General features: G+C 41.5%; 3 protein-coding genes across 16 annotated transcripts; all 3 read left to right on the top strand.

Moving 5' to 3' along the window:
* The first annotated feature begins 14,541 nt into the window (after nt 1-14,541).
* Nucleotides 14,542-33,859, top strand: ZNF333 (zinc finger protein 333). Of its 5 annotated transcripts, none has more exons than XM_047776795.1 (13): nt 14,542-14,623; nt 16,417-16,509; nt 18,869-18,912; nt 20,215-20,338; nt 21,170-21,268; nt 25,268-25,350; nt 26,970-27,083; nt 28,367-28,454; nt 29,633-29,721; nt 30,305-30,431; nt 30,833-30,967; nt 31,762-31,838; nt 32,722-33,859. In XM_047776795.1, the coding sequence occupies exons 2-13, from the start codon at nt 16,467-16,469 to the stop codon at nt 33,817-33,819; spliced, it is 2,121 nt and encodes a 706-aa protein (XP_047632751.1). In that variant the 5' UTR covers nt 14,542-14,623; nt 16,417-16,466; the 3' UTR covers nt 33,820-33,859. The 5 variants fall into 5 exon arrangements, with proteins under 5 accessions (XP_047632751.1, XP_047632752.1, XP_047632749.1 ...); XM_047776793.1 differs by lacking the exon at nt 14,542-14,623 and adding an exon at nt 14,630-14,802 and having other exon boundaries at nt 21,173-21,268; XM_047776792.1 differs by lacking the exon at nt 14,542-14,623 and adding an exon at nt 14,630-14,802.
* Nucleotides 33,860-48,311: 14,452 nt separating this feature from the next.
* ADGRE2 (adhesion G protein-coupled receptor E2) lies at nt 48,312-110,747 on the top strand. 10 transcript variants are annotated; one of them, XM_047776791.1, is made up of 20 exons: nt 48,334-48,413; nt 53,272-53,325; nt 53,638-53,757; nt 54,305-54,460; nt 57,982-58,113; nt 58,693-58,839; nt 59,294-59,440; nt 59,527-59,573; nt 59,689-59,766; nt 60,178-60,355; nt 69,950-70,057; nt 70,741-70,961; nt 71,146-71,325; nt 74,214-74,408; nt 74,671-74,906; nt 98,214-98,280; nt 98,554-98,645; nt 99,544-99,712; nt 99,798-99,987; nt 109,366-110,739. In XM_047776791.1, the coding sequence occupies exons 1-19, from the start codon at nt 48,383-48,385 to the stop codon at nt 99,942-99,944; spliced, it is 2,505 nt and encodes an 834-aa protein (XP_047632747.1). In that variant the 5' UTR covers nt 48,334-48,382; the 3' UTR covers nt 99,945-99,987; nt 109,366-110,739. The 10 variants fall into 10 exon arrangements, with proteins under 10 accessions (XP_047632743.1, XP_047632747.1, XP_047632739.1 ...); XM_047776787.1 differs by lacking the exon at nt 53,638-53,757 and having other exon boundaries at nt 48,312-48,413; nt 109,366-110,747; XM_047776783.1 differs by lacking the exons at nt 48,334-48,413; nt 53,272-53,325 and having other exon boundaries at nt 53,526-53,757; nt 109,569-110,729.
* A 14,398-nt stretch (nt 110,748-125,145) lies between these two features.
* Nucleotides 125,146-126,138, top strand: LOC125124254 (olfactory receptor 7A17-like). The gene has a single exon (XM_047774401.1). It carries the CDS (start codon nt 125,157-125,159, stop codon nt 126,078-126,080), a length of 924 nt encoding a protein of 307 aa, XP_047630357.1. The 5' UTR covers nt 125,146-125,156; the 3' UTR covers nt 126,081-126,138.
* Nucleotides 126,139-127,979: the final 1,841 nt, after the last annotated feature.

Genomic DNA, 127,979 nt, shown 5'->3' with positions numbered 1-127,979 from the left:
TTTCCCCCAGAATGTGGCACTGACCAGATCTGACTGGAGTCTCAAAGTCTCATAGAAGGTGATGTATTATTTGGTTATTTGGGGCTAGCTAGATCAATTGTAGGATTTAGGAGAAAAGGCCTCTAAATCATTCCTTCTTTCAACAAATATTTATTATTAATAACAAATATTTAATATTTATTAAATATTAATAACATAATAAATAATAGTAATAATAAATAATAAATCCTGCCACAGTGGCAGGATCTGTGCTACCTTCTAGGGATACATCAGTGAACAAAATTTACACTTTTTTTCCTACATAGAACTTCAGAGAAAGGGAACTTTGGAGGAAAATCAGGTTTTTGGAGAGAGACAGTATTAAGGTTTGGATAAATTGATTTTGAGGTGTTGTGATTTCAATGTAAGTTGTATATTTAATCAACAAAAGAGAGGGTTCCCCCACACTGACCCTACCCATTATAGCCATGGAAATGGATTAAATCATTTAGGGAGAGATTGTAGACTGGGAATAGAGTGCTGAGTAAGTAACTTAAAAATCAAGAAGTGGAGGAGCAGCTAATAGAGGATACAGGGCAAGAGTGGACAGACAAATGGAGAAAATAAGTAGAATATGATGTCATGGAGGACCAAGGAAAGAGACCAAACTGGATTAAGACTGAAAATATTCACAAGAGAGTTAAACCGTTGTGGCTCAGAGGTTAACTAATCTGACTAGGAACTATGAGGTTGTGGGTTCGATTCCTGGCCTCTCTCAGTGGGTTAAGGATCCAGCACTGCCATCAGCTGTTGTGTAGGTTGCAGACACAGCTCGGATCCCACATTGCTGTGGCTCTGGTGAAGGCCGGTGGCTACAGCTCCGATTAGACCCCTAGCCTGGGAACTTTCATATGCTGCGGGTGTGGCCCTAGAAAAGACAAAAAAAAAAAAAAAAAAAGAAAGAAAAAGAAAAATCACCAGAAAGATCTGTAAGAGCTGTAAGAAGGTTGTTTTATTCTTAGCTAGAGCACTTCCAGTGGTGAGGATTATGATGGTAGTGAAGATGGTGGAGGTGGTGGTAATGAGGATGGTGGTGGAAACAGTGGAGGTGGTGGTGATGATGAGGATGTTGGTGGTGAAGCTGGTACAGTGGGTGGTAGAGGTGATGGTGGCTGTGGGGACAATTGTATTGGTGCTGGTGGTGATAAAGGTGATGGTTGTGATGATGGTGATGGTAGTGAAAACAGTGAAGGTAGTGGCAGGGATCATGGTTGTGGAGATGGTGATGGTGGTGATAATAGTGATGCAGGTGGATGTGATGGTTGTGGTGGAGGCAATGATGATGGTGATGATAACTGTGGTGAAGGTGATGTTGGTGATGGTGGTTGGGATGACGATGATGATGAAAATGATGATGATGATGGAAGCCAGAGTGGAGTGGGCTGGGGGAAAAAGAGAGGTGAAGAAGTTAGAGGCAGCAAGTATAGTCAACTCCAGAGAGAGCTGGAGACAAGTGTGTGACTGAGAGATGAACAGAGGACTTCCTTGGGTGGTTGGAGCATGGTGGAATTAGCTGGCTTTTGGGGTTGACAAGGCCATGAGTCTTGCAAAGTATGATTGTTGGGCTCTCAACATCCCACTGATCCAGCAGTCATACAGTGGGCCTTCCAATTCTTTCTCCCTAGTAGTTCTCTAGGGGTGGGGGCTATAGAGGCAAGAATTGATCAAGAAAGACAAACAGTGCCACCTAATGGTCAGGCCAATGATACTACAGGCTTTAGAGACAGGCTGCCTCATTGCAAATCTTGGCTTGGCCACTTATTAGCTGTGTGACTTGGGGAAAATTATTCAACTTTTCTGTCCCTTAGGCATCTTTGATCTGGGTCAGCTTCAACAGTCTCCTAAATGGTTGTCTTTACATTCTGTTCTCCACCTTGCAGTGGGAAGAACTTTCTGAAACATGAATCTGAGTCCATCAAATCCCTGTCTCACAGCCCCATGGACAATTGCAAGCCAAATGTGTTTCGTAGGCACATAAATCCCACTCAGTCTGGACCCAGTCCACCTTTCCAGCCATTCTCCCTCATACTGCCTGTCTGCCTTAGGTTACCTGCTCAGGCAGCCCTAAGAACTCATGCTTGTTCAACTCCATGTGGTTCCCTCCATTTGGAATTTCCTTTTTTCCTCCACTGCTCTGCCCCTTGCCACATCCTCCATGTGTACATTATTTATTTATTTTAGATTTATTTTTTTCCATTATAGTTGATTTACAGTGTTCTGTCAACTTCTACTGTACAGCAAAGTGACTAGGTTATATATAATATATATATATATATATATATATATATATATATATATATATATACACACACACATATATTCCTTCTTTTTCTCACATTATCCTCCATCATGTTCCCTCACAAGTGATGAGATATATAGTACCCTGTGGTATACAGCAGGATATCATTACCCATCCACTCCAAATGCAACAGTTTTCATCTGCTAACCCCAGACTACAAATCCATCTCACTCTCTGCCCCCTGGCAAACATGTGTCTATCCTACATGTCCATGATCTTTTCTGTTTTGTAGATAGATTATTTGTGCCATATTTCAGATTCCACATATGTGACATTGAAACTGACAGTATTAACAGCCCAAACCTAGCCAGAACACAGACTGGGCCTTGAACCCATGTGCCAGGACTCAAACCTGGCCAAAACCCATATTGGGATTTGAACTCACTTTTTCACTCACCTGATGCCTGGACTTACTGAGGTTCAGGTTCTTTATGCCTTTGCGCAGGAGGAATTCAGTGAGAGACAAAGTGATAGGCAAGAAACAGATCTATTATGATAGAATGCTTGTGAGTGATGCAAGCAGGCAGTCAAGGAGACTCTGCCCCAAGGATCCATGGACTACAGTTTTATTATCCAAGGGGAGTGGGGGTGGGAAAAGCCTGCCTCTTCCTTTCTGGGAGTAGTAGCTACTCCTCAGTATCTGGTAAGGTGTGTATTCAAATCAATAGAAGGTTGGTCCTCAAACTCTTGCCCTTGGTCTGAATATGAATGCAGGCTTAATCCCATCCCCCACCCAGTGACCTGAGGCAATCTCAAGGCTCCACTAATGAAGCAAGGCTGCCTTGTGCATATGGCTTTCTAGAGCAATTTATTAACTTACAGTGATCTCCCATTGCCCCCTAAGTTTCTTTCAAGTATGGTCCTTTATCAGGACTTCTATAACTACCTGTGCCTACTCCATCCCTATCAATATCTTATGGTGTCTATCTCTCTTTCTGACTTACTTCACTCAGTATGAGAATCTCTAGTTATATCCATGTTGCTGCAAATGGCATTATTTTGTCCTTTTTTATGGCTGAGTAGTATTCCATTGTATATATGTACCACATCTTCCTAATCCATTCATCTGTCAACGGGCATTTAGGTTGTTTCCATGTCTTGACTATTGTGAGTAGTTGTGCAATGAACATAGGGGTGCATGTACCTCTTTCAGTGAAAGCTTCATCCGAATATATGCCCAGGTGTGGGACTGCTGGATCATATGGTAGTTCTATATTTAGTTTTCTGATGTACCTCCATACTGTTTTCCATAGTGGTCGTATCAGTTTACATTCCCACCAACAGTGTAAGAGGGTTCCTTTTTCTCCATACTGTATCCAGCATTTGTTATTTTGTTGACTTGTTGATTATGGCCACTCTAACTGGTGTCAGGTGGTACCTCGTAGTTTTGATTTACATTTCTCTAATAATTAATGACGTTGAGTGTTTTTTCATGTGCCTCTTGGTCATCTGTATGTCTTCTTTGGAAAAATGTCTATTTAGGTGTTCTGCCCATTTTTCAATTGGATTATTTGTTTTTTTGTTGTTGAGGTGTATGGGTTGTTTGTATATTTTGGTTGAGTCATTTGCAAAAATTTTTGTGTATTCTGTGGATTGTCTTTTTGTTTTTTTTAATGGTTTCCTTTGCTGTGCAGAAGTTTTTGAGTTTAATTAGGTCCCATTGGTTTATTTGTATCTTTATTGTCTTTATTCTAGGAGGTGGATCAAACAAAATGTTGCCATGATTTATGTCAAAGAGCTTTCTGCCTATTTTTGCCTCTAGGAGTTTTATAGTAACTGGCCTTATATTTAGGTCTTTAATTCATTTTGAGTTTATTTTTGTGTATTGTTTTAGAAAATGTTCTAATTTCATTTTCTTAATGTAATTGTCCAGTTTCCCTAGCACCATTTATTGAAGAAATTATCTTTTCTCCATTGTATATTCTTGCCTCCTTTGTCATGGATTAATTGACCATAGTTGTTTGGGTTTATTTCTGGGCTTTTGATCCCATTCCAATGATCTATATTTCTGTTTTTGTGCCAGTACCATACTGTTATAATGACTGTAGCTCTGTAGTAATGTATGAAGTCGGGAAGCCTGATTCTTTTCAATATTGCTTTGGCTCTTTGAGGTTTTTTGTATTTCCATACAAATTTAAAAATATTTTGTTCTAGTTCTTTGAAGGATGTCACTGATAATTCGATGTGATTGCATTGACTCTGTAGATTGCCTTATGTAGTATTGTAATTTTTGCTATATTGATTCTTCCAATCCAAGAGCATGGCATGTTCTCCCATCTATTTGTGTCTTCTTTAATTTCTTTCATCAATGTCTTATAGTTTTCAGAGTATAAGTCTTTTGTCTCTTTAGGTAGGTTTATTCCTAGGTATTTTATTCTTTTTGATGTGATGGTAAATGAGATTGCTTCCCTAAATTCTCTTTCTGATCTTTCATTTTTAGTATATAAAAATGCAATTGATTTCTGTGTTAATTTTGTATCCTGTGACTTTACCAAATTTATTGATGAGCTTTAATAGTTTTCTGGTAGTTTCTTTAGGATTTTCTAGGTATAGAATCATGTCGTCTGCAAACAGTGATAGTTTTACTTCTTTTCCAGTTTGGATTCCTTTTTATTTCTTTTTCTTCTTCAGTTGCCATGTCTAGGACTTCCAAGACTATGATGAATAACATTGGTGAAAGAAGACATCCTTGTCTTGTTCCTGATCTTAGTGGAAATGCTTTCAGTTTTTCACCATTTGAGAATGATGTCAGCTGAGGGTTTGTTATAAGTGGCTTTTATCATATTGAGGTAGTTCCCCTCTATGCCCACTCTCTGGAGAGTTTTTTTTTTTTTAAATCAGGAATGCGTGTTGCATTTTGTCAAAAGCTTTTTCTGCATCTATTGAGATGATCATATGGTTTTTATTTTTCAGCTTGTTGATGCGGTGTATCACATTGGTAGATTTGTGGATATTGAAAAATACTTGCATCTCCAGGGTAAATCCTACTTGATATGGTTTATGATCTTTAATGTATATTTGCATGCAGTTTGCTAATATTTTGTTGAGGATTTTTGCATGTATGTGTTACCACAATTTGGGTTCTTGTTCATGGAGTCAAAGTATGAACTTCGAGAACACACACAGGCAGCAAGCAAGCAAAAAGTCTTTAATACAGGAAAGCAAATAGCTCCCAGCACAGACACTGGGAGGGGGAGGAGGAGTCCTCCTCTAATCTTCGAAGGAGGTTTTATCTCTTAAAGACAGGGGTGAAAACGTGGGGTCCTGCTATCAGTTCTTCTCCCTGTTGGCCTTTCCCAGCACCTATATCAGGCCTCAGCAATAGGGACTTTATTTTATTTTTTTGTCTTTTTTTGCCATTTCTTGGGCTGCTCCCACAGCATATGGAGGTTCCCAGGCTAGGGGTCTAATTGGAGCTGTAGCAGCCCTGTCTACGCCAGAGCCACAGCAACATGGGATCCGAGCCGCGTCTGCAACCTACACCACAGCTCAAGGCAACGCCGGATCCTTAACCACTGAAAAAGGCCAGGGATCGAACCCGCAACTTCCTAGTTGGATTCATTAACTGCTGAGCCACGACGAGAACTCCAGCGATAGGGACTTTAGAGTTAGGGTATGCTCCATAAATTTTATGGTCCTTTTGCTTTTCTTTCCCCTAGACTTAGAGTTGCCACTCTTTACATTCTTTTGCTAACCCTCAAATGTATAGGTCGGGGTTAATTCCCACCTTGACATAAAACAAATGTACTTTCAATAGTTAATCCTCCAACAAGCAAGGCTTGTTTATCTTGATTAGTTTTTACAAATCTTAAACCATGAACATTAATCAGGGAATATATTGAAGCCCATGTTCCTACACTAACTACCTGAATTATTATTCTGCCTCATATCTTCATCAGTGATACTGGCCTGCAATTTTCTCTTTTTGTCTGTTTCTTGACATCAGTTGTTGACCATCAAGATATGGTTTCTGAATGGGGAACATCAGCATCACCTGGGAAGTTAGAAATTCAGATTCTTGGCTCTGCCCCAGACTTGATGAACCAGAAGCTCTGAGGCTGGGCACCCAATATGTGTGTTTAACAGGTTCTCCAGGTGATTATGATGAATGATGAAGTCTGAGAACCCAGCTCTACTTGGTATTGTTCTCTGGTGATGACACGACAGTGTTGGATCCCTGACCTACTGAGCTAGGCCAGGGATCAAACCCACATCCTCATGGATACTAGTCAGATTAGTTTCCTCTGTGCCACAAGGGGAACTCCCAGAGAAAGGTTTTTAAAGACAGGATGAGGGAGATGGTTGCAGGTTGTCATCAGCTTGTGGACATTCTTCAGATTGGTTGGTGGTGAGGTAATCAGGAGTCAATATCATTAACTTTCTGGTTCCAACTGGTCTGGGGGTGGTCTATGTGCTTGTGGACAGCATGCAGTTAACTTCTTTCTACCCCGTGGCAGTTTTAGTATCTTCAAAACAGCTCAAAGGATATGGCTGAGAATATTATCTACAGCCCCTGAGGAGGAACTGAAGGTGCCTGACTTTGTTTAATGGCTAAACTATTATTCTTTTGTTTGGCTTGACTCTTTGCTTTTGTTCCTGCATCTTCTCACTTCTCTGATTGTATTTATTCTTTGAAACTCAGGGAAGGCCTAGGAGGATAAAGTTTTTCTACAAACAAGAGGCAGGCAGAGGACATGGGGATGGAGTGGGGGTGTGAGGGAGGGGTCGGAAGTGGGGGAGTGTCTGTTCCCAGAATGCCCCATAGGGTTCTGCTTGTTTACATTATCACCAACATCTGCCCTTTCCTTCAAAGAACTGCCCTCAACTAAACAGGAGCTGCTTTGGGAGGCTAACCCTTTTTCTTACGGAGCATTTTGCAGCCAATGACCTTGAAGGAGACAGGGGTACAAAAGGCCAGCCCTTAGTGTCAATGTGGGAGCAACTCAAGCTCCAAGTCTCCCCGTAGAATCAGGGTGATGCTTGACTCTGGCTGAACCTACTTCTTTGTTCAACCCTTTCATCCACTTTACACCATTCTCCTTACTCTCTCTCTTCTGGTAGCAGCCTCAACAATCACCAGCACCCAGTCCCTACCTATGGAACCAGACTTGACACAATCCCTTGCTTATTTTGATTGTGACATCAAAACAGAAAAAAAAGAAAAAGAAAAAGAAAAAAGAATTCAGGGTTTCTAGCTCTTTTTGGTTTTCTCTTTGAAAAACATTTTTTTATTATAGTTGATTTACAATGTTCTGTCAATTTCTGCTGTACAGCAAAGTGATCCAGTTACACATAGACATTCTTTTTCTCATATTATCCTCCATCAGGTTCCATCACAAGTGATTATATATAATTCTCTGTGCTATACAGCAAATATATATCCACTCCAAATACAATATGTTTTTCTTTTGAGACAAGATTTATAAATCCTGTACATGGTGCTGCTCCCTGGTGGGAGCCCCATGAAAGCTGCGAGGACCAGCTTGCCCACCACAAAACAGACATGGGTATGGAGCTGGTCAGGGCTGCCCAGCCCAGGGCTGCGCCACTGTCATTGTGGAGGGCATCCAGGGGCCTCCGCGGAAGTGTGTTTGTCTCAGGGCTTCTGGGACCTGTGGGGTCTGTTGCTGCGTGGATGACCCTGCCCCCGCGGCCCATGTTGGCACTCCTCCTGGACTGCAGCTTTCAGTTGCCGGGAGCAAGCCCAGACCACCTACTGGAGGGCCACCAGAGCAGTGGTCAGAAGATAAACACATACCTGAACTCCATTTTAGACGTCTTGGAGGTCAGGACCGGCTCTGCTAGTATCAATGCAGTGATGGATCTAAGCCTTTCCCTCGTGATTATATACCCTCCCTGCCTAAGAGATGTGGTTTTTCACTCTTTGATGTTCACGGGAACATTGGCATCCCTTCCCTGACAAAGTGCTTCAGCTAAGCAACGGGTACTATGAGACCTGTGGCAAAAGCAACAAGGACTGCGATGAGGAGTTCCGGTGTTGTCCCTCCAAGACCTGCCGAGATGGGCACAAAACACTAACACCAGCTCAGCGTGTTCAGACACTTGAAACCACAGTGCAACTCTTGTGTGACAGTGTTAGACAGTTAGCCTGAAAGTGCCATAGGTGTCACTGGGAAGAAAACCTGATCTTTATTTTTTTGGTCTTTTTGCCTTTCCTTGGGCTGCTCCTGCGGCATATGGAGGTTCCCAGGCTAGGGGTCTAATTGGAGCTGTAGCAGCCCTGCCTACGCCAGAGCCACAGCAACATGGGATCCGAGCCACGTCTGCAACCTCCACCACAGCTCATGGCAACGCCGGATCCTTAACCCACTGAGCGAGGCCAGGGATCGAACCTGCAACCTCACAGTTCCTACTCGGAGTCATTAACCACTGCGCCACAATGGGAACTCCTGAGCTTTATTTTTCATTTTGTTCTTTTTTGGTTGTGCCATGGCATGTGAAAGTTCCTGGGCAACGGGGCTGCTACAGTGACAATGCTGTATGTTTAACCCACTGGGTCACAAGGGAATTTCTGAAAAAACTGATGTTTAAAGAAATGCTGACAGGTGGTAACAGTAGATGACTGATGAACACAACCTTTGATAAAGATCTAATGTTTTAACAGCATAAAGCTTCCTTACTTTGTGAAAGGATTAAGACCTTATTCTGATGTTAAAACTTCAAACTAAAGAAAAAAAAAAAAGAGGGAATTTATCTTCCTGATGTTGCTGCCTTACCGTGCCTAATTGTCTGGACCAATCTCAGAAAAGGTGCATGTTAAGGGGAATTTTTTTTTTTTTAAATTAAGGTATGGTTGATTTACAATGTTCCTTCAATTTCTGTTGTACAGCAAGGTGACCCAGTCATACAAGAATTCTTTTTTTAAGAAAACGTTTGTGACTCAATTTTCACAACTGTATTTGCAAAAAAAAAAAAAAAGAAAAAAGAAAAAAGAATAAGATCAAAGATGATGTAAAATTCATCATAAAGTACGTTCAACATTATCTTATTTGGAAATGGGGAAAACTTCACTTAGGAGTAGGTTTGTTCACTGTAAAAATTTAAATATAAATTTATGCCTGTAAAAAAAGAGAAATATTTGGATTATAGCAGGGCACAGATAAACTCCCTTGTTATCATTTTTATTATTAATTTTTTGTCTTTTTAGGCCTGAACCCGTGGCATATGGAAGTTCTCAGGCCAGATGTCAAATGGGAGCTATAAGCCGGCCTGTGCCACAGCCGCCGCAATGCCACATTCAAGTAGCATCTTCAAACTACACCGCAGCTCATGGCAATGCCTGATCATTTAACCCACTGAGCGAGTCAGGGATGGGAACCCACGTCCTCATAGATACTGTCTGGTTCTTTAACGCTGAGCTGTGATGGAAACTCACTCTTATTACTTTTTTAAATGGCCCCTGCCAGGGAATACGGAAGTTCCCCCGCCAGAGATTTAACCCCAGCTGCAGCTGCACCTGTGGCAGCACCAGATCTTTTAACCCACTGCCCTGGGCTGGGGATCAAACCTGTGCCTTCGAAGCAGTCAGATTATTAACCCAATGCACACAGTATAAACTCCACTATTATCTTGATGATGGTTGAATCCTATTTGGACCTAGAGTACTTAGTCCTTACACCACACTGCCACCTTCTGGGAAAACTAAGGAATAAGAAATCCAAAGTACCTTCCAATTCTGGATTTATGTAGCAGGATTGAAGTACAGATCTAAATCTTTGGAATATGAGGAACTAAGGCAAATCCCACAAAGATAATAACCAGTTTCTTTCTGTATCATCTCAATATATTACTATATTATTATTGCACTTGAAAATTCAGGTCCAAAGATATTCATTATGTTAATAAGCTAAATTTTGTAACAAGTGCATATAAATGGGAGTTGGGAACTTGTTCTTCTCATTTATTCATCCCCTCCACCTACCCACCCATCATCCACCATCCATTCACCCAACATCTGCTTGTTCATCCAACAAATGTTTAAGATATACTTTCTTTGTGCTCTGTGATTTTATGTCAAGGTGATTAATTTTACTCAATCTCAATTTTCTCACATTTCAAATGGGGATAATCCTGCCAACCCACTTACTTTTTAGGGGAAAGAAGTATGTTTATGGCACTAACAAACTTTGATTTTCATTCTTTTATTTGTTAAAAAATACATTTTCCATGCAAATCGTTCTAGGCAATAAAATCATATAATTGGCATAGAGCAAATTTGAGAACAGATAAATGCCAGGGGAGAAAAATAAAGATGCTGCTGTGTACTTAACTATTAATTCTGACATATTTTGAATATAGATTACCCCCCCCAAAAAAAAGAGTTCCCATCGTGGCTAGGTGGTTAACGAATCTGACTAGGAACCATGAGGTTGCCGGTTCGATCCCTGGCTTTGCTCAGTGGGTTAAGGATCGGGGATGCCATGAGCTGTGGTGTAGGTCGCAGACGCGGCTCAGATCCCACGTTGCTGTGGCTCTGGCATAGGCTGGTGGCTACAGCTCCAATTAGACCCCTAGCCTGGGAACCTCCATATGCCACGGGAGTGGCCCTAGAAAAGGCAAAAAGACCAAAAAAAAAAAAAAAGATACCACTTTAAATTTATGACTTCACCCTATTGCACTATATAGAACTATTTATTCAATCCCCTACTGAGGGACAAGACACCTAGGCTGCTTCCATTTTTACCCTACAACAAATAAGGCTGCAACAAACATGCTTATTTAACACTGAGATTTTGTGCAAATATTTCTATGGAGTAATTTGCTGGAACTGACTTAAAGGGTAAACACATTTGAAATTCTGATTTATTCCATCTAAATGATGTTTTGAAGATTTGTGAACCATATTCCCTCCAGTTTTTGATTGTTTCCTCTTCACCTCTTGGGTAAAGAAAGAATATCTTCCCAAGGGTCATGGGGATCATTGAACACATGACATCTGACACTGGACAGATGGGGCTGATGGTACTTTATTAGTCACATATACTCATAGTTCTGGGGGATGGGAAGGTACCACATCATGCAGGGTCCCAGGGCCTAAACTTAGCAACAGAGTGAACAGCCAGGAGCTGTCAGAGGCAGGCTTTGTAGCAACAAGTGGATGAAGGGCCCTCTGGTTCCCATGGGTGGTTATGAATGGTTTGTTTGAATAATTTTGCAGGCTGGCAGGACACTGAAGCCTGCACTCAGGGATCAGCTGGAACTGTGATAAGGAGGATTGTTTGGCTAGGGGATCATTTCTGTGGGAGTACACTGAGGAGGTGAACTTATGGTTAGACCATTCGAAGCCATCCCAATTTTCCCCAAATGCCAAGGCAGCACCTTAATTTTTTCTTTTTATGGCCACACCTGTGGCATATGGAATTTCCCAGGTGAGGGGCTGAACTGGAGCTGCAGCTGCAGGTTAATGCCACAGCCGTGGCAATACTGGATCTGGGCCACATCTGCAACCTGTGCTGCAGCTTGTGGTAACACTGGATCCTTAACCCACTGAGTGAGGGCAGAGATCTAACCTGCATCCTCACAGAGACTATGTTGGGTTCTTAACCTGCTGAGCCACAATGGTAATTCCTGGACCTTAATTTTAGTCCTACACCTCCCAAAGAATACAGTCAAGTCTAAAGGATAAAACAATGAATAATGCAAAAGCTCACCTCCCAGGTACAATCATAATCAATAGTTGGACCAGCCTTCCATTTATCTGTCTGCATTTATGCAGAGAGAAGGATGGTAGGCCAGATCAATTGTAGGCAACATCTGTCTTTCTTTTTTGACTGCACAGCTCAATTCATCACTATGCTTCTCACTCTAGAAGTCAGATCTTGCCCTTTCTTGCCTCCCTTGTAGCAAAGGTCTAGGTTCCTGGAAGCAGATGCAACATCACTTGAATCCTAATCTAGCAGTGCATAAGGCAAGAATTTTAGGGGACCCATGTTGGTGAGGGTAGTAACAGCTATACAAGATTTTTGGGGGGTACCAGCGCCAAAGGATCAAGAGTTAGTATCCAGCACCACATCAGTGTCTGGCCACATCAGTGTCTGGGTTCTGGTGTCTGTGCCTGTCATATGGTAAATAACCTTAATGCAATGACAGCCTCTGACTATATCACCAGGCAAGCCATGCTGGAGGTCACAGGATAGAAAGGATAACAGGCCAAATTGAAATGCTTATGGTTTACCAAATAAACTTAAAACACAGAAACAAAAGGAGAGATAGTAAATTAACACTTAGGTGTGAGTGGACAGACCACACTGAGTGCTAGGGTACACAATGCTTGTATATCTTGTGTTTTTCTCTCTGCCATGTTAGGCTTCCCTGATGCTGATGAAGACAGAGCTGAGGTGTGAGCAAGTGGTCCCAAACAGAAGGTGCCTTGGATCAATGACATTTGCTTATGGCCACTCTCATAAGTCCAAGGAGCAAATGAGGAATTCAAGGACTGCAAGGCCAGTTGGTTGCATCTATATAAGACAGAGAGCTTAGGGAAAAAAAAAAAGAGTAACAAGCTCAAAGTCCCAAGATATTTGCTCAAGTCACTTGTCAGGGAATCAGAAACTTTGTTACTTTACTAAAAGAATGTCTTATTTCCTATATCCTCAGGCTGAAATAATCTAAAACTAACCTCAAAGTTTTATCTTGCACATAATCTTTAGGCATAACTCATTACTCAGTGTTCCCAAAACAAGTATTTCCTCCTTACCTTGGTGTTTTTGCTCACACTATACCCCTAAGGTGCAACATTTCTCATGCACTGCACTAACCATTCTTCATGACTTGATATTCATCCTTCAAGATCTACTTTCAACCAACTATGCCAAGTTTTATGATTTCTCCTCTGTATCTCACTAGTTTTTTTAAAAATAAATATTCTGCTAATATATCACACAGAACATTGTGTTTAGTTTTATTGGCATGGATCAACCTCATCTCTCTCTCTACATATATATCTTCCCTTAAATCCTCCACTTGTAGTGCCTGTGCAGGAAGGGGCTTTGTAACCTTAGCATGTAGCAATTAACTGATTGCTCTATATTATTATTTTTTGGTTGCAGCATGCAGTGGCTTGATGTGGAATCTCAGTTCTCAGACCGGGGATTGAACCCGGGCTGCATCTGTGACAGCCTTAAGTCCTAACCACTAGACCACCAGGGAACTCCCAATATAGGTTATTGGGAGAAGTAATACACACATAGTGCTTGAAATATAAAGTATATCGGGGAACCAGTCACAGTGGTTTGTTTCTGGGGAGAAAACTAAGGCATAGAGGGAGAAACCCCCAGTTTTCCTATGTGCATGTATTATCTATACTACATAACAAATACATAATTTTATGAAGTCAGCTCTTCCATTGTCTAGAACAGATTTTTAAAAAACTTAAAAATTATAGTTGATTTATAATGTTGTCAACTTCTGCAATTACAGCAAAGTGACCCAGTCATACACACATATACACATAACATTTATAATGTTGTCAACTTCTGCAGTTACAGCAAAGTGACCCAGTCATACACACATATACACATAACATTTATAATGTTGTCAACTTCTGCAGTTACAGCAAAGTGACCCGGTCATACATACATACATATACACATAACATTTTTTCTCACATTATCTTGCATCATGTTCTATCACGAGTGATTAGATATAGTTCCCTGTGTTGAATAGATTTTCACATCTTATTTTCAGTGAGAAAGGCAAGTTGTAGAAGAAATAGAACATATAATCCTATTTTTATAAGAAATCAGAAATTCTAAACCAAAAATATCTTACCTATGGATTTTTTTTGGGGGGGGGGGGCAGGGGATTGGATGAAGCCAAAGGAGAAAGGCTGAGGCGGGAGAAAGGAAGGGAAAGAGGAAAGTCAAATAATGTGCATCCCAACATGCCAGAGAGGCCCAGTCCCAATCCACCCACCAAGCCCATGCTCCGTTCCATCCGGCTTAAGACTGGTTCTTAGCTCAGTCCATCAGGCTTACGCCCCGTCCCTAACCCCACTCTCCGGGTCCAGTGTGACCCCGACCCAGAGCCTAACCCCATTCCTCTCCCCAGGAAGGAAATCAGAATTTCTTCTCTGAGGATAGATTAAGAGGTCAACCTTTCCGCCACCGCGGCAAGTTCCTCCGGCCAAGAGTGCCAGTGCGCTGGCCACTTCCGCTCCCGGCGGCCCTGAGACCGGAAGCGGAAGTGCGCAGCGGCGGCGGATGGTGGCGGCTGTGTAGAGACGCGCGGCGCGCTGCGGTGGGAGTGTCTCCCGCCAATCTGCAGGTGCGGCCCGGCCCCTCTCGAAGGCGGGGAGGCCTAGACTGTCGCGGGGAGTGGCCGGAGGGTTTAGGACGTTCGCCCAGGCGGACGTGCTTTCTCCCGTCGTAGCCTGGGGGCCAGGATGGGGCCCGCACAGCTCGGCTCTGCGGCCGGTCTACTCCTGCCCAGTCTGTCTCCCTCAGGTACCGTTCGTTCGGGCAGACGGGACTGTTATCCTACTATTGAAAGAGAAATCTCGAAGTACAGTCTAGGTCGGTTGACATCGGCCCCAGCACTCACTTGTCCTCTTTGATTTGTAGGCCTAGCGTATCTCCCTTATGCAGGATAACTGTTTATTAATCACGTTTTTTTTCGTATTGCATTTCAGATTATTTAGCTTCGCAAATGGAAATCTAGGTCTGAGTCTACATGTGCAAATTGGTTTGGGTGACTTGGCATGTGAATTTTAAAAATTGAATGTACCCTCTATCAAGTGATGAATTAGATGAGTTTAGTTTTTTTTTTTTTGGTGACTGACATTTTGCAGTTTCTTAGCTTAGGACCTGTTAACTTAGCTTTCCTTTCTTTTTCCTTTCTCTTTTTTCATTATTTTCTTTCTTTTAAAAGAACTTTTAATTTGTGACTTTTACTTTGTATCAGTTTTCTTCACCGCAAGTCAGTGTGAAGAAAAGCTCTTTCTCACTTATGTCGTAAGGCTAACATACAAGAAGGGTAAGACTATTCATTTCTTTTCAAATTGGCTCCAGCCTGTAAATCATCGTAAAATTTCAAAACATGAGACTCCAGGAAAAAGATAACATAAGCTTTGTTAGTACTGGGAATTGGAATTGAGTTGGTAATAAACGAGTTGTCTTTTTTAAATAATAGGGTTAAGACTCACTTCTAATGAATGAGGAAATGAAAAAATTAATTCTGGAGGAAAATTAAACATCAGATTTCAATTTAATGAGTGAGTTGTTTGTTTTCAAGGAGAAATCATGTCCCACTTTGTCTTTTTAGAAAGAATAAATGTTTCTTAGAGACATCTATAATCTAATGTTGTGATTTTTGTTATATGGGCGGGCATTTTAAGTCATTTTTATTTATGACTTTTGTGGTTGTGTGTGTGTGTGTGAGTGTGTGTACAGGAACAAGCCTTTTTAGTTTAGCTATACTGAATTATTCTTTTTTTTTTGGTCTTTTTGCCTTTTCTAGGGCCACCCGGTGGCATATGGAGTTCCCAGGCTAGGGGTCTAATCGAAGCTAATAGCCACTAGCCTATGCCTGAGCCACAGCAACGTGGGATCCGAGCTGCATCTGCAGCCTACACCATAGCTCATGGCAACGCTGGATCCTTAACCCACTGGGCAAGGCCAGGGATCGAACTGGCAACCTCATGGTTACTAGTTGGATTTGTTAACCACTGAGCCACGACGGGAACTCTTATACTGAATTATTCTTGAAGAGTGGTGATTGTTTGGCACATTTTTGTCGGGGGTGCCCCCAGTGAACCTGACCCTGTATAGGGAAAACAGTGTGGTTGAAATAGAGTTAGTGTTTGTCCCTGTGATGGTTTTGCTCTAGCTGGGAAGACAGATTTTAAATTGATAAGGACAAGGATAACATAGAAAAATAGAACAAGAGAACTTGAGAAGGAAGTCAGGAAAAAAAAATCTTAAAAGGGACAAAAGTTTGAATTGAAAAGTTAAGTTGTATGCAGCTGGTCAAGGGATCAGGCTGTGGACTAGGAGTGGAGAGTTTTGAAAGAACTCTAGACGCATAATCCCTCAAGCAGTACAAAGCCTTGTGTATTGCAGGAGCTGAGAAAAGACTGGGAAAGCCAAAACACAGAAAACAAAAGTTCAGAATGGATGAGCTGGGTGGAGGAAGGCAGAGCCCTGAAGGTCATGGTAAAGTTTAGACCTTGTTCTTTTTTTTTTTTTTGGTCTTTTTTCCTTTTCTAGGGCCACTCTTGCGGCATAGGGAGGTTCCCAGCTAGGGGTTGAAGCTGTAGCCACCAGCCTATGCCAGAGCCACAGCAACTCAGGATCCAAGCCGCATCTGCAACCTACACCACAGCTCATGGCAACACCGGATCCTTAACCCACTGAGAAAGGCCAGGGATCTAACCCGCAACCTCATGGTTCCTAGTCGGATCTGTTAACCACTGAGCCACTATGGGAACTCCTTTAGACCTTGTTCTGAGGCCATTGGGAAGCCACTATTTTGTTTTGTTTTTTCTTTTTGTCTTTTTTAGGGCTGCACCCACGGCATAGGGAGGTTCCCAGGCCAGGGGTCCAATTGGAGCCACAGCAAAAGCAGCGCAGGATATGAGCTGCATCTGCAACCTACACCACAGCTCAATGCAATGCTGCTTCTTTAACCCACTGAGCTAGGCCAAGAATCCAACCTGCAACCTTGTGGTTACTAGTCGGGTTCATTAACCACTGAGTCACGACAGGAACTGTGAAAGCCTCTGTTTTTAAGGAGGTGTGTAATGTGATTTTGTTTGTGATTTGTTTTTGTTTTTTTAACTCAATGAATTTTATTACATTTATAGTTGTACAACGATCATCACAACCCAGTTTTATAACATTTCCATCCCAAACCCGCAGCTCATCCCCCTCTGCCCACCAACCTGTCTCTTTTGGAAACCATAAGTTTTTCAAAGTATGTGAGTCAGTATCTGTTCTGCAAAGAAGTTCATTATATCCTTTTTTTAGATTCCACATGTAGGTGATAACATGATCTTGGTGATTACTGTCTAACTTCACCTAGCATGATATTTCTAGGTCCATCAATGTTGTTGCAAATGCCATTATTTCATTCCTTTTTATGGCTGAATAATATTTCATTGTGTGTATGTACCACACTCCCCTGTTGATGGACATTTAGGTTGCTTCTATGTATTGGCTATTGTATATAGTGCTGCAATGAACATTGGAGTACATGTGTCTTTTTTTTGTTTTGTTTTGTTTTTTCTAGGGCCCCACCTGAGGCATATGGAGGTTCTCAGGCTAGGGGTCCAATTGGAGCTGTAGTTGCTGGCCTACACCACAGCCACAGCAACGCCAGATCCGAGCCACGTCTGTGAACTACACCACAGCTCATGGCAACACCAGATCCTTAACCCACTGAGCGAGGCCAGGGGATTGAACCCGCAGCCTCATGGTTTCTAGTCTGATTCATTAACCATGATGGGAACTCCCATGTGTCTTTTGGAGTCATGGTTTTCTCTGGATAGATGCCCAGGAGTGGGATTGCGGGATCAAAGGGTAATTCTATTTTTAGTTTTTTAAGGAATCTCCAATTTACATTCCCTCCAACAGTGTAATAATGTTCCCTTTTCTCTACACCATTTATTGTTTATAGACTTTTTGTTTGTGATTTAAAGGAAACACCAGCTTCTGAATTGAGTGGAGTTGAGAGTGGACAAGAATGAATGCAAAGTCTACACATACAGGAGCTTGAGTTAAGTTTAGGACTCAGATGATTGTGGAATTGGAAAAGTTGGGGCTTGGTGATGATCATAGATTGGAAAAGTTGGAATGTTTGAGATGTGTAGGAGGTAGGATTGAGAATTCGGTGTTCTCTCTACCACATGATGTAGAGTAGGGCTTGGCAACCCATGCCCGCTGGGCCAAATCTGCACCACTGCTGGTTTCTATAAATAAAGTTTTATTGGAACCCATGTGTTTCCGTGTTCTGTATGGCTGTTTTTGTGCTAGAGTCACAGTTAAGTAGATGCTGTATGTATGGCCAACAAAGTCTGATACTTACTCTCTGGCCTTTTACAGAAGAAGTTAAGTTAAAAGTTAAGACAACCCTTAAGACATAAAGTGCTTACATGCATTAAGTGCCATGCTAGTGGCAGGATTTGGAGTCCTGAAAAAAGTGGACACAGATCTATACTTCAAGAATTTGCATCATAGTTGGAGAGAGGCAAACTCACCTAAATAAATACATATAAAAATTACAACTCGATAAGGGCAGTAGAGGAAAAGTAGAGGGTGTTAGAGTGTTGTGAGGGAGTATAAGAGGAGAAATAATCACTTTATTAGGTGAGAGGAGCCAGTAGAAATGATCAGGGCCTCTGGTATGAAAGGTAGCCTGGGGCCCAGTAGGTTCCTTATCGAGATGATTTCCATGTAAGCATGTTTTTGATTGGCCACCCTGCGGATGTCCACAGAAATGGAATCACCTGTGCCAAACCACTGCTTGGTGTTCTGGTGCCACCCTGATTTCTTCTCTGTCTCTCTTTTATTGCAGGAAGGATACCTACTGAAACTTTAAGCCCTGGAGCTGGTGTCATGGTGAGGGGGAAGAGGGAGTCAGGATAGTTATGTAGTCCGAGCCCTGTCCCCTCTCTTCCTATCCCCCAACTGAGGAAGAAAGGGGAGGGGAGGTGTAGACCATCTTTAGCCCCACCCCTGGCATGTGGAAACCTTTTTCAGTGCATGACCTCCAGAGGGAACTGTCCATGGGTGGAGGCTTCCCAAAGTGACCCTGGGGTTCTGCTTAACTCAGGATTCTGACTGCAGTGTGGGGCTTATTTAGAACTATCATCTGCAGAACTCTTTCAGGGCCGCCCCTGCCATCCCTTATGAGGCCAACCAAAACCACATGTGGTTATATCCATTAAAATTAAAGTTAATTAAAATCCAACAAAATTATTTTATTTTTTCTTTTTAGGGCCGCACCTATGGCATATGGAAGTTCCCCGCCGAGGAATTGAATGGGAGCTGCAGGTGCCGGCCTCCACCACAGCCACAGCCAAGTAGGATCCGAGCTGGATCTGTGACTTGTGCCGCAGCTTGCAGCAACACCAGATCCTTAACCCACTGAGTGAGGCCAGGGATCGAACCTGCATCCTCATGGATACTTGTTGGGTTCTTAACCCACTGAGCCACAATGGGAACTCCAGAATCCAACAAAAGTAAAAACTCAGTTTCTCAGTCATCCAGACCACATTTCTCAGGTGCTCAGTAGCCACACATACTGGTGGCTGTCTTTTTGGAAAGTGCAGTCATAGAACATTCCTATTTTCATAGCTTTGCCAGTCAGTGCTGTTCCAGAGTATTCCAAAATTAAAAGATCATAAAGTTTCTCAGATGCAATGGAAGTCCCATTTTAACAGGCGTAAAAGATAACTAAATCTTACCTGCATCTTGGGGAGGCATCCTAGGGACTTCATGAAAATAAAAGATCAAGTCCCAACTTTAGATGATGCCTTAAACAAGGAGATTAGGACAAACTCTTTAAAGCTGAGAACAGGCTCTGAGAGCCAAAGCTTATGCTTTCAGATTTGTCCAAATGTTAAAAGAAAGTAATTACTTTGGGTTGGGTGTACCGTATGAGCTGTGTCCCTCAACTGACAGTTTTGAGGGCAACTCCTCTATTCTGCCCTTGCAGCACAGGGACAGAAACCAATGGGTGTGGCTGTGTGCCAATAAAACTTTATTTGGACAAACAGGAGGCAGGCCCGGTTTGCTGAGCCCTACTTTGGAGAGAACACTTGGTCTGAATGTTCTTGCACTGGGTCTGCACAGGGAAGATCTCTCGTCCTGCAGGATGGTGGGGTGGTCCTTGCTGAGCCCGAATATGTATGCTCTTAGGAATCAGTCACCTTGAAGGATGTGGCCATGGGGCTCATTCAGGAATGGGCGTTGCTGGATGATGCTTGGAGGAACCTGTGCAGATACGTGCTGCTGGACAACTGCAGGACCTTGGCGCCCAGAGGTAAGGCTGGCGCTACTCTAGTCCTTCCTGTATGCAGGCACCAAATGCTTTTTAAGTGCCTGCCATGTGACCACAAAGATACAGTGTGGGTTTCGTGGGGTTTACGATTAACTGGCTTCCCCAGGATAACAGCTCCATATATTGTATTGACTTATTTGTTTCCATAGTTAGGACCTCCCTGGGTCTCAGTGAGCCTGGTCTTGGGCTTCAGGACTTAGAGAACCTCAGCTTCATGGGGCAGAGAGGAGGGGGTTTGTGGCTTGGGCCTTTGTGGAAGAACCTCACTTGCTGTGACCAGTGTTGCAGGGCAATGGGAGATCCTGAAAGAGGTATGGTGCTGTATAATAAAAAACACAAGACTCTTTTACCTTTAGAAAGTGGGGGACCAGGAGGCACTCTATTCTGCAGAATAAAAAAGTGCCTAGGCTTTAGCCCATATGACTTTTACTAAGGAAGGTGACAAGATTAATGGGCAAGAACAGGCATAGGCAATGACAAAGGACATAGTGCAGCTGTTAATAGAATAGCATGGTTAATGCATAAGTCCCTTTTCTTGTCTTTGAAAGAGACCCTGTACTTGAGAATTCTGTGTTGGCATACATGCTTTCCTGGCTTTGCCACATACCAAGTTTGCTTTTTGCAGAGTTCAGCAGTTCAGTGGTCTCCAACACTCACTGAGTTCATTAGAAATTGAACGTGATCATTTAGCTACTCCGTGTATTTGCTCAGGGTCAGGAACTGAGACCCAGGTGGAAGGTGTGTGGTCCAGGGAAGCAGTTGTTTTACTCTGCAAGCCCTCTCTCCCTCGGCATCTGTGTCTTTCTCCACCAGCAGGGGCTCCACCATGCAAAGCCAGCCTGGTCTCCCAGGTGGGACCAAGAAAAGAGCTGAGGGCAGCAGAAGGAGGCATTCTCCAGGCCACCTGTGCAGGTGAGTACTAGGGGGTGGGGGATATTGTGACCCACCCATTAGGGGGCGGTGCTGCTGGGAAGTGTGAGTCTGAGAGCAGTTTAATTCTGAGGGGAAATAAGGCTGTTTGGAGGGAGTTCCTTCAGCTTTTCTTCTGTTTTCATTTTCTAGCTTTCTTTTCATACTTATTATTGCTTTCAGAAAAAAGAATCTTTTCCAATTTCTTTCTCTCGCTCCCTTTTTTTAAAGATTGAAATATTCACATACTATAAAATTCATCTCTTTAAAGTGTACAATTCAGGAGTTCCTGTCGTGCCGCAGCAGAAACGAATCCGACTAGGAACCATGAAGTTGCGGGTTCAATCCCTGGCCTTACTCAGTGGGTTAAGGATCTGGCGTTGCCATGAGCTGTGGTGTAGTTTACAGATGTGGCTTGGATCTGGCGTGGCTGTGACTGTGGTGTAGGCTGGCAGCTACAGGTTCGATTGGACCCCCTAGCTTGGGAACCTCCATATGTGGCAGGTGTGGCCCTAAAAAGACAAAAGACAAAAAAAAAGTGCAATTCAGAGGTTTTTAGTGTATTCACAAAATTCTGCAACCATCACTACTATCTAATTCCAGAACATTTCTACCACTCAAAAAGAAACTCTGTACCTATTTGCAGTCACTCCTGATCCCCTAGCAACCACTAATCCACTTTCTATCTCTGTGGCTTTGCCTGTTGTGGACATTTCATATAAATGGAATCATATATCTATCTGTCTTCTTTCACTCAGCATCATGTTTTTGAGGTTCATCTGTGTTGTAGCATTCCTTTTTTTAATGGCTGCACCTATAGCATGTGCAGTTTCCCCAGCCAGGGATTGAATCTGAGGCATATGCCACAGCTGTGGCAATGCCTGATCCTTTAATCCACTGTGCAGCTAGGGATTGAACCTGTACCTCTGCAGCACCCTGAGCTTCTGCAGTCAGCTTCTTAACCCACTGTGCCTATATTCATTTTTTTCGAAGGTTGAATGATATGCCATTTTGTGAATGGACCACATTCTAATTATCCATTCATCTGATGATGGACATTTGGTTTGTTTCCACTTTTTGGTGAATATGAAGTGCTACTCTGAAAATTTGTGTACAAGATGTTATGTGGACGTATGTTCATTTCTCCTGGGTATATAATTAGGTGTGGAATTCCTGGGCCATTTTAAAAACTTTCTGAAGAACTGTCAAACTGCTTTCTAGACTAGGCATACTATTTTACCTTTCCACCAGCGGTGGGTGAGGATTCTGATTTCTCCATAGCATACACATGCTTTTTGTCCAGTTCTTTTGTATAATGAACATTTCTTTGTGTGTTTCTTGTCTCATTACTTCTACTTGTTTGTCTGATAACACTCTCTTTCTGTCAACAACAGTCTTAATCTCCATGGATTTTTTTTTTTTTTTGCTGGGAAAAAGCCTCTCATTTCCACCTTTCCCAAGTTCCCATCATTTCCCAATTCCACACACAACCATACTGTTTAGAGCCTTCCTTTGCTCAGTGATGCTGTCTTCCCTTTCAGTATTGTCCCAAGTGTAGGGTCGATATTGAAAAAAATATGTATGTTGTGTGTGTCAGTTTCATACCATTAGCTTTTTCTTTCTTCTTTTTAAATTACAGTTGATTAACAATGTTGTGCTAATTTCTGCTGTGTAGTAAAGTGACCAGTCATACATATGATGGTCATGCACCATCATACACTTACACATTCACATGCATTCCCTTTCTTTTCTTTCTCTTTTTTTCTTTAAAATTATGGTTGATTTACAGTGTTGTGTCAATTTCTGCTATACAGCAAAGCAGCTATATATATACACACACACATTCTTTTTCTTTTTTTTTTCTTCTTTTTTTTTTTTTGGTCTTCTGTCTTTTTTGTTGCTGTTGCTATTTCTTGGGCCGCTTCCACGGCATATGGAGGTTCCCAGGCTAGGGGTTGAATCGGAGCTGTAGCCACTGGCCTACGCCAGAGACACAGCAACTCGGGATCCGAGCCGCATCTGCAACCTCCACCACAGCTCATGGCAACGCCGGATCGTCAACCCACTGAGCAGGGGCAGGGACCGAACCCGCAACCTCATGGTTCCTAGTCGGATTCGTTAACCACTGCGCCACGACGGGAACTCCCACATTCTTTTTCTCATACTATCTTCCATCGTGTTCTATCCCAGGAGATTGGATATAGTTCTTTGTGCTATACAGCACAACCTCATTGCCCATCCACTCTATTTTTTTTAAGGGTTGCACCCGTGTCATATGGAGGTTCCCAGACTAGGGGTTGAATAGGAGCTGTAGCCCCCAGCCTAGCCACAACCACAGCAATGCCAGATCCGATTCTCGTCTGCGACCTACACTACAGCTCACGGCAATGCCAGATCCTTAACTCACTGAGCGAGGCCAGGGATCAAACCTGCATCCTCATGGATGCTAGTCAGATTTGTTTCTGCTGCACCATGATGGGCACTCCTGCCCATCCATTCTAAATGTAATAGTTTGTATCTACTAACCCCAAACTCCCAGTCCATCCCACTCCCTCTCCCCTCCCTCTTGGTAACCACGAGTCTGTTCTCTGTATCGATGAGTTTGTTTCTGTTTTGTAGATAGGTTCATTTGTGCCATATTTTATTTTACTTTATTTTTATTTTGCTTTTAAGGGCTACATCTGAAGCATGTGGAAGTTCTGAGGCTACGGGTTGAATTGGAGCTGCAGCTGTTGGCACATGCCACAGCTACAACAATACCAGATCCAAGCCATATCTATAACTTACATCGCAGCTCGTCCTCAACCCACTGAGTGGGGCCAGGGAGCGAACACGTGTCTTCATGAATACTAGTGAAGTTTGTGACTCACTGAGCCACAACAGGAACTCTGTGTCCCATATTTTAGATTTCACATATAAGTGATAGCATATGGTATTTTTCTTTCTTTTTCTGACTTCACTTAGTATGAGAATCTCTAATTGCATCCATGTTGCTGCAAATGGCATTATTTTGTTGTATTTTTATGGCTGAGTAGTATTCCTTTGTGTATATATACCACATCTTTTTTTTTTATTTGAAGGTAACATGTATAGCTGTATAGTTTTTTTTTTTGTCTTTTGTCTTTTTTTTTTGTGGTTGTTGTTGTTGCTATTTCTTGGGCCGCTCCCGCGGCATATGGAGGTTCCCAGGCTAGGGGTTGAATCGGAGCTGTAGCCACTGGCCTACGCCAGAGCCACAGCAACGCGGGATCCGAGCCGCGTCTGCAACCTACACCACAGCTCACGGCAACTCCAGATCGTTAACCCACTGAGCAAGGGCAGGGACCGAACCCGCAACCTCGTGGTTCCTAGTCGGATTCGTTAACCACCGTGCCACGACGGGAACTCCTATAGCTGTATAGTTTTGACCTTTCTTTTTTTAATTAAAATTTATTATAGTTGACTTATAGTGTTATGTCAATTTCTGCTGTATAGCAGAGTGACCCAGTCATACACACACACACACTCTTTTTCTCATACTATCTTCCATCATGTTTGGATATAGTTCCCTGCGCTGTACAGCAGGACTTCATTGCTTATCCACTCTAAATGTAATAGTTTGCATCTATTAACCCTCAAATCTCAGTCTATCCTACTCCCTCCTCCTCCCCCTTGGCAACCACATGTCTGTTTGCTATATCTGTGAGTCTCTTTCTATTCTGTAGATAGGTTCATTTGTGTCATATTTTAGATTCCACATATAAGTGATATTCATATGGTATTTGTCTTTCTCTTTCTGACTTACTTCACTTAGTATGGGAAACCCTAGTTGCATCCATATTGCTGCATACGGCATTATTTTATTCTTTTTAATGGCTAAGTAGTATTTTATTGTATATATGTACCACATCTACTTAATCCATTCATCAGTCAGTGGACATTTAGGTTGCTTCCATGTCTTGGCTATTGCATACCACTACTTTTTTCTGAAGGAAGGTAATTTTTTTTTTCAATTCATTTTAGACTGGGAATCTCAACTTAAATCCAAAGAGTATCCTCCTCTGCAGGATATTTTGGAGGAAATTTCACATCATGATTTGCAAATGGTAAGATTCATGGGGGATGATTCTTCATTCCCTCTCATAAGAGAAGTTGAGGAATATGTATGTTGGAAACACACAGCAGGGCCAGGCAGACTTATGAGCCAGGGCATTTCCTAAAGGATGTGAAGTGTCTGAAGTGAGCATCCATGACTCCTGAATTTAAGCAACCCCCCCTCCCCCGTCCCTTAAGATTCTTCCTTCCTAGAAGTTTTCCCCAAGTTAACGTTTCCATCAGTATTTTTTGTGTATGATTTACATTTCAACAATGGTCAGAAACACACTGCCTGTTAGAGACGTCTCATGAAATGCCTCTCTCACAGATGTGAGAAAGCCTGGTGGTGGAGCCTGGAAGAACTTGACCTGTCCAAATATGGTGCACCTCTGAAAATGTCAAAGACATGCTCCTGGTGGGGAGCATTCCTGGGCAGGGCATGGATGTCAGTGAGCTTTTTGTCATTGTTCAGCCCTTGTCAGGGAAAACTTTTGCCTAGAGAGAAGGCACCTGATGACTTAATTGTGGTAGAAATGCTCCTGAAGGAACTGTAACTTGGATCTGAACAAGAGAGCCTATAGGAGAGAGGGCCACTCTGATTGTAAAGAACGTGGGAGTGTTGTCAGGGATCCCCCACCCCTAGGGAGGCAAGTGACAGCTCTGAGGCCTCCTTGCCTTGTGGAAATAAGTTCTGGTGGCCAGGGACAGATCAAGGCCTTGTAGCCCCAAAGGAGACTGAAGAGCAGACATCCCCAGGCTCAGCCTTCCTCCTGTCCCAGGACTACCCCACACCCCACCTCCTCGACAATACCCAGAACCCAGCTCCTTGAAGCAGTGGTTTCACATCTTTTGTTTTTCACAGTGCCTATACCACCAGTGCTCAGTAAGTATGTGCTGAATAGACAGGCCAAACTCCTAAAAGCCTTCGAGAAGAATGATCTGTGTCAGAATTATTCTGATTAAAATGGTACCCACAGGATTTTAATTTAGGGAGGTGGCTGAGTGATGCCAGGGAGAGGACAGTGACACTGACTTGCATTCCTTGAGAGGAAGGTGCTTGCCACACCATACAGGACCACAGGAGGAAGCATCAGGATCATTCAGTCCCCAGTTATCTGGTACCTGGTCTGGGTCATTTAGGGCAGGGGGAATATTGGCTTGGTGTGTGATAACTAGGTAAAAGAGGTAGATAGTTTGGAGTACAGGCTGTGGATCACAGGGGAGGTGTAAACAACTATGGCCATTAGTTTGGCCTTATGGTTGACAGATGCAATAGACAAGTACAGAGTCTAAGAAAACATAGAACAATGTTCGGGCTCCCAATCTTTTTATAAAAACCTTTCTAGTAAAATGCCTTGTGGCACCACAAAGGGCTTGTGGCCTAACCTCCAGCCACAGCCCCCTCAGAACCAGAGAGGGTCATGTCTGTCCAAGTCTCTGGCATAATCAGTCCTCAGAGACCCTCGCTGGTGGCTGGCAGCCACAGTAGAGTAGGAGGAGTCACCAGGTGTGAAACAGACCCATTTCCCCCAATCCTGATGGCACTACCCTAGAACGTAAGGTCTCTGAGGGTGAGAACAGCCTTGATACTACCTCTGTTCTGCTCAGCACCCTCTATGCCTTTTCCCAGGGGCCAGGGCTGGACCTGAGGATGCAGATCATGTCTGGTATGGGAGAGAGGGAGATAGCCCTGACTCCGGAGGACTGGTCAGCTCTCCAGGAGTCACCTTGGTCTGATTACACAGTAAGCCTGCAAGGTGGTTTGCCGGGAGGGGTTTGAGATTTCTGTAAGTGGGGAGGCAGGAGGTAGGGAGGAATCTCGGGCCAACTGTGGGGAATTGGGAACATGCTGGGGGCCCAGGCTTAGCTCAGTAAGAACCACTGAACAGGCCGTGGCATTTCTGCACTGAATTTAAAAATCCTCAGCGTGGTGTCAGGCCCAGAGCAGTGCTAGGGGAGGGGCTAGCGCCCAGGCTCCTGGCCCTGCCTCTCACTGTCCAGCCTTTCTTCCTCCAGACCTTCCACCCTCATTTCCATCCTGTCCATGGCCAGGAAGCCTACAGGAACGAGTGGATCCTGTGACCTAAGGGCCAGGCTGGAAGTGTCCAGCCTGGTCACTGAGCTCTTGCCTCAGGGTCTTGCATTTCTTCTTCTGAGGAGAAAGGGCTTCCTCCTACCTCCCTCTGCCCATCAGCTGCCCTGAGGTACCTGCCACTGTTATTTCCCATTTGCCACCAAGACCTGGAACTTTTCCTTCAAAATACAAACCTACCTCTCACTGCTCCTCCTGTCCCTGGGGCCACCACCCTGCCCAGAGCCACTGTTAGTTCTCCTGAACTGGGAACTGCTCTTGACAGGCCCCTGCTGCCTCTGGGGATTACCCTGGATATAGAGGCCAGAGGCATCCTTTAGAAATGCAAGTCATGGCAGGGGTTCCTTTGTGATTGCAGCAGGTTAAGGATCCATTGTTGTCAGTGCTGTGGCTCAGGTTGCTGTGGCTCAGGTTTGATCCCTGTCTCTGGAACTTCCATGTACTGTGGCCAAAAAAACCCCAAACAAACAAACAAAAGAAAAATGCAAATCAGCTCAAACACCTCAGCGAGCAGCCAGTGGTAAAGGAGAGTTCAGGTCCTTTCTCCCACAGCAGGACTCCCCCTTGGGAATAATTTACTAATGTCCCCGCATTTGCAGGGGTTCACCTCTGTGTCCTTCCTCTCACCCTCAATCTGTTGGGCATCCTCTATCCCTCTTTATTCCAGCATTTCCCCCACTACCAGAGGCTGCTCACAGGAGACCGTCCCTACCCAGGCTCCCTCTCTCTGTCCAATCTTGGAGTTGAAATTCTGTGACAGTGATTAGCTTTGTATTGAAGGATTGAAAATCTGGGCAAGGTCAACAGGGTCTATCCCTCCTTTATCAGTATGCTCCCCAAAGCAGGGCCAGTCATGCCAATTCAGTCTGTGTAAGCAAGTGTGGGTGGATCCCACCAACCATGTGATTCTGATCTGTTCCTGTCACTCTGTCCAGGGGCTGAAGGTGGCTATGCAGATTCGTAAGATGGCCATGCCGGAGCCTGCACTGAGCCTCCCCAACCTGTGGGCAGCTGGGGTTCCTGGTGAGTGAGCTCTGGGTGGTATTGGTAGTCAAAAGGCCTTTGGTACTGTGTTGTGTTTGGGAACCTGCATCCATCTTCTTTTCCTCTGAATGCGGTTATTACCATAGGGAGAGAACACAGAAAGTCATCTAATTATTTATGTATGCAAGGAGAAAGGCACTTTCTAGGGATTATGGGCTGGGATTTTTTTTTTTTTTTTTTGTCTTTTTGCCATTTCTTGGGCCGCTCCTGGCATATGGAGGTTCCCAGGCTAGGGGTCGAATCGGAGCTGTAGCTGCCGGCCTATGCCAGAGCCACAGCAACGCGGGATCTGAGCCGCATCTGCAGCCTACACCACAGCTCACGGCAAGGCTGGAACCTCAACCCACTGAGCAAGGCCAGGAATTGAACCCGCAACGTCAAGGCTTCTAGTCGGATTCGTTAACCACTGCGCCATGATGGGAACTCCGGATTTTTTTTTTTTTTTGTCTCAGATGTTTCTTTTTTTGTTTTTTATTTTTATTTATTTATTTTAATTGAAGTATAGTTTACAATGTTGTGTTAGTTTCTGGTGTATAACAAAGGTAAAACTTTAAATATTGCAGATATGTATAAAGTAGAAAGTGAAAAGCAGGAGTAATTCCATTCTCCAGAAACAACCACTGTTAATAGTTTAGTGTCCACATGTCCAAACCTTTTTTTCCTTGCTTCTGCACATATCATCATCATCATCATCATCACTATTGTTATAATAATACATTTGTTACTCATATTGTCTTGCAACTTGCTTTATTTCCTTAATAATGAATCTTGGACATTTTCCCATATTGTATGTATAAATCTATTTTATATGCTTCTCAAGAGCTATATGGCACTGAATTTGGAAATGATTTATTTAACAATCCTCTCCTGATGAATTGATTCCAAATTTTTTTTTGTCTCAAACAAGGCAAACATCCTTATATGTATATCTTTGTGCATTTGAGTATATAGCTATAGGATTAATCCATAGAAGATGAATTTGGTCTCAGATCTTTCAGAAGGAAGGGAAGATCAGCACCACTCAACTATGGCAGAAGGCCAGACCTCTTTTGGGGCCTGGTTAAATTCATGTGTGTGTGGTCACTCAGTCAGGGTGGGCAGCTCTTGTGCTCATCTGGCTAGGCCCAGGCCCTCATGGTGGCCCTCTTCTCCTTCAGCTCTGCCCACTCAGGACCCCACAGGGCTCCAGGAGGAGAGCACGAAGGAAGAAGCCATGGTACCTGGGGGAGTGACCACCTATCCACAGGTAAGTAAGGAGTCCTTGATCTTCTTGCTTGGTCTCCTTGTCCTCATCCCCTGTCTGGGAGCTTCTTGACCCCATAGGGCTGATCTCCAGGCTTCTAGATACTGAGCCTCTAGCAGTGGGTGGGCAGTGACCCCACTCCCTCATTCAGGTCTTCCCCAGGTTACCAAGGGCTGTATACTACTGAGCATCAGGAGGGAAAGTAGGGTGAGGGTGTGAACTGTCCGTATAATTTCCTTGTTCTCCCTAGAGTAGACAGTTGTCATTGACCAAGCCATTTTCTCTTGCCTGCAACATGCTCAGGTCTGCTGGACCCTGGAGCAGGTGGGGACAGGCTTCCTGGCTGGTTGTTAATAGCTAAGCCCTGCCATGAAGTTGAGGTCCTTTGCTGCCACGCCTTGGGATATGGTCATCTAGGGAGGAAAGAGTAGGTGGAGAAGAGTTCTAGTTCTGAGGCCTGAGCTGAGGTCTGGAAATCCTTTGCATGGGGGGCTCCCTTCCCCAGGCCTGCAAGTCCCCCACCATACTCTTGAGTATTGGTGGGGTGGACTCTGGCTGAACCCAGAAGGGTGGCTGTGCATTTTAGGAACCAGTCACCTTCATGGATGTGGCTGTGCTCTTCACACCAGAGGAATGGCTGTTTCTAGACTCTGCTCAGAGAAGCTTGTACAGAGACGTGATGCTGGAGAACTATAGGAACCTGGTCTTCGTGGGTAAGACTGGTCCTGTTGCTCCCTCCACACACTCATGCTGCCACAGTGGGTTCCCAGAACTGTGCTGGTTTGGGAAATTGAGAGGTGAAAAGAGAGACAGGTCCTGCCCTCATGGTGCTAATGATTAAGTGGTTTCCCACAGAAGTGAAGATCTGTCTTCTGTTGGACTTCTCAAGTGCATCCCTGAGCCAGGCCCTGGACTGGAGAGTCCCATGTCCTCCAGGGCCCTTGAGGAAGCTTGTCCTTTGGATCCTTAGTGAAAGAGCTCAACATGCCATCAGAATGTAGGCACACTCACTCTGCTATGCTCATCTACATTTCCCTTAAAGATTTCAGCATATTGGTACCCATTGCATGGCAGACGCAGTCTGCTTTTATACTGCATCTTTTCCCATGAGCAGGAGATCAACTTTGCAAAGCCAGTAGGTTTTCTCATGTGGAGCAAAGAGAAGAGCTGTGCATCACTGAGAGAAGAATCTTCTTAGGAGCCCACTTAGGCGAGCACCAGGCAGATTGGGAGCCACCAGCCCAGAGTGGTAAGATGAGTATTATATTTGGAAACACTTCCAGTGCCCTTGATGGGGAAGGTTGTTGGGTTGAGCGCCCTCTGTAAAATCCACTTCCTTTCTTTTTTCCCTTCCCCCCCTTTTTTTTTTTTTTTGGTCTTTTTGCTATTTTGTGGGCCGCTCTCGTGGCATATGGAGGTTCCCAGGCTAGGGGTCGAATCGGAGCTATAGCTGCCAGCCTATGCCAGAGCCATAGCAACACAGGATCCGAGCCGTGTCTTCGACCTACACCACAGCTCACGGCAACGCCGGATCGTTAACCCACTGAGCAAGGGCAGGGATCAAACCCGCAACCTCATGGTTCCTAGTCGGATTCGTTAACCACTGCGCCACAATGGGAACTCCCCCTTCCCGTTTTATCTCTAATGCTCCACTCTGGCTTTATAGAAGATTTATCCTACATCCTTTTCACATTTAGCATTTCCATGTGCACATTTCATCCAGTTTCTCCCCACTGTATTCGTTCTTACTAATTCTTTCAACATCAGTCCCAGTCTTTGTAGAATTCTTTCTTAGTAAATCATCTACTATTTTCATTCCTTGTTCCTGTGATTGTATAACTCCTCACAAAGCCAAACACCGAGTAATTTTTCTTTACTCTTTGATATTTTCCTCTTGTTCACAGTTTCTTCCCATATCAAGGATAAGTATTTTTTTTTTTAAACCTGCTTGTATCTAGCTTACTTTTATTTTTTTCAATCTTGATCCTACAGTTTCCTTTTCTGTGCACTTAAAATTCCCCATAACCCCTTAATTCATTCCAGAACCTCAACTTCAACCCCAGGACTCAATTCCTAACCAAGATATTTTTGTGGAGATCACATCCATGGGCATGAAAAAGGTAAAGTACAAGGGGATTATTCTTGGTCCTCGATCTAGGAAGAGTCTGGGGTTGCTGTAGGTTAGAAACACAGTACAAGAGCCCAGAGAGAGATTTATGGCAAGTGATGCTTACCTGGGAGAAAGAAGTTTTTTGGGAGAGAGTCTATGAAAGTCATGAATTGGGGAAAACTCTAAGCATAAATTAAGACTTGTCTTGACAGAGTTCCCACAAATAACATTTTTGTAAATATGACACTGATATAGAGCATTTAAAATAATTTAGCCTTGTGGTGCAGCAGGTTAAGGATCTGGTGTTGTCATCGCAGTGGCTTGGGTTGCTGCTGTGACACAGGTTTTATCCCTGGCCTGGGAGCTTCCTTATGCTGTGAATGCAGCCAAAAAAATAATATGAAATGAGTACATAAAATAACAACATATGTTGGGAAAGGATAAATAAATGTTAAATGCTCTAATTAACCCATGCATTTTCCAGGAAGTGGAAAAAGTACCATTCTGTATAATATTTTAGTAGATGAAGGAAGCCTGTTGAAATGTCTAAGGTAAACTTCTATAGTAGTAAAATAATGTATAATTTACAAGTTAATAATGAAGAATATGAAAATAATGAATCTAAATAAAAGATGAAAAAAATTAAGAAAATAATTTAGCCTTAAACAATTCAGAAAAAGTCTACATCTAAGAAGCCCCATGAAAATAATGGAAATGACAGCTCTTTGTGGGAGAGTATCCGCTTGAAGGAACTCAGGGTAGAAGTGGTATGGACACACTAAAATGGTAAAAGCTTCGGGTATAGGAATGTCTCTGTTATACACATACTTCACTTGGAAAATACCTGTGAATGCAATAAAGCCTCTGGTCTTCCCACTTTCCTCAATTGATAGGAGCAACCACTGACTGGAGAGAAACTCTCTGAATACAGTGAACTGAGGATGCCCTGTAATAGTACCCAACCACTATTTCAGTACCAGAGAATTCCTGCTGGAGGAAAGCCCTATGAATGCCAAGAGAGTGGAAAACCCTTCTTTCAGACGGCTCACCTAACTGTGCCTGAGAAAATCCGCAGTGGAGATAAAACCTATGAGTGCAACAAATGTGAAAAATCGTTCAGATACAGCTCTGACCTCCTCAGGCACGAGAAGACTCACACTGCAGAGAAGTGCTTCGAATGTCAGGAGTGCAGGCAGGCCTTCAAGTATTCCTCGAATCTGCGGCGACACATGAGAACTCATACTGGTGAGAAACCCTTTGAGTGCAGTCAGTGTGGGAAAACCTTCACCAGGAACTTTAACTTGATCTTGCATCAGAGAAACCACACAGGCGAGAAGCCCTATGAGTGCAAGGATTGTGGGAAGGCTTTCAACCAGCCCTCCTCTCTGAGGAGCCACATGAGAACCCACACAGGAGAGAAGCCCTTTGAGTGCGGCCAGTGTGGGAAAGCCTTCAGGGAACACTCATCTCTGAAGACACACCTGCGGACCCACACCAGGGAGAAACCATATGCCTGTAACCAGTGTGGGAAGCCCTTCCGGACGAGCACTCATCTGAATGTACATAAGAGGATCCACACGGGGGAGAAACTTTATGAATGTGCCACCTGCGGGCAGGTCTTGAGCCGTCTCTCGACCCTAAAGAGCCACATGCGGACCCACACGGGAGAGAAGCCCTACACGTGTCAGGAGTGCGGGCGGGCCTTTAGTGAGCCATCATCCCTCAGGAAACATGCCAGGACCCACAGTGGCAAGAAGCCCTATGAGTGTCAGGAGTGTGGGCGAGCCTTTGGCCAGTCCTCACACCTTATCGTACATGTGAGAACCCACACTGCAGGGAGACCCTACAAATGTAATCAGTGTGAGAAAGCCTTCAGGCATAGCTCTTCACTTACTGTGCATAAGAGGATTCACTCAGGGAGAGAAAACGTTCAGACTGGTGGCCTGCCTTTGTCAGTGTCTCTGCCATATGACCGGCACCTTGTTCATTAATTTTGATTAGTAAAAACATAAACATCCAGGGTTGCAATCACCTCTTGTAGTATATGTTTTGACATCACGTGTTTCGGTGTGTAACATTTTCATTTTGGTTTAATTTTCAACATTGTCTTAGTTTCCATGATCACTTATTCTCTGATACATGAGTTAAATGAAATTAGATTTTTTTCTTCTGTTTTTTTTGGCTGCATCTGTGGCATGTGGATGTTCCCAGGACAGGGACTGAACCCGTGCTGCAGTTTCAACCTGCACCACAGCTGTGACAATGGTGGATCCTTAACCTGCTGGGCATGGGGGACTTCCGGAATTAGATTTTTATTTTTATTTATTTTTATTTTTTTTATTTTTATTTTTATTTGCTATTTCTTTGGGCCGCTTCTGCGGCATATGGAGGCTCCCAGGCTAGGGGTCTAATTGGAGCTGTAGCCACAGGCCTACTCCAGAGCCACAGCAACGCGGGATCTGAGCCGCATCTGCAACCTACACCACAGCTCACGGCAACGCCGGATCGTTAACCCACTGAGCAAGGGCAGGGACCGAACCCGCAACCTCGTGGTTCCTAGTCGGATTCGTTAACCACTGCGCCACGACGGGAACTCCTGGAATTAGATTTTTAAATTGTAGTACATGGGTATATTTTTATAGAGGTATAATTATAGTGAAATGCATAAATCAAGTGTACAGTTGGATGATAAGTTTGACAGATGTATACATATATGTAATCAACACTCCATTTACAGTATATGCTGTTCCTGTCATTCTGGAAGGTTCCTGCAATTATATGATTTTTTTTTTTTTAAGTTGCCTTTTTTGTTGTTGGTTTCTTTTTCTTTCTTTCTTTTTGTCTTTTGTCTTTTCAGGGCCGCACCTGAGGCATATGGGGGTTCCCAGGTTAGGGGTCTAATTGGAACTACAGCTGCCGGCCTACGCCAGAGCCAGAGCACTGCCAGATCGAAGCTGTGTCTACAACCTACACTACAGCTCATGGCAATGCCGGATCCTTAACCCACTGAATGAGACCAGGAATCGAACCTGCAACCCCATGGTTCCTAGCTGGATTTGCTTCCGCTGATGGGAACTCCCTGTTGTTGGTTTCTAATTTAATTACACTGGGGGAAGAGGGTGTATTCTTTATGTTGTTGAATATTGAGTATTTGTCGAGATTTGCTTTTAGGTCTAGCATGGCATGTCTTGCTAGTTGTCTACCAAACTTGCTCTTTCTTAATTTATAGAAGCACCTAGGTTTTTTGTTCAGATTGGGAATGTGCACTATTGAAACACCTCCATATTCCTGGCCTTCTTGCTGCCAAAGGAGGCCACATCCCCTAGTCCTGGCCAGTATGAGATGTCACTGGGTGTGAACCCTGGGAGAGATTTTGCAAAGGTATGGTTTAATTTAGCCAGATCCTCTTCCTGCCTTTTGTACAAGCAGATACCATGTCTAGTGCTGGAGGAGCCATCCTGTGGCCATGAAGGTGAAAGCCACAGACTAAAGAGAGTGTGACTAGAAGTCACAACCATCCTTGTCCCTCACTTGGTATCCTTGTGTGGCTGTACCAGTCCTGGACTCTATTTCTGGACATCTTGTTACACAAAAAGATACATGTACTTGACGTAGTAGTGTGTGAGGTTGTCTTTTTTTGGAGGGAGTGAGGGGGAGGGCAGGGATGGGTTTATTAGTGCTGAAGGCAGACTCTGACTGATGCACTTAGTATATGGTCAGTTTTTACAAATGGTTCATGGATGTTGAAACCAATGTATAGTATTCTACCTATGTCCAGTAGGTGGAGTATATTGTTTGTGTTCTCACATGGCCAAAAGGGAGCAAGAGACCTCTCTGAGGTCTCTTTATAAGGACACTGATCCCATTCATGAAGGCTCCACCCCCATGACCTATCACCTCCCAAAGCCCCTACCTCGTAATATCATCACCTTGGAGGTTAAGCTTTAGCATATGAATTTTGGGAAACACAGACATTCAGTCTTTAGTCAGTGATCTATCATTTATTGAGAAAGCTACATTAAACCCCCACCATAAATATGGGTTGCTGAACAAATCTTATAATTCTGTCAATTTTAAATTCCATACATTTCGAAGCAATGGAATTAAATGAATTTTTTTTTTTTTGTTGCATTTTAGGGTTGTATCCATAGCATATGGAGATTCCCAGGCTAGGGGTCAAATTGGAGCTACAGACGCTGGCCTATGCCACAGCCACAACAACACAGGATCCAAGTTGCGTCTGTGACCTACACCACAGCTCATGGCAACGCTGGATCTTTGACCCCCTGAGGGAGGCCAGGGATCGAACCTGAAACATCATGGTTTCTGATGGGATTTGTTTCTGCTGAGCCATGACGGGGACTCTTGAAAATATTTTTGACATTTTGTGTTTCCAGCAAAATTTTCCTTTTATTCATACAGTGACCAACATCTTTCTCCATAGCAATGAGTATTCAACCATTCCTCATCATAATTGCAAATAATTATTTAGAGCTTACTATTGCTGAGTAGTAGCTACTACCCTAAACTTTGCATCTTTTAAGTTATTTAGTTTTCATCATGACACTTTGAGGGAAGTACTATTATTATCCCCAATTCACAGATGAGGAAACTGAGGCCCAGCAAGTTGAGGCTGGTTAACTGAGGTCATACAGGTATTAAGTGACAGAGTTGGGCCCCAAGATCCATGCTCTTTACAGAGCTTCACCTCAGGGGGTAGTTTTCCATTTTTTCCTGTGCTCCCAGTGTTCTATTTTTATGTTTTAAAATTCTTTAATTGAGAATCTAGCTTATGTAAAAGCTCCTAAGTCTTAGCATACACCTTAATGAATCTTATATATGTCTATACTACCCACATCAAGATATAAAATATTTTTATCTCCCCAGAAGTTTCCTCTGGGCTCTGTCCCAGACAATAAGCCCCATTCTCAGAGGTAACTATATTCTGACTTCTATCACCATAGTTTTGTTTTTCCTGTTCAGAGAAATAGAACTGCACAGTGTGCCCTCTTGTGTTTGGTGCTTTCACTTAATATAATGTCCATGAAATATATCTTTGTCACATTATCAGTAGTTTATTCTCTTTTAAAATTGCTATGTAATATTCCATAGCAATTGTCTGAATATACCACAGTTAAAAAATTCCTTTCTGTTTATGGACGTTTGGGTTATTTCCAGGTTTTTCTGTTATAAATAAAGCTGCTGTGAATGTTCTTGTGCAAATCTTATTGTAAACAAATGTTCTCATTTCTCTTGGGTATAAAACCTAGGAGTGGAATTGTTGGGTCATTGAGTAGTCATATCTTTATCTTGATGATATTGCCAAACAGTTTTCCAAAGTGGTTGAAACAATTTTTACTTCCATCATCAATGAAGGAATTTCTTTTCTTTTCCTTTTTTTTTTTGTTTTTTTAGGGCTGCACCCTCAGCTTATAGAGGTTCCCAGGCTAGGGGTCAAATCAGAGCTGTAGCTGCCAGCCTGCACTACAGCCACAGCAATGTGGGATCTGAGCTGTGTATGTGAGCTACACCACAGCTCATGGCAACACCAGATCCTTAACCCACTGAGTGAGGCCAGGGATTGAACCCACGTCCTCATGGACACTAGTGGGTTTGTTAACCACTGAGCCATGACTGGAACTCCCTGAAGGAATTTCAGTTGTTTCACATCCTTGACAACACATGCTACTGTCAACTTAATTTTAGCTGTATTAATGGGTAAGTGGTTTCTTGTTTTTTAACTTGCTTTTTTGGGGAGTGAATAATGATGTGGTATATTGTTGCCACAATAATTTCATCCATCCCTGTAATACATCTCTTTTCAATGTGACTTTGATGTTTTCCAATTGAGAGGTGGAATTTATTTCTCTACCCCTTGAAGATGAGCTTGATCATGTGACTGTTTGGCCAAAGGACTGTTATCAAACATGATAGAAACAGACTCTTGAAAAACACACAATGGTGTTTGCTCAGTTTTAGCTGTGGTTAGACTCCCGAGAGCAGGGAAGAAGCCTGCACTAGCTTCCTCTAAGATGAGAGACTGCATGGAGAGAGGGGCTTTTGCTGATGGTCAGCACCAATTCTCAGATGCAAGTGAGACCCTCTTACTGACCCAAGATAGACCACCAGGTGACCGAAGCTGCCTGAATGACCTTGGGCATTAGAACTGTCCAGCTGAGTTCAGCTCAGGTTGCTAATTCACAGAATTATGAGCACATATGGTGGTTAGGTAGCAATAGACAACTGACATAAAAGTTAGTATCAGAAATAGGATGCTACTGTAACAAAAATTTTAAATGTGGCACTTGACTTTAGAACTTTGCAACAAGAAAGCAGCTGAAAACTTAAGGACTGGAAATGTGAGAAAACTGCCACTAGAGGTTAGAAAAAAGATATGTGGTTATGTGTTACGGAAACCTCTGGCAAAAATATTGTCTGTGGTAGCTTAGAAGACAGACGTGTACTTAGTGATGTTGTGGATCTGGCTGAGGAAGGAGGCTTTCTCTCGTCTCTAGTCCTACTCAAGTATTTCTCATGATCATCCGGTGGTCCAAGAAGAGCCTGAGAGTGGGTGAGGATTCCCCTTGCGTCCGAGGCTCCAAGATTCCCTATTTTACTGGCCCACATTTGGCCTTTAGCAATTGGTTAAAAACTTTAGTAGAAATCTTATTCTCTTGCCTGGTGGCACTGTCTTCATCCTGTGCTCTAGATGAGCCAGCGCTCCTGTCCTCTCTTGCCCTAGATTTCAAGCTAGTTGGTTGTCTGTGACCCAAGTTCTCTGATATGTTCAAGAAAGTTATGTTTTTGTCAGTTAGGCATACTTTTCTTGTTCCTATGATGGCAGCAATGCATACCAGGTTTGTATACTGAAGATGGAAGCCAGAAACAAAGTTCTTTATTAAATCATACTGCTTTTGGGAATTGTTAATTGTACTTTCCTCTTTCTTATAAGTTCTCTGAGATCAGAGACCACGTGGAGCCTGTTCAGTGTGACTTTCTTTAAGCCTAGTACTGTGCTGAGCAGAAAATAAATTTTCAACATGCTTATTAAGTCTATATGAATTAATATTGGGGCAAATGCTCCTAGGTAGGGCATGTATGGTCTCTGAGCCCATTAGGCAGCAGGTTTTTGTAGGCTGCTTCCTTTCACTCACACAGTCAAAGCTGCTACTTCTGAAATTCATCACCACTCAGTAGTCTCTACTCTGAAGAGAGCACAATGTGTGGAATTCATGAAGAATTTAATAAAAGAGGGTTCCTAGGCATCTGGATTAACTTGAAACTATACTTCTAGACTCTGGACAGGACAAAAGGAATATGTATATGAAGATCAAAGACTACCTTAAAAGCTGGACCGGACCCTCTGTCAAAACTTCGAAGATCATTTGTTCAAAAGGGGTACTTCTGGAATATTAACTAGAGAGTAAGTGAACATACTGGGAGTATAGGCACTAGGTGGTACACAAGGTAAACAGGATTTTAGGTAATGTTCGAAGTCCCTTTTTGCCTTTTTTTAAAAAATGAAAGTGCAGAACTTTGCTGATCAGAAAGATCCATTGGTTGATTCATGTCATCAGACTAGTTGAAGCCATCTTAAAGCCATCTTGATCTTGGTCTGGTTCCTTGAAGTGGATGGCAGAGGGGAGACAAGGTGAGAGGACTGCAAGCAGCAAATGTGTTCATCACAGGAATTTTATACCAGTGCTATGCAGTGCCAGCCTTGGGGTACAGTTCTGTATTTCCTACTGTGAGGTACCTCAGGAGGAGACTATGCCCTTCACTGGAAGAAGGTGGGTTGTAGGGTCAGTCTGCCCAAAGCTTTGTCTCCAGCTTCCTCTGAGTCTGTTAGTCGCCTGACCACTTCAAATTTACATTTTTTGGTCTCTTTGCACTTTGATTCCTACTGCTCCCAAAACATCAGATGCTGGACTATAGGATGGCCAATAGGTATGCTCAGACCCCAAGAATCCCAATCCATGTCTACCCAAGTTCTATTCTCTGGACTCCTAAATTCTGGGGTTAACAAATTCCAACATATGCAGAATCGCTGCACCTGTGGACTTCTGGCTCAGGGTCTCCAGTGATATCTGATTTGTGGTTTGGAGACTCCAGCAATTTCATGACTTCTCAGAAGTGTGCAACTCCAGGCTGTGTTTCTCCTACATTTTCTGTTTGACAACCATAATCAGTGAATGGAGGATACGGGTAATGCTCTCATGACCACCCCAACTTTGGCAGCTTAAGAGAGAAGCTGTTCTTTGGCATTTGGATGCTGCTGCTTTGATTTCTGTGTAAGGATAGACTTGATCAGGGAGTTTCTGAAGTGCAGAGGTAGATACCGACTAGAATCTTGTTTGCCAGTTCAGAGCAGTCTGGGGCTTGCGCTGACCTCCAATTTACCCCTCCCAGACACACACATTTCCCACCAATTCTAGAAGGCAAAACATCCTTCCTCTAAGATTATTTCTTGGATCTCTACTGCTCTCAGGATAATGTTCAAATTCCCTAACCTGTTTCGGAAGTATCGTGTTCTTGTGGTGCCAGTTACTTATTTGAAAGAAAGTCCATCTCTGAGCTGCCATGTCCTGTATCCTTCAGCCCACAGTGCCTGTTACCTATCCCTCCCTCTGGTTTTATCTTACAAATAATGTCATAAAGCTCATATTTGATGACATCTCCTGTGTGTTGCCAGGGTAGTGAACTAGATTCTCAAGTTATTTATTATTTTTCTTTGAGTCCACTGTAGTTATACTAATTAAAAAGGGAGCGATTTAGTAGAAAGAGCAATTTAGTAGAAAGGCTTTACCAGTAGAAAGCTCAGAATCTGATTCTTTGCCCTGCCAGTCACTAGTCACTAGTTTTGTGATTTCAAGCACACATTTCTTCATTGAATGACAAGTAGTTTAATGCTCACTTTAAAGAGTTGTAGATATCCTAGAGTGAGCTCTTCAGGAAACTGCCTTTTTTTGTGTGTAGCATAATCACATCCTTTGCTCCCTTCTTATCAGGAAACCTGAACCCCATCATGTAAGCCAGCTTTACTGTTACTGGCAATGCCAGGCATAAAAAGCAGAAGGGTGGGTCTGATAATAAAACTGGAGAAAGAAAGCATTCATGCTAAATATTTCATGTCAGTTTATCTGGGGAGCGCACACATTCAAATTCTCATGTGGTTTATCTGAAAGGATATATATTTTACTTAAAATCAAAAGTAAAAAGTTCCATAGCTGAGCTTTATTGCCTCTTCACCATGAGGAGCAGCTATTTACCATTTATCCCAGGAAAGTAGAATTATAACCATGTGTATTGTCTCTTTAAAACTATTTGAGAATGTTTACGAACAGGAAAAAATAACCAATCGTGAGAGAAGTCAGAATAGTGCCTACCATGGGAAATTATCAGCTGGGAAGCTGTAAGAGGGAGTTTTCTGGGGGACTTGAAATGTTTTCTGTCTTGATTGCTGGGTTACACAGATTTACACACATATACAAATTCATTGAGCTGGGAGATGGTGCCTACCCACATTGGTGAGGAGGGATTTCTGCTCACTCTACTGAATCAAAGCTAATCTCTTCCAGAAACACCCTCACAGGCACATTCAGAAATAATATTTTATCAGCTCTCTAAGCATTCCTTTGCCCAGTTGATGCATAAAATTATGCAAGTAAAAGAAAATAAATGTGTATGGATGAAACTAGCTAGCCAATGGAAGGATGTGGGAAAGGGTAAATTTTTTTTGTTTAAGCCCCCTGATCTGTACACTTTGTGATGGAAACCGTAGTAGACAAACATACTGTCTTTGACCTGTACATCCATGATGTATGTATAACCGTGCTTCTTCAACCCCAATCACAAGGGTTTTATTCTAGTCATTTTTTTGTGGTTGATTTCCAATGTGGCCTTGGGGCCAAGGAATGTGATCTGCAGTTTACCACACATTTAAATTAGTTGAGGCTTGTTTTTTAGCCCAGCATGTGTGCAATGTAGGTAAATATTCTATGTGTGCTTGAAAAGAAGGTGAATATATAGTTATGGTTCTGTGGTCCTTCAATATCTTTTGGATCGGGCAGGGGAGGACAAGAGAGGCAAATGGTGGTGGCCATCTCCCTTGCTCCAGTCAGCTAGAAATAAATAGCCTTTGCTTTCCTCAAAATGAACAAACAAAACTAACATTCACTGAGCTGGGAGTTTAAGTGCAAACTTCATGTACCTCATTGAATGAATTTTATACCCTTCAAATATTATATGGGAACTGTTTATCCAGTTTGAGGGTCATTTCCTTTTTTTTTCTTTCTTTTTTCCTTATTTGTTTTTAATACTATCTGGAGAAATGAAATAATAAAGGGGAAAATTAGAATTTGTTTTTTTTCTTATTTCTTTAAATTTTAATTTAACTTAAAATTGAAGTATCGTTAATTTACAAAGTTGTGTTAGTTTCTGGTGTATAGCAAAGTGATTCAGTTACACAAATATATTTATGTATTCTTTTCAGATTATTTTCCATTATAGGTTATACCAAATTATTGAATATAGTTCTCTGTGTTATAGAGTAAGACCTTGCTGTTCACCTATTTTATATATCATAGTGTGTATCTCTTAACCCCAGCTCCTAATTTGCCTGCCCTCCCCTTTGGTAACCATAAGTTAGTTTTCTGTGTCTGTGAGTCTGTTTCAGTTTTGTAAATAAGTTCTGGATAAAGAATATGATATATTGATACAGTAGAATATTACACAGCCATACAAAAGAATGAAATAATGCTATTTACAGCAACATGGGTGGACCTGGATGATCAAACTAAGTGAAGTAAGTCAAGACAAATATATAATATCACTTATATGTGGAACCTAAAAATTATACAGATAAATATATTTGCAAAATAAGATTTTTAAGATTTTATTTTTATACTTTCTTAGAGATAAGAGGCTGACACTTTTGTCAGGGGAAAGACTTGGAGCTTAAATGGCATTTTTTATTTTTCTACCCATGGGATTATTGATTTGGGTTACATTCCATAGATCTATGACCTCACGCTCCCCAAATGTGTTAAGGGAGATCTGATGTGGTTAATCTGTTTGCTCTTTGTGGATCATTGGATGATTTCAAGTGCAATAGTATGGAATGCAGGAAGACTTCCTTGAAATGTCAACTTCAGTTTATTGTTTTTTTCTCTCTGGTGCATGCTGAGTATATAGGTGCTCAATATATGCTTTAATATTTTCCCTAATTGTGGGGAAATATTGATCACTTATGTGGCCTCAGTTCTTATTAGTTTGTCATGGGAAATACAATTTCTGACTAGTGGCCATGTTTGATGGGCAACTTCTGCATATAAAACATTGGCCTACATTTGCAGCAACATGAATGGACCTAGAGATTATCATACTAAGTGAAGTAAGACAGATAGAGAAATATAAATATCATATGGTATCACTTATATGTGAAATCTAAATAACTGATATGAGTGAACTGACAAAACAGAAATAGACTCATAGACATAGAAAACAAACTTATGGTCACCAAAGGGTAAAGATGAGGGGAGGGATAAATTAGGAGTTAGAGATTAATAGATACAAACTACTATATATAAAATAAGTAAACAATAAGATAATACTGTTTAACATAGGAACCTATATTCAATATCTTGTAACAAACCATAGTGGAAAGGAATCTGAAAACGAATGAATGAATGAATGAATGAATGAATAAATGAATGAATGAATAAATAAATAAATATTGGGAGTTCCTGTCGTGGTGCAGTGGTTAACGAATCCGACTAGGAACCATGAGGTTGCGGGTTCGGTCCCTGCCCTTGCTCAGTGGGTTAACGATCCGGCGTTGCCGTGAGCTGTGGTGTAGGTTGTAGACGTGGCTCGGATCCTGCGTTGCTGGGGCTCTGGCGTAGGCTGGCGGCCACAGCTCTGATTCGACCCCTAGCCTGGGAACCTCCATATGCCGCGGGAGCGGCCCAAGAAATAGCAAAAAGACAAAAAAAAAATTGGCTTAAAATGCTATGGAGATTGTAAAGGAAGTAGAAAGCAAAACTAGTGACTTCACAGTGTTGAAAGGGTAGATACTTGCATAGAATACACCCAAGAATTCATGATGTAAATCACTATGTAAAATCACGTGTATGATACCAGAACTCATTTATTTCCTACTCTAGGTATCATATTTTAGGAAAGAGCATAATGTGAAAAGGGAAAATAAATTACTTGAGGAGTTTTGAATTTCAATCTTGACAAAGTTGGAATAGATTATTGTATATAAATCCAGTCATACTTGGTTTCATTCATAATTAAAAAGCTAATTCCAAACCATAATAACTGTATTAGTGTATTAATACTACTAACACATTGCGCACCTACTGTGTAATAGTTACTCTACTAAGTAGCTTATGAGTATTACTCATTTAATTCATACAACAGCCTGTGTGGCAAGTGCTGTTATTGTCTCCTTTTTTTTCTTTTTATGGCTTGCACCTGTAGCATATGGAAGTTCCTGGACCAGGGATTGAATTGCCAGATCCTTTAACCCACTGCATCAGGCTGGGGGTGAAATCTGCACCTCTGCAGTGACCTTAGCAGCTATAGTTGTGTTTTTAATCCACTGAACCATAGTGGGAACTGCTATTATCCCAATTTTATGGATAGAAAATTGAGGCAAAGGAAAGCTCAGTAACTTGCTTAATGACACACATATAGTAAGTGATGGAACTGGGTTTAAACCCAAGCAGGCTGGTTTCAGATCCTGTATCTATATTAAGTTTATCTTTGTATCCAAGTTAAACTTTGTGTCCAAGTTTCAGGTGGTATTAGTTCCCTGTGGCTGGTATAACAAATTATCACAGACTTAGTGGCTTTCAACAACAGACATTTATTCTCTCACAGTTCCCTTCTGGAAGTCTGGGATCAAAACGTTGCAGGACACACTTTCTCTGAAAGCTCTAGGAGAGAATCCTCCCTTGTATAGTCCAGCTTCTGGTGGCTCCAGATATCACTGGCTTGTGGCCCACATCACTCCAAATTCAGCCTCTCCCTTCACATGGCCTTATTCCCCTTTCCATGTCTCACTGTGTCCTCTACTTTTCTTACAAGGACACCAGTCAATGGATTTAAGGCCCACCTGGTTAATCTAGGATGATTTCTTCTAGAGATCCTTCAATAATTACACATGAAATGTCTCTTTTATTATTTTTTTTCTTTTTCAGCTTCATCCATGGCATATGGGCATATGGAAGCTTCTAGGCCAGGGATGGAATCCAAGCCACAGCTGTGACCTATGCCACAGCTGCAGTAACACTGGGTCCTTAATCCACTGCATTGGGCTCGGGATTGAACTGGTGTCATCACAGAGACAAGCTGGATCATTACCCCACTGCACCAGAATCGAAACTCCAGTTCCCTATTTTCTTTTCTTTCCTTCCTTCCTTCCTTCCTTTCTACCTGCACCTGTGGCATATGGAAGTTCCCAGGCTAGGGATTGAATCAGAACTGTAGCTGCTGGCCTACACTACAGCCACAGCCACGTGGGATCCTTAATCCACTGAGCGAGGCCAGGGATCCAACCCACATCCTCATGGATACTGGTTGGGTTTGTTACTGCTGAGCCACAATGTGAACTCCAGTTCCCTATTTTCCTTTTTTATTTTTGTATTTTTAGGGCCACACCCAGGGCATATGGAGGTTCTCAGGCTAGAGGTTGAATAGATGCTGTAGCTGCTGGCCTATGCCACAGCCACAGCAACGCTAGATCTGAGCCACATCTGCGTCCTACACTATAGCTCATGGCAATGCTGGATCCTTAACCCACTGAGTAAGGACAGGAATTGAACCTGCATCCTCATGTATGCTAGTCAGATTTGTTTCCACTGAACCACGATGGGAACTCTCAGTTCCCTATTTTCAAATAAGGTATCATTCTGATATTTGGAGTAGACATGAATTTTTCAAAGGATACTACTGTTATGGACTGAGCTGTGTCCCCCTCTAACTGCATATGTTGAAGCCCTCGCCCCCAGTAAGAATGTATTTGGAGATAGAGCCTTTAAAGAGGCAATTAAATGAGGTCATAAGGGTGGGGTTGTAATTTACTAGGACTGGTGTACTTATAAGAAGAGAAGGAGACATGAGGACTGCCTATTCCTGGAGGAAAGGCCACATGAAAACAGGCCAAGAAGGTGGCCATTTGCAAGTCAAGGAGTGAGCTCTCACCAGAAACTAACTCTGCTGTCACCTTAATCTTAGACATCTAGCCTCTAGAACTGTGAGAAAATTAATTTCTGTTGTTTAAGCCACTCAGTCTTTGCTATTTTGTTATGGCAGTCCTAGCTGACTAATACAAACTTCAACCCAATACATGGGTGATCTAAAGTTAGGGGGACCCACAGTTGGAATTACCACACCGTCACTCTACTCATTCCTTTCTCCCTACTGTATCCCACTGGAACTCACCCCCAGTGGGTAACCCCCTTACACCAGCAGCTGAATCTGAGGAGGACTGACAAAAGTGGGCTTTCAGCTTTGCCAACTTTTGTTTTGTGTTTTTTTTTTTCTTTATCAAAGAGCCAATTTTTAGGCTTGGCTTTTTGCTGTTGTTAAATGCAAAGCACATTTCTTTGTTTGTTTTTTGGCTGCACCTGCAGTTTACGGAAGTTCCCAGTCCAGGGATCAAACCTGCATTTCCGCTGAGACCTGAGCCACAGTGGTGACCTGAGCCACATTGTTGACAATGCTCGATCCTTAACCTGTTGTGCCACTAGGGAACTGCACTGTTTTTTGTTTTTTTGTTTTTGATGGTTGCACTCAAGGCATATGGAAGTTCCTGGGCAAGGGATTGGATCCAAGTTGCAGCTGCAACCTACCCTGCAGCTGCAGCAAGGTCAGATCGTTTAATACAGTACTTTGAACTGGGGATTGAACCTACACCCCACAGTGACCCAAGGTGATGCAGTTGTATTCTCAACCCACTGCACCTCAGCAGAAAATCCTTTTTTTATGGTATTGTTTGTTTAAGTTTTGTTAAAAAAATTTGAAGTATAGTTGATTTACAATGTTGTATTAATTTCTGCTGTACAGCAAAGTGATTCAGTTTATATATGTGTACACACATATATATAGTCTTTTCCATTATGGCTTATCACAGGATATTGAATAGAGTTCCCTGTGCTATACAGTAGGACCTTGTTGTTTATTCATTCTACATATAATAGTTTGCATCTGCTAACCCCAAACTCCCACTCTATCTCTCCCTTACTCCCCCTCCCTCTTGGCAACTATAAGTCTGTATTCTGTGTCAAAGTATTTTTCTATGGTTGAGTTATGAGCTCCAAAAATAGAGGTTTGTCAAGGAAATGGAGTCATATACCTCACTGCAGCCACGCTCCTGGGAACTGCTTACTCATCAGTTTTTTTGAAAAATAAAAAACATATACAATTTAAAAAAGTTACAGTCTGTTTACAGTTATTATAAATATTGGTTATATCCTCTCTGTTGTGCAATACATAGAAAGGATCATTTGTTAGCTGGGGTTGGAGCCTCCTTGAGACAGGAACAGTGTGAGATAAGTCCTAGCTTTTCAACACCTAGGTGTGAGAGGAGCATGGTCTGGTGGGGAGGGCAAGATAAGGTTGAAAAGGTAGTTTAGAGCCTTATCAAGGAGAATTCTGTTATGGTGTGTATTAGTTACTAACGGCTGCATTAAAAATCCCTCCCCCCCAAGCAGGCTAAAATAACACACTAATTATTATTAATTACTAATTTATTATTGATTTCGATTGAAGTATAGTTGATTTATAGTATTTTGTTAGATTCTCACAAAGCTTCTGTCAATATGTTGGCTGCAGCTGTGGTCTCATCTCAAGGCTTGACTGGGGAAGGCTTCATTTCCAAGCTCATTCACATGCTTGTTGGTTGGAATTCTGTTGGAGCAAGCCTATTGACAGTGATGCTATTGGCTAGGAACCTGAGACACTCACTTGAGGGAGACCTTTGTGATGATGGAATATTTATGTATCTAGATGTCAGTGATAATTACAGGAATCGACACGTGATAAAATGACATGGAATTATACACACACCTTGTACCAATGCCAGTTTCTCGGTTTAGATGTTGGACTCTCATTGCATGCAATGATAACCTTTGTAAGAAAACAACCTCTTTGTATTGTTTTGCAACTTCTTCTTAATCTACATTGATTTCAAAGTAGAAACTTAAAGAAATCTCTTAATAGGTAATGATTAGAGAAGCTGTTTACTCTGAACTAGGGTCCTCAAAGGGGCAAAAAGATCAGTGGAATAATTCTTCATGTTTGATGTAGGGGGGTCTTCCTATATCAAAAAGACATAAAAACCACCCTCTTGGAGGCTTGCAGTAAAAACAAAAGTAATACTTCGTAAATTATAAGTTACAGAGAAGGAAACATCCAGCAGAAGAGGGGGAAGAAAGCATTGAGGCCCATGACTTCCTGTTTGCTCATGTGAAACACAAGTCATACTGAAAACACACAGACCGAGATAAGACATCCTCCACGGCTGAGCTCGCTGGTCTCTGCACCATGAGAAACAGATATCTAAGGTTTCTGCCAGGTAGGTAGAATTATAATTAAAGCTATCTGGGACTATTCACCCAGTTTGAGAATTTTCTCTGTTCTTTGCTTTACTTCTGGCTTTTATTTTTCTCTGGCTTCCCCACTATCTCTGAAAGGGAGAGCAGGAAAGGAGTTTTAAGAAGGACATTAATGCCATTATATTAAGTTCTCAAAGTAGAAAGTTGGGGACTTTAACAAAGATGTCTTATTTCGCCATGTGTATTAGTCCAAGTTCTCCAGAGAAACATAACCAGTGGTGTATATATATATATATATATATACACCACTGGTTATGTTATATATATATACACCACTGGTTATATATATATATATATATATATATATATATATATATATATATATATATAGAGAGAGAGAGAGAGAGAGAGAGAGAGAGAGAGAGAGGGAGAGAGAGAGAGGGATTAATTTAAGGAACTGGTTCATGAGATTGTGGAGATTGGAAAGTTCAAAGATCTGAGGCAGGAAGGCTGGAAACCCAGGAAGAGCTTGATGTTGCATCTCAAGCCTGAAGGCTATCTGTAAGCAGAATTTTCTTACTTATTTTACCAGCTTAAATTTTTTTTATTACAGTTGCTTTTCAATATTCTGTCAATTTCTGCTGTGCACCAAGTTGTACATATATATGTGTGTATATATATATATATATATATATTTATATATATATACACATACCCTTTTTCTCACATTAATCTCCATCATGTTCCATCACAAGTGATTAGAGATAGTTCCCTGTGCTATACAGCAGGATCTCGTTGCTTATCCATTCTAAATGCAATAATTTGCATCTACTAACCCCAAACTCCCAGTACATCCCACTCCCTCCCCCTCCCCCTTGGCAAACACAAGTCTGTTGTCCATGTCCATGAGTTTGTTTCTTTTCTGTAGATAGGTTCATTTGTGCCATATATTAGATTCCATGTATAAGTGATATCACATGGTGTTTGTCTTTCTCTTTCTGACTCACTTCACTTAGTTGAGAATCTCTAGTTGCATCCATGTTGCTGCAAATGGCATTATTTTGTTCTTTTTTATGGCTGAGTAGTATTCAGCCATAAAAGATGTACTACATCTTCTTAATCCATTCATCTGTCGATGGGCATTTAGGTTGTTTCCATGTCTTGGCTATGGTGAATAGTGCTGCAGTGAACATAGGGGTGCATATATCTTTTAGAATTTCTCTTCCTTGGAGGAGGTAATTTTTTTTTTCTCTAAGGTCTTCAAGTGATTGGATGAGGCCCACTGGATTATGGAGGGTAATATGTTTATTCAAATGTACTGATTTAAATGTCAACTCATCTAAAACACCTTTGCAGCAACATGTAGACTAGTGTTTGACCAAATATCTGGTTGCTTGGTTGAGGCAAATTGACACATAAAATTAACCATCTCACCACTTATATGTTTGTTTTTTTTTTAGATGAGTTCATAGCCCAAACTCTAAAAACTCTGATGTGCTAAAGAAAAACATTGTCCTTTAGTCTTAGGCTTTGTGTAGGTCATGGAATGATTTGAATCCAATAATAGTGAATTACTAAAAACCAGTATAAGTGAGGTCAGCTTAATTCCAATTAGTCTATTTCTTTCAATGTTTAGGATAATACCTGTTACCTAGTAGGTTAGGTGTCTTTTTTTTTTTTTACTATAATAAAATTTTATTTATTTATTTTTTTAAAACTATATTTGATTTAAAATGTTCTCTAAATTTCTGCTGTACTGCAAAGTGACCCAGTCATATATCTATATCTATGTATACATTTAGTTAGGTGTTTCTTATATGTCGTCCTCATTAGCTGTAATTTATTTCCTGGTTTTATAAAAATACCCAGATTTCTTATCATTTTATTTGTGGAACATGCTTTTTTTTTTTTTTTTTTTTTTAAAGCTGGGCACATTTTGGAGGGTCTAAGGTCCAAAATGCCATGGGCCGTTAAAAACTGGGAGAGCAGGAATTCCTTTGTGGCACAGCAGGTTAAGGATCTGGCATTGTCTGGAGTTCCCATCATGGCGCAGTGGATAACAAATCTGACTAGGAACCATGAGGTTGCAGGTTCGATCCCTGCCCTTGCTCAGTGGGTTGACGATCTGGCGTTGCCATGAGCTGTGGTGTAGGTTGCAGACATGGCTTGGATCCTGCGTTGCTGTGGCTCTGGTGTAGGCTGGCAGCTACAGCTCCGATTCAACCCCTAGCCTGGGAACCTCCATATGCCATGGGAGTGGTCCAAGAAATGGCAAAAAGACAAAAAAAAAAAAGGATCTGGCATTGTCATTGCACACAGCATTGCTGCTGTGGGTGGGTTTCAATCCTAGCCTGGGAACTTCTGCATGCTGCAGGCATGTACCTGCCCCATCCCCCCAACGGGAAAGAAATGGAGAGAAAAATTTGTTTCTTCAAGATATTTACACTTTTAGGTGTGCATGTCTACAATTTATTCAGAAGACTGAATTATTTTATTCATATATATGGAATGTTAGGCTGTAATATCACCCATTTGATCCTGCTTTGGATGCCACTCTTTAGAAAGTGGAAGGGACATAGTTGGTGGGGCATCTGAGGCATGGAAAGCCTAAACAAATTTCCTAAGGGGCAGATCCACTCTGGGTTTGGTCTCAGGCGATCTGGCCCTGGAGCCTGGTTCTCTTTACCACTGGACCGAGCCCCAAGAGAAAAGGAGCATTTCTTGGGCAAAGAGTGAAGAGTGGAAGTCTGGGACTCTGACCCTGAGAGAACCAAGGTGAGCATGTAATTCTGCCTGAGCCTGGAGTCTGATCCAGATGCAAGTATGTCTTAGGTAATAAGTCTGTAATACAGGAACAGGAGAGAATCTCTGCTCCTCATTTTCTTCTTTTTTAAAAAAGTTATTGAAGTATAGTTGATTTACAAAGAGGTGTTAATTTCTTCTGTATAACAAAATGACTCAGTTATACAAACATATACATATATATACCTTTCCATTATGGTTTATTACAGAATATTTAATATATTTCCCTATTGTATTCATCCTATGTATAATAGTTTGTTGCTTATCTATTCTATATATAATAGTTTGCATCTGCTATCCCTAAACTTCCACTCTCTCTCCCCCTCACAGCCCCTCCCCCTCTGCAAGCACAAGTCTGTTCTCTATGTCTGAGTCTGATTCTGTTTTGTAGATATCAATTGTGTCATATTTTAGATTCCACATATGAGTGATACCATATTTGTCTTTCTCTTTCTGACTTTGCTTATTATGAGAACCTCTAGGTCCATCCATGTTGCTGCAAATGTCATTATTTAATTCTTTTTTATGGCTCAGTAATATTCCATTGTATATATGTACCATATCTTTATCCATTCATTTCATTTTCTTTTTTTGAGTTTTATGTTATTATTATTTATTTTTTATTAATCAATGAATTTATTATATTTATAGTTGTGAAATGATCATCACAATCCAGTTTTATAGTATTTCCATCCCACACCTTCTCTTATTTCTTCTTTCTCTTTAGCAGACATGTAGACTGTTTACTCTTTGCCAGGTATTGTGCTAACCCCCTATTAGTTTTCACTCATCTACAACCGAAATAAATCTCATCCTATTATCATGACCACTGTACTCATTTTGAACTGGGGAAATTGTGATTCAAAGGATAGGTGGTATTCCCAAGGCTGTGTGGCCACCAGGTGGAAGTTTGGATGCATATTTGAGCATATCCAATTCTGAATTGTCCACCAGGGTCCTCTATCACCTTACGCAATGTTAAAATGGTGGAAGTCTGGAAGAAGAATTGTTTTTTCCCCCTGTTACCCAAGAAATATCCTGTAAAGGCACACAGATCTGAGCAGATTTTCATAGCGGTCACTTGACTGGGATGACAGACCTTGATAGGGGAGACTGGTCATTGCCTGTGGGGAAGATTCCATCCCTTTACACCCATAGTGGTTTCATACCACAAAGCCTACTGCTGTCAGTGACTCCTTTCTTAGGGAAGGACTGGAAATCAAGGGGAAAGTTGTGCCCTCTATGCACTATAGCAGGGCCAGGAGCTCATTTGTAAAGCACCACAGAAGCCATGGGGTAGATTCCATCCCTTTACACCCATAGCGGTTTCATACCACAAAGCCTACTGCTGTCAGTGACTCCTTTCTTAGGGAAGGACTGGAAATCAAGGGGAAAATTGCACCCTCTATGCACTATAGCAGGGCCATGAGCTCATTTGTAAAGCACCTGGAGAAGCCACTCAACCAGGTGGTCGTGGCTCTACCTGCAGGTGCCTTAGTTCTAATACTCACCTGTCCTCAACTCCCTGTCTCTCAATTCCATGGATCAATGTCCTGCAGATACTGTAAGCTAGGGCTCAGATTTTGGGCCATCTGACTCCAATACCCATGCTCTTGTTGTATGCTCTGAAACATGTTGCCTTAAACAGAAGGAGTGATCCTGGAGAGAAATCCTCAAAGCAGATTTCTGCCATTGCCAGAGAACCAAGAACCTGGGTATGGGCAAAGGCACACCAATCTGAGGACCTTCTCCTTCAGATATAATTCCTCCTTTGGGAGAAGTTGGAGTTTCTAAGATGTGTCCCAGTCATCAGCTGTCTGTTTACATTCTGTCCCCTTACATGTAGCAAACGAGGTTCCACAAAGGCTGTGCCTGTCAGTGACTGATTCCTTGGGGACCCTTGGGAGATGGAGGAGAAAAGCTGAATCCCAGATTCTGTGCAAATGGGGACACTGCTGGAAAACGGTGGGCTGCAGGGCCAGAGCCCCCTTCCCCAGGAGACTACGGCCATGTGGAAAAAGGTTGAAATGGGAGCTCCCCTTTCCTATCCTTGTTATCTCTGTCTTTCTGGCCCAGGACTCTTGGTGCTGCTGCTGCTGCCATGGGGACCTGCAGCCCAGAGCACGACAGGTGAGTCTGCCTAGCCAACTCCATGGTGGGGCAGTTGGGGAGTGCATGCCAGAGTCCAGGTCCTCTCATTAATAGCGGGAAAATGGAGGCTTATTTTGCAAGTGAGGTGCATACATTGTTTTCTGGGAATAGAGAAGTTGTTTCTTCTTCCCTGAATGCCCAGAATGTTCTGAATGCTTCCTGTTTTGATGGCAGTCAGCTCCCCTCCTCCCTCCCTCCCTTCCTCTGCTCTTGCACCCCCGCTGCCAGCTGTTTTCTTTCCTTCCTTGAGCCTTCTGACCATGGTCTCTGTCCCTACATCTGTCCCCACAGCCTGTGCTCGGTGGTGCCCTCCAAACTCCTCATGTGTCAACAGCACTGCCTGCCGCTGCCTTCCGGGATTCAGTGCTTCATCTGGGGAGGTCTTCACCAGCCCCTCGGACAGTTGTGATGGTACAGTGACCTAGGGGTGGTGGAGGGACAAGCATAGATTGTGGGATACAGCACAATTAAAGGGGGGACATGGGTGTTGATTGGGGGCCTAAGCCTTTGTCCTCAGAACTGTCATCAAGAACAAAAAAAAAAAAAAAAAGAGAAAGGGAAAAGATATGCTGGTGGAGAGATAAAGGAATAAATAAACCTGTCTTCCTAGAGAGGGAGGGGCTGGGTGTCCAGGAGTGTGGAGTCTATGCCTCAGTTTGTTCTTTCAGGCCTGGCGAGGGGGATACAGAGCTTCTTCCCACCTCTCGCTTTGCCATGTCTAAACCTGGGGTGTCAGCCAGAGGGCCAAGAAGAGCAGAGCTGATTGCACAACCTTCAGGAGTGGCTTGCTGCAGCTGTAGCCCAGCCTCAGCAGTGTTGCCTGAGAGGCTAATGCTTTCCACACAGACATGGAATATGCATCTGGACCAGTTTTGGGGTGACAGGAAAGAAATGGGGATCTCTACTTTGTAGGAGCTCATGCCTTTGAGAGGTAACCCACTGCCTTGCTATGTTCCAGATATCAATGAGTGTAGACCACCCGTGGCCGTGTCCTGTGGAAAGTCTGCAGACTGCCAGAACACGGAAGGGGGCTACCACTGCACCTGCATCCCAGGATATGAGCTTGCTTCTGGGGCACCAACGTTCAGGAAAGAGAGTGAGAACACCTGTCAAGGTAAGAATGACCCTGCATCTTCCACGTCTCCAAGCATGAGGTTCAGGGTCACCAGAATCATTCCTGAAGCATCCAGGGGCCAGGGGCTTGGTTACAGGTGTAGCACTCAAGTCTTAGTTGGGACAGATGTGCTTGTGCCTGTCCCACCTGCACAGAGAGAGGAGGGTGCATGAGCCAAGGGCCCAAATCCTAGCTTTTCTGTGTGTATAAGACACTGGTGAGGGTACTTATTCAGAAGTCATTGTTAACATATCAGATGTGATAATATTGTGATCTTGGGTATGTGTTTTATAGATTCCCTATATTTCATAGATACAGATAAAAGTAGCTTTGTGTTTTGTTAACTGTGTGATCTTGGACAAGTTAAGTCACCTCTCTGTGCCTCAGTTTACCTATCTGTAAAAAGGGGCTGACAATGGTGCTTGCCTCATAGAATTGCTGGGAAGGTATCTGAGATCACAAACAAAAAACAGTGATGGCTTTTGCGTTTTATTTTATTTATTTTGTCTTTATTTATTTATTTTTTGGCTGTGCACACAGCATGTGGAAGTTCCCAGGCCAGGGATCAAACCTGTGCCACAGCAGCAACCTGAGCCACAGCAGTGACAGATCCTTAACCCACTGTGCCACCAGGGAACTCTGGGTTTTTAAAGTTATAATCATTATGATCTAATGCACCTTCTCCAAGTTGTGCATCCCTGGGGATGTGCCCCAGGATGGGGGCTCAGTGAACAGATGTCCTGGTCTAAACCCTCACCAGGGACCCAGGAGGAGCCTGGTCTCCTCACATCACTAGGCTTTGCTTCCTTTCCAGGGGGAGCAGGCAGGCTTCAGGCATCTACAGGGACAGTTGGAACCAGCAGTGACCAGATGGAAGCCACAGCTCATTCATAGAGGGGGTTAGAGCTGAATACTGAGGATGGGGATGGGAGGAGAGTGAAGGTGAGAGGTGAGGAGGAGGCTGAGCCCAGGGTCCAGAGGACTCTGAGGAGGGTTCGCAAGCCCACCCTCCTGCAGAGGAAGGGCCCCAAACCTAATCCCAGCCCCTTCCTTCCTTCCCTGTGGAGGGAGGATAGCAGATCCTCCTGGTGGGAGGCCAGAGGGGACCTCATCTGTGTGGAGGCACTGCTGGTTCCCAGGGGCCTCTGTGAGTGGATGTTGTACTTGAAATTTGTGGTCTGGCCAGAAGACAGAGCCTTCATGTGAGTTGGAAAAAGGTCCCTCATCTTGTGAACACCGTGTTTGAGGAACGGAGAGTGAGCCACTTGTTTCTTTGGTCAGATATCCTTGTGCAGTGAGCAACCTGCACAACTGCACATGGTGGTCATGTATTCCACTCAGTGTGCTTGGACTGGGGGTGCTGCCCACCAACTGTTGTGAGCCCCTGCAGAGTCATGGAGAACAAGAGGGAGGTGGGAGAGGACCCAAATGGACCGTGAGTTGGGTGACAGGGAGAGAGCAGTCTGCTGGTTTGGACCAGGGTCTGCTACTGGAAGACCTAGATCTGGAACTGGTTCAGCTGGACTGTCTGTGCACCCCCACCTCTGCATTCTAGCCTTCATTGCATCAAAGGACGTGTTCACCCATGTCCTAGATGTGGGGTCTGCTATGGGCATGAGACCGGGCCTGCTTGCTGGGTTTCTTGTCCCACCTTCTCCAGGCATCAGAGGACAGTCTTGGGTACCTACATAGTCTCCTGACCATCTCTGAACCCCAAGGCTCAAAACTGTCTGTGGAGGGTCATTTCTGGATGTTTGGAACATTCCCCCCACCACCACTTGGCATCTTATTTGTGTAAAACGAAAGAGAGATCGACATTCAAGATACTCAGTGAGCTCACAGCATCATGTGTTCCAGAACAATATCCTCTCTGTCATAGTCAGTGGCTGTTTGGGTGAGACCTGCCCACACTGGAGGCCTCTCAGAACCCCTGGGTCATGGAGAACCCTGGAATACTTTCCAGAAATGTGGGAGGAGGGAGAATTCAAGGGCAGGCCCATTTTGCCTGGCCAAAAATCCACTTGGAGAAGATGCATCCTGGCACCTTAACCTCATTTCTCAGCTGCTCAGCCTTCCATCTATTTTCCCCATGCAAGGTCCCACCCTGACCTTCCCTAGTAATTCCAGTTCATGGATCTGAGGCAGCTCTGATGACTGGTGCTTGGGAGGATGTTGTGTCAGGAGTGGGCAGGTTGATGCCGACCTCCTCCCTGAAAAGTCAGATGAACAAAGAGGCTTCCATTCAAGGAGGCGGAGGGGTAGCGGGATGGACTGGGAGTGTGGGGTGAGTAGATGCGAACTATTCCATTTAGAATAGATAAACAATGAGGTCCTATTCTACAGCACAGGGAACTATATCCAACCACTTGTGATCGAACATGATGGAAGATTGTACGAGAATAAGAATGTATATCTATGTATGACTTGGTCACTTTGCTATACAGTAGAAATTGAAACAACACTGTAAATCAACTATACTTTAATAAAAATAAACAAATTAATAAATAAAAAGGGCTTCCATCTGGACCAGATGACAAGAGAGGTTGTCACTGGGGACCACTGCCCCTGGCCTGACCTTCTACTGAAGAGATCAACCCAGGCCTTATGGTGACCCAGACCACTTGGGGACAGAAAATGGAGGCTGAGCCCCACTTGGCAGGGCCCATAGATCTATGTCCCTAGTGGAAGGCCAAGGGCTGAGATGACAGAGATGCCTGCCACCCATCGCCCAGGAGCACCTGCTCCCTATTCCAGCTACTCAGCCCTCATCTACCACGGGCCTTGCTCAGGTGTGGATTTTCACCACTTCCTGCCAGTCTAGGAAGTACCTTAATGGGAATAAGAAAAAGACACCTTCATAGCCCCAAGGGTGCCTGGCCATATCAGCCCCACTGTCCAGCATGGCCTGGTGTCCATTGTCTGGACAGCCCTGGCCTTTCATCCTCATTTTCCATGCTGGTGCCCAAAAGTCTCATCCTTGAGGGGCTTGGCTCAGGGTGGGTCTTGGTCCATCTCTATGGAGCTTGAGTCTCATCACCACAGATGGGAGAGTGCTGTCACCAGGGTCATCAGGACTCCAAAGAAAAGACAGCTGGCAGCCCTGGCCCTGGGGTAGTCAGGACAAAGTCCACCACTGGGAGCCAAGATGGGCCCTTCTCAGGGTCCATAGCACTTCCCCTGCACTTGGTTCCCAGAAAGGCACACCCTGGGCTTTGTCCAAATACTCAGGCTGGAACAGAGACAGTCGTGATGTCCTTACCCCAGCTGGGAGCTGTCCAGGGAGGCAGAGAGAGATAAAGCTGGCAGACAGGGGGGACTTGGGCCACTTCTGGACAAGAGAATGTCTGGGCCATTGTGCTCACTCATAGGATGCCTCCATGGAATTTAGAAAAGGCACCCATTCACCAGGGAAGAGAAAGTGAGGCTTTCTAGATGCTTCTATGCCAGGAAACGTGGCCGACCCCCAGTTGGAAGGCTGTCCACAGCAGTGGGCATCCATCACCTTCTCCTTCCCCTTACAGACATGGACGAATGTCAGCAGAAACTGAGAATCTGTAAAAGCCACAGCATCTGTATCAATACCCAGGGCAGCTACACCTGCCAGTGCCTACCTGGCTTCAAGCTCAACCCAAGGGACCCGAAGCTGTGCACAGGTAGAGGCCCTGGGAAGCCAGGGAGGCCAGACTGGACCTGGGGAAGGAGCTGAGGCAGTTTATGGAGCCCAAGGAGGATGTAGAAGCACCTCAGGTTCCCGCAAGGCCAAGAGCCTGCTGAGGCCCGGCCCAAGGATTCACCTCCCTGAAAGATCCTTCCACAGGCCAGGGAGGTGGCAGAGCCTTCTGAGCCTGGGCTTCCTTTGTGGAACCCTTATGAGCACACTTTAGACCTCGCCTCTTCCTCATCTGTCACATTTGAGCAGAGGAAGCTGTTATTTCCTTTTTGCAGAAGGGGAACCTTGGTCCAGGGCCCAGGAGGGAGCAGGCAAGAGTCCTTGGTGGGGAAGGCCAGCCCCCAGGACTCAGTTTCCCTCCTTGTCTCCCCCATAAACTAGGGACCCTGGTCCCTGTTTCACTCGTCTTTCAGGGAGGCAACCATAAGGTGCCTTGAAGGTGAAGTTAAAGTTCACCAGGTGATGGCGCCTGCCATCACAGTGGGGTCCTTGAGACTAGGTGATGAGAAGTGGGTAACATGAGAAGTGGAAGGGAGGCCTGACCCTCTGGCTTTGTCCTCAGATGTGAATGAATGTACCGCGGGGTCAAACCCATGTCACAACTCCACCCATTGCTTCAACCTCGTGGGCAGATATGAATGCCGCTGTCGCCCTGGCTGGAAACCGATTCCTGGGTCCCCCAGCAGCCCAAAAGACATCGTCTGCGAAGGTTCAGAGCTCAGATACCCTACTTCTGGAGACCCACACTCAAGATATCTCATCACATATTCAGTGGCACCCACACCAACCAGGCAGAATGAAGACTGTGGGAGCTCAGCTGTGCCTGCCATCAATTCTTTTGAGGCTAAATGTGAAAAGAATTACGGGGTCCTGGGGAAGGAGCTGGGGTACTAAAGAGGAAGGTTCCAAGGCAGCAGCTAATTACAAACTGGGATGAAGATAGTTCAACATTTTCACAAACTGTATATCTGTATGGGGCTCACCTGCTGTGTGTCAGCACTCTGCACACTTCCCATAATTCACTTCAGCATCTGTCACTCAAGGATATGGAGTTACCAGCTGGCATCACCTCCTGGAGGGGGGAGGGGTGCTAATATAGGGAGAAGGGGGCAGGGCCAAGAGAGGGGCCTCATCAGGGCTGACTCCCTTCTTTGTGTCTCCAGATAAGGACGAGTGCAGCTCCGGGGAGCATCATTGTCACAACTCCACCATCTGCACCAACACTGTGGGTTCATATGTGTGCCATTGCCGCCGAGGCTGGGTGCCCAAACTCGGATTCCAGAATAAGCAAAATACCACCGTCTGCGAAGGTACTTGTCCTGACCTGACCCCAGACCCCGCCCACAACAAACACGACACTCCCACACCTAATGAACCACTATCCTGTCCCCCACAGAGGTCTCCTTCCCCACCTGGATGCCACCCCCTGGAATCAAGAGCCAGGTGAGTGGCACACAGACCCAGGGGCAGGAAATCTCTTGGAACAGCCTATCCATTTCTCCCAAACTCTTCCACCTGCACCCGAGCCTCTCTGACCCCCTCGTCTCCTTTTCCCCAGAGGCTCTCCCGCTTCTTTCACAGACTCCAGGATCTGCGTGGGAACCTCAGTTCTGTCTCTGTTCAGAGCACTATCCAGGTAAGGGCAGAGCCAGGGGAGGTGGAGGCATCCCATAGAGATGAGGGATGCTTTGGGTTGGGAGGAGACACCCCAAAACAATGGTGCACTGCTCTGAAGCCCCAGCTCTTCCAGGCTGGCTGGGATGAGTGGACACATATTGGTACTCACCGTTAGACACCACTGTGAACATACTAGTGACCTTTCCTCTTGCTGTTTCTGGGTATTGGGTTTACGTTATACTTGGCATTCGTGAACAGGGTTGACCTCTGAGTGACTGGATTCCAGAGGCAAAGACCACTCAGTGAATTCCATTGGGCACTGTCTTTATATCACTCAGTCTCTAGAATCTGTTCTCTGTGGCTGAGTGGGTAACTTCATGCAGCCTCTCTGGCCCATAGGCTGCTGACTCTTTGCCACCCCCCTTCCCAGGACCTCGTACAGGAGGTTGGTGATCTGCTGGAGGGGCCCCAGGACCTGGAAAACCTGTCCCAATCAGAGCAGCAGTTTGTGGCCACTAATCTGCTCCTGGGCCTGGAGAATACCCTGGGATGGCTGGGCAAGGCCCTGCCCATTGGGGCAGTGACTTTTAGTTCATCTGCCGGCACAGGTAAGTACTTGGGACTGTCCTCCGGCTTCTTCTCTGCCTGTTCCCTGCCTCCTTCCTTTTCCACTTCTATTAGAGTCACGTGACCATGCTTGTATCTCAGTGTTAATCTCATGAATGAATTAAAATAAAAGGTTAAGAGCAAAATAGTTGAGAGGGGATTAAGAGGTGCAAACTTCCTTCAATTATAAAATAAATAAGTTAAGGGGCTGTAATATATGGCACAGGGAATATAGTCAACAATGTTGTATGGAGACAAGAGCTCCTGTTGTGGCTTAACAGGTTAAGAACCTGATGCTGTCTCAGTGAGGATGCAGGTTCAGGCCCTGGGTTAAAGACGTGGCATAGGTCACAGATGCAGCTCAGATCCAGTGCTGCCATGGCTGTGGCGTAGGCCTGCAGCTGCAGTTCCAATTGATCCCTTGCCTGGGAACTTCCATGTGCCACAGGTGCCACCATAATAAGAAAAAAAAGAAAGAAAAAAATATTGGATGGAAACATATGGTAAGTAGACTTATTGTAGTGATCATTTTGTAATGTATTATTATTATTTTTTGTCTTCTCTAGGGCCGCACCCACAGCATATGGAGGTTCCCAGGCTAGGGGTCTAATCGGAGCAGTAGCTGCCGGCCTACGCTAGAGCCACAGCAATGCCAGATCTGAGCCATATCTGTGACCTACACCACAGCTCATGGCAACGCCAGATCCTTAACCCACTGAGGGAGGCCAGGGATGCAACCCGAAACCTCATGGTTCCTAGTCGGGTTCATTTCTGCTGTGCCACGATGGGAACTCCTTGTAATGTAAGATAATATTGAATCATTGTGTTGTACACCTGAAACTATTATAATATTCTATGTCAATTACATGTCAGTAAAAAACAGCAAAATGGTTAAAAAGAAATGGAAAACTGTAAATAACGTACATTTTCATTGTAAAATAAATTATCAGGAGAGGAAATAATTGCAGTGAAGAATTAAAGATAAAATATAGGAGTTCCCATTGTGGTGCAGTGCAAATGAATCTGATTAGGAACCAGGAGGTTGTAGGTTTGATCTCTGGCCTTGCTCACTGGGTTAAAGATCCGGTGTTGCCCTGAGCTGTGGTGTAGGTTGCAGATGTGGCTCAGATCTATTGTTGCTGTGTGGTGTTAAGCCAGCAGCTGTAGCTCTGATTAAACCCCTAGCTTGGGAACCTCCATATGCCACAGGTGCAGTCCTAAAAAAAGACAAAATGACAAAAAAAAAGATAAAATATAAACAGTTTCAAAAGAAAACAAATTATTCAATTTGGAAGAATATACATTTAGTATTATTTGATATTTAAATATGATTTGTTTTATTGAGATAAAATTCACATAATATAGTCACCTTTTTAACCAGAGTATACAATTCAGTGGCATTTAGTACATTCACAGAGTCATACCACCCTCACCTCTATTTCTTTTTTTTTTTGTCTTTTGTCTTTTTTGTTGTTGTTGCTATTTCTTGCATATGGAGGTTCCCAGGCTAGGGGTTGAATCGGAGCTGTAGCCACCGGCCTAGCCAGAGCCACAGCAACGCGGGATCCGAGCCGCGTCTACAACCTACACCACAGCTCACGACAACGCCGGATCGTTAACCCACTGAGCAAGGGCAGGGACCGAACCTGCAACCTCATGGTTCCTAGTAGGATTCGTTAACCACTGTGCCACGACGGGAACTCCAGCCTCACCTCTATTTCTAAAGTAGTTTCATCATCCCCAAAGTATAGTTGGCATCCACTAAGCAGTCACTCATTTATTCTTTCCTTCAGCCTCTGGCAACTACTTATCTGTTTTCTGTCTCTATGCTTTTGCCATTCTGGATATTTTGTATGAATAGAATCATGCAATATGTGACCTGATAGTCTAGCTTCTTTTGCTCAGCATAATGTTTTTGACATTGTTTCATGTTGTAGCATGTTGTATCAGTATTTCATTCCTTTTTATGGCTGAATAATAATGCATTGTATATGGATATGCCACTTTTGTTGATCCATCCATCCATTAATGGACACTTGAGTGGTTGTCACCTTTTGATTGTTGTAAATGTGCTATTATGGATATTAGCGTACAGGTTTGTATACCTTGTTTCAGTTCTTTAGGGGTACATGCTTAGGAGTGGAATCTCTGAGTGATACAGTAATTTTATGTTCAACTTTTTGAGAAGCCACTAAGCTATTTTCCCAGAGTGGCTATTTCTCCATTTTAGATTCTCAACAGCAATGCACAAAAGTTCCAATCTCCTCATCCTCAGCAGAACTTGTTACTTTCATTTTGTTGTATTTTTATTATAGCCATTAGTATGTGTCAGGGGAGAGCTCATCATGGTTTGATCTGCATTTTCTTAGTGCCTAAAGATGCTTAACATCTTTTCATGTCATTGTTGAATATTTGTCTATCTTTTTTTTGAAAAATGTCTATTCAAGTACTTTGCCTGTTTTAAAATTATTTGGCATTTGGTTGTTGAGATTTTATTTATTTATTTATTTATTTATTTATTTATTTATTTATTTATTTATTTTTATTTTCCCACTGTACAGCAAGGGGGTCAGGTTATCCTTACATGTATACATTACAATTACATTTTTCCCCCACCCTTTCTTCTGTTGCAACATGAGTATCTAGACAAAGTTCTCAATGCTATTCAGCAGGATCTCCTTGTAAATCTATTCTAAGTTGTGTCTGATAAGCCCAAGCTCCCCATCCCTCCCACTCCCTCCCTCTCCCATCAGGCAGCCACAAGTCTCTTCTCCAAGTCCATGATTTTCTTTTCTGAGGAGATGTTCATTTGTGGTAGATATTAGATTCCAGTTATAAGTGATATCATATGGTATTTGTCTTTGTCTTTCTGGCTCATTTCACTCAGGATGAGATTCTCTAGCTCCATCCATGTTGCTGCAAATGGCATTATGTCATTCTTGTTTATGGCTGAGTAGTATTCCATTGTGTATATATACCACCTCTTCCGAATCCAATCCTCTGTCGATGGACATTTGGGTTGTTTCCATGTCCTGGCTATTGTGAATAGTGCTGCAATGAACATGCGGGTGCACGTGTCTCTTTTAAGTAGAGTTTTGTCCGGATAGATGCCCAAGAGTGGGATTGCGGGGTCATATGGAAGTTCTATGTATAGATGTCTAAGGTATCTCCAAACTGGTCTCCATAGTGGCTGTACCAGTTTACATTCCCACCAACAGTGCAGGAGGGTTCCCTTTTCTCCACAGCCCCTCCAGCACTTGTTATTTGTGGATTTATTAATGATGGCCATTCTGACTGGTGTGAGGTGATATCTCAAAGAAGATGTAAAGAAATGGAAAGATATTCCATGTTCCTGGATTGGGAAAATCAATATTTTAAAAATGGCCATACTACCCAAAGCAATCTACAGATTCAATGCAATCCCTATCAAATTACCCAGGACATTTTTCACAGAACTAGAACAAACAATCCAAACATTTATATGGAACCACAAAAGACCCAGAATCGCCAAAGCAATCCTGAGAAACAAAAACCAAGCAGGAGGCATAACTTCCCCAGACTTCAAGAAATACTACAAAGCCACAGTCATCAAAACAGTGTGGTACTGGTATCAAAACAGACAGACAGACCAATGGAACAGAATAGAGAACCCGGACATAAACCCTGACACCTAGGGTCAATGAATCTTTGACAAGGGAGGCAAGAACATAAAATGGGAAAAAGAAAGTCTATTCAGCAAGCCTTGCTGGGAAACCTGGACAGCTGCATGCAAAGCAATGAAACTAGAACACACCCTCACACCATGCACAAAAATAAACTCAAAATGGCTGAAAGACTTAAATATACGACAGGACACCATCAAACTCCTAGAAGAGAACATAGGCAAAACACTCTCTGACATCAACCTCATGAATATTTTCTCAGGTCAGTCTCCCAAAGCAATAGAAATTAGAGCAAAAATAAACCCATGGGACCTCATCAAACTGAAAAGCTTTTGCACAGCAAAGGAAACCCAAAAGAAAACAAAAAGACAACTTACAGAATGGGGGAAAACATTTTCAAATGATGCAACTGACAAGGGCTTAATCTCTAGAATATATAAACAACTTACACAACCCAACAGCAAAAAAGCCAATCAACCAATGGAAAAATGGGCAAAAGACCTGAATAGACATTTCTCCAAAGAAGAGATACAGATGGCCAACAAACACATGAAAAAATTCTCAACATGGCTGATTATAAGACAAATGATGAGATTTTAGAGTTCTTTATGTATTCTAATAGTAGATCCTATGAGATATGTGATTTGCAGAAATAGCTTCACATTCTGAAGATTGAATTTTCATTTTCTTCATAGTCTTTTCACTTCCATGAAAAAATGCTTTACATTTTTATTAAGTGTATATTATCTATTGTTTCTTTTGTTACTTCTGCATTTTTTCAGTCATTTACAAGAATCTACTTCCAGAACAAAGACCATGAAGATTTATCCCTATGTTTTCTCCTAAGTGTTCTACTTTTACCTTTTAAATGTAGGTCTTCCACCCATTTGGAGCTAATTTTTGTGTATTGTGTGAGGTAGGGGTCCATCTTCCTTTTTTTCCTGTGTGAATAACCAGATGTCCCAGCTATTGATTGAAGAGACTATTCTTTGCCCCCTTGAAATGTCTTGGCACCTCTTTTTGAAAATCAATTGACTTTAGATGTACAGGTGTATTTCTGGACTCTAAATTCTGTTTTATTGACCTATATGTCTATCCTTATGCCAATACTGTACTGTTTTGAATATTGCAGGTTGGTAGTTAAGTTTTGAAACCAGGAAGGTGAATACTTCAACTTTGTTTTTCATTTTCAAGATTGTTTGAATATTTGGCCTTCTTACAACATCATATGAATTTTAGGATGAACTTTTCCATTTCTACAAAAATTGCTGTTGAGATATTGTTAGTATTGCATTGAGTCTAGAAATCACTTTGGGGAATATTGCCATTTAAAAAATATTTTCTTCCCATCCATAAACACGGGATGCCTTTCCATTCATTTAGGGGTTTAAATTACTTTCAATAATCTTTTGTAGTTTTCTGTGTGCAAGTCTTGAGCTTCCTTGGATAAATTTGTTCCTAATATATTGTTGAAGATTTTACATCTATTTTCATAAGAGATATTGCTCTATAGTTTTTTTTTTCCGTGTGATATTGTTCTCTGGTTTTATTTAATGGTTAATGGTGGGTTCATAGAATTATTTAGGTAGTATTTCTTCCTCTTTTGTGTTTTGGAAGAGTTGACAAAGCATATATGTTATTCTTCCTTGGTTGATAGGATTCTGATCTGGGCTTTTCACTTTGGGAAGTTTTGATTTCTCATTCAATCTTGCTAGTTATAGGTCTGTTCAGACTTTCTGTTTCTTCTTCGGTTACTTTTGTAGTTTTGTGTGTCTGTAGGAATTTCATCTAGGTTATTGTTTGGGGCTTGTCCCAGCCTTTCAATAACTGTTGCTGTGATTGGAATGACCCTTGTGGTTCTGTTATTGAACCAAACCTGGGTCTGCTTACCCTCTCTCAGTAAAGCCAATCTACTGACACTGGGTTGTGGTGAAGGAAGCATAACATTTATTTTAAGGTGCCAGATAAGAGGTTCTGGACAGCTAATGCTCAAAACACCTGAACTCTACTGTGGGCTTCAGGGAAGCATTTTTACAGTCAAGGTGAGGGAGGGGAGTCTCAGGGTATGTGATTGGCTTATTCACAATTTTCTAGTTGATGGTGAGATAACAGGGTGTCATATCAATCCTTAGGTTCCAGTAGGTCTGTGGGCTACTGTCCTCATGGTCATCAAGTAGTTAACTTCTGCCGTTTTGTGGGGTTTTCAACATCTATAAAGCAACTCAGGAAATGTGCAGCAGATATGGTTATCTAGGTTCTTCAGAGAGGAACTAAAGCAGGGGACATGGGGGAGGGGTCCGCTATACCATAGGGTCCTGCTCGATTATAGTTCTTATTATGATTGCAAGACTCCTTTCAGCAATAAGCATCAGGAAACTTTGAAAAAGTTTATAACTTATGAGACCTGGAAATTACACAGCACACTTGGGGCCACACAAATGGGGAGAAAGAGAGAGAGATAGGGAGAGAGAGAGAGAGAGGGAGAGAATGAGAACATGGGCCAGGGGTTCTGCTTTATTGAGGTGGATGGAGGTGGCCTTGAGCTCACTCTTTGCTACTGAATTTAGAACATAAGAGCCAGAATTTAAAGTGTGTGAAGAGTTAAAAATAGGTAGCCTATACTGTCAGTTATTGAAATTAATGAAGATCTCTAAAGCAAAGGGGCCTGAATAGGTGGAAGGCCTGGCTGTTTATCTAGTTCTTCTGCTGGCAATGTGTTTATTGTCTTTGAAGTAGGTGCCTCAAAGCTTAAGTCAAGCACTGGCATTACAAAAAAAAATTATTTGTAATTTTGAATAATCCTTTGTAAATTCATGGTATACAGGTTATCAAACCCAATTGGCTGCCTCCACTCAGAAGCCAATACTTGAGAGGCAAATGTTGGTGAAAGGAAGGGATGTTTTATTTATTTTTATTTATTTATTTTTTATTTTTTTGTCTTTTTGCCTTTTCTAGGGCTGCTTCCCATGGCATATGGAGGTTCCCAGGCTAGGGGTCGAATTGGAGCCGTAGCCTCCAGCCTACACCAGAGCCACAGCAATGCGGGATCTGAGCCGCGTCTGCGACCTACACCACAGCTCACAGCAATGTGGGATCCTTAACCCACTGAGCAAGGCGAGGGATCGAACCTGCAACCTCATGGTTCCTAGTCACATTCGTTAATCACTGCGCCATGAGGGGAACTCCAGGAAGGGATGTTTTAATCAGAAGGCCAGCAATCTGGGGAGAAGGCAGACTCGTGTTGCCAAAACCAGCTCCCAAGTTTCTGCTCAGCCATGGCAGTTTTTAAAAGGAAAAAAAGGAAAAAATTTCAGTGAATCATCAAGGAGGGATGTCAGTCTCTGCATCATTTTCCATTGCATGCAGGCTGACTGACTCCTCCTTGGTTTCTTCAGATGTTATCTTGTCTGTGCGGGCTGGGGGTAGAGAGATAGGCATTCTTTCATTCTTCATTCCTCCTCCTCCCCTTCCCCTTTCCCTCCCCCTCCTCCTGCTTCTTTTTGCTTTTTAGGTTGGTGTATGTGGCATATGTAAGTTCCCAGGCTAGGGGTCAAATTGGAACTGCAGCTGCCAGCCAACCACAGTCATAGCAATGCAGTATCTGAGCCTTGTCTGTGACTCATACCACAGCTCAAGGCAATGCTGGATCCTTAACCCACTGAGTAAGGCCAGAGATCAAACCCGCATCCTCATGGATACTAGTCAGGTTTGTTACTAAGCCACAATGGGAACTCCACCTACTTCTTTTAATATAGGGAAAGAATCAACAGGTTAGGCAAGTTATGTGCATTCAGTAGAGCACAAGTCAGGAGTTAGGTTAAATGTTACTTGGAATGGATGGGCAATAGGATCCCACTGTATAGCACAGGGAAATGTGTGTGATTGGGTCACTTTGTTGTGAAACAGAACTTGCTGAAACATTGTAAATCAACTATACTTTAATAATAATAATAATAACAGTGATAATAATAATAATAAAATAAACCTAAAAAATGTTTAAGGGAGACAGAAATAGGCAAACAGGAAAGAGGCAAAAGAGCTGCTTACAAATCCTCACTATTAGATATCATTCCATTTCTATGGGATTAGGGATGAAGGTCCATCTTCTGTAACTTCTCCCTGCTGACATAGGGTGTCATATTCTTAAAGTGGGGGATGCTGACATGGATTTGTAGCATCTCTTTGTTTGCTGACCATCTTACTTGCCTGCTTACTTACGTGGACAAAGCAAGATACGATCATTCTGATGCTCACAAGATATAGATTATTATGAGCAATAACGTTAATCCCATTCTCTTGAGGACAGTTCTTGAACTTGTACTAGCTATAGATTCAGTACAGCTCAAGATGGAACAGCCTATGTTATGGCTACAGTCTGGTCATCATACAGGTAGCTTTTTCCCCCTGGTGGCAGTTAGTGTCTTGTGAAACAATTCATAAATGTTCCTTGAACACTAAAAGATTCTGTGACTCTATTGTCCTAATTGTTAACTGCTTGATCCTGCTCTTTTGTGACTTATGGAGGCCTGGGAGACTTCAGCTTTTCTATAAACAAGAGGCAGGAGACATGGAGGGGGCTTCATACTTGGTGGTGGTAAGGGCCACAGAGTTCCACTTGGTTTCATACATGTATATATACCATTATTATTTATAACAAATCTTATGTGTAAAATTATGGCATTACTTGGTACACATAATAACATTTTGCATAATATTTTGTATATAATATGTATAGTTTTGGGAGTTCCTGCAGTGGTGAACTTGACCAGTATCCATGAGTGCCGGGGCAAACTCAGCAGGATGGGGCTGAAGAACAGGTGCTGTGGAACTTAAGGAAAAATAGTTAACACAAAACAAGACACAGAGACATTTATCTTAAGTAAAGGTGGGAGCCGGGGAACTCAGGGTCTCAGGGACCAAGAGCGCCCTGCCTCAAGAAACCACACTGCTTTTATTGTGCTCTTTAGATGAGATCAAGTGAGGAGTGGCTATGGGTGGATGATACAGGGTTTGTTTACTATATATAAGTTCTTTTACTATTTAGAAAGCCACTTAGGTGGTAAAGGGTTAAGCTCTTACTCTGACCTCTAGGCACATAACAGTTCTTAAGCTTAAGTCACTTATGCCTTTAGGTCTTTGCTCTTAAGCTTAAGTCATTTACCAGCACTGTGACTGTTTCTCCAAGAAGGAAGATGGGATAAAGTAAGACAAGAAGATGGGATAAAGTAAAGAAGGACAAGATGGAGTTTTCAAGGAAACATGTCTTGCAACACATGAGGACATGGTTTGATTCCTGGCCTAGCTCAGTGGGTTAAGGATCTGGTGTTGCTGTGATCTGTGATGTAGGTTACAGACATGGCTCAGATCCCATGCTGCTATGGCTGTGGCATAGGCCAGCAGCTACAGCTCCAGTTTGACCCCTAGCCTGGGAACTTCCATATGCCATGGGTGTGACCCTAAAAAGACTAAAAAAGGTATAATATATGGTTATATTATGTAAGCCTTACCATCAGTTACAGAAACATTAAGCACTATGACACACGTTATCTTTTTAGCTACTTTTTCTTTTGGCTGCATCCATGTCATGCAGAAGTTCATGTGCCAGGGATCAAACCTACACCACAGCATTAACCCAACCCACAGCAGTGACAATGCTGGGTCCTTAACCACTAGACCACCAAGGAACTCTCTGTTTTTAGCTACCTTTGATTTTCTTCTATTTTCGCTCTTGCTAAATAAGCTTGTAAAATTGTCATTGAACCAGATTTAACTGTCATTATACCATCATTTTTATTACGTGAATGAAATAGAGGCAGATATTATAAGGATGGTTGTAACATAATTAAACAGGTTTACTATAAAAATGGTATTATAATAACCCCTACATTCACAATTACTAATCCAACTCCCTTGCATGACTCCCACAACACACAGTACTGTCCCTGGAGGTGCAGGAGCAAGGATACGAGAATATCACCTTGATTCAGAATCAGACAAAGATGCTGCTCACCTGGGATACAGTGCATGAATCTGGTGACTCAGGTAATGACTGAATAGGGGGAGGGTCACTGAAGCTTCACAGTGGGACAAGATGCCCAAAGATGTGACAAATAGAGAACTGAAGCTTAAAGGGAAGTGTGGGCTACAGTGGGTCAAAGGGAAAATGCTGTGGTCCATGAATGAGGGTTGGAAAGAGAATTTTCCAGGCTCAGAGCAGGGTGAAGAAAAGACAAGTTTATTGAGGGAAGAAATGCTGTTCACATAGCTAGCCAACTTCCTGCTGATCAGGGAGAACTGACTCTGGGATCATGGTCATTTCTATTTTTATAGCCCAGAGACAAAGGAAAAGAGGAGAGGTCTTACCATACACCTGTTGACCTGCTGATTGGTTGGGGAAAGATCTGATATTCTGATATACTTGCTGGATGGTTGGGGGCATATATTGCCCCATAGGAGTGGGGTGAGAAGTGGGCCACATACCTTTCCTAGTAGAGGACAGGAAGGAGTAGGCCAGGTTTCTGGGGTAGGGGAGGGCCTCAGAAACATTGTAACAATTCCATTGAGAGTGGTGGGATGATAAGATTCTGGTAATTTTTATCTCAGCCAGAGGCTTTTTGAGGTTTATCTCCTTGGATTGGACTTGAAGTCCTATAGAAAAAAAAAACTATCTGAAGAAAGGGTCCTGTTGGGGACCCTGAGATACTAACCTTAGCCTCATCCTGCAGGCCCTACTGTGGTGGGCCTTCTGTCCACTCCAGGGATGGGAAGGTTTCTGGCTAAGGCCCCTCTGGTCCTGGATACTGTGGAACAGGCAGCTTTGCATGAGACACACAAAGGTGTGCTACAGGAACTCTATCATGATCTGCTATCAGATGTCATCTCTGCCTTTATCAGCAACAAGGACCCTCAGAACCTCAGGCATCCGGTCACCTTTATCTTCCAACATGTGAGTCATGGTGGGATTGAGCTGTGGGTATGCAAGAGGCTTGAGTCCTGCACACAGTCTTGGGCTTCAGGCAGCTCCCCCATGGGTTCACCATCTCCCCAGGAAACACCTGAAAAAGCAAGCTTGGGGTGAGCATTTCTGAACATCAGAACCATGAGCTCACACCCACTTCCTGTTCCTACAGTCAGTCATCCCTGGTCCAAGAGAGAAAGTGTTCTGCGTCTTCTGGGAGCATGGCCAGAATGGAAGTGGTCATTGGGCCACCAGTGGCTGCAGGATGGTGGGCACCAAAGACAACAGCACCATCTGCCAGTGCACCCACCTCAGCAGCTTTGCCATCCTCATGGCTCACTACGAAGTACAGGTGAGAGCCCTGAGAGGGGCTGAGTTCAGTGTCTACTACTGTGTAACAAATCCCCACACATGTTGCAGCTATATAACCAAATTTATTATCTTGCAGCTTCTTCAAGTCAACAAATAGGCATGGTATAGATGGGCTGTCTTTTCAGCATTCTAGAAGTCTTAAAAGTCTCTCCTCTGAGGCTTGGAGTCCTCCTCTAAGCTCCCTGATTTCTGGCAGAATTAAGTTCCTTGTGGTGGGAGGACTCTCTTCTCTTGCTATCAGCAGGGGACCAGACTCAACTCCTAGGGGCTGCCTGGATTCCTTCTCATGTGGTGCCCTCTATCTGTAGACCAGCAGGAGAAACTCCCTCATATCGAAATTCTCTCAACCTTTGAATCTTTTTCTCCAGGAGGAGCCAAGATCTTTTAAGGACTCACCCGATTAGGTCAGGCCACCTAGGATAAACTCCTCTCTTGAAGTCAATTGATAGAGGACTCGAATTCCATCTGCAAAGTCTCTTCACAGCAGCACCTAGATTGGTATTTTATTGAAAGCCTGGAAGAAGATGGCATAGAGTCATATCTGCCAATTAGAATTCTGCTTACCTCAGGGGTCTTCAGGAGAAGGGTGCTTAGGGGCTGCAGAAAGGAAGACTTGGTGATGGCAGAGGTTAGAGGGGCTGAGTGAGTACAGATGGGTCAGAGGCTGTCTTTATCTCCTACCCTGGTCAGGTGAGCTAGTTATTTCTCTGGATCATCAAAACAGACTTAGGTGACCTCAGTTAATAGGTATTTACTGCAGCATCCACATGAAAATAAACATGAAAAGGATCCTAGCCAAAGGCCAAGACCTCATAGGAGCCCTCAGGAGTTTGGGCAGTTCTTCAAGGCTGTGTTTCCTCCTGCCATGTTTCTAAATAACACAATATTAATAATTTTATTTGTATACTGTTTTATATTTATTGAAGAGTTAAGATACCCGTGTTTCATAACTCAAACAGAATAAGAGAGGGAACATCATTGTTTCTCTATCTTATCCCTAATGCTGTTCACCTACTTCCTCTTGCCTCTGGCAACCAATATCAATTTTTCCTACATTTTTCTATGAGTATTTTATATCTATAAAACAAATTTGTGTATTTGTTCTTGGTCTCCCCTTTTTTTCACTCACACAGTGGCATTTTTCACTGTTGTGCATTTTGTGTTTTTATTTATTTACTACATCACTCTATTTCCATCCATGAAGAGATTCTTCCATCCTTTTAATGGACGCATTGCCTTCTGTTGGGTGAATGTACCATAAATATATGTCAAAACTCTTCCTAATGGGGGTTTAGTTTCTGGTCATTTGCTAACATGAATAATGTTGCAATTATTTAGACATCCTTCATTAATTCTCATGCTTGAGTATACATTTAGGATATATACTGGGTCAAATTCATAATTGTGTGTTGGTAGATATTGCTCTTTTCCAACATAAATAGTCTGTACCGGAGTTCCCGTCGTGGCGCAGTGGTTAACGAATCCGACTAGGAACCACGAGGTTGCGGGTTCGGTCCCTGCCCTTGCTCAGTGGGTTAACGATCCGGCGTTGCCGTGAGCTGTGGTGTAGGTTGCAGACGCAGCTCGGATCCCACGTTGCTGTGGCTCTGGTGTAGGCTGGTGGCTACAGCTCCGATTCGACCCCTCGCCTGGGAACCTCCATATGCCATGGGAGCGGCCCAAGAAATAGTAAAAAGACCAAAAAAAAAAATAGTCTGTACCTCTGACCACTCCCTCCAGCATTACATATATGTGTGTGACTTCTCACACCCTCACCACTGGATATTATCAAATTTTTGTATCATTACTCATGAGAGGTCAGTAGATCCAGGAAAAATTTTGTGGTTTTCTTATGAGTGGAACATTTTAAGGGCATTCTTAGAAAAAGCATTTCTTTCTCTGGAAACATTTTTTCCACATCCTTGGTCCATTTTGCTATTGGCTTGGAGATACATTTTTAAATGGATTTGTGGGGCTATTTTTATAGTACAGAAATTAGATTTTTGTTGTTACATAAAAAAATCTCAAGATTTAGTATGCATCAAAATCATCTGCAGGTTTTTCTGTTTATTTTTTGATATTTTATTCAGAAAAAATTTCAAATCCACAGTTACGTTGCAAAATAAGAAGTGTAAATAATATCCAGTTTCTCTTTATCCAGATGCACTTAGTTTGAACATTTACCTGAATTTTCTTGATCATTTGAATCCTCCCTCTCCTTCCCACTCTCTTTCTCTTAGTTACATGGAAATGGAATTGGTGGGTGTTTTTTTCATTTCTCCATAGACTTAGAATTATTTGCAAAAGAGGTAGGGAAATGTGAATTTAAGCCACCGCTACTTTCAAAGTGTAGTAGTTTTACTCCTTTAACAAAGGATCCAGTTCTAAATCTGTAAGGATTAGTGACCAACCAGGAACAAGTATTGCAGGGATGAGGTGAGTGGAGTCCATGCTGGGGAGCTGATACCTAGATATCCAGTCTCCACATACAGACAACAGCACATGATGGGGATGAAGGATGGTGCTCCACATGGAGCCTCATGACTCTATGAACCTCTCATGGTGACCTGTAATGTTAGTCATGTACAAAAGTCTACAGGAAAGTAAACACTTGTGAGTTGCAGGGCGTGGTCTTGACTGGAGACCATCTTATCGTTTAATTCCTCCAGAAAAATAAATAATCACCTCAGATTCCATAAAACTCTAACATTCTAAACCTGAAGGAAGTTACCCATAAGCATCACAAATTTACCTGGATCCTTCATTCCTGATTATTCTTTGCCAAAAAAATGAAAATAAAAGTGGTGGAAGGGACATTACCCAAGAGCAGGAGAGTGTGACTGTGATCTCCTTTCTGCTGGTTTCCAGAAGGATTCTGCACTGACTGTGATCAGCTACGTGGGGCTGAGCCTCTCTCTTCTGTGCCTTCTCCTGGCGGCACTCACCTTCCTGTTCTGCAAAGCCATTCACAATACAAGCACCTCACTCCACCTGCAGCTCTCCATCTGCCTCTTCCTGGCCCACTTGCTCTTCCTAACAGCCATCGACAGAACTGAGATCAAGGTACTTATACTGCCCCAAAATGCCACTGCCCTGCCCCAGGGGGTGGTGAATTCTTGAAGTCATGCTGCCTTTGACACCTTAAGAAAATGGCCTGGGTTCTAGGTAAGGTTAGATGGGTAAGTAGCCAACTTCACAGTGACACACACAACTAGAAGACAAACACTCCATTGACAACCCCTTCATATACATCAGCATTCCCCAGTGGCAAGGTGTAGAAGAGGTTCTGACAGTCCCTCCTCGCAATATCTTACTGCTCCCCCAGGTGCTGTGTAGCATCATCGCAGGTGCCTTACACTATCTCTACCTGGCCTCCTTCACCTGGATGCTGCTGGAGGGCCTGCACCTCTTCCTCACTGCACGCAACCTGATGGTGGTCAACTACTCCAGTGTGAACAAGTTCATGAAGAAGCTCATGTTCCCTGTGGGCTATGGAGTCCCGGCTGTGATTGTGACCATATCTGCAGCATCCCGGCCTCATCTTTATGGAACACCCACCAGGTAAAGGCAAATTTCCACTTTCTTTGTCTTCTCCAGCACAACCACGGTATTGTATATAGAAGTAACATAGCATTTTATTATGCCAGAGCATAATATATAGAGAGATACAAAATAATAATCCCTAGGGCATCTTTCTGTGGAAGATGACAGTAATTAAAGAGAATGCCTTCAAACTCTGTCCTTGCAATAGCAAAGATGAAATCAGAGGAAGTGCTTAGGACATCATTTAGAACAATCTAAATTGTTTCTTTATCCTAATTCTATAAGATGTTCCAATTTTTCATTCGTAGCAGTAGAGGTGATTTAAGTAATCAAAGTAATTGATTGTACCATAGTGGAGATTTACAAGGTACTTACTTTGTGCCAGACACTATTTTTTTTCTTTTCAGGGCTGCACCTGAGGCATATATAAGTCCCCAGGCTAAGGGTCTAATTGGAGCTGCAGCTGTTTCTTAACCCAGATCCTTAACCCACTGAGCCAGGCCAGGGATTGAACCTGCATCCTCATGGATACTGGTTGGGTTCTTAACCTGCTGCACCACAATGGGAACTCCCAGACTCTTTTCTAGATGTGTTAATCTTCACACCAATACTATTAACCAGGAACTGTCATTTGCCCCATTTTACAGGTGAGTAAACTGAGGCACCAATAGTTTAAGTAAATGTCCAATGGTACGCAATTAGTTAAGTACCAGAGCTGGATTCAAATTCAGGGAGTTAAGCTCCTTAATTTGCACTCTTATATTTTCTGCTTTTAATACCAGTTTAAATATTTTTTACATTTTTATTGAAATATAATTTCATATGATGAAATTCACCCTTTTAAAGTGTAATCAGTGGTTTTTAGAATAGTCAAAGTTGTGCAGCCATCACCACAATCTGATTTTAAAACATTTTCAATTTCCCAAAGAAACCTCATACACAATAACATTCACTTCTCATTCCTGCTACCTAGTCCTCTGTCCCAACCCCTGACAACCATTAATTTACTTTCTGTCTCTATAAATCTGCCTATTCTGAATATTTCCCACAAATGAAATCATACATGTGGTCTTTTGTGACTGGATTCTTTTACTTAGTATGATATTTTTAAGGTTCATACAAGTTGTAGTAGCATGCATTTATTATCTCTCTTTGTTGTTGCTGTTGTTTTGTAAATAATATTCGGTTTTATGGATACACCACATATTGTTTATCCATCCTTCAGTTAATAGTCATTTAGATTGTTTTCTTTTTTTTGACTGTATGATCTTTGCCACAATAAACAACTATGTACAAGTTTTTGTGGGGACATATGTTTTTTTTTGTCTTTATTTCCCCTTTATTTTATTTATTTACTTTAATCTAATTTTATTTTATTTTCCCACTGTACAGCAAGGGGATCAAGTTATTCTTACATGTATACATTACAATTACATTTTTTCCCCCACCCTTTGTTCTGTTGCAACATGAGTATCTAGACAAAGTTCTCAATGCTACTCAGCAGGATCTCCTTGTAAATCTATTCTAAGTTGTGTCTGATAAGCCCAAGATCCCCATCCCTCCCACTCCCTCCCCCTCCCATCAGGCAGCCACAAGTCTCTTCTCCAAGTCCATGATTTTCTTTTCTGAGGAGATGTTTATTTGTGCTGGATATTAGATTCCAGTTATAAGTGATATCATATGGTATTTGTCTTTGTCTTTCTGGCTCATTTCACTCAGGATGAGATTCTCTAGCTCCATCCATGTTGCTGCAAATGGCATTATGTCATTCTTGTTTATGGCTGAGTAGTATTCCATTGTGTATATATACCACCTCTTCCGAATCCAATCATCTGTTGATGGACATTTGGGTTGTTTCCATGGGACATATGTTTTAATTTTTCTTGGGTATATATCTATGGGTAGAATTGCTGGGGTCAAATAGAAAACCTGTGTTTGGCATTCTGACAAACCATCACCTATTTTCTAAAGCATCTGTACCATTTTATAGTTCCACCAGCAATGTATGAGGGTTTCAATTATTCCCCATTACTGTAAACACTTAGTTTCTACATTTTAATTTTAGCTATCCTAATGAGAATGGAGTGACATTTCATTGTGGTTTCAATTTGCATGTTCCCAAATGGCTAATAATATTGAGCATCCTTTCATCTCATTGACCATTTTCAAAATCTTTGGAGAAATACCTATTCAAATCTTTTGGCCATTTTTAAATTGGGTTATTTGTCTTTATTGTTGACTTGTAAGTGTCTTAATATATTCTGGATATTATGGTGCAGTGGAAACGAATCCAACTAGGAACCATGAGGTTTCGGGTTCAATCCCTGACCTGCTCAGTGGGTTAAGGATCTGGTGTTGCCATGAGCTATGGTGCAGGTTGCAGATGCAGCTCGGATTTGGCATTGCTGCCCCTCTGGCATAGGCCGGAAGCAACAGCTCCAATTAGACCCCTAGCTTGGAAACGACAAAAGACAAAAAAAAAATTTTTTTTGTGCTAATTCTGTGAAAAATGTCCTTTATAATTTGATATGGACTGCATTGAATCCATAGATCACCTTGGGTAGAATAGCCATTTTGAAAATATTGATTCTTCCAATCCAAGAATCATAGTATATCTTTCAATCTGTATGTGTCATCTTGACTTCTTTCATGAACATCTTATAGTTTTCAGGATAAAGGTCTTTCATCTCTTTAGGTAGGTTTATTCCTAGGTATTTTATTCTTTTTAATGTGATAGTAAATGGGATTGTTTCTCTAATTTCTCTTTCTAATCTTTTGTTGATAGCATGTAGAAATGCAATTGGTTTCTATGTATTAATTTTGTAAACTACAACTTTAGCAAATTCATTTATAAGCTCTAACAATTTTCTGGTGGTGTCTTCAGGTTTTCCAGTTATAGTATAATATCATCTTCCACCAGTAATAAGTTTTATTTCTTCCTTTCCAATTTGGATTCCTTTTATTTCTTTTTCTTCTCTGATCACTGTGGCTAGGACTTCCAAAACTATGTTTAATGGTAGTGGCAGAGTGGACATCCTTGTCTTATTCCTGATATTAGCAGGAATTCTTTCAGCTTTTCACCATTGAGAATGATGTTAGCTCTGGGTTTGTCATAGATGGCCTTTATAATGTTGAGATAGTTTCCCTCTATGCCCACTTTATGGCAGGTTTTATTAGAAATGGGTGTTGGATTTTGTCAAAAGTTTTTTCTGCATCTATTGAGAGGATCATATAGTGTTTATTCTTCAGTTTGTTAATGTGGTCTATCACACATATTGATTTGCAGGTATTGAAAAATCCTTGCATCCCTGGGATAAATCCCACTTGATCATGGTACACAATCATTTTAATGTGTTGCTGGATTCAGTTTGCTAATATTTTGTTGAGGATTTTTGCATCTATGTTCATCAGTGATATTGGCCTGTAATTTTCTTTTTTTTTGTGTGTGGTATTTCTGTCTTGTTTTGGGATCAGGGTGATGGTGGCCTCATAGAATGAATTTGGGAGTGTTCTTTCCTCTGTAATTTTTTTGGAATAGTTTCAGAAGGATAGGTTTTTACTCTTCTCTAAATTTTTGATAGAATTCACTTGTGAAGCCATCTGGTCCTGGACTGTTTTTTGGAAAATTTTATTTATTTATTTATTTAAAAAATTTTTAAAATTATTTTAATTTTTTTCCATTATAGTTGGTTTATAGTGTTCTGTTAATTTTCTACTGTAAAGCAAAGTGACCAGACACACACACACACACACACATATTCTTTTTGTTGGAAGTTTTTAAATCACAGTTTCAATTTCAGTACTTGTGATTGATCTGTTCATCTTTTCTATTTTGTCTTGGTTTAGTCTTTGAAGATTGTACTTTTCTAAGAATTTGTCCATTCCTTATAGGTTGTCCATTTTATTTGGCGTATGTTTGCTTTGGTAATCTCTTATGATTCTTTGTATTTCTGTGATGTCCATTGTAACTTCTCTTTTGCATTTCTAATTTTATTGATTTGAGTCCTCTCTCTTTTTTCTTGATGAGTCTGGCTAAGGGTTTATCAATATTGTTGATCTTTTCAAAGAACCAGCTTTAATTTCATTGATCTTTTCTATGATTTTCTTCATTTCTATTTCATTATTTCTGCAATGATCTTTATGATTTCTTTCCTTCTGCTAACATTGTGTTTTGCCTGTTCTTCTCTCTGTAGTTGCTTTAGGTATAAAGTTAGATTTTTTTTTGAGATTTTTCTTGTTTCCTGAGGCAGGCTTGAATTGCTATAAACTTCTCTCTTAGAACTGCTTTTGCTACATCCCATAGGTTTTGGAGTGTTGTATCTTTGTTTTTACTTGCTTCTAGATATTTAATTTCCTCTTTGATTTCTTCAGTGATCCATTGGTTGTTTAGTAGCATGTCGTTTAGTCTACACATGTATTTTTTTTTTTGCAACTTTTTTCTTGTTGATATCCAGTCATATAGAGTTGTGGTAGGAAAAGATGCTTGATATGATTTCAATTTTCTTAAATTTACTGAGGCTTGATTTGTAGCTCAGAATGTGATCTATCCTAGAGAATGTTCTGTGTGCACTTGAGAAGAATGTGTATTCTGCTGCTTTTGGATGGAATGTTCTATAAATATCAATTAAACCAAATCTGGTCTAATGCATCCATTTAGAGGCCAGTGTTTCCTTGTTGATTTCCTGTCTTGATGATTAATATGTGTCTTGGGGTGTTCTCCTTGGGTTTATTTTTATATGGTACTCATTGTGCTTCCTGGATTTGAATGAGTGATTTCTTTCCCATGGTAGGGGAGTTTTGGGCTATTATCTCTTTAAATATTTCCTCTGGCCCTTTCTCTCTTCTCCTTTTGGCACCCCTATAATACTGATGTTTGTGTGTTTAACATTGTCCCAGATTTCTCTTAGACTGTCTTCATTTATTTTCAATCTTTTTTTCTCTCTTCTGTTCCATATCAGTGATTTCCACTAGTCTGTCTTCTACCTCACTTACTCGTTCCTCTGCCTCCTGTATTCTGCTCTTGGTTACTTCTAGTGAATTTTTTTTCAGTTATTGTATTTTGCATCTCTGCTTACTTAATCCTTAAATCTTCTATTTCTTTTCTCATTGTTTCTTGTAATTTATCAGTCTTGGCTTCCAGTTTATTTCTCAGATCTTGAGTCATCTTTACTATCATCATCTCCCGATTACTTAGCTGCTTTTCTGTTTTTTCATTTTCTTGTTCACTTGTCTGAGTCATAATTCTCTGCCTTTTATTTATTTTTTATTTTTTTCCTGCTGTACAGCATGAGGATCAAGTTATTCTTACAGGTATACATTTTTTCCCCAACATTTGTTTTGTTGCAACATGAGTATCTAGACATAGTTCTCAATGCTACTCAGCAGGATCTCCTTGTAAATCTATTCTAAGTTGTATCTGATAACCCCAGGCTCCCGATCCCTCCCACTCCCTCCCCCTCCCATCAGGCAGCCACAAGTCTCTTCTCCAAGTCCATGATTTTCTTTTCTGAGGAGATGTTTATTTGTGCTGGATATTAGATTCCAGTTATAAGTGATATCATATGGTATTTGTCTTTGTCTTTCTGGCTCATTTCACTCAGGATGAGATTCTCTAGTTCCATCCATGTTGCTGCAAATGGCATTATGTCATTCTTTTTTTATGGCTGAGTTGTATTCCATTGTGTATATATACCACTTCATCCGAATCCAATCCTCTGTCGATGGACATTTGGGTTGTTTCCATGTCCTGGCTATTGTGAATAGTGCTGCAATGAACATGCGGGTGCATGTGTCTCTTTTAAGTAGAGTTTTGTCCAGATAGATGCCCAAGGGTGGGATTGCAGGGTCATATGGAAGTTCTATGTATAGATGTCTAAGGTATCTCCAAACTGGTCTCCATAGTGGCTGTACCAGTTTACATTCCCACCAACAGTGCAGGAGGCTTCCCTTTTCTCCACAGCCCCTCCAGCACTTGTTATTTGTGGATTTATTAATGATGGCCATTCTGACTGGTATGAGGTGATATCTCGTGGTAGTTTTGATTTGCATTTCTCTTATAACCAGCGATGTTGAGAATTTTTTCATGTGTTTGCTGGCCATCCGTATATCTTCCTTGGAGACCAGTCCATTCAGGTCTTTTGCCCATTTTTCCATTGGTTGATTGGCTTTTTTGCTGTTGACTGGTATAAATTGCTTATATATTCTAGAGATTAATCCCTTGTCCATTGCATCGTTTGAAACTATTTTCTCCCATTCTGTATGCTGTCTTTTTGTTTTCTTTTTGGTTTCCTTTGCTGTGCAAAAGCTTTTCAGTTTGATGAGGTCCCATGGGTTTATTTTTGCTCTAATTTCTATTGCTTTGGGAGACTGACCTGAGAAAATATTCATGAGGTTGATGTCAGAGAGTGTTTTGCCTATGTTCTCTTCTAGGAGTTTGATGGTGTCCTGTCGTATATTTAAGTCTTTCAGCCATTTTGAGTTTATTTTTGTGCATGGTGTGAGGGTGTGTTCTAGTTTCATTGCTTTGCATGCAGCTGTCCAGGTTTCCCAGCAAGGCTTGCTGAATAGACTTTCTTTTTCCCATTTTATGTTCTTGCCTCCCTTGTCAAAGATTCATTGACCCTAGGTGTCAGGGTTTATGTCCGGGTTCTCTATTCTGTTCCATTGGTCTGTCTGTCTGTTTTGATACCAGTACCACACTGTTTTGATGACTGTGGCTTTGTAGTATTTCTTGAAGTCTGGGGAAGTTATGCCTCCTGCTTGGTTTTTGTTTCTCAGGATTGCTTTGGCGATTCTGGGTCTTTTGTGGTTCCATATAAATGTTTGGATTGTTTGTTCTAGTTCTGTGAAAAATGTCCTGGGTAATTTGATAGGGATTGCATTGAATCTGTAGATTGCTTTTGGTAATATGGCCATTTTTACAATGTTGATTTTCCCAATCCAGGAACATGGAATCTCTTTCCATTTCTTTACATCTTTGATTTCTTTGATTAAAGTTTTATAGTTCTCGGCATATAAGTCCTTTACCTCCTTGGTCAGGTGTATTCCGAGGTGTTTGATTTTGTGAGATGCAATTTTATAAGGTATCGTATTTTTGTGTTCCTTTTCTAATATTTCATTGCTGGTATACAGAAATGCAACTGACTTCTGAATGTGAATCTTATATCCTGCTACTTTGCTGAATTTATGAATCAGTTCAAGGAGTTTTGGGGTTGAGTCCTTAGGGTTTTCTATGTATAGTATCATGTCATCTGCATACAGTGACAGTTTTATCTCTTCTCTTCCTATATGGATGCCTTTTATTTCTTTTGTTTGTCTAATTGCTGTGGCTAGGACTTCCAAAACTCTGTTGAAGAGCAGTGGTGAGAGTGGGCATCCTTGTCTTGTTCCAGATTTGAGTGAGAAGGCTTTCAGTTTTTCTCCATTGAGTATTATATTGGCTGTGGGTTTGTCATAAATGGCTTTGATTATGTTCAGGAATGTTCCCGCTATACCTGCTTTGGTGAAGGTCTTGATCATGAATGGATGTTGGACTTTGTCAAATGCTTTTTCTGTGTCTATTGAGATGATCATATGATTTTTGACTTTTCTTTTGTTAATGTGGTGTATGATGCTGATTGATTTGCATATTTTGAACCATCCTTGTGAACCTGGGATGAACCCTACCTGGTCGTTGTGTATGATTTTTTTTTATACGTTGTTGGATTCAGTTGGCTGAGAATTTTTGCATCTATATTCATCAAAGATCTTGGCTGATAGCTTTCTTTTTTGGTGGTATCTCTGTCTGGTTTTAGAATGAGGTTGATGGTGGCAGCATAGAATGTCTTTGGGAGTATTCCTTCTTCTTCAACCTTTTGGAAAAGTTTAAGGAGGATGGGCACCAATTCCTCTTTATATGTTTGATAGAATTCACCTGTGAAGCCATCTGGTCCTGGACTTTTATTTGTAGGGAGTGTTTTTATGACCTCTTCGATTTCATTTCTAGTGATCGGTCTGTTCAGTTGGTCTGTTTCTTCTTGATTCAGTTTTGGCAGGCTGTAAGATTCTAGAAAGTTTTCCATTTCTTCCAGATTGTCCAACTTGTTGGCATATAGTTGTTCATAGTATTCTCTTATGGTTTTTTGTATTTCTGCTGTATACGTTGTGATTTCTCCTTTTTCGTTTATAATTTTGTTTATTTGAGTTCTTTCTCTCCTCTTTTGAGTGAGTCTGGCCAGGGGGTTGTCAATTTTGTTTACCTTTTCAAAGAACCAGCTCTTGGTTTTATTAATTTTCTCTATTGTTTTTTTGCATCTCTATTCTATTGATTTCTTCTTTGATCTTTGTAATTTCCTTCCTTCTGCTGACTTTAGGTCTTTTTTGTTCTTCTTTTTCTAATTCATTTAGGTGGAGGGTTAAGTTGTCAATTTGGGATATTTCTTCTTTTTTGAGAAAGGCCTGTATTGCAATAAATTTCCCTCTGAGCACTGCTTTCGCAGCATCTCATAGATGTTGAGAGGTTGTGTCTTCATTATCATTTGTTTCAAGGTAGTTTTTTAATTTCCTTCTGATTTCCTCATTGACCCACTGGTTTTTTAGTAGCATGTTGTTTGGTCTCCATGTAGTAGGATTTTTCTCATTTATTTTCCCATGGTGGATTTCTAGTTTCATGGCATTGTGGTCAGAGAAGATACTTGAAATAATTTGTATGCTCCTAAATTTGTTGAGGTTAGCTTTGTGTCCCAATATGTGGTCAATTCTTGAGAATGTTCCATGTGCACTTGAGAAGAATGTGTATTCTGATTTTTTTGGATGAAAAAATGCTGAAGATATCAATTAAGTCTACCTTTTTTTTAATGTTTCCTTTAGGATCTCTGTTGCTTTGTTGGTTTTCTGTCTAGAGGCTCTGTCCATTGGTGTGAGTGGGGTATTAAAATCTCCTACTATGATTGTATCCCCATCAATTTCTCCCTTTATGTCTGTCAATATTTGTTGTATGTATCTGGGTGCTCCTGTATTTGGGGCATATACGTTGACGATAGTAACATCCTCTCCTTGGAGGGATCCCTTAATCATTAAGTAGTGTCCTTCTTCGTCTTTCTTTATGTCTTTTGTTTTAAAGTCTATTTTGTCTGATATGAGTATTGCAACTCCTGCTTTCCTGTCATGTCTATTGGCATGAAATATTTTTTCCCACCCCTTCACTTTCAATCTATATGTATCCTTTGTCCTGAGGTGAGTTTCTTGTAGGCAGCATATTGAAGGTTTTTGCTTTTTTATCCACTCAGCCACTCTGTGTCTTTTGATCAGAGCATTCAGTCCATTGACATTTAAGGTGATAATTGATAGATGATTATTTATTGCCATTTGAACCTCGTGTTCCAGTTGATTCTATGGTTCTCCATTCTTCCTTTCTTTCTTTTTTTTTTTTTTGGTTGGATGGTCTCCTGTTATTATCTGCTTGAATGTATTTTTTTTTTCATTTTTTGCAAATGCAATATTTGGTTTTGGCTTGTGGTTGCCCTGTTTTTTAAGTATGCTAACCCCTTCCCATAATTGTGTGTTTTAGCCTGATGGTCCTGTAAGTTCAAACACTTCATTACTATATTAAAATTAAGAAGAGAAACATACAAACAAACAAAAAGGGTTATTTACTTCCTAACATCCCTTGCCCACATTTTATGGTTTTGATGACTCTTTTTTATTTTTTTACTTTTTAATTTTATTTTGTTTGAGGCCTGTTCATGATTAAATCTGTATGCTGGGTTATTTGAGTGACTGCTCTCTGATTGCTGTTTCCTCAGTCCTAGTTCTTCCTCTTCTTTTTTTTTTCTTTTCTTTTTTCTTCCCTTTCCTTCCTTTCTTTTTGGTTTAGAGAAGCCCTTTCAATATTTCCTTTAACCTGGGTTTTGTGTTGCTGTATTCTTTAAGTTTTTGTTTGTTGGAAAAAATTTTTACATCCCCTTCTATTTTAAATGATATTCTTGCTGGATAGAGTATTCTAGGTTGCATATTTTTTCCTTTGAGCACTTTAAATATCTCTTGCCATTCCCTCCTGGCCTGTAGTGTTTCTGTAGAGAAGTCAGCTGATATTCTTATGGGGGTTCTCTTGTAGGTAACATTCTGTTTTTCTCTTGCTGCCTTTAGGATCCTCTCTTTATCACTAACTTTTGCCATTTTTATTATGATGTGTCTTGGTGTGGGTCTATTTGGGTTCAGTTTGTTTGGGGCCCTCTGTGCTTCTTGTATCTTGAACCCAGCATCCTTTAGATTTGGGAAGTTTCCAGTGATAATTTCTTCAAATATATTTTCCATCCCCTTATCTTTTTCTACTCCTTCTGGAATTCCTATTATGCGTAGATTGGCCCACTTTATAGTATCCCATAGGTCTCTTATATTGCTTTCCAGTTTTTGGATTCGGTTTTCTGTCTGTTGACCGGATTGAGTGATTTCCATTATTCTATCTGCCATATCACTGATTCGTTCTTCTGCATTATTCATTCTGGTTTTTACTGCCCTTAGTTCAGTTTGCATCTCTGCAAATGAATGTTCTAGTTTTTCTTGGCTCCTCCTTATATTTTCTAGTTCCTTTCTGCGGGTATCTGCATTACTGTTCATATCTTCTCTTAATTCCTTCAGTATTTTCACTATTTCTCTTTTGAACTCCAGATCTGTTTCGTTGTTGACTGTTTTAGTTGAGTTCTCCTGTTGGTTTGACTGGGGGTGGTTTCTCAGCTTCTTCATCTTGCTTGCTGTTTTCTTTCTCCTGAGGGAGTTGTACTCTCCGTTATTGGGCAGTTTTGCCTTGTCACTGCCGTGGAATATTTCCTGAGGGCTGGCGTTGTTGGTCAATCTTTTTTGAGGCAGTGTGGCTTTTCTGGAGTGTTGATGGGGCTAACAGTGTTTCTTTGAAGCAAAGGAGGACTTCCTGAGGGCAGACAGAACTGGGAGGTCCACACCACGATGGTAGCAGATTTCACTTGGTCATGCAGAGCTTGCTCTGGTGTTTTTAGGCTGTGGGGTTCTTGCAGGGGGTTGGCGGTGTTGGGCAGCTGTTCCTCAGGAGTGCAGCACCCCCTGGGGGCTGGAGCAGCTGTCTGGGTCACTGAGAACCTAAGAGGCTCTTCCCTAGGGCAGCCCAACTCAGAAGGACAGCCTGAGAGTGTAGGCAGATCTTTTCACAGTCTGGCCAAGCTTATTGCAGCTTTTCTGGGCTGCAGGGGCTCTTCTAGGGGGCTGGTGGTGCTGAGCAGCTATTCCTCGGGAGTGGGGCACCCCCTAGGGGCTTGGGCAGGTAGCAGGGCCACTGGAAACCCAAGAGGCTCCTCCCCAGGGCAGCCCGACTCAGAAAGACTGTCTGAGATCTTTTCCCGGCTTGGCCAGGCTTGTTGCAGCTTTTCTGGGCTGTAGGGGGTCCTGCCTGGAGCTGGCAGTCCTATACAGCTGATCCACTAGGGCACCCCCTGGGGGCTAGGGCGGGTAGCAGGGCCGTTGGAAACCGAAGAGGTTCCTCCCTGGGGCAGCCCGACTCAGAAAAACCGTCCAGGAATTAGGCAGATCTATTCACTGCCTGGCTAGGCTTGTTCTAGCTTTTCTGGGCTGCAGGCCTTTTCTCGGGGGCTGGTGGTGTTTGGTGCTACTCTGTGGAAGTGTAGCCCCTCCAAAGGGCAAGCAGCGGTGCAGGGACAGCCCCTGTGGTGGTAGGCTTCAGGCAATTGTTGAGGCCAGCCCTCCTGGATGGCAGGCAGCCCCAGGTTCGGCGAGAGCATAGGGGGTGGTGGGGGTGGGGGGAGGATATGCACTGGGAAGCACAGCTTTCAGCTAGCTAGTGAGCCTATAAGCTTGCTGTGGCGTGGGGGGTATTCTATGGGGACCCACCCCTTCTTCTCTCCCCTCCCCAGCACGGGCGCAGACCAGGCTCTTTTCCCAGGTTCCCTCTGATGCGGCTTTCCACTTCCCTGCCACTAGAGTATTGCTCTCTTCCTCTGCAACAGCTTTGTTTTCTAGTCTCCCAGGCAGTCTCTGCCCTGTCAAATGGTTTCTAGACCTCCTAAGCAGTTTCTGCTCCGCCCCGCCCCCCCCAGCCCGGGGACTATCCTCTGGAGCCTAGGTCTCGATGCCCAGCCCCCACCCAGGCGTCCCCCAGGCCCTTTCTCGGGGACTAACCTTTGGAGGCGAGGTCTCGGTGCCCAGCCCCCACCCAGGCGTCCCCTGGCCCTTTCTTGGCGATCAACCCTTGGAGGCGAGGACTCGGTGCCCAGCCCCCACCCAGGCGTCTCAATTTTTGGTGACTGTGCCTGTAGTTCAGATGGTCCGTTCGGTTCTTGATCGGCTTTTCCGTACTCCAACTTACTGCTACACTCTTCTCTGCATCTGGAGATTCCTCCGGTTCGTTTGATCTTTCCCCCGTGTAGGTGACTTTCCATGGTGCGGGATCCCTTTCTCCTCCGCAGTTCCCTTTTGGGAGCACCCGTCCCGCTCGGTTTCACCTTCTCTCACTCTCCTCTTTTCTCCCGTTCTGCCCCATAATGTCACGAACTTCTTGCCATTATTGGAGTTTAGGTTCTTCTGCCAGCGATTGGTTGCTGTTCTGTGCGAGTCATTTATTCTGTAGATGTGCTTTTTTTTGTTGTGTTTGTGGGAGAGGGCGAGCGTGTCCCTCTACTCCTCCACCATCTTGTCCTCTCAAGCTCCATGTGTCTTTTTTAAGGAGAGTTTTGTCCAGATATATGCCCAAGAGTGGGGTTTTGCTGGGTCATATGGTAGTTCTATATATACATTTCTAAGGTACCTCCATACTATTCTCCATAGTGGTTGTACCAGCTTACATTCCCACCATCAGCGCAGGAGGGTTCCATTTTCTCCACACCCCTGCTGGCATTTGTTATTTGTGGACTTATGAATGATGGCCATTCTGACTGGTATGAGGTGGTACCTCATGGTGGTTTTGATTTGCATTTCTCTAATAATCAGTGATGTTGAGCATTTTTTCATGTGCTTGTTGGCCATCCATATATCTTCTTTGGAGAAATGTCTATTCAAGTCTTTTGTCAGTTTTTCCATTAGGTTTGAGGGCTTTTTTCTGTTGAATTGTATATGTTGTTTGTATATTTTAGAGATTAAGCCCTTGTCAGTTGCATCATTTGAAACTATTTTCTCTATTCTGTAGATTGTCTTTTTTTTTTTTTTTTAAGGTTTCCTTTGCTATTCAAAAGCTTGTCAGTTTGATTAGGTCCCATTGGTTTATTTATTCATGTATTTATTTTAAATTTTTTGTCTTTCATCCTTTTTTAGGGCTACACCCACAGTACATGGAGGTTCCCAGGCTAGTGGTCTAATTGGAGCTGTAGCTGCTGGCCTATACCAGAGCCACAGCAACACCAGATCCAAGCCATGTCTGCAGCCTACACCACAGTTCATGTAAATTCCAGATCCTCATCCCACTGAATGAGGCCAGGGATTGAACCTGCAACCTCATGGTTCCTAGTCTGATTTGTTTCTGCTGTGCCATGATGGGGACTCCCCCATTGGTTTATTTTTGCTTTTATTTCTGTTGTCTTGGGAGACTGACCTAAGAAAATATTTATAAGGTTGATGTCAGAGAATGTTTTGCTTATAGTCTTTTCTAGGAGTTTTAAGGTGTCTTGTCTTACATTTAAGTCTTTCAGCCATTTTGAATTTACTTTTGTTCATTGTGTGAGGGTGTGTTCCAGTTTCACTAATTTACATGTTGCTGTCCAGTTTTCCCAGCACCTCTTGCTGAAAAGACTTTTTCCCATTTTATATTCTTGCCTCCTTTGTGGAAGATTAATTGACCATAAGTGTCTGGGATTATTTCTGGGTTCTCTATTCTGTTCCATTGGTCTATATGTCTGTTTTGGTACCTGCACCACACTGTCTTGATTACTGTAGCTTTGTACTATTAACCTGAAGTCTGAGAGTGTTATGCCACTTGCTTTATTTTTGTTCTTCAGTCTTGCCTTGGAAATTCTGGGTCTTTTATGGTTCCATATAAAATTTTGGATTTTTTTTCTAGTTCTGTGAAAAATGTCATGGGTAATTTGATAGGGGTTGCATTGAATTTGTGTATTGCTTTGGGTAGTATGGCCATTTTTATGATATTATTTTTTCCAACCCAGGAGCATGGAATATCTTTCCATTTATTTGAATCCTCTTTAATTTCCTTGATTAGTATTTTATAGTTCTCAATATATAAGTCTTTCACTGGCTTGGTCAGGTTTATTCCTCAGTATTTAATTTTGTGGGTGTGATTTTAAAAGTTACGTATTTTTGAGTCTGGATTAAGATGGTGGAATAGAAGGACTGGAGCTCAACTTCTCTCCTAAAAACTCAGAATTCACAACTAAAGGCTGAGCAGTCTCCATCCAAATGGACTGGAAACCTTAAAAAAGATATCCTACTCCGGGAGAAAAAGAAGAGGCCACATCAAGAGGTAGGAGGGGCGATTTTGTGGTATAATCAACCCCATACCTCCCGGGTGGGAAGCTCCACAGACTGAAAACTAACTGGTTCACAGAGACTCACCTACAGGAGCGAGAGTTGTGAGCCCCACATCAAACCCTCACATGCAGGGATCCGACACTGGGAGAAAGAGCCCCTGAAGCATCAGACATTGAAGTCCAGTGGGGCTTGTGTGCAGGAGCTCCACAGGACTGGGGGAAACAGAGACCCCATTCTTAAAAGGCACAAATGAACTTTCACCTGCACTGGGTCCCAGGGCAATGCAAAGTCTCCAAGGAAATCTGGGTCAAACCTGACTTCAGTTCTTGGAGGACTTCCTGGGAAAACATGGGGGAATGTGGCTTGTTGTGAGGGAAGGACATTGAAGGCAAAGCTCTTGGGACTATTCAGCAGCTGCCTTTCTCTGGAGGTGGCCATTTTGGGAAAATCTGGCCCCACCAATCAGTCAGTCAGCACTGAGAAGCCCCAGGGCAAACAACACACCAGGTGGGATCACAGCCCTGCCTCTTAGTAAACAGGCTACCTAAAGACTCCTCAGGCACACAGCTGTCTCTAATCCCATCCAGAGACTAAACCCCACCCACCAAAGGGATAGGAATCAGCTCCACCTACTAGTGGGCAGGTATCAGTCCCTCTCATCAGGAAGCCTACAGCAAGCCCCCATACCAACTTCAGCCACAAGGGGGGCAGACACCAGAATTAAGGAAGGCTGCAACTCTATTATCTGTCAAAAAGTCATTACACCGAAAACCTATAAAAATGAAAAGACAGAGAACTATAACTCAGATGAGGGAGAAAGGAAAAACTACATAAAATCAGCTAAGTGATGAGGGGATTCTCAGCCTCCAGGAAAAAGACTTTAGACTGTTGATGCTGAAGAAGATGCAAGACATTGGAAATAAACTGGAGGCAAAGATGGATAACTTTCAGGAAACACTGACCAAAGAGATACAAGATATAAAACTTAAACAAGAAGAGATGCAAAATATAATAACTGAAATAAAAATTCACTTGAAGCAGCTAACAGCAGAATACAGGAGGCAGAAGAACAAATAAGCAAGGTGGAGGACAGATTAGTGGAAATTATGGATGCAGAGCAAAAAAGAGAAAAAAGATTGAAAACAATTGAAGAGCGTCTCAGGGAACTCTGGGACAACGTTAAACACACCAACATCCGTATTATAGGGGTGCCAGAAGGAGAAGAGAGAGGGGGGGGGATAGAAAAAGTATTCCAGGAGATAATAGCCGAAAACTTCCATAACACGGGGAAGGAATCACTCACTCAAATCCAGGAAGCACAAAGAGTACCATACAAAATTAATCCAAGGAGGAACACCCCGAGACACATACTAATCAAACTGACCAAAAAAAATTAAAGACAAAGAGAAAATCTTGAAAGAAGCTAGGGAAAAGAAACAAATAACATACAAGGGAAACCCCATAAGGTAATCAACAGATTTTTCAGCTGAAACTCTTCAGGCCAGAAGGGAGTGGCATGATATACTTAACGTGATGAAAGGAAAAAACCTCCAACCAAGATTACTTTACCCAGCAAGGTTCTCATTCAGATTTGAAGGAGAAATCAAAACCTTCTCAGATAAGCAAAAGCTGAGAGAATTCAGCAATACTAAACTAGCCTTACAACAAATCCTAAAGGATCTTCTCTAGGCGGAAAAGAAAACACAGCAACAGGAAACAACAATTCCACAAATGACAAGGCTCACCAGTAAAGGTATATATACAGTAAACATACGAAATCATCCATGCCCAATTACACCACCAAAATCAGAAATCATGAGAAGAGGAGGGTACAAATTCAGGACACTGGAGATGAATTTGCAATTAAGAGAACAACAACTTAAAACAATCTCATATACATATAGACTCTTATATCAAAACTTCAGAATAACTGCAAACCAAAAATCTACAATTGATACACAAACAAGGAATCTCTGGAGAAGAAATATATCTCATAGTAAATAAGTGCATAATCCACCATGAAGGGGACCATTTGACATCATTCTTGGAATGCTGAAGTCTCTTTAGATCTGATTCTGATTTCCTCTCCATCAAAGAATTTATGATAATTATAATTAAATAATGCAACTGTACAATTAAAAAAAGTTATTGTATTTTTGTGTTCCATTTCTAATATTTCATTGGTTGGGTACAGAAATGCAACCAATTTCTGAATGTTAATCTCATTTCCTGCTACTTTGATGAATTTATTGATCAGTTTGAGTAGTTTTTGTTTTGAGTCCTTAGGGTTTTCTATAATATTATCATGTCATCTGCATACAGTAAAATTTTACCTCTTCTTTTTCAATTTGGGTATGTTTATTTCTTTTTTTTTGTTTGATTGCTGTGGCTAGGACTTCCAATACCATGTTGAATAAAAGTGGTGAGTGTGGGCATTCTTGTCTTGTTCCAGCTTTTAGCAGGAAGTCTTTCAGCTTTTCTCCATTAAGTATTATATTTGTTGTGGGTTGGTCATAAACGGTTTATATAGTATTAAATTAATGTTCCTTCTATACCCACTTTGGTAGGAGTTTTTTTTTAATCATAAATGCTTGTTCAATTTTGTCAAATGCTTTCTTCTGCATCTATTGGCATGATCATGTGTTTTTTGACTTTCCTTTTGTTAATGTGGTATATGACATCCATTGATTTGCATATATTGAACCATCTTTATGAACCTGGGGTAAATTCCACTTGGTTGTGGTATGGTGTATGATCTTTTTAATATGTTGGTGGATTCGTTCAGCTAAAATTTTGATGAGAACTTTTGCATCTGTATTCATCAAAGTTATTGGCCTATACTTTTTTTTCACACTATCTTTGTCTATTTTGGTTTTAGGGTGATGGTGGCTTCATAGAATGTCTCTGGGTGTGTTCCTTCTTCTCCAACCATTTGAAAAATTTTGAGAAGACTGGGTATAAGTTCTTTGTATGGTAGAATTCGCCTGTGAAGCCATCTGGTCCTGGACTTTTGTTTGGAGGGAGTGTTTTTTATTACATAACTCATTTTCATTGCTAGTGACCAGTCTGTTCAACTGATCTATTTCTTCTTGATTCAGTTTTGGTGGCCTGTAAGTCTCTAGAAAGTTGTCCATTTCTTGTGTTGTCAAATTTCTTGGCATATACTTGTTCATAGTAATCTTATGTTTTCTTTCTTTCTTTTTTTTTATTTCTGCACTATTTGTTGAGATTTCTCCTTTTTCACTTCTTTTTTATTTATTTGGATTTTTTTCTCTCTTCTTCGTGGTGAGTCTGGTCAGAGGTTTGTCAATTTAGTTTACCCTTTCAAAAAACCAGCTCATGGTTTTATTGATTTTTTCTATTGTGTTTTGAATTTCTATTTTAATGATTTCCTCTCTGATCTTTATGATTTTCTTTCTTCTGCTGACTTCAGGTTTTGTTTGTTCTTTTTATTTAAAAAAATTAAAAGATTATCTATCTATCTATCTATCTATCTATCTATCTATCTATCTATCTATCTATCTATATCATTTATCTTTTTAGGGCCACATTCACAGCATTTGGAGTTTCCAGTCTAGGCATTGAATTGGAGCTGTAACCACTGGCGTACACCACAGCTGCAGCAATGCCAGATCTGATCTGTGTCTGTGACCTACAACACAGCTCACAGCAATGCTGGATCCTTAATCCACTGAGTGAGGCCAGTTATTGAACCTGCATCCTCATGGATATTTGTCAGATTTATTTCTGCTGAGCCACAACGGGAACTCCTGTTCTTCTTTTTCTAATTCATTTAGATGGTGGGTAATTGTCAATTTGAGAATTTTCCTCTTTTTTGGGAAAGGCCTGTATTTCTCTGAATTTCCCACTAAGAACTGCCTTTGTAGCATCCCATAGATTTTGAATGGCTGTGTCTTCATTATCATTTGTCTTGAGGTATTTCTTAATTTCCTTTTTGATTTCCTCATTGACCCATTGGTTTTTCATAGCATGTTTATTCTCCATGTAGTCAGTTTTTTCTCATTTCTTTTCCTGTGGTTGATTTCTAGTTTCATGCCACTTTTGTCAGAGAAGATACTTGAAATGATTTCCATACTCTTAAATTTGTTGAGGTTAATTTTGTGTGCCAGTATGTGGTCACTCCTTGAGAATTTTCCATGTACACTTGCAATGAATGTATGTTCCTTTTTTTTTTTTGATATAGTGTCCCAAAAATGTCAATGAAGTCTTACTCTTCTATTGTGTCATGTAGGATCTCTGTTGCCTTATTAATTTTCTGTCTAGAGGATCTGTCCATTGATGGGAGTAGGGTTTTAAAGTCTCTTACTATTATTGTGTTCCCATCAATTTCTCCTTTTATGTCTGTTATTATTTCTTGCGTGTACTTGGGTGTTCCTATATCAGGAGCATATATATATTGAAAATTATAATATCCTCTTCTTGAATGGATATTTTCATCATGAAATAGTGTCCTTTTTTGTCTTTCTTTATGAGCTTTATTTTAAAGTCTATTTTGTCTGATATGAGCATCGTAACTCCTTTTTTCTTGTCTTTTCCATTCTCATGAAATATCTTTTACCATCCCCTCACTTTCAATTTGTATGTTCCCTTTGCCTTAATATGAATCTCTTGTAGATAGCATACTGTAGGCTCTTGATTTTTTTTTTGTCTTCTGTCTTTTTGTTGTTGTTGTTGTTGTTGTTGTTGCTATTTCTTGGGCCGCTCCCTGGCATATGGAGGTTCCCAGGCTAGGGGTTGAATCAGAGCTGTAGCCACCGGCCTACGCCAGAGCCACAGCAACGTGGGATCCGAGCTGCGTCTGCAACCTACACCACAGCTCACGGCAACGCTGGATCGTTAACCCACTGAGCAAGAGCAGGGACTGAACCCGCAACCTCAGGGTTCCTAGTCGGATTCGTTAACCACTGCGCCACGATGGTAGCTCCTTGATTTTTTATCCAATCTGCCACTCTATGTCTTTTGATTGGAGCATTTGGTTCATTGACATTTGTTGCAAGACATGTTTTTATAATATTTTCTTAGCCTCTTTGCTGAAAACTCCATCTTATCCTCCCTTACTTTGTCCCATCTTCCTGCTTGGGAAACAGTCACAGTGATGGTAAATCACTTGAGGATTCTCTGAAATGCTATGCATAGATAGCTAACTCAAATGCTAATGATTCTTAAATGCCTAAAGTTTAGAGTAAAGGTTTAACCATCTACCAGCTAAGTGACTTTTAAAATAATAAAAGAACTTTTAAAATAATAAAAAAGCCCTATATCCTGCACCTACAACCCCCTTTTTGCTTGATGTAATCCTCAAGAGCACAATAAAAGCAGTGTGGTTTCTTGAGGCAGGGCTCTTGTCCCTGAGACCTTGAGTCCCCCGTTCCCACCTTTACTTAAGATAAATGTCTCTTGTGTATTGTTTTTTTTGTTTTTGTTTTTGTTTTGTCTTTTTGCTATTTCTTGGGCCACTCCCATGGCATATGGAGGTTCCCAGGCTAGGGGTCGAATCGGAGCTGTAGCCACCGGCCTACGCCAGAGCCACAGCAACACGGGATCCGAGCCGCGTCTGCAACCTACACCACAGCTCACAGCAACGCAAGATCTTTAACCCACTGAGCAAGGGCAGGGACTGAACCCGCAACCTCATGGTTCCTAGTCGGATTCGTTAACCATTGTGCCACAACGGGAACTCCTCTGTGTCTTGTTTTATGTTAACTTTTTTTCCTTAAGTTCCATAGCACCCGTTCTTCAGCCCCATCCTGCTGAGCTGGTCTTGGCAGACATTTAAGGTAATTATTGATAAGTATGTGTTTATTGCCATTTTAAGCCTTGTTTTCCAGTTCAGTCTATGTTTCTCCTTTTGTTCCTTTCTCTCTTGGTTGTGTGATTTCCCTTTATTTTATACTTGTGTCCTTTTCTTTTTAGTTTTTGTGAATGTAATGTTTGGTTTTGATTTGTGGTTACCCTGTTTTCCAAGTATGTTAACAACTTCCTATATCTGCTTGCTATAGCTTGATAATCACATATGCTCTAACTCACTATAAAAAAGTCTGGATTTTCTTACTTTCCTTCCCCATATTTTATGATTTTGAAGTCCTTTTTTAACATTTTCATGTTTTTCCTTTCACTGTTTCTTGCGTTTCTTGTCATTTTTACAATAGCTTTTTTTTTTTCCTTTTACATCTGTATATTGGCTTATATAAGTGACTGCTTTCCAATCGGGATTTTCTACATCTTGTTTCTTCTTGCTTCTTTTTCATTTAGAGAAGCCCTTTCTGTTTTTATTTTAGAATTGGTTTAGTATTTCTGTACTCCTTTAGCTTTTGTTTGTTGGAAAAATTTCTTATTTCTCCTATTTTAAATGATATTCTTGCTGGTTAGAGTATTCTAGGCTTCAAATTTTTCCCTTTTAGAACTCTGAATATATCTTGCCATTTTCTTCTGGCCAGTAGTGTTTCTGTAGAGAAATCAGCTGACAGCCTTATGAGGATTCCCTTATACTTAATACTTTGTTTTCCTTTTGCTATCTTTTGAATCCTCCTTTAACTTTTGCCATTTTTATTATAATATCCCCTTGACAGGGTACTGAGTGTGTTTCTAGGGAGAAGGATGCAATGGGAAGGGCTAGTAGTCATTGACTGGTTGTTGGGCTTTTGACAGTAGCAAGGGCCTGCGGGAAGGTGCCACAGGCTGCTCCTAGTTGCATGGCCCTGGGAAGTGGTAATGAGCCTCAGGCAGATTTTGACAGTATCCAGAGCATTTGGAAGTGGCAGTGATAAGGTGTGTGAGTTCCCAGTGGAGTGAGAGCAACAACAGGTGGTGTTCAGTCACAGTGCCCTCCTCTGTGGTGCCCTCTGAGCTGACTGGGGTTGCAAGTGGTGCCTGTTCGTGGGCCCCTGGTGGTGGCAGGCCACACCACCCTTGGAGTCAGAGATAACTGTGATAGTTTGCCCCTGCCACCTGTAGATCACAGAAGAATCACCTCATCCCACTTCGTTCATACAGGATGTGTACACAGGCTGCTCCTAGTTTCAGGGTCCTGGGAAGTGAACAGTGGTCAGGAATGTATGGGTGCTGCCTGGAGTATTTGGCAGTGGCAGCAGCAGGGCAGGTGTGTTTCTAGGGGAGTGAGAGTAACAGCGGTGGTGCTCATTTGCAATGTTCTTGTTTTGCTGAGCTGACTGGGGTTGCAGGTGGAGCTTGTTCACAGACCCCTAGTGGTGGTGGACCATGCTTCCTTCTGGTTCCTGAGATAACTGCTGTGGTTTGTCCCTGCCACCTGTAGACCCTGTAAGAAGTGCTGTCTCACCAACAATAGCCTGTGTCAGAGCCTCTCTACCCTCTGAGGTCCTGTGCATGCACAGGGAATGAGATTCCTATGGCTGTCCACCCCTCCTCCTCTCACCCTCCCCAACAATGGTGCCTTGCTTTTCCTGCAGGCCTAGACCTCCTCCCAGGTTCCCTTGGCTCTGGCATTCTGCTCCCAGCCAGTGGCACACTGCTCCCTAGCCACTCAGGCTGTCTCCACACAGCCAACCCTAGTTCTCTCCCTGGAATCCACCTCCAGAGCCTAAGTTTCAGCACCAAGCATCTGCCCAAGAGTCTCAGGCTGTGGTGTCTAGGGCAGTGGTGCAGATATTGTTTGGTTCTTGCTTTGCTTTGCCCTCCTCAGTCCAGCTGCTTCACTTTTCTCGTGAAACTTTGAGGTCTCTCTGTCTTGGCTGATTTCCCCATCAGTTAGGTGGCTTCCCTGGGTGTGAGCTCCTTTTCTCCTTAAGAGCTCCCTCTCAGGAGTGCTAGTTCTTTCCTGATTCCTTCTCTCTCTCTTTGTTCTTTTGTTCTACACAGTTATTTTGATGGTTTCTTGCCCTTTTTGGAGGTTCAAGTTTTCAGCCAGCATTCATCAGATGTTCTGTGTGAATTGTTCTACATGTGTTTTTTTTGTCTTTTTTTGTCTTTTTTGTTGTTGTTGTTGCTATTTCTTGGGCTGCTCCCACGGCATATGGAGGTTCCCAGGCTAGGGGTTGAATCGGAGCTGTAGCCACCGGCCTACGCCAGAGCCACAGCAACGTGGGATCCGAGCTGCGTCTGCAACCTACACCACAGCTCACGGCAACGCCAGATCGTTAACCCACTGAGCAAGGGCAGGGACCGAACCCGCAACCTCATGGTTCCTAGTCGGATTCATTAACCACTGCGCCACAATGGGAACTCCTGTTCTACATGCGTTTTTTTGATGTGTTTGTGGGAGAAGTGGGAGTGCAATGTCTTACTCCTCCACCATCTTGATCCTTCTCCCCTAAATTGTAGAGTTTTAATGGGTGAATTTCATGGTATGTGAAATATATCTCAATAAAGTAATATATTAATAAAAACTCAGAGCATGGGTTTTGCAGCAGATAATAAAATTAAACTGAATAGTGTAAGAAAGTCACCTTAAAACCATGTTAGGTTCACACAACTCTCAAAACCAAACACATTTACAGATTTCTTCCCTCTTTCCACACTGTTTATCACAGCAAAGATCCACTTGTTCATATCTCAGCTGAAATGTTTCCTTTGAATTAGGATGGTTAGAATCTTCTCTAACCATCCTAATCCTTTAGTCCCCAAACTAAGCATGACATTCAATTATATATTATCATCACCTCCCATTTTTATTTCAGCTTCATCATGTATCTATTTGTGTGTCTCCTACTGATTTGAGATTTATGAGATGAAGACTCTGTTTATTTTCTTGACCACTCTATCTTCAGAGCCAACCACAGAGCCTGACACAGAACAGAGACTCAATATTTTTTTGATGAATGAATGAGTTTACACAATCATTCTAGATTTCTAAGGACCAATGAGTTTTTCATTCTCTCCCTTGCTTAGCTGCTGGCTCAACTCAGAAAAGGGATTTAAATGGAGTTTCCTTGGACCAGTCTGTTCCATCTTCTTGGTGAGTGATGACATCAAAGCATCATTAATGCTCAGCTGAGGGCTATCAGAAGAGCAGAATTGTAAGTGGGGTGGGGGTGAGGAGGTGATGGGAGCAGGAATGTTCCTGGGTTGTTCTGGGTTTAGTTTGGTTTTCTAAGACTATTCCTACGGTGATAACTACATACTCTAATATACGGTTACTAAACATGGAATTTAAGTGCAGAATTGAGGTTGGACGGATTAGATAAAGGATCAAAATTTTACTCAATAAACATTTTGTGGTTTCCTGAAGGTCAATTTAGCTTTCTTTCTGATGACCCTCTGGATTTTGAAAAGCAAACTCTCTTCCCTCAACAGTGATGTGTCCACCCTCCAGAACACAAGGTAAGATGGAACAGCAGCTGACAAGCCTGCAGAAGTGTGGTCCCAAGAGCAAAGCTGTGAGCCTGGGCAGTTCCTGGTGCCCCTTCTTAGAGTCTTCTGAGGGAACCCAGAATAGAACAGATGCAGCTGTCCTTCTATGGAAGCCAGTTCAGATCCAGTGGTGTACAGTGTCCATCTCTAAGCCCAGCTTGTGACTCCCTCAGCAACAATCTTTGGGCTTTTGTCATCAGTCCTATGACAAAAAGGCAAAGAACAAATATGTTCCCATGAAGTCCTTAGAAAAATCTGTGACTGCTCCCACAACCCAGCACACTTTCATACTTCACTCTCATTTCAAGCTCCTTGTCACCCTTCTTCCATTCCTCTCCCTGGAAAAAAACTAACTAACATCAAATCTCCTATGAGGCTTGGGTATTCCTTTTCTCCAGGAGCCCTTGGGCATAAATGATGCACTTTCTTTCATGTTTTTATAATCTTTTCCAAAATTTGCATGTTGTTGTTTGGTTGTATCAGTCATTTGAATAGGCTGTGAGCTTTATGATAGTAGTAAGTCCGCCTTTGTTATTTTTAATTCTGAGGCCCAAACATAGTACATAATGGACTTAATATTGGTTGAATGAAATTAGGGATCTCCATGGAGCATCATAAAGTTTTTTTTTTCAGCTTATATTATGAAGTGTCACTACCCTCTTCAATCCAAATTAAAGTGCCATCCTGGACGTGAGTGACATTTCTATTGTGGAGAATCATTGACAGTAAATGTCAAAGCTAATCACAATTCAGTCTGAAAACTCATTACCAACAGGGGAAGGCAGAAGCATGCATGGGTCAAAGATGAGAATGGCCCTGATTGTGTTGCTCAGGGTGCATCATGAGCCTCCTTTCTCCTCCTACCCAGGATGCTGACATTTAAAGCCACAGCTCAGCTCTTCATCCTGGGATGCACATGGTGTCTGGGAATCCTGCAGGTGGGACCAGCTGCCCACGTCATGGCCTACCTCTTCACCATCATCAACAGCCTGCAGGGCATCTTCATCTTCCTGGTGTATTGCCTCCTCAGCCGACAGGTACTACTGTCTGACTCCCACTCAGGACTTTCCCCAACCTCACTCCTTTCAGTGAGTTGACCCAGTGTGTGATTTGCCTCTGCAGGTCTGGGAGCAATATGGGAAATGGTTCAAAGGGATTGATATAACCAAATCCAAGTCTGAGAAGTACACACTATCCAGCAAGACCACGTCTGATGCCTGCAAATATAGTGCTGTAAGATCCCACATTACTGACACAGCATGTCACTAACTGATCCACTTGTGCAGCACATGCTTTACCACTGGACAACTAGGTATGCAATAGACGATGTTCTAGGATGGCTCACACTCGGTTTTACTCCTTGACTCATTAACCATTTGCAATGGTCTCAGTTTGTTTGAAAATCTATTCCACTCTCACTGCTTAGGGAACTGTGGTTATCTTTTGTTTTGTTTTGTTTTTTGTCTTTTTAGGGCTGCACCTGCAGCATATGGAGGTTCACAGGCCAAGGGTCGAATTGGAGCTACAGATGCCAGCCTACACCACAGCCACAACAACACAGGATCAGAACCACATCTGCGACCTACACCACAGCTCACAGTAATGCTGGATCCTTAACCCACTGAGCGAGGCCACAGATCAAACCCACAACCTCATGGTTACTAGTCGGGTTTGTTAACCACTGAGCCATGATGGGAACTCTGAACTGTTTTTATCTTGATTCATATATCCACACCCTATTGAACATCTGCTATGTGCCATGCATTGTTAACTAAATACACAAGAATCAATGATCTGAATTGGCAAGGCACATTCCACTCAGATCCACATTATACTATCCTTTTCTTCTACACCTTCTTCCATGTAACACTCATTCAGCAGCACCCCTTCCAAAATGCAGAAATGGGGGCTTGAATTATGTACTTATTTATGCATTAAACAGAAGTGTGTCATCTGACACTTTAGACTTTTTTTTTTTAAACAAGGCTGCCTAATATTTTTGTCACCTTCTACCCAATGTAAAACCAGGCAGGAAAAGCAGTAATTACATGGGATAATTCATTGCAATGACCACTAAGAACAAACAATTACTAGTTTAGACTTATAAACTTCTTTTACTGATGTTTTCTCACTTCTTCCATCTTCTGTTAAATCCCTTGAATTTACTTTCCTGTTTACAGGAGCTTACTATTTGCCTGAAACTCTTTCTGCATTTATCTCATTAACTTGTTCACCCAACCTCCATAAGAACTGGTTCCACTACTGAATTTTCTATCTCCTTCCCCTTTCTAAGAAATATCTCAATCACTTATTTCACAGAGAAAATCAGTCATCATTGATGGCGCTTTGTGAATTCCATGTCATCAACTGTACAAAACGGCATGCACCTTCTCCATATTGACACAACTTTCCTTCTCTCTGAAGACAATGCTTCCACCTGCGCTTTGGATCCCATCATTCATGCCTATCAATTACCTTACATTATTGTTCACATATAATCCCTCTCTCTCTCTCTCCCTCTCTCTCCTTCTCTCTTCTTCTCTCTTCCTCCCTTCCTCTCTCCTTCCCTCACCTTTTCAACAGTATTCTTCCCATAGTCATGGAAACATGTTTGGCCCTCTTCTGTCTTACAAACTTGTACTACTTGGCCTTCTTCTAGCTACCAGCTGAGATTTGACTTTTCACTCTTGTCTCCATTTCCTTGCCTTAAAACCACTCCTTCAACCCATCAAAATATAGTTTTTTTCCTCCATCATTCCACCAAAGCAAATATCTCTTAGACCTACAATGATCTCCATCTCCCAAAAAGTCCTTTCAGAACCTTTCTCATGAAACTTTCTCACTCCCTTCTCATGAAACACTCCTTCCTTATTCCCTCTAGATTATGTACATGCCCCTCCATGTCTTTCTTCCATTCTCTCTTGTTCTTCTCTTTTGTTTCCTTTATAGTTCTATCTAATGGATTGGTTCCAATTTGCATTAAATACTTTCTTCCTAGACAATAATATTTCTTCCTTAGATCCAGTCATCAGATAGAAGCAAATGATAGCCACTATGTTTCTCTACTTCTGACATCTCTGAGCTTTAGAGGAGTACTTGATGTTTTTGACATCTCAAAGACATCTCCATCTCAGCCTTCCAGTACAAGTGTTGCAGTCTTTACCCTAGTCCAGTCCTTTCCCATGGTGTCCTTTTTAATCCACATGGTACCACAATCCATCCTGTGGCACAAGTTTGGAACCTAAAAGTTAGTTACAACAATTATCTTATTTCCCATCACATCCTACCCATTTTTCAATTCCGTTGTCCTTATCTTCTTAGTGTGTCCCCAGTTTGTCCATCTAGCTTAACCTCCATCAATTCCTCCTTAGCCAGGCTGCTATTGTCACTTTCCTGAACAACTGAGATATCCTCCTGACTACTCTTTCCACCCTTGTCACCTCCCAATGCATCTTTTACACAGAAATCAGAACTATCTTTTCAAAATGCAGATAAAATCATGTCACACTCTTTTCTTTTTGCATTTTAGGGCTGCACCCACGGCATTTAGAGTTTCCCAGGCTAGGGGTCAAATTGGGGCTACAGCTGCCAGCCTACACCACAGCCACAGCAACACCAGATCCGAGCTGCATCTGTGACCCACACTATAGCTCACAGCAATGCCAGATCCTTAACCCATTGGGCAAGGCCAGGGATTGAATCTACAACCTCATGGTTCCTAGTCAGATTCATTTCTGCTGCGCCATGACAAGACTCCATTTGTAGACTTTTTTTTTAACCTTTTTTTTTCCACTGTACAGCATGGTGACCTAGTTAACACATACATGTATACATTCTTTTTTCTCACATTACATGTTCCAACATAAGTGACTAGACAGAGTTCCCAGTGCTACACAGAGGGATCCTATTGCTATTTCATTCCAAAGGCAATAGTCTGCATTAACCCCAAGCTCCCAGTCCATTGTTTGTAGACTTTTTGATGATAGCCATTCTGGCTGGGGTAAGGTGGTACCTCATAGTGGTTTTGCATTTCTCTAATAATTAGTGATGTTGAACATCTTTTCATGTGTTTGTTGGCCATCTATCTGTATGTCCTCTTTGGAGAAGTGTCTGTTTAGATCTCCTGCCCATTTTTTGATGAGGTTGTTTGTTTTTTTGGTATTGAGATGCAGAATGTGTTTATAAATTTTGGAGATTAATCCCTTGTCAGTCGCTTCATTTGCAAATATTTTCTCCCATTCTGTGGGTTTTTTCATTTTGTTTAGGGTTTCCTTTGCTGTGTGGAAACTTTTAAGTTTAATTAAGTCTCATTTGTTTATTTTTGTTTTTACCATCATTACTCTAAGAGGTGGATCAGAGAAGACGTTGGCTGTCATTTATGGCAGAGAGTGTTTGGCGTATGTTTTCCTCTAAGAATTTTATAGTATCTGGCTGTATATCAAGGTCTTTAATCCATTTTGGGTTTATTTTTGTATATGGTGTTAGGAAGTGTTCTGATTTCATTCTTTCACATGTGGCTGTCCAGTTTTCCCAGAACCACTTATTGAAGGGGCTGTCTTATCTCCATTGTATATTCTTGCCTCCTTTGTCATAGATGAGTTGACTGTATGTGTGTAGGTTTAGCTCTGGGCTTTCTATCCTGTTCCACTGATCTATATGTCTGTCTTTGTGCAAGTACCATATGGTTTTGATGACTGTAGCTCTGTAGTATAGTCTGAAGTCTGGGAGCCTGATTCCTCCAGCTCCATTTTTCTTTTTCAGGATGTTTTTGACTATCCTGGGTCTTTTGTTCTTCCAAACAAACTTTAAAATATTTTGTTCGAGTTATGTGAAAAATGTCCTTGGTAATTTGAAGGGATTGCATTGAAGCTGAAGATTGCCTTGGATTTGGTTTGCTGGTATTTTCTTGAGGATTTTTGCATCTACATTCTTCAGCATAGTCATTTTGATAATATTGATTCTTCCAAGAACATGGTATGTCTTTCTGTTTGTGTCATCTCTGATTTCTTTCACCAGTGTCTTATAGTTTTCAGAGTATAGGTCTTTTGTCTCTTGAGGTAGGTTTATTCCAAAGTATTTTATTCTTTTTGATGTGATGGTAAACGGGATTGCTTCCCTAATTTTTCTTTCTGATCTTTTGTTGTTAGTATATAGAAATGCACTTGATTTTTGTGTATTAATTTTGTATCCTATGACTTTGCCAAATTCATGGATGAGCTCTAACAGTTTTCTGGTAGCATATTTAGGATTCTCTAGGTATAGTATTATGTCATCTGCAAATAGTGATAGTTTTACCTCTTCCTTTCCAATTTGGATTCCTTTTATTTCTTTTACTTCTCTGATTGCTGTGGCTAGGACTTCCAAAACTATGTTAAATAGAAGTGGTGATAATGCACATTCTTGTCTTGTTCCTGATCTCAGCGGGATTTTTTTCAGCTTTTCACCATTGAGAATGACGTTAGCTCTGGGTTTGTCATATATCGTCTTTGTGTTGTTGAGGTAGGTTCCCGTTATGCCCACTTTCTGAAGGGTTTTTTTTTTAATCAGATATGGTTGTTGGATTTTGTTGAAGGCTTTTTCTGCATCTATTGAGAGGATCATATAGTTTTTATTCTTCAGTTTGTTAATGTGGTGTATCACACTGATGGATTTGCGGATATTGAAGAATCCTTGCATCCTGGGATAAATCCCACTTGATTATGATGTACAGTCCTTTTAATGTATTGTTGGATGCGGTTTGATAATATTTTGTTGAGGATTTTTGCATCAATGTTCATCAGTTAAATTGACCTTAATTTTCTTTTGTGGCATCTTTTTCTTGTTTTGGAATCAGGGTGATGGTGGCCTCATAGAATGAATTTGGGAGTGTTCCTTCCTCTGCAGTTTTTTGAGGTAGTTTCAGAAGGAGAGGTGTTAGCTCTTCTCTAAATGTTTGATAGAATTCACCTGTGATGCCATCTGCCTGGACTTTTGTTTATTGGAAGTTTTAAAATCACAGTTCCAATTTCAGTTCTTGTGAATGATCCATTCATCTTTTCTATTTCATCTTGGTTTAGTCTTGGAAGATTGTACTTTTCTAAGAATTTGTCCATTTCTTCTAGGTTTTCCATTTTATTGGCATATAGTTGCATATAGTAGTCTCTTATGACCCTTTGCATTTCTGCGATGTCCATTGTTAATTCTCCTTTTTCATTTCTTTTGTTTTAAATATTTTTTTTTGTCTTTTTGCCTTGTCTAGTGACACTCCCATGGCATGTGGAGGTTCCCAGGCTATGGGTCTAATCGGAGCTGTAGCCACCAGCCTATGCCACACACAGCAACATGGGATCTGAGCTGTGTCTGTGACCTACACCACAGTTCATGGCAACACCAGATCCTTAACCCACTGAGCAAGGCCAGGGATCAAACCTGCAAACTCGTGGTTCCTAGTCAGATTCGTTAACCACTGTGACATGACGGGAACTCCTCCTTTTTCATTTCTAATTTTATTGATTTGAGTCCTCTCTCTTTTTTTCTTGATAAGTCTGGCTAAGGGTTTCTCAATTTTGTTGGTCTTTTCAAAGAACCAGCTTTTTGTTTCATTGATCTTTTCTATGGTTTTCTTCATTTCATTAATTTCTCCTCTGATCTTTATGATTTGTTTTCTTCTACTAACTTTGGGTCTTGCCTATTCTTCTCTCTCTAGCTGCTTTAGATGTAAATAAATTTAGGTAGTTTATTTGAGCTTTTTCTTATTTCCTTGAGGTAGGCTTGTATTGCTATAAACTTTCCTCTTAGAACTGCTTTTGCTGCATCCCATAGGTTTTGGAGTGTCGTATCTTCATTGTCATTTGCTGCTAGGTATTTTTTTCATCTCCTCTTTTATTTCTTCAGTGATCCATTGGTTGTTTAGTAGCATGTTATTTAGTCTCCAAATGTTTGTGTTTTTTGCAGTTTTCTCTTTTTGTTGATTTCCAGTCATAATGCCTTGTGGTTTTAAAAGGTGCTTGATATGATTTCAATTTTCTTAAAGTTACTGAGGCTTGATTTGTCACCCAGAATGTGATCAATCTTAGAGAATGTTCTCAGTGCACTTGAGAAGAATGTGTATTCTGTTGCTTTTGGATGGAATGTCCTATAAACATCTATTAAGTTCATCTGGTCTAATGCTTTATTCAAGGCCAGTGTTTCCTTGTTGATTTCCTGTCTGGATGATCTGTCCATTGCTGTAAGTATGTGTTAAAGTCTCCTGCTATTATTGTGTTATTATCAATTTCTCCTTTTAATGTTGTTAGCAGTTTCCTTATATATTGAGGTGATCATATGTTGGGTGCATATATATTTACAATTATTATATCTTCTTCTTGGATTGATCCTTTGATCATTATGTAATGTCCTTCCTTGTCTATTATACTATTCTTTATTTTAAGGTCTATTTTGTCTGATATGAGTATTCCCACTCCAGCTTTCTCTTGATTCCGGTTTGCCTGGAATGTTTTCTTCCATCCTCTCACTTTCAGTTTGTATGTGTCCCTAGAAGTGAAGTGGGTCTCTTGAGGACAGAATATATACAGATCTTGTTTTTCTATCCATTCAACCAGTCTATGTATTTTGGTCGGGGCATTAACACTTAAGGTAATTATTGATATGTATGTTTTATTGCCATTTTATTAACTGTTTTGGATTTGTTTTTGTTGCTCTTTTTTCTTCTCTTCTTCTCTTGCTCTCTCCTCTTGTGGTTTGAGGACTATCTTTAGTGTTGTATTTGAGTTGATTTTATTTATTTGTGTGTGTATCTATTATAGATTTTTTGTTTTCAGTTGCTCTGAAATTTTGATATAGGAATATATATATACACGAGATTGTTTTAAGTTGTTGGTCTCTTAACTGCAAGTGCATCTCCAGTGTCCTGCATTTGTACCCTACTCTTCTCACAGTTTCTGATTTTGGTAGCATATTTGTGTGTGGATGATTTCCTACTTTTACTGTATATATGCCTTTACTTGTGAGCCTTGTCATTTGTGGTATATTTTTTCTAGTTGTGGCCTTTACTTTTCTGCCTGGTGAAGTTCCTTTAGTATTTGTTGTAAAGCTTGTTTAGTGTTGCTGAATCCTCTTAGCTTTTGCTTATCTGTAAAACTTTGATTTCCCTTCAAAACTGAATGAGAGGCTTGCTGGGTAAAGTAATCTTGGTTGGATGTTTTTTCCTTTCATCATGTTACATACATTATGCCACTACATTCTGGCCTGCAGAGGTTCTGCTGAAAAATCTGCTGATAACCTTACTGGGGTTCCCTTGCATGTTATTTGTTTATTTTCCCTAGCTGCTTTCTTTCTTTTTTTTTTGTCTTTTTGCCATTTCTAGGGCCACTCCTGTGGCATATGGAGGTTCCCAGGCTAGGGGTCTAATCAGAGCTGTAGCCACCGGCCTAAGCCAGAGCCACAGCAACGTGGGATCTGAGCCACATCTGCAACCTACACCACAGCTCAGAGCAGCACCAGATCCTTAACCTACTGAGCAGGCCAGGGATCAAACCTGCAATCTTATGGTTCCTAGTCAGATTAATTAACTGCTAAGCCACAACAGGAACTCCCCTAGCTGCTTTCTTTTTTAAAAATTAAATTTTTTAAAGCTTCTTTCAATATTTTATCTTTGTCTTTAATTGTGGTCAGTTTGATTAATATGTGTCTTATTGTGTTCCACCTTAGGTTTATTTTATGTGGTACTTATTGTGCTTCCTGGATTTGAGTGAGTGGTTCCTTTCTCATGTTAGGAAAGTTTTTGGCTATTATCTCTTTGAATATTTTTTTTCTGTCCTCTTCTCTCTCTCTTCTCCTTCTGGCACCCCTATAATATGGATGTTGGTGCATTTAACATTGTCCCACAGTTCTCTTAGACTGTCCTCATTTCTTTTCAACCTTTTTTCTCTTTTCTCTTCTGCATCAGTGATTTCCACTAGTCTATCCACCACCTTGCTTATTCATTCTTTTGCCTCCTGTATCCTGCTGTTGGTTGCTTCTAATGATTTTTTTTTTTTTAAATTTCAGCTATTGTATTTTGCACCTCTGCTTGCTTAACATTTAAATCTTGTATTTGTTCTGAGCCTTCATGTTCTTGAGTCAGCTCAGCTTCGCAAGGCCATAACACCATTCCTGAGAATCCCTGAGCAGGCTCTGAACTTCCTTTACTCTAGAATCCTAGTACAATATCCACCTCTGTACTTCAATTGTGTTCATTTTCTATTGCTGTTATAAGTTAACCTAGATATTTTGCTATACACAACACAAATTTATGTTACAGGTCTTAAAGTTAAAAGTCCAAAATAGTTTTTTGGGGGGCTAAAATCAAGGTGTCAGTAGAACTGCATTCTTTCTGGAGTCTCTAGGGGAATATTTGCTTTTTTTTTTTTTACCTCCTAGAGGCTGCCTGCTTTCCTTGGCTATTGGCCCCATGCTCCACTCAATGTTCAAAGCCTTTAGTATAGCATAAAGTCTCTCTCTCTTCTCAGCTTATGTCATTATATTTATTTCCATGTCTCTGACTCTATATTTACCTCCTTCCCTTTAAAGACCCTGATCATTCCATTGGCTCATTTGAAGAATCCAGGATGATTTTCCCATCTCAAGATCCTTAACTTAAATATACTACAAAATTCATTTCTTTTCCATGTAAAGTAATATATTCATGGGTTCCAGAGATTAGGATGTGGTCATCTTTGGGGGACCATTATTCTGCCTAGCACACCTATTATGCATAGGTTTCATTGAACTATTGTAGAACCATCAAAATATGCCTCATATTGTAGATATTTAAATAAATATTTACCATTATCCTCATCCCCTCAGAGATGATATATGCCATGAGGAAAGAAATGTACTTTCTGTGCAGAGAAATACGGTAATGGCATTATATAGCCAATGAAAGATTCTTAAATGCAAGTAATCTGATCGGCTCTTTTCACTGTCAAAGGAGGAAACAAATCCACTGCTGAATTTATTTTCTACTGTCTCCTAAAATTTGGTGTCTCTGGTATTTAAAAGATGTAGAAATGTGTCCCTCTCATTATGGTATCTCTTCTGTGGCTTCCTGTAGTCTTGTTTAGGAAAAACAAAATATTTTCGCTTGTGTTTAGTTCTGTCTAGTTTCCTGAAGTGCAATGTTTATAAACTTCTTGAGTAGGGATAAGTATGTGAAGTTGCCCATCTCAAGCACCTGAAATTACCCTGAGCTTCCTACAGACCTAGGAATAAATAACTCATAATAGGGATGGTGATGATAGGGAAAAGAAGAATTGAATGCTTCTTCCTTTACATCTCAGGTGATTCACAAGAGATAAAATTTCCAATATTTTATTAATTTTCCACTTGCTTCTTTTTATGACTCTATGCAGAAAGCAATGTTTCAAAACCTTGAAGCAGAGGGACCAGGACATACATTTTGAAAAGATAGATATTTTTTGGTAGTATATTTAACTACTCTTATATTCTGTAACTTGAGGGTTAGAAAATGTAGGGTGATGGAACTCCTGAGAAAGACCTGGGTCTACCAAAATGCAATCTGGTAGGACTTTTGATCTTACCCTGACACACCCATCTGGCAAGGAAATTTAGTGATCAAAGTCTTCTTAAATTTATTTCTTTTTTTCAAAGGAAGCTTTTTAGATTATCTTTCTATAGCCTTATGTAACATATCTAAAATATTATTTTTTAGGTTAATTAAAAAATCTTTTGAAGTATATCCTCTACTTCCATGGACGATCTGAAGTATTATTCTTTGAGCCATTGAGAGAGGATAAAAAAGACTTTGTCATGTGTATTTGCAGAAATCCATTGTGTCAGCATGTGAAAGAAGTTGTGGTGGACATGTTTGATCCTCAATTCCTGCAAAATTTGGAATTTTTTTGTGCCCCACAGTGCATTTGGAAAACTATCAGCAGATCAAGGGCTAGCTGTGGCCCAGTGCCTCAGCCACGTTGGTTAAAACCCTTTTCTGAAGGCTCTCCTTCCTACAAAGACTCTGAAAGGTGCTGAAGGTCTATCATCAGGAAAACCAGCCTCAAGAGATATTCATACAAACAACATCCAAAAGAATGAGGATGTTCACACCACAGTCTGGATTTCTTAATTGTTTTGTTCTGTTTTCTATGGGTTTATTTAGTCACTCAGTCATAAATATTTATTACTCACCATGTCCAAGGCAGAGATCAAGAAACACACAGGTCCTGCCTTCATGGAGCTCTCAGGGGGAGGTAAAGTAATTTTGTGCAGTTAGAGTTGATTTAGAAGCTAAAAGAGTCCTTTAAGTCATGTCTCTATAGCTGTGTAGTTGAAGTATAAACCATTTGACACCATCTTCTTTCATCCTCACACCAAGTTTCACAAAGTTTGAAAACTCAGATCATGACATGCATATTTTGGATTTTGTGGGCCAGTGTTCAGTCTGGGTTCTCTAGAGAAATAGAACTGATAGGATACACACACACACACGAAGATTTATTATGAGATACTGACTCACATGATAGTGGACACTGAGAAGTCCCACAGTCTTGCCATCTCCAAGCTGGAGACCCAGGAAAACCAGTGGTACAGTTGGAAGACCTGAGAACCAGACTGCTGATGATATGGACTCCAATTTGGGTCTGAAGACTTGAGAACCGTGAGTGTGGAGAGCAGAAGATTGATATCCCTGCTCAAATAGGCTGAGTTAATTTAACTGGCTTCCACATTTTTATTCTATTCAGAGTCTCAATGGATTGGGTGATGCTCATCCACACTGGAGAGGACCATCAGCTCTACTTGGTCCATCAGTTCAAATGCTGATCACTCTGGAGACAGCCTCACAGATACACTCAGAACCCATGGTTGATCAGTTGGCTGGGTATCCTATGGCCCAGTCAATTTGACACACAAAACTAACCATCACTGCCAGATAAGTATAGAAACATCCCAGATCTGCCATTGTAGCATGAAAACTGCTATAGACACTCATAAGTGAATGATCATGACTTTTTTTTTTGGTCTTTTAGGGCTGCACCTATGGCATATGGAGGTTCAAGGCTAGCAGTCAAATAGGAGCTGTAGCTGCTGGCCTATGCCACAGCCACAGCAACACAGGATTTGAGCCACATCTGCAACCTATAACACAGCTCACAGCAATGCCAGATCCTTAACCCACTGGCAAGGCCAAGGATTGAACCTGCATCCTCATGGATTCTAGTCAAATTTGTTTCTGCTGAGCCACGAAGGGAACTCCTGATCATGGCTGTGGTTTTTTTTTTAAAGGAAAGTTAGGATATCCAGCTTTTATTTATGACAAAAGTTCATAAAACTGTGATGGCTAAGTTAATGAGAGCGAATGAAGTTCCCCATTGACACTATTAATAACACATGAGAGATTGAAATATCATCTGCAATATAACTGCTGATAATGTAATGAATAACCATAAGAGTGAAATACCTTGTATTTTCACAAGTTTTGTATGTTTGCTCACTAATTCTTTATCTGTCTCAATGCATATTTTTAACATCATCATTCATAACACACCTTAGCAGATCCTACTTCAGGTTATACTAAGTGTTTTTTCAACTTCTTCAAAAATATTTGACCCAGAGTAGTTCCATGCAGACCCTTCATAGTTACCAATTCCTCAGTCATTTTAAACTCAGCACTCATCAACCTCTCAGGCCTAGTCTCCTCAATACTGTTACTATCATGGCTGTGTTTTAATAAAGCTTTATTTATGGATACCGAATGTGAATTTCATGTGATGTTCACATGACACCAGATATTATTTTGATTTTTTTTCACCCATTAAAAAATGTAAGTGGGATAGTTCCTGCTGTGGTGCAGTGGGTTAAGAATCTGACTGCAGTGGCTTGGGTTACTGTAGAGGTGCAGATTTGATCACCATCCTGGTGCAGTGGATTAAAGGATCCAGCATTGCTGCAGCTGTGGCTTGGATTCAGTCCTTGGCCTGGGAACTTCCATATGCTGTGGGGTGTGTCCATAAAAAATGCAAATTATCTATCGATGGATGAATGGATAAAGCAAATGTGATACACACACACACACACACACACACACACACAGGAATATTGTTCAGCCATAAGAAAAAATGAAATCCTGTCATTTGTGATATCATGAAGGGACCTTGAGGGCATTATGTTAAGTGAAATAAGTCAGAGAAAGACAATAATGTATGATCTCACATATATGTAGAATCTAAAAGCAAATAAATAAAAAATCAAGCTCATAGATACAGAAAACACATTGGTGGTTACCTGAGGCAGGCAATGGGGGTAGGCAAAAAGGATTAAGGTGGTCAAAAGCTACAAACTTCCAGTTATGAAACGAAGAAATCATGGGGATGTAATATACAGCATGGTGACTATAGTTAACAGTAGTACAGTGTTGCCCTACTTGGAAGTTGCAAAGAGAATAAATCTTAAAAGTCCTCATCATAAACAAATTGTAAATATGTATGGGGGACAGATGTTAATGAGACTTACTGTGTGATAGTGGTGAAACACACACAAATGTTGAATTGTGTTGTACATCTGAAACTAATGTTACATGTCAATCATAATCGAAAATGTAAAAATTATTCTAGCTTGTGAGCTGTACATAAACAGGTGGTAAGTAAGCCAGGTTTGGCCGAAGGGCCATAGTTTGCAACCCCCTGTCCTAGGATGTTGAGGAAAGCTCTTCATCCTATTGGAAATGTACCCATTAACTCTTCAAATATTTGATGAACACTTAGTCTTTTGCAAGGCATGATGTCAAACAGAAGGAAACTAAAGTGAAAAGGCATACATGATCCCCATGTCCAGGATTGTTGAAGACCTGTGTATTAGCTCAGGCTGTCATAACAAAATACCATCGATTATGTAGCTTGAACAACAGATATTTATTTTCCCACAGTTCTGGAGATCAGGTTTGATCTTAATCAAGTCTAAGATCAAGATTTGACAGGGTTCTGTTTCTAGTAAGAGCTCTCTTCCTGGCTTGTAAATGGCTGCCTTCTCACTTTGTGCTTACATGGCCTGTTCTCCATGCTTAAGTGTATAAAGAGAGAAAATGCAAGATTTCTTGCATCTCTTCTTACAAGGACACTAATCCAACCATAGGGGCCCCATGCTTATTTAACTCTAAGTATCTCCTAAAGGCCCCATCACTAAATACCATCACATTGTGAGTTTAGTGGAGGCACAAACATTTAGTCCATAACAATGTGTAAAGAAAAAGGGAATATACAGTAAAGTAGATACTGTGGTCTAGGGGACACCGAGCCCCTGCAGGGACATGGCAGGAGTGGAACACAGCTCTGGCTTGGAGGATAGTTGGGAGAGAGCTCTGGGTCTGCTGATGGCAGCATCCCTAGGTGATTACGGTTTGGGGGGCAGATTTCAGCATTTGCCTTCATATCTCATGGCTTGTTTTTGAATGTTAAGTGAGAAAACAAAGATTAAATTCTGGTATGAAATCCAAAGATGAACAATAGTTAACCAGAGAGGCATTCCCACTATGGCACAGTGGGTGAAGAAATTGACTGCAGGGGCTTGGGTCACTGTGAGGTACAGGTCTAATCTCCAGCCTGGTGCAGTGGGTTAAAGGATCCTATGTTACTGCAGCTGCAATAGGTTGTGCATAGGTCATAGCTGCAGCTCAGATTCAGTCCTTGGCCTGGGGAACTTCCATATGCCATGACTGTGGCCATAAAAGAGTTAATCAGGGAAAGTAAGCATGTGGGGTTTCCCAGTTCACTTCTCCAGAGCTATATCACAGAGTTAGAAATGTCCATGAGACAAGGCTCTGAAGTGGGGTTACACTTCTCATGCTAGAGTTCCAGTACAAGACCACACCATGAAGAAGAGTGGGTAGAACATGGTGGAAGATAGTATGAGAAGAATTATATAAACACACACACACACACACACACATACATACATATACACACATATGCATATATATACATATAAAATTTATATAAGACTGGGTAACTATCTGTATAGCAGAAATTGACACAAGAATGTAAATCAACTCTAATAAAAACAGAAGAGTGGGTAGGAAGGGGATGGGAGGGCTATGATACAAGGTTGAAGAGGTTTCTCCATTCAGTTATCCATTTTGGGGGTTGGCTGTGAGCAACTCACCTCACTGGCTTACCTCTTTTTGGATATAATGGTCATTGTGTGAATGAGGAAACGGGGACACCTTTATACCCCTAATGGAGAACATAGAATCTGGACACCTGAAAAATGTAAGAAGCTCTAGAAGTTGGAAGTTAAGGAGCCCATGTGTCATGGAACTGGAAGTTTACAAGTCAGTTCCTTCAAAACTGCCGACAACAGACTCTGCATATATGCAGTTCTGGAGTCTTGGGATGACAGCCATAAAAAGAACAATGCCATTTGCTGCAACATGGATGGAACTAGTGACTCTCATACCAAGTGAAGTAAGTCAGAAAGAGAAAGAAAAATACCATATATCACTTACATCTGGAATCTAATATATGCACAAATGAACGTATCAACAGAAAAAGAAACTCATGAACATGGAGAACAGACTTGTGGTTGCCAAGGGGGAGAGAGAGTAGGATGGACTGGAAGTTTGGGGTCAGTAGATGCAAACAGATTTAGAATGGATAAGCAATGAGATCCTGCTGTATAGCACAGGGAACTATCTCTAATCACTAGTGATGGAACATGATGGATGATAATATGAGAGAAATCAATCATCTATCTATCTATCTATCTATCTATCTATCTATCTAACGGCATCACTTTTCTGTACAGTAGAAATTGATAGAACATTGTCAATCAACTATAATAATTTTTTTAATAAAAAAGTCACCACAAAAATACAGACAACAGAATCTACATATATGCAGTCCTTGAGTCCTGGGATGACTTTCCCATCCAGAGGTTGGGCGTTTGGGTCTTAGTGACTGGAGCCTGCAACAGTGAGAGTAAGGGTTATGGGAATTCCTTAGGATTAGAGGGTCACATGGAAAGAGGGGCATTGGGAAAGGAGTTGAGAAACAAAGTGAATGGAGGGGACAATTGGGGGCTGCTGGGGAATGCAGGAGCCTGTGAGACTGAGCTACACTGGTCAATCTTCCTTTAGGGTGTTCTGGGGGAGATCAAATGACTGATAGTGAGTTGGGGCAGGGACCTGGGAAGAACCAGGTGGGAAATTTTGTAAGCAATGGAAGATTGGGGAAATAGTGAGGGGGCTGGATAAGAATTGGGTTGTATTGGAAGAGATTGGCACTGGGGGGCCTGAGGAGACATTCGGTTCTGTGGAGGAGCTGGGGGGAAGGTGGGAGCATGTTGGAATTGGAGAGCAGCTGTATTGTGGTAACTGCAGTTGCAAAGAGAGTGTAAAGGATGGATGACAGAAACTAGGAGGACAGAAGATACGGAGAGATATTTGGGATGGATGTGGAACTCAGAGGGCTTGTGGGGATTCAGGAGGGTGGGATGAATAGGTCTGATGTGGTACAGAAACTGGGAGAATAGAAGGGGCAAGAGTATTAAATGGGGGTGGTCTGGGGAGAATGAGAAGAGCTAGCTGGACTGGGAGATCTTGGGGACCCTCTGAGGATTATTGACCAGCACCCCGGGATGGACAGAAGTCCTATGGTTCTCAGGTGACTGAAACCACTGAGCACACACAGGGTGGGTAAAAGGGTGAAATATGAGAAACCGGAAAGTGTTGTTAAAGAAAGCAATGAGATATGAGGGTCCTGGAAGAATGGAAAGGGGTGGGAACTTGGGGAGGAAATTACAGGAATTTTGGTATGGGGTGGAATGTGTGGGGGAGATGGAGGAAGGCTTCTGGGGGCTGGTTACCTAGTAGAACTCAGGGGGCCAAGTGAGGGGCTGAGAAGCTGCTGCCGGAAGGGGGATATGGGAGAACCTGGAGAGAATGGGCAAGGCTGGGCAGATACGAGACCAGGGAGGGAAATAGGAGACGGGTATTTGGATGGTTCTTTGGAAGCTGAGGGCAGTGAGATTCTGGGGTTGGTGGAAGTAAGTGAATCAGGGATATTGGAATGGGAGAGAAAATGGGACAATGAGGGCATGGGCAAGGGGGTCTAGATTGGCTGGGGGAGGGGCTGCAGATTTAGGGAGGACTAGAAAGATAAAAGTTTGCAGATTACAGGGATGATTTCAGGACAGAGTGGGGAGGGTGTGAAAGGGACTAAGTCATGAGAAATGAGAAAAAACCTGGAGAAGCCAGGGAAGAGATCAGTCCTAGAAGCTCTTCCAAGAAAAGAGAAGGAAAAGGAGCAGCTGTACCTGTAGCTCTCTTCTCTGCTCCCTCACCCATGGCAGTGCTGTCTTACAATGCCTTAGAGCAACTATTCTTTGGAGTATAAGTACAGAATTGACTCTGTATTCAGAGAGAACATAGGATGGGTTTATGACTTCAAAAGAAATCCAGGAAAAATGCAGAACATTTGGAAATACTTAGAAAGCACAAGGGAAAGCAACAATATCAGCAATCCCACACTGGAAAAAATCATGGTTGACTTGATGTGCATTTTTCCCTCTGTTACTGTCTCCTGTTCTTTGATTTTCTTGTCATCCACACTCAGGTAGGTAATACCCCATGGTTCTACCATGTGTCCCCATGGGGCACACTTGATTCTCACCACTGCCATGTTATTCTGAAGCCAAAGAGTGTGTCTTTGTTCTGGCGCTGGTGGCTTCCATTGATGACAACTACCACTCACTGAGAACTAACCACTTGGCATGTGAAATCCTTTGAAGTCAGTACGTGTTCACCAACTTCAGGCACTCCTCTGACAGCATCATGAATTTTGATATTCATTTTTTAAACTTTCAAAAGTATAGTTGATTTACAATGTGCCAATTTCTGCTGTATAGCAAATTTTTTTGATATCCATGATGTTTGCTGCCACATTTATCTTTAACTTGACTCTCAGCTTTCTTTTTTTCTATTTTAGGGCCACACCTGCAGCATATGGAAGTTCCCATGCAAGGGGTATTCCACAGCTACAGCAATACAAGGTCTGAGCCGCATCTGGGACCTACACCACAGCTCTTGGCAATGGCGGTTTCGTAACTGCTGAACAAAGCCAGGGATTGAACCTATATCCTCATGGATAATCATTGTGTTAATTTCTGCTGTGCCACAATGGGAATGCCCTCAGTTCTTTCTATTTTCTTTTTGTTCTTTTTTTACTTAGCATTATCCTAAACAATAATGAATTTTTCTTTGGTATGCATTAAAAGAAGTCTAAGTTTATAAAAATTAAAAAATTAATCTATATATCAACTACCATCTCAAGGATTATATTTTGGAAGGAATTTTGAAATTATTTTCATTTTACTCATAGCACTTGCCTCAGTTTTTACTGAGGTCCATTCATTGTGCAATTGCTAACTCACAGATTACTCTTTCACCAGATTTCTAACTCTAAGGAGTAAGAAATATGTCTATTTTGCCTCCACATTGGATATACAGAGCCACACATGTAGCATAGTGTCAGACCCATGGTAAGAATTGTTATTTGTTAAAGGAGAAAACAGATTATTATTTTTTTTGGCTTTTTGCTAATGGCACATGGAGGTTCCCGGGCCAGGGGTTCAATCAGAACTGCAGCCGTCAGCCTACACCACAGCTACAGCAATGACAGATCCGAGCTGCATCTGTGACTTACACCACAGCTCATGGCAACACCAGATCCTTAACCCACTAAGAGAGGCCAGGGATCAAAGCTGTAACCTCATGGTTCCTAGTCATATTCATTTCCACTGCATCATGATGAGAACTCCAGAAAACAGATTATTTCATACATCGAACAACTCTACAAGCAATGGACTCATTTTAATACCCATTTTATGGATGAAAAAAAAATGAGACCTAAGGATATGAACTAATTTGTCCATTGTCACACAGCTAGCAAGCTAGCAAGCTGAGCCTCCTGGGAACATATGTTCCCAGTTGTAAATATGCATAAGCATCAATGCTCAATACTGAGAAAATGCCTGAAGGGAAGTTGGTGGGAGATGAACTTGGAAGGTCCGCTTGGAGTGATATTTGGAAGGAATCTGCATATACTGAGAAAAAGAGAAGTTTGGACTTTATACTATCTGCCTTATAAAGCACTTTGAAGCTTTAAGACAAGAAAGTGACAACCTCCCCCACAAAAATATTTATGTGTTTTAGATATCATTGTTTTTTGTGGAGAGAGTCTTGAGAAAAAATAGTCTGGAAAATTTTAAAATATTTTTCTATTCCTAAAACCCAGAGATGAAACCTCTATGGGTGAGAATCATACAAGTCAGAGTATGAATATAACTAGCCATTGACTGAAGTAATTATTCCCCTATTTGGATCTCTTTCATTTTAGTAAATTAATGGTTTAATTTTTTTATTCTTTAATTTATTTTATTTTTTTCCCACTGTACAGCATGGGGATCAAGTTACTCTTACATGTATACATTTTTTCCCCACCCTTTGTTCTGTTGGAATATGAGTATCTAGACATAGTTCTCAATGCTACTCAGCAGGATCTCCTTGTAAATCTATTCTAAGTTGTATCTGATAACCCCAAGCTCCCGATCCCTCCCACACCCTCCCTCTCCTGTCGGACAGCCACAAGTCTATTCTCCAAGTCTATGATTTTCTTTTCTGTGGAGATGTTCATTTGTGGTGGATATTAGATTCCAGTTATAAGTGATATCATATGGTATTTGTCTTTGTCTTTCTGACTTATTTCACTCAGTATGAGAGTCTCTAATTCCATCCATGTTGCTGCAAATGGCATTATGTCATTCTTTTTTATGGCTGAGTAGTATTCCACATCCAGTCCTAGTCCTCTCCCTGGAACTCACCTCCAGAGTCTGAGTCTCAGGGCCCAACCTCTGCCTGAGTGTCTCAGGCCATGGTGTGTGGGGCAGTGGTCCAGGGGATCTGCGGAGCTCTCACTCTGCTCTGCCCTCCTCAGTCCAGCTATTGCATTTTCTTGGCAACTTTGAGGTCTCTCCATCTCAGCTGACCACCCAGTTGGTTAGATGCCTTGCCATGGTGTATGTTCTTTTCTCTTTCACAGCTCCCTCTCAGGAGTGCTAGTCCTGTCCTGATTCTCTCTCTCTCTCTCTTTCTCTCTCTTCTTTTGGTCTACCCAGTTACATGGAAGGTTTCTTGCCCTTTTTGATGTTTAAGTTATTCTGCCAGTGTTCAGTAGATGTGCTGTGTGAATCATTCTACATGTAGATGTGTTTTTGATGTGTTTGTGGGAGAAAGTGAGCACAATATCTTACACCTCCACAATCTTGATCCTTCTCCCCTACATATCCTTCTTGATATATTTATATGTATGATTCATTTTGTTGTACACTGTACACCTGAAACTAATACAACACTGTGAGACAACCATACTCCAATAAAACAAAGTAAAATTTAAAAAATAACTAAGTTGTGGGGTGAAAGAATGAACTTTTAGGAGTTCCAGTTGTGGCTCAGTGGTTAACAAGTCCAACTAGGAACCTTGAGGTTGTGGGCTTGATCCCTGGCCTTGCTCAGTGGGTTAAAGATCTGGCATTGCCATGAGTTGTGGTATAGGTCACAGATGGTTGCTGTGGCTGTGGTGTGGGCTGGCAACTACAGCTCCAGTTAGACCCCTAGCCTAGGAACCTCCATATGTCATGGGTGGTTTCTATTGCCCTAGAAAAGACAATAAAATAAAATAAAATAAATAAAATAAAATAAAATAAAATAAAATAAGCTGTGGGGTAGAAGAATGAATTTTTAGGAGTTCCCTATTGGCTCATTGGGTTATGGATCCAGTGTTTTCACAGTTGTGGCCTGAGTTTGATCCCTGGCCTTGGAAGTTCCTCATGTTATGCAGCCAAAGAAACCAAAAAAATGCAGTGCAGCCCTACTGTACAGCACAGGGAAATATGTCCATCCTATTGGGTTGGAACTTAGTAAAGACAGTATGAAAAAATGTGCATATAAAAAAAGAAATTGACATAAAAAATTTAGTGATGGTAAATAAATAAACTAAATTATATGGCACCAAAAGATCTAAATATATATCTTATAATTAACAAATATTTTATAATGTAGGGTTAAATGAAAAGCTCTAATTTGTGATATAAATATAAAAATCTTAATTGTTTAGACAAAATTACATGAATCCAAAGAGTATAGTGCTCAAGGTTTCATATTAAGGGAACTCAATTATTTTCTTTTTTGAAAGGGTAATAATTTTCTGGAAATACCAGGGCTCTGTCTCCACCACAAGTCAATGCTTTGAGAATCCAATTGTCCTAATCAAGACAGATTCCTCACTTTTAGACCTTTGAGAAAAGTTGGAATCATGGTTGGGATAAGGTGATAGAGGTTAGACCTCTAGAAAGCAGATAGGTTCATGGATTTACCTAACTTCTAACCTGGTCTCTTGGGAACAGAGAATCATTAAGAGAAACTTCTGTCTAGACAAGTGTACTGAGGGAAATCATGTGCTTGAGGTTGGAGTAACAAGAAGGAAATGTCCCTAATGAGCAGACCTGAGGATCCATAAATACCTCCTCTGCTGCAGTCTTTCAGCTTCTACAGCCTTGAGGTGAAGGAAACATGCTTGCTGTTTTTGGAGTCCTGCATCTGTCTGAGACTAACACTTCACTCCTTCTATCTTGTCTGAGAACACAGCTTCAGACTCCATCATCAACCAACTGTAAGTAATTCAGAATTCCACAGATCTTCCTTTCAGAGTACCCATCCAGGTGAATCTAGGGGCAGAATAGCTAATTCAGGTAAGATTCAGAGAGAATGGACGCTAAGGTCATCTGAGATCCTAATGAGCCTAGCTTCGAGCCAAGAGTTGGACATGTTTGTTGTTAGTTGACTAATTTATAAGTACTTTGTTAATATGCAAAAAAGAGAAATACCTGTTGAATTTTCCAATACAAAGATAATTGTTGACAATTAAGTGATGTTAATGGAAGTCCAGTTAGGTAAAACTGAGGACAGAACTGAAACCATAAAATGGTTCCAATAAAATTAGAATATAATAGAGGAGTTTTGTAGTTAGAGAGTAGGAAAATTGAGTAATAGGTTTAGAGGCAAGTACGTGGAAGTGAGGGCATTTAAAAAAATATTATAGGGTTATCTAAGAATGTTCTGTATTTGTTAGCAAGATACAGACTCATGGATACTTCCTTACAAGCACAGTCGTGAGCCAGGCATATCATAATATCTTCTCTCACATTAGGTATTCACATTTAAAATAAATTTAATTGAATAGGTCAAAGGGGAATACTAAAGAATTATTTCATTACTGGTGAGGCTGCATATGCTTTGGGGTTTGTTATCATTTTCCTCTGTTGCTAATTGACCATACAATTTCTTTGCACAGTTTATGTATTGGGTTATGAGTTTCTATTGTATTTGATTACAAGCTTTCAACCAGAGAGTGTAGGTTTTCCCACCAGTTTTACTCTGTTGCATTTAATTATTTCATATCTGTATAGATGTATTGGGGATGATGTTTGAGAGGTTAAAATTTTTGTGTGGCCAAATCTATCCTTCAGTCAAATTGTGTCCTCTATTTGTTTTTAAACATAGAAAGTTTTCTTGCATCCTGAATGGTAATAATCTCTTTTCATGTCTATTTCACTTACCATTTCATTTTGATTCCACTACACTTAACCTAGTTTTATTTTGTGCCATCCTATTTATGAATTATCATTTCCACTTAATTTTTTCTATATAAGTGTACACATATATGAAACCACAAATGTGAACCAAGCAGTGGGTTTCCTGCTCATTTAGATCTTATATTATAATGGAGAAGGCAGGGTTCAAAGAAATAAATACATGCATGGCATAATATCCTCCAGGGTAATTCACCTGAGGAAAGGGGCTAGATAATTGTGACAAATGCAGGACATTATAGAGTAGATATGGGGAGGACTTCGCATGATGTATGAGAAAGAGAACCTGGACCAGTGTCAAAAGGATACCTACTATTGCATTTAGAATAGATAAGCAACGAGGTCCTACTGTACAGCACAGGGAACTATATCAAGCCTCTTGGAATACATCATAATTGAAGGTAATATGAGAAAAAAATGTATATACATGTATGACTTGGCCACTATGCTGTACAGCAGAAATTGACTCAACACTGTAAATCACTTCTACCCTAATAAAAAATAAATTTAACAAAAAGGACACCTACAGGATGTGTCCAAAAAAGAGATAAAAAAAAATTAAAGCCCAAGCATAACAAAGGAAAGAATTCTACAAAGAAAAATGAGAGAAAGGCCAAACTCACCCATCATTGGACCACTAAAATTAGTGTGGCAAAATAAACATGAATAGTTACAGTAATAACAATTGGATCATGGCCCTGAGGTTGATAACACGATGTGTGTTCTCCACATCTGTTTTAGCATTTCCCTGCCTCTGTTCTGCTTCATCATCTACTATCAGCAATTTCGTGAGATTGCATTCTTTCAAGTTCATGCAATATATATTTATTTAGCTACAGTTCCCAACTAAGTCTGCTGGTGCTGGGTGTAGGGGGAAGGTAGTGAGTATATACAACATTGTTATACATCTCAAGGCACTCACAGTCTAGTAGGGAAAAGAAGACATGGAATTAGTGTGCATCCATCCCTTGTGGTGCAGCAGGTTAAGGATCCAATATTGTCACTTCAGCAGGTCAGGTTGCTGCCATGGCTCAAGATCTACCCACGGCCCTGGAACTTCCACATGCCATAAGCACATCTAAAAAAAAAGCCATATTGACTATATCCAATCTCTTGGAACAGACCATGATGGAAAATAATATATGAAAAGGAATGTATGTTGGTGTCACTTTGCCAGACAGCAGAAATTGGTACATCACTGTGAATCAACTATATCTTAATTAAAAAATAATTAAATCATATTGATAGCCCATACAACAAAATTAAGTGTATGTTGAAGTTTTCTTTCCCTGTGGAAACGTTAAAGGGGGGGCCGTCCTTGGGAAGTTCCCTAGTGGTCTACTGGTTAGGACACAGCATGTTCACCATTGTGGCCAGGATGCAATCCCTGCTCTGGGAACTGAGATCTCACATCAAGCCACCGCATGCCACAGCAAAAATAAAAATAAAAATAAATCATGAAAGAGAGGCCTACAGGCAGTTGGGAAGATGGAGAAGGGGTGAAAAATTCCAAATGGCCCAGTAGGTGAGACTCCAAGCAGAGAGATGGAGGTGTATGATGACAATGCTGGACACCTGAAACTAACACAACATTGTAAGTCAACCACGTGCCAATAAAATTAAAATTAATTAATTTAATGCAAAAAATAAAAAATAAATTTAATAAAAACCTTTCACCATGTCATCTTTTAAAACCCACCCTTTGGAATTCCTGTCATGAATCAGCAGTTAATGAACCCAACGAGCATCCATGCAGACAGGGTTTGATCCCTGGCCTCACTCAGTGGGTTAAGGATCCAGCGCTGCTATGAGCTGTGATGTAGGTCTCAGACGAGGCTCAGATTTGTATTCCTGTGGCCCTGGCATAGCCTGGTGCTACAGCTCTGATTGGACCCCTAGCTTGGGAACCTCCATATGCCACGGGTGCAGCCCTAAAAAGACAATAAAAAAAATAAATAAAACCCACCCACCCTTTGATGTACCTTGTGTATTTTTTTCTGAAGTTTGTTTTTATTAACTTTGCTCATTTTTCTAGTGGGATGTTCAATCAGTAAGATGTCTTTGGATAAATTTTGTTTGCTGCCTTGTTAGGTATGTTGGGTTGATTTGGTGTCAGAACCAAGGAAGCTTTCTCCTCATCACAATTTCCCAGGACCATCTGAGCTTATTAAATCATTTTTCCTGTTCATATTTATTTATTTCTTATATCTATGTTTTTGTGATTATTTCCCAGGTGTCTAAATACACATAGGACCCAAAATATTCATAGCGGAATTGAAGGCCATAGTTATATGTCCATCAGTACATTAACAACTAGAATTTGGGTATAATTTCTTTTTTTTGAAAAGGAAAATAATATATTTTAATAGAATGCCATTTTGATTCAAGCATAGTTGATTTACAGTGTTGTTCCAGTTTCTACTGCACAGCAAAGTGACCCAGTCACATATATATAGACATTCTTTTTCTCATATTATCTTCCATCATGTCTACCCCAAGAGATTAGATATAATTCCCTGTGATGTACAATAGGACCTCACTGCCTATCCCATTCTAATGTAATAGTTTGCATCTGCAGATCCCAAACTCCCTGTGCATCCCATTTCCTTCCCCCTCACCCTTGGCAATCACAAGTCTGTTCTTCATTTCTGTGAGTCTGCTTCTGTTTTGTAGATAAGTTCATCTGTGCCATGTTTTAGATTCCACATAAGTGATATCGTACAGATTTGTCTTTCTCTTTCTAACTTACTTCACTTAGTATGTATAAGGGTATGGTTAGATAATCTGATGTTGACAGCTTGTCTTGTCTCATTCTTTTCCTAAATGTTGTGGTTGGATGTGAGTAGAGCCTGGTACTCACATGGCCCAAGAGACCACAGTGCTCAGTGTGTGTGTAGTAGGGCATGATAGTCTTTAGAAAAAAGAGTAGCTGAGCTTCTATACCCCAAAACATTCCCCTGGAAATTCAGATGACAGAATGTTAACAGAATATGAAAACAAAATTAGATCCATTTCCATGCTCAGCTTTCCTTGGAAACAAAATCAATAAAGCGCAGGGAACAACACGTGAATTGGAGAATCCCTGTACCATGAAGTTCAGCAGAGGCAGGAAGGCCATTTCATTCCATAGCATTCTCTGGCCCCATTTTTCATCACCCTCTCTGTTTCTCATACCCCTGGACACATTGACTTTCTTTTGAGCATTGAGTATCGGTAACAAGTGGCTTCTTCAGGGTCCTTGTCCTGTCCTTTCCTCCTGTTAGACACATCTTTCCTTAACCTTCCAACCTCTATTCCTTAAGGTTTCTGTTCAAATGTTACCTTGTTCTCCAGCCCACCTACACACTCAATGAAGAGTAACACCCCATCCACTGTCTCCATTATACACTCTCTCTTTTTCTTCATTTTACTTGTCAGCATTTGACATGTCATGCTATGATTTTGAATTTGCTAATATTATTTTCCATCATTGAACCATAGCGACTTTTCTCTCTCATCACACTATACTCCTTGCCTTCAAGATGATAAGTATGCAATTTATAGGTCCCAAGATCTTGGAAGAAATTCTCACGAAAAGTACAAAATACTTGACCTCTTGGGGGAAAGGCTGAGAGATGAGCAGGTATTTGTAATCAGAGATGGCACAGGGAAGGCCCTGAGGGGGTGAAATTTCATGTCAAAATTATAGGCATTGATTACATGACTGCAAAATGTAAATTGTAGTATTTCACTATGCCAGTGACAGCCATTTTTGTAAAAATTAGTCATATTATTTTTTGTTTACTTCCAGGTCATTTCCTCTGCCACATGGAACCAAGGAATGATACCCAAATTTCAGAATTTCTTCTTCTGGGAATATCAAATGAACCAGAACTGCAGCCCCTTATATTTGGGCTTTTCCTCTCCATGTACCTGATCACTGTGTTTGGGAACCTACTCATTTTCCTGGCCATCATCTCAAACCCTCATCTCCGCACACCTATGTACTTTTTCCTCTCCAACCTGTCCTTTGTCGACATCTGTTTCACCTCTACCACCATCCCAAAAATGTTATGGAACATCCATATGCAGAGCAAAGGTATAACATACGCAGGCTGCATCAGCCAAACATACTTTTTACTACTCTTTGCAGGGTTGGATGACTTTCTCCTGACCGTGATGGCCTATGATCGCTTTGTGGCCATCTGCCGCCCCCTGCACTACACAGTCATCATGAACCCCTGGCTCTGTGGTTTGCTAGTTCTGGTGTCCTGGATGATGAGTGCCCTGAATTCCTTGATACAAACCTTAATGACATTGCGGTTGTCCTTCTGTAGAGTCTTGGAAATCCCTCATTTTTTCTGTGAACTCAACCAGGTGGTCCGAGGTGCCTGTTGTGACACCTTCCTTAATGACATAATGGTGTTCATTGCAGCTGGGCTGCTGAGTGGTGGTCCATTCATTGGAATACTTTACTCATATTCTAAGATAGTTTCTTCAATACGAGGAATCTCATCAACTCAGGGAAAGTATAAAGCATTTTCCACCTGTGTCTCTCACCTTTCAGCTGTTTCCTTATTTTATGGTACAATCCTAGGAGTGTATCTTAACCCTGCTGATGCCCACAGCTCATACAACAGCATAACAACCTCGGTGATGTACACTGTGGTCACACCCCTGCTGAACCCTTTCATTTATAGTCTGCGGAACAAAGACATAAAGGGGGCTCTCAGACGATTCATTGGACTATAAATGAAGCAATTATCCTGGGGCAAAGAAATGCTCATGATTGCTGGGCTCAAATAAATGGATCCAGAAATTGCTAGTCTTTGATCAGATTGTGAATGTAGAATTTGGTCTTTCTGTTACTTCCTGAAAATTCCATTCCTTTGAATTCAACTTGTCTCTACCCATAAGTAACTAAATTTACTAAGTTTTCTTCTCTATCAGAGCAGAAAACTATATAAATACAGTATAATATATAATATATTCGTGTATATATATATATATATATATATATATATATATATATATCCAATTTTTTTATTTGTCCATTTTCCTGCTTTCATACATTTTCCCCCAAACTTATATCAGAAATATGTTCAAAATCCCATTTATTTCTTAGGTCCATGTATTTTTTTTAATAATAATAATATCTGCTCAATGACAGATATTCCAAGTTTTTTCTTTTGTTTTACTAAAATAATGGTCATAAGTTGTCTTACTCATATGGAATAAGTTCTACTTGGCAATTTCTCTGTGTAATTTAAGTACCTCACTGTATTAGGTTTTTTTCTAATATATAGACAATTCTATGTCCATACTTCCACAAATGTTTTCCAAATCTGGTATAAGTAATACTTGTCAATTTCATTTTTTCCATAGGACAACATGTCTTTCTTAAGAATAATTTCTTCTCAAAAGACATATATTATCCCAAGTTTTTTTTCTTTTGATACCAAAAGAAGAGTCATTAGTTGCATTACTCATATAATAACTACATTGACAACCCAAGAAATTCATAAAATTTTATAATAGAGGAACATCTGATACCAGAATCATCCACATTTTTATATCATTTATTTATATATTAGTACCTCAACTGCTCTTCCTGTTAACATAGACTTTAAGAATAATATGTGTAATATGCAGTAATTAAATTTAGTCTCCTCCTTATGATACCATTCTCTTATTCAGCTGTGTCTACAATCCCTTCCATAATGACTGGAAAAGTTATCATCAAATACACATATCCCTGTGAGGTCCACCCAGGAAAATATCTTTTCCATTAAATAATAGTTGATTTACAATGTTACTTCATTTTCCGCTGTACAGCAAAGTGACCCTGTATATATATATGTACATATATTCTTTTTTTCATACTATCTTCCATCATATTCTAACCTAAGAGGCTGAACATATTCTATGTGCTGTACATTAAGACCCCATTGCTTATCCATTCTAAATGTTTGCATCTACAAACCCCAAATTCCCTATCCATCCTGCTCCCTCACACTTATCCCCTTGGGAACTACAAGTCTGCTTTCCATATCCATGATCTGTTTCTCTTTTGTAGATAAAGGAAAATAAACTTGAAAAAATAATTTGACTTAATGTGGTTATTTGAGTGTTATGCTGAAATAATATTACCCAATAATATCAATTCTATGTTCTCATGGTAGCTAACCCACACTTGACCTTTAGAGAGTCTTTAAGACTGTGCCTGAAAATTGCCTGATGGATGTTGGCACTGCCTTCCTCCCATAATCTTCCCCCAGGCAAGCTCTTCCTCACATCTCTCTCTCTTACTGAATGCACCTGATTTACCCTAAATATAAGAATAGTTGATTGCTCTGTGACCTCAGCTTTTTGAAAGGTTCAAGAAAATATATAACTTTATCTGCCTTTTTCCTATTAGGGTTCAAGAGAAGTGCTTTCCATATTTCTATATTCCAGGCCAAAAAAAAAAAAAAACCTAAATACGCAACTGTCTCTAAAGTTATTTGGAAAGAGTGATGGAGAGAAAGAGATAGAGAGAGGGGAGAGAGAGAAAGATAAGGTGAGGGAGGAAGAAAGGGAGAGAATGAGAATGAATGGGAATTTCTCAAATGTCTAATAGAAGACACAATACAAATAACCCATCAGAATTCC

The sequence above is a fragment of the Phacochoerus africanus genome, chromosome 4 (genome assembly GCF_016906955.1).
Source record: "Phacochoerus africanus isolate WHEZ1 chromosome 4, ROS_Pafr_v1, whole genome shotgun sequence".
Lineage (NCBI taxonomy): Eukaryota > Metazoa > Chordata > Mammalia > Artiodactyla > Suidae > Phacochoerus > Phacochoerus africanus.
The sequence above is the reverse complement of the archived record's forward strand: the minus strand, read 5'-3'. Positions and strand labels throughout refer to the sequence as shown.

Bases quoted from the DNA above. Each gene is read 5' to 3' on its own strand.
- ZNF333 (XM_047776792.1), top strand. From the start codon at position 14,742: ATGGGGCCCGCACAGCTCGGCTCTGCGGCCGGTCTACTCCTGCCCAGT. The intron at 27,084-28,366 runs GTAAGCCTGCAA...CACTCTGTCCAG, and splicing joins CACCTTGGTCTGATTACACA to GGGCTGAAGGTGGCTATGCA. The intron at 29,722-30,304 runs GTAAGTAAGGAG...TGTGCATTTTAG, and splicing joins GAGTGACCACCTATCCACAG to GAACCAGTCACCTTCATGGA.
- ADGRE2 (XM_047776791.1), top strand. From the start codon at position 48,383: ATGAGAAACAGATATCTAAGGTTTCTGCCAG. The intron at 58,114-58,692 runs GTAGAGGCCCTG...CTTTGTCCTCAG, and splicing joins GGACCCGAAGCTGTGCACAG to ATGTGAATGAATGTACCGCG. The intron at 74,409-74,670 runs GTACTTATACTG...CTGCTCCCCCAG, and splicing joins TCGACAGAACTGAGATCAAG to GTGCTGTGTAGCATCATCGC.
- LOC125124254 (XM_047774401.1), top strand. From the start codon at position 125,157: ATGGAACCAAGGAATGATACCCAAATTTCAGAATTTCTTCTTCTGGGA.